At 47.8% G+C, this 144,179-nt stretch overlaps 1 long non-coding RNA gene across 1 annotated transcript; it reads right to left on the bottom strand.

Moving 5' to 3' along the window:
• Window positions 1–1,544: 1,544 nt before the first annotated feature.
• LOC138916028 (uncharacterized) lies at window positions 1,545–2,606 on the bottom strand. Its single transcript, XR_011422668.1, has 2 exons — window positions 2,515–2,606; window positions 1,545–1,899 (listed from the first exon to the last, which is right to left on the bottom strand). It is a non-coding gene; the product is annotated as an uncharacterized lncRNA (long non-coding RNA).
• Window positions 2,607–144,179: the final 141,573 nt, after the last annotated feature.

Below are 144,179 nucleotides of genomic sequence, written 5' to 3'. Positions count from 1 at the left end.
GTGGGCGGGTCCCCTCCTGTGCCCAGGTTTACAGCGTGGGGCAGTTGGACTGCGCTTAAATTAAATAGTTTTAGAAAATAATGGTGTAGTCATAATCTTATACTCTAGCCATATTTATTTTATATGGAAAAATAAAGTCTAAAGCCTGATGGGTGTTAAAGCTGTGGATTTATTTGTGATAATAAATGTGGCATTCTTTGTTACGGAGGCATTAAACTTAATGGCAATGTTTCATAATACTGCATGGCAGTTGTGTTTCCCTTTCCTGGCTTTATTTCAGGCCAAAGCACCCACTGGAAAGCTCTCTAGAACGTTTCTAGGTGTTCTCTAAGCTCAGAGGACATCTTGGTGCATGAGGCCTGGGTGGCAGGCACAGAGCTGAGGGCAGAGCGAGCTCCAGGGTCCCAAGCAAGGTCCTGACCTCTGACCTTGAGCCTCCTCCTGGGGACACAGGGACCATTTTAAGAGAAGTTCATTTATTAGCAGCCAGGATCAAGAGAGCTGACCACGGCTCTCACCTTGTGGGGAGACACAGCCCTCATGAGGCCTCTCTAGCCCTGGCCTCCTGGCCTCCTGACTTTGTTCTTTGCCGTCCCTTCCTTTCTGGGTGGGTGGTTTTGCTCGCCCGACTTCCAGGCTGCCTTCTCTCAGCAGCAGAACCTGATTCTCTTTCCTTTGCTCTCAGGACAAATGACCTCACCAGCTCACCTGTGGCTCCAGCGTGTGTATGACGGCTTAAACTTCGACAGTCAGAGCAGGACAGTCACTGACCGCTCAGATTGTGTGAGTTTGAGCACAGGACTCGAGCGAGGCCAACCAGAGCGGGCTTTAGTGGAAATGACCGGGGGAAAGTGCACAACAGTAGAAGTGAGCCTGGAACTGCTGGTGGATACTCTGTCCTCCCGAGGACAGAGAAAGTGCTCCCAGGAGTGAAACCAGTGCAGGTGAAGAGGGAGAGACCCAATCCTGTGTTAACTAGTTTATTACATGTTAGTTAGTGTATGAAGTTGACTGAGCCCCTGGATCAGCCCTGTCTCTAAGAAGCTACACCCCAGCACTTTCTTGCCTATGTCTTTTTCATTCAAGACAATTTGACATAGATTTACCAGAAAAAAGTCTCGTTAATATACTAGCTCTCCCATAAGGCTGGATCCATATCTTTTCATCAAGAAAGCTTCGTATGTGGAGACGAGATATTTCATGCCCTGTTTTCCTTTCTCTGTTACCATGATGGCATGCATGCCATGATTCCTTGAGCACAGACTTCAGCAGAGGTGCCCCAGAGCTCTCACCTTACCCAGAATCATTCTCTCTTAACTTGCTTTTTATACTGGGCCCCCATGTCCAATTTCAGTTTAGAAATCAGTTCAGCCATCACGAGGAAGTATGGAGCACATTATCTAGACTCCTGCAGGGAGGGCACAGTACATTGTCCATTGCGTATGGTGTACGGCACATGGTACCAAGCACAACACATCTTTACATGGTAGGCCCTCAATAAACGTGGACTGATTTTTTGATAATTGGAGAAAGTGGAGACAATCTGAGCGTGAATGGCATGTTTATTAAGTGGTGAAGAGGCTGAGCAGGCCTTTAGGAGAGGCTGTGTTTCCTTCCAGAGGAGGTATGGTAGATTAAGGATGGCCGCAGAGTCTTTGCTGCTCCTCCCATTGAAGGCTGGAGTCTAATTTCTTTCCCCTTGAATCTGGCATGGCCTTGGTGAGTTCTTGATCAATAGATCCCAACAGAAAAGATGTTCTGGTTCTTGCATTGGTGGGTCCTGAGAACCTTGTAGCTCCCCACTGGGCCTTTCGTGATGCTTACTCTGGAGGAAGCCAGCCTCTGTGGAAGAAGTCCACATATCCCGAGACCACCATGCCATCACGAAGCACAATCTAGCTGTGTAGGGAGGACACAAGAAGAGAGGCCTGACTCGCTCCTGCTCTTCCAGTCCTTCCCGCCCAGGCCCCACTCACGTGAGCGAAGAAGCCTTTGGATGATTCCAGCCCCAACCATCCTCAGACTGTAACCACGTAAGACACCGCGAGTGAGAACTCTCCATTCAATGCTTAGGAATGGGAAAGAAAATGATAAATTGCTGCTGAGTTTGGAGTTGTCTGCTGTATAGCATTAGACGACCGGAACTGGGAGGTTGTTCCTTTATTACGCACACGACACACTGGGAGGTTGTTCCTTTATTACGCACACGACACACGATTCTTGAATCACAGGATCTCGAATGTCCCTTTAACCCTCAAGACACAATGTCCCCACAGAACCTTCGAGTTGATAGCTTCTTTTCCCATTCTGACCCAAATGCTGGTTGGGGGCCTGATGCAATAGAAGGCCCTGGACTGCAAGTGTGCTTTCTCTGCCGCTAGGGAGCTGGGCGTCCTTGGAAAAGCACTTTTCCTCTCCTGCTATAGAGGAGCTCGTGCGTTTCCTCCTCAAGAAGGCCTCCTGCACAATCCCACCCAACCGTCTCTCCGCCCCCAGCCACCTCTCCCTCCTCACCCCGTTCAGTCTTCTGCATAACGCCTGGTGTCGCCTTGACTCTGGCATGGCCTTAGTGATTTGCTTAGTCTCTCACAGAATGTGAACACAATGACAGCAGAGACCTTGGCCAGAGCTTCTAGAACAGTGTCTGGCACAGAGTTCCGTGAATACTGTTGAACATCAGTAAACAGTGCTATAGTGAATGGACAGGATTCCATTCTCCCATCACACTCACTGTATGTAAAGCCACATAGCGTCGCTGGCGCCTTCTGGCTTGGACAGTGTGAGATCTCAGGATCTAAGGACTAAAGTGCTCAGGCCAGGCCAGGAACAGGATGCTGTACAGCATGCCAGGAATTAGAGCGTGAGGGCCATGCTCCCCGCCCTGAAAGCATCTTCTCCTTTGGGACATGCCAACAAGACCTCAGGGGCTCCCCCAAAGCGCTCAGCTAGCCAGATTACGGGTTTGGGGGTGAGTCTTTGACCAGTTCTGGGTTCCCCCACTCCTGGGGAGCCTGCTAGTTTTGGAATGTGTTTATGCCACATCTCTCTTAATACCTCATAAAATACTATTTGCCAATAATGTCACCCTGTAATTACGTTTGCTGAACTCGCTCTGCCTGTGTGTGTGCTTTTTTTTCATTATGTAGCTTCAACCTTTATAATGTTACCAATTGACACCATAATTAGGATAGTTTACTGCAGCACTGATTATGAGGGGCCTCCTTGTCAATCAGCCTCTGTTTGTTGCCGTTTGAGGAGCCATTATTCCTTTCCCTCTAAACCTGAGTGAATTTGTGGGGCACAAGGGTGCAGGGCTGCATGCGTGTGAGAAAGGGGCCCTCCCGGGGCAGACTTACACTTGACCACCCAGCTCTCAAGTGGTCACTTCGCTTCCAGCCTTATGACATATGCCCTTGGCCAGAGCCCCAGGAGGAGGAGGAGCCCCTGAGTGCGGGCGAAGGGTGGGGGTGCTGTGTGCCGCTCCCACATCTCCCCTGGGACCCACAGGGCCTTCGGCAGGTCTCCCAGCCTCTCTGTGGCTCCGTCCCCCACCAGCTCTCCTTCCTGCCCTACCTGCCTCCAGGAGCTTCAAAGAGCTAACAGATGTGGAAGAGCTTTTGAAATAAGCGCGCCCTATAAATTCAAGGTGTTTGGGAATGGTTTTCTCATAAACCTGCCAACACTATCTTTTTGGAAAAGACAGAAGTCACAAATCCGCTCTCGTTTTAATTTACCCTGGTATTTCCCCAGCAGATGGCTAAAGAGCTGCTCATCATATGTCCTCTGCACCAGCACCTAGAGGCTAGCGCCTAGTCTGTAAACCTCAAGGATTGTGGCCTCCCTGGAGGAGGGTATCTGGCTACCTGAGCTCCCCCTAAAGGTCCTGTTGGGAGGAGGGCAAGTGACCTTTCTCCTGCCCTGAGTTCCTGGTGCTCAGTGTGGGAAGTCAGCATCTGCTTACCCTCCTGGGGTGCTTAGAGGGATGTCTCTGCAACTTGGATGCTTCTCTGCTCCTGCAAGCTTGGGGACAGCACACTCAGGCGTGGCCCAGCCTGCCTTCCCGAAGCAGGAAGAACTCTGTCCCTGGGGTCGCTGGGCCCTGGGCCCCTGGAGTGTAAGTCAGGCCGCTACCGCCGTTGCTGCTGGTTGGGTACCTGTCTGCCCTGAACGCCCAGATTCCCGCACATAGGCCCTAAGTCCGGGCTTTCAGCTGGGGAGAGACTTAGGCAGTCCAATTCTGGTTGAAGGTCAAGCCTTGTTTTCCAATCCAGCTCAGGCAGCCATCAATACTACGCATCTGTCTCTGCCTCCTGGCTCCATCTCCGTTTTAGTTCAGCTCTTAGGGCGGGCTGGGCACACTGGAGATTGCAAAATGGCTAAAGTTGAAAATAACCTACACATTTAACTTTACCTATTTTGCAGATGACATTCTTGGGGATGGTTTTCCTACCTGGGCACAAGCAGCTCCAATGACAGGATGCTGCATCCGCCACATGGCAGCCCCTGGCACTGCAGCACACTGTGCCTCTTTGAAAACACCCTACTTGCTGCTCAAACCAGCTGCACTCGACTTACATCTGTAAGTCCCCGTTTTGCCCTTGGATGCTGCACAGAGCAGGGCTGTTCCTCCATTTCTCTAGAATCCTATTCTTCTTTTTTTCCTTTAGCCCACCTGTCTCCCTCCCATGACACCTGAGGTACAGATTCCAAGGGTCAGCCTTTCATGCTTGTCATGGCACTGACCAATAAATCACGTGGGACCTCCAGCCGCCTTCTGGAGCCCTATGACAGTGGCAGTGCTTGTTTTCCAGGTCTAGCCTCCCTTTTCTATTCCTCTGATGGTTTAACACACACCTTATCAGGGAATTGCTTCCTGGGTGTCGAAGAAACACCTACTGTGTGCCAGCTATGCTACAGAAGACGGTGAAGCACATGAGATGGTCTCTGTCCTTTTGTGGACTCCTAGCCTGGCTGGGCAGGGCCAGTGAGAGCTTGCACAGGGCCTGGGAAGGCCTGTGCTAGCTCTGGGAGCTGAGACTGGGGCGGGGTGGGGGTGACATGGGGCAAGGCCATGGTCCTTCTTGCCTGTGCCCAGGGTGACACCTGGGACTTCCAACCACACTCTATTTCTCTCTCTTCCTGGTCACCCCTCATTTTTCTTCTCCAGTGTCTTCTCTCCCCATCCTTGCCTGCTTGGACCTAAGCTCCTCCCCTTACCACCTCAGGCCTCCTCACGACCTCTCTTGATCCACTCTCTTTCCAAGGCACCCTAGGGCTCCATTTGGGAGCTTGGAAGCTTGGAAGAGTGGGGGGGTCTTAGCAGCGGTCTTAGGACCTCTTTCTTATAGCTGGAGAGAGGCATTTTGTAAACATCAGAGCAGACGCAGACTCCCAGGGGATGAGCGTGTAACGTGGCTTACGCTAGCTTACTCTCACTTAAGCTCGAGTCTGTGGTTTAGCGTTTCTGTTTAGCTGCGGAATTCCACGGAGGATATTGCTGGGTCCCAAATCTTTTGTCAGTGTAATTGAGCAGAACATTTTTTCAGGTTTGTATTTCAAAAGATGCATTATCTCCTCTCATCCATTTGTTCTATCTGAGCTATTCAAAACTTTTAGCTTGTCCCATCCCTCTGAAGGAATTTGAGTTTTAGGCTGATAATTTATGTTTATGCTGAGAATGCGATTTCCTTGCTGTTCCCGGAATGATTAATAGACTTCTCTCTGTAAATTAGTATGGGAGAGGATATAGGTAAATCGCTAACCAAACTGAGAATTTCACTTTGTTCCAATGATTTCTTCAAGCTCCTTCTTATTCCTGTTCCCTGGATGCACAGTTTCACTGGACCGAGTACCCTCTGATGGTATAAGAGCTCCTCATCCTGTTTCTCACCTCCTGATGGCACTCTCTTAGGATCAAGGATTGGTAAACCACCCCCTCCCCCAACCAGATGCAGCCTTCCACTGTTTTCTTAGGGCCTGGGAGCGAAGAATGGTTTTTAAATCTTTAAATGGCTGAAAAACTAAAAGAAGGATAATATTTTGTGACACGTGAAAATTATATGAAATTCAAATTTCAGAGTCCCTAAATAAAGTTTTTTTGGAACCCAGCCACACTCATCCGTTTACGTATTGTCTGGCTGATTTCGCACCACCATGGCAGAGTTGAGTAGTTGCGACAGAGACCTTATGGCCCGCAAAGACTAAAATATTTACTATTTGGCCCTTTGCAGAAAAAGTTTGCCAACTCCTGTGTCAGGGAAAGAATGAGGGTTCGCTTGTGCCTTAGTGGATATTGGGGTTTCTGGATGTTTTGCCTGTATTTACTTGTCTTTTAATAACCACATCTTCCTGTTGCTGGGGGAATGTTCCTCCCTCACTCTTAGTCCGTGGGAGCAAATGGGTTTGATCATCCCCCCTCAGCCTGGCCCGGCCCACAGATGGAGCATGTGACGGGGCTGAAGCCAACCACCCCAGCACCCTTTCCCCAGGGCACAGTGATTGGTTCCGGATGGCCACTTAGCTGGACCAACGAGGTCTGTGTTTGAGCTTCTGGGAGAGAAGCAGGTGCTCTTCCTGCGTGATGTGAACCAGGGCTCAGAGGTGGAAGCCATAACAGGCATTTTGTGACAATGAGGGACTTGATAAGGGAGTCAGGACTGGTGACTTTATTTCAGTCCCAAATCAAGTCAGACCTGATGCCCCTACCCCTTGTCTGTTCGAGCTCATGAATTTTTGCTTAAATCTGTATTTCTGCAGTTAGTGGCTTGGATTTCTGTCATATGTGTCCCTTACAATGAAGGCCTGGCTCACATCAGCCTGCTGTTGTTTGCAGACTGGCTGGGTGTGTCCGCCCACAGGCCCCGGGCCAGTTTGGGGGACCCCTAGCACCAGACCAGACACCTGCTTCCATTAAAGCTAAGATTTGAGTTGATCTCAAAACCTCAGGTGCACTGCTCATGGCTTCCCAGAGGTGATGAGGACAGAGCTCCGGCCCCAGCATGGTCTGCAGCCATGCGCCGAGGGGCAGGTGTGCCACCGCCAGCATCTGCTGAGCACTGGCCATTTCTGGGGTGGGACTGGGCAGTCCCAACTAGCAGAGAAACGCAATAGCGGAGTGGAAAGAACAGGGGGTGCGCACTCAGCTCTGGGGGCAGCCCTCTCACTTCATGGGCTGCAAAGTCTCGAGCACATCGCACAGTCACCGTGAAACTTGGGGTCTTCCTCAGGGGAATCAAAATTACACCTGTCTTCCCTCAGGTGTTACAAAGAGTAATCAGGCTAATGCGGGTGAAAGCAGTGTGCACACTGTGCAGTAGTGAACGAATGCTGCTGCTGGCTCCCTTCCCCCAGCAAGCATGGCTCTGGCCACCTCTAGGACTTGGGGGCAGGAGCGCCAGGCACCACGTGGGCTTCCACCCTCACAGGCATGGGTGGAAGTGTGTCTTCTCCCTCCATAATCCACATTCACCGCGCTTCTGAGGTCGGGGAGGCAGGGCTCCTTCGCCCTATTTGAGGAAGGAGGAAGCTGAGATTAGGCAGATTGGGCGACTTGCCCAAGATCTCACAGCTGAGAGGACACCAGGTCTTCACACTCTTAGCCCAGGCATTTACAACAACATTGCTCTCATTAACAAAGTCTGGAAGAAGTCAGAGCAGCCTGTGACGGGCCTTCTCATTCCGGACCAGTTGTCAGCAGGACACACATGTCAGACGGCAATGCTAACGCTAAGTCCTGGCCCAATCCCGTCTGCCCGCCCACCCACAGTGCCAGGGCGGTGGCTGGCTCTGGCAGGGTGTGGTCTGCCGCAACGATGCTGACGGGGCTCTTCTGGGTGCCCTCCATGTTACAGACGACTCTGGGGTTTCACACATAATTAGACAGGTCCAGAAAACAACATGTGGCTGCTTAGGGTTTAAAAGAATCAGTGCATGTGGAGCCAATTTCCTCTGTAGCACAAGCGTGTCGAAGCATAAAGGAAGAGGTGGCTGGGATGGATGAATTTAGAGAGTCTGACGTCTCTAGCCCCCACACCGCCTCTCTGTGATGCCCTGTTATGTAGGGTCCACTCTGGGCCTTTGGTAGCTTCAGAGAAGGCCTACCCAGCACTGCGCCGTGAACTGAGCTCTTCACAGCAAGACGCTTCTCAAACACTAGTTTGTGGGGTGAGCCCCACTTGGACTTTCTTTTTGATTCTTCAAAATGGGTCTGTTTTGAATAGCTCATGGTGGTACTTCCTGCCTAGATGAAGACAGTGAGAAACAGGCTGAGTGTCTGAGATGCTCAGAGCTAGACATTTCAGCCAAGGCCAGGAGACAGGTCCAGGAGAGGATTGGAGAGAGGCAGGCACAGCAGCCTGGCGAGGAGGTGCATCTGGTCAAGGTCCTTCTAGAGAAAGTCCTTCACGTCAGTTCAGGGCAGATGGGATGAGGAAGGAAGACTGAGAGGAGAGAGGGTGTGGCAGGCTAGGGGGGCAGCTCTGGACGAAGCCCTGGAGATGGGAGCCCAGCTCCTTTCCTCAAATCCAGTCAAGCCTCTGCCCTCTGCCAGGTGCCAGAACATGGCTCAGCGTTTTATGGAGGAAGGCACTGGAGGGAAGAGATGTCTTCATGAAGTGATCAGCTGTCAATATTCTCAGCCCCAAACCAGGGACAGGTGCACACGAGGGAGCAGGCAAGAGGGCTGCCAGGCAATGGAAAAAGACCACAGGCCCTGCTGCTGGGATCGGGGTTGGTGGCCTGTGGAACAAGGATCCCCAGAATGTGCATTTGCAGCCCAAAGACTAGGTGCCTCCTGGGGGAGAGCTCTGAGTCAAAGAGGGTGAGGGGACTGCAGAGCCTCACAAAGCCCCCGTTGTGGGAGCTTCCTGGTGGGCTCCGTCTCTCACTGCAATTATCTGTGAGCAGTGAGAAATCTTAGGGAAAGCTCCATCAGGAGGAAAGGAGGGGCAGGGCTGCCCTTGCTCCCTGTTGATGAGGGGAAGAGAGTAAGGACCTTGCCTCCGTGTGACAACAGAGATTTGTTTACTTGGGAACTCATTTTCCACAGCCCCAGGTAGAAAAATCAACCCATCCATTTGCTATGAATGAGCCAAAGTCCCCTCCCTGAGGCGCTCTGCTTTCACTAAATTCTTGCTATTTCTGCTCTTTAGGAAAAGCCAATGAGGTGATATTTGTTTTCCTGGGCTTTGAAATTTGGAGACAACTTGTGTGAAAGATGAGTATAGGAAATCTCTTGAAGAAAGTTCCAGAAGTCTGGAGCAATGGCTGAGACCAAGGGGATGGAGGTGGGTCTGATCTGAGAGTCAGAGCCTAGGGTGGTATAAACATTTCAGAGCTCAGTAGTGGGAGTTTTATTACTGGCTGGAAAGGATGACAATGGTATTCTGTTCAAGATTCTTCGGTCTTCTTTTCTCAGTCACTCCAAGAGTGTGTCTCCCTCAGAAATCATTCACTGCCTCCTGCGTGACCACCGTCTGCTGTGACGGTCTCTTGAGTCTCAGGAGAAGAGAAGGCCAGGACACCGCACCTGTGAGACTGACTGCTCAGCTGAGGACCAGGTGAATGCGGCAAGAATAAAGGAAAATATAGAGGCCCCATCAGTTCTGAACAGCCCAGGAGGGGTGGAAGGGCAGAGGGTGAGCAGGGAAGGCTAGGGGGAGGGGGGTGCTCAGGGTGTGGAGGAAAGGGAGGACGAAGAGGCTTGCTTGGGGGAGCAAGCCTTCCTCTCCAGCTGAGGCAGTGACAGAGGAAGCATAGATACAGAAAGGGCCAAGAAAATGAAGACGCCAGCTGTGTACTTCCATCTGTGGCTGTGATTGAACGATGGGGAAAGAGGAGGTTTGGGGAAGCTGTTGGCGGATCTCAACCACGTTGTGGCAAATGAGACCCCTTGGCCTTCTGGAAAACCCTTGCTTTATTAAAATAAATTAAAAGAGATTGAGTCCTTCTGTCCCCTTCTCTCCCCTCCGTCCTCTGAGGCAGGCGCGCGCTGCTCACCATTGTTTTACCTTCAGATAGCTTGCACTGCGGAAGGGCAAACCTGTAATTACCCTGCCTGCCGAAAATGATGGCTGTCGCTTAGGAGAAAACCTGACTGCTTTCCTTCCACGGGGTCTCTGATTCGTGCCAGAGCATCTGTCTGTAATCCCGTCAACTGGAGCTTTGTCTGAGCCAGCCCAGTGGCAGGGAAATGACAGGGTTGCTGGTGGCCAGATGCGACACTGGGAGGGGCACAAGGTTGATTCCCAGGATGCTGGGCCTGCGTCTCCAGGCCCCCTCCCAGCCAAAGGAGGAGACATGGTCCCTGCCACCGCCAGGGAGAGCTCACACCCAAGGTCTATCTGTTCATGTATCTCAGAAAGAGAGAGGAGGCTCCTGGTCAAACGCTGGAAGAAATGTCCAGGAATCATTTACTGAGTTAGTCTGGGAGCCATGGGATCAGAGAAATGCTCATCAGTTAGAGCACATGCAGTTGCAAGTGAGAGAAAGCCAGCTCAACCCGACTTGTACAAGAGAGGAAATTTACCAGTTCACAAATTTATTAGATAACCACTGTCCAGAGACCGGACAGACTCAACACACCACATCGCTAGTTTTAGCCTGTGGGTTTGGCTTCATCTCACGAGCACAAGATGACTTGGCTGCCAGAAGTTCCCAGGGCAGCTTTCTTCTTCCAGCCCCTGATTGGCTGAGCCCAGGTTAGTTCTGATCTTTAGAGTAATTGCTCTGGGTAGGGCAAAGAAACGTCCTGATGATCTTAACCAGAGTCGTATGTTCCACTCCTGGAGCTGGGGACAGACTTGACTTCTTTAGAACCATAAGGAAAATTATGAAATGATTTAAGGAAAATAATGGAAATTACAGGTTATTGGGATAGGATATGGCGGGAATGGATGCTAGGAGGCCAACTAATGCATGGCCACCACATACTCTAACAGAGTCCTCCAGGAGCCTCTCTTTGAATGAACAATAGAAATGGATATTCTCTCACCCTGTAGGCTGAGCCACCCGGGACACAGTCATTCTAGAATAATTGAGTCAGAAGGAACCTCAGAGAGCATCTTGTCCCCTTCCAAAGCCAATGCAGGGCTTTCCCAGACAGACCCGTCACTAGGTCACTAGGCCTCCAGGGGCTGGGAAGGCATCACCTTAGAAACGTCTTAATCCGCAGTTGGACAGCTATCCCAGCATAAGGGCTTTGTTCTTGCAAGGAAGAGACATTCTTCCTTGTAACTTCCACTCACAGATGTGACTCACCCAGGCCGCTTTGTCTCAACTTTGGGCTTTCTCTTACCCTTACCCTGTGTGGACCCCTCGTTCTATTTCCAAGACAGGAATTTCCTTACACTTCATGATGACATATATCTCCCCAGGAAGACACCCTCCTCTCCGAAAGTAGAGTCTCCTGAGATCCAGGCATTTCTGCTGCCTCTCCTCCTCCAAAACGTACCATTCCTAAGTAACACACATTCAGAACTTTGCTAATCCCAGCTCGGATGTTGGAGGTGAACCTTGGCTTGCTGTGTCATGACAGTAATCATGGGCGTGACATGACAGAGTCTTCAGAGCTGTAAATCGGTGCCTCGGATAAAATGGTGGGGCTTGAATTTGACCTGTAGAGAAAGAGAATTGGAGATAAGAAAGTCTGTCAGAAATTCTCCCTGCCGTGTAGACAATTGTCTACTTGGCCTTTGCGAGTTCCGGGGGAAAGATGATACGGCTTCAAGAGACAATTTTGTGGTGCAGTTTCTGTCTTTGATCCCTTGGCCTTTGCAAAGAATTCTGTTTGCTGGATCTGCCTCTAACCTTCCAAGGGAAAAGAGGAATTTTCTTGAGTTTAAAGGTGGGCATACTGTCTGTCTTTCTGTCTCTCTCCCTGTCAGACAGACAAAACTTTGGCCAGTAAGTAATTACAGCAGGAATAGCTACAAATACCCAGGGAGAAAACACAGCCCAAGATCCTGACATTGCGACAGGCAGGAGTAAGCTTAGTATGAGGAAGGACTCTGTGTGTGTTGTCGTCAGAGATATTTGTGACAATTAAGGAGAACTCAAGGAAACAAGAGAAATCAATTTTCTTGGAATTATTATTCGATTGTTTATATATCTGAATTAGCATCACGTTACCGTCAGAGACTGAAGTCAACCAACCTTTAAGGGTTACTTCCAGCTGTTGAGTTGTAGATTCTAAAGAAAAGAAGATAAAAACTCAGTTTCTAAAGACCCCTGGAACAGATTAGAGTCACTAAAAAATGGAAAACTAATCAATCCCATGTACTTTTCTGAAATGTGGTATTTATTGGGCATCTGTTCTGCATCCAGAACTGTATAGAGGTAGATGAGAGAAGAGATGGCAGGATCCCTGACCCGCCCCCACCCCCCCCCCCCCAGTATCAGATAACAAATCCTTGCTGAGCGCCCACTGAGAACCGGGAGGCAGGCTATGCCTTGGAGTGTGGGAGCAAACAAGGCAGACACAGTACCAATCTCATGGGTCTTACACTCCAGAGGGGAAGGAAGATGATTTTAAAAGATATTCAGGATGCAGGGGAGGGCATATTGGGAGGAGCTGAACCCCATAAGGAGTAACGGGAAAGATGTCCCCAAGGAAGCGAGGGTTGGATTGAGAACTGAAGAATGAACAGTCTAGTTGGGACGCCAGGTCAACACTGGGCACAGTTCAAAGTTGCCCCCAAGAAGAGTCTTGGAAACCATGGTGATTTGTTCACAGGCTTCGGATTCTCTCTCCAGTACTAAATAAAGTGGAGGACTATTAGAGTTGAAAGATGCGTCTCACAGATTCTGAGGAATTTCTGCTAGAATTACTCTGATGATGGACACTTCTTGCTAAGATAATTAATGCACTGATGTGGAAGTTAAATAGTGTATATTCTAGCAACATTTCATCTATACTTTCTAATTTGGAGGAGAAATAGCTGATGCCAAAAGGCCCAATAATCTGTAATTACTGAAAATTTAGAAAATGAAGATAATGAGATCACTACGAATTCAGACTCATAAGATGCAACCAAAGCAAGACTTAGAAAGAATTCATAACCTTAAATACATTTATTGTTAAAAAATAAATAAATGAAGGATAAACACAAAGACTCATAGAAGACTTTCTCCAAAATTTTTTCAAGGTTTAAATATAAGCAGGTTATTTCAAACCTTTAATAAGCAAAATAGCCCCATGTTAAGTACTTCATAATTTATTTAAGCAAGCTAGCAAAGTATTGATATTAAAACTACACTATATACCACATAAGTGGGAAAAAAAGCCATCACAGGCTATCTGACTTAGGGATATAGATTTAAATTCTTAGGTGTTAAAATACTCAAATCCAATCCAGTATTATAATAAAAATATTCCATGGCCAAGGCAACATTTTTTTAGAAAACTAAAGTGATTCAATATTAGGAAATATATTAATGTATTTAATCACAAGAATACAACAGCGAAAAGTGAAAAAAAAATTTTCTTACTTGCTGAGAAGGCATTTGATAAGATTTAAAAATCATTTTTATTAAGAGAATTATGTTAGGAAGATACCTTTGAAGCATGTAAAAATATATTTTGACTCATTCACCATAATCTTACATAATTACAAAACAATGAAAGTATATCTATTAAGGCTAAGAATGATAAAGAATGACAGCTATCAGCATTATTGTTTGATATTATTTGGGAGATACAGCCGATGCAATTAGGCAAGAAAAAGAAATAAAAGGCATAAACCTTAGGAGAGAAAGAAGCATCATCATCAAAAGGGAGTAAGCAGAATGGTTACATGGAGAGAATCCTGGGTTTCAATCAATGCAGGTGTAACTTAAGAAGAGATTTATCAGAAGCAGTTGTCATCTAAGAATTAGCGGTAAAGAAGGCAATTAGGGGCCTTTGTGCCTCCTCAGAGACATTGCCATCTATATTATCTTAGACCTCAGTTATATAGGCTTCTCATCTACGTGTATGGGGAGAAGCTGGAGCCTATAGAGGAAGAGAGAGTGGAGTTAGTGAAGAGGTATTGAGGAGGGCGTCACCCATTGTGGCCGGTCTGCCTGCCAACACTGCTGGAGAGGGATGGTGTGGGGAAAAGCCACCTTAACGACTGAATTCTTTACTTTGAAGGGAGCAAAAGTGTGCAGTTTGCAGTTTATGGGCTTTTGAGTCAGACTGCCTTAAACCTGTGCCTTAAACCCAGTAAACCTCAGTTGTCTCATCTATAAAAGACGATAATCGTAGGACCTAGGATTGATGCAACGAAAACCCATGCAGTGCGTACTGTTCTGACATAGAAATTATCCCTCCCCCCAAATAGCTGTAGTTATTTTGCAACCTCCATTTGAAGTGTCGCTATCTTCCTGTAGCTCTTGGTATAATCACTAAAGAATAAGCTCTTAATATAATGGAAGTCAACCTTGCAATGCTAAAGAGCAAAAAGAAAACAACACACAGAAAGAATATGGAATCCAAGGAGATAGGTAAAGGCTCCTGTGTTCTGGAGTTCCACGGAGAATGGTTTTCCTGCACTGTCTGGAAATGACTGCGAATTGTAGTGTGGCCAACGGTGGGTCTTGTGGAGCAAATTCAGTTGCCTTTCAAGGTGTTTCAAACACAATTATTAAATAGAAATATTGAATAAAAATAATTTTCAAAATATGGAGAATCTAAAAGGAAATAAAGCAAAGCAAAATATTACTGAGAAAAATGAATAAAGATTTTAATAAATGGGAATACAGGATTGGAAAACCCTATTTCTTCCCTGAGTCAATCTGTAAATGTAATGCAATCCCAATCAGCCTTCCAAATGAAGTTTTGGCGAGTTGAAATTTTTTTTTATATATTTCGTCTGGAAGAATAAACATATGAAATGAGCAAAAGCAGGTTGAAAAAGAAAAATATTTAGGGAAATCTTGCACCGCCAGATATTAGAACAAATTATGAAGTCATATTGTTTAAAATTAAATAGTGCAAAAATAGGTCAATGGAAACGATAGTAAGGTCACAAACAGACCTAAATCTATAAAATTGTTCTTTATATGAAACAAGTAGTGTTATTATGAAATAATTAAATGGTTATCGGGAAATCGCTTAAATATTAGGGAAAACAAAATTAGTTCCTTATCTTTTGAGGGTTAGAAAGGTTTTTTCTTATTTTTTTCCAAGTGTAATAGTGAAGCCAGAAAATAACGTAAATTTACTTTAGGCTTCTGTGTATGGTATATAGTACCACATACAAAATGTGACCAGTGATTGCCTCTGATTGATAGGACTGTGGGCCATTCTTTTAGTCTGTGCTGTTTAATTTTTCAAATTTTCTGAATTCCCTTCGTTGAACTTGTTTTTGGGAGAAGAAACAAAGGTACAAGGGTGTAGGCGTACATGTTCATTGCATCATTATTTATAGTAGCCAAGGTGTGGAAACAACCTAAGTTCTGCCCTCGGATGAATGGGTCAAGAAAATGTGAAATATATACGTAAAGGAACAGTATTCAACCCTAAACAGGAAGGAAATCTTATCATTTGTGACAACACAGATGAACCTCGAGGGGGTGATTCTAAGTGAAATAAGACAGACAGAAAAAGACAAATACTGCATCCTCTCACTTATATGTGGGATCTAAAATAAATAAATCCAAAAAACAAAAATCGAAATCTCAAACTCATAGAAACAGAAAGTAGAAAAGTGGTTGCCAGGGGCTGGGGGTGGGGAAATAAGGAGAAGTTGGTAAAAAGATACAAACTTTCTGTTATAAAATGAACCAGGTCTGAGGATCTAGTGTGTTACGTGGTGACTCTGTTTGACAACACTGTATTGTGTAATTGAAATTTGCTAAGAGAGTGGAACTTAAATGTTCTGACTGAAAAAGAAAGGGGGGCCTCAATATGTGAAGTGATGGATGTGTCAACTTGACGGGAGGGAATCCTTTCACCACGTATACATGTGTCACTGCTGGGTGATACATAGGAAAGGTGTCTAGAGAGTAGATCCTAGGAATTCTCATCACAAGGAGAACTGTATTTTCTTTTTTTTTTAATTGTATCTACACGAGAAGATGGGAGTTAACTACAGCTATCGTGGTAATCATTTCACAATATCTGTAAATCAAACCGTCATGTTGTACCCCTTAAACTTACACAACGATGTATGTCAATTATTCCTCAATAAAACTGGAAAAAACTTTCAAGTTGCACACTTTAAATATCTTACAATTTTACTTTTCAGTTATAGCTCAATACAGTGGAAACGAAGAAGGGATGGGGTAAAATGTGTTGATGTGGGATGGAGCATGAGGGCCCCTTGATTAAATACATCTGGAACATGAGCTGTTGCTTTCTGAACGAGGTCGCTCTGGAGCCTTTAAGGATCGTTTATCCACAAATCCAGAAGCACTGATCAAACTGCACTGCAAAAGTTCACCCTGCTGTGTAAAAAACAGAGTGAGAGTCCGGTTGCTGGGCTGTGGGCACGCTCCAGCTGGGGCCGAGCTGCAGATCCCGGCGGACGGGAGGGCAGAAGAGCAGCCTCCGGGGTCTGTGTGGGTTCAGAGAGAGAAGGCTGTGCCGTAGAGCAGCCCATCAGAGAGCAGGGCCTCCCTGCAGACTCTCCTCCTAGCAGGAGGGAAACCCCAACGGGTCATAGGGATTTATAATTTGAACATGTTACTGAATTCAATTTACTAATATTTTGTTAAGGATTTTTAAAGCTGTGTTCACAAGGGATGTTGGTGTCTAGTTTTTCATTTCTTCTTGTAATATTTTTGTTTGGTTTTGGTATAAGGGTAATGTTGACTTCATAAAATGAATTGGTTAGTGTTTCTCCTCTTCAAACTTTTGAAAAAGTTTGTGTAGGATTAGTGTTAGTCCTTCTTAAGTGTTTACAGAGAGGATTACTTGAGAAGCCTCTGGGCCTGGAGTTTCCTTCGTGGGAAGATTTTTCATTGATGAATTCCATGTCTTCAGTGGATACATAGAGCTATTCAGATTTTCCATGTCTACCTTAGTCGGTTTTAGTACTTTATCTTTCATGAAGTTGTTAGTAATACTCCCTTATTATTCTTTTAAAGCCTATAGGATACGATGTGGTCTCCCTTCTTTCATTCATATTATTGTTTATCTGTCTTCTTTTTCATCTTCTTGATCAGTAAATCTGTAGCTTTGTCAAATTTACTGGTCTTTTTTACAAAAGCTTTCAATTTCATTATTTTTTTCTTTTCTTTGTTTACTATTCGGTTCTGACTGCTCTTATCTTTTTAAATTCCCATTTTCTACTTACTTTGACTTGAATTTGCTTTTCTTTTTCTAAATTCTTAAGGTGAAAGCTTAAGAATTAGCTTAGACCATTGATTTTAAAACTTTCTTCTTTTCTGATACAAGTATTTAAAACTTTAAATTTCCTTCTAACCCCTATTTTAGCTGTATCCCACACATTTCGATATATTGTAATTTTCTTTTCATTCAGGTTAAAATATTTTGTAATTTTTCTTGTGACTGCTGCTTTGACACCTAGGTTATTTAGGAGTATTGTCCAATTTTCCAAGTAGTTGATGATTTTCCAAACATCTGTTTTTGTAATCTCTAATTTAATTTTGTTGAAGTCAGAGAATGTACTCTGTCTGTTTCTATCTTTTAAAATTTATTAGCAATTCTTTTATGACAACATATCATCTGTTTTGGTGATTATTCTGAGTATTTGAAAAGTATGTACATTTTGCTGTTTGGGGTGAAATGTCTATAAATGTCAATGAAGTCAGTTTGGTTGACGGTGTTGTCGTGTCTTCTCTGTCTCAAGTGATTTTGTGTCTCTTTGTTCTATCACATACTTAGTAGGAATGTTAAAATCTCCAACTATAATTTTGGATCTGTCTGTTCCTGTTTTCAGTTGTCAGTGTTGCTTTGTGTGTTTTGAAAGTCTGTTATTGTGTACATATATATTTAGAATTGCTCTGTCCTGTCCCTCGTTTTCCATGGTGAACTTGTTCCTTGTGTTCTGGAGTCTAATTTGTCTAATAATAACAATATAGCCACTCAGTTTTATTTTTGGTCTCTCATGATGTTCCCTCTTTTACTCCCTATATTGGTCATTTATATCTTTTCTCTTTTTTTCTTGATCAGTCTAACTAGAGGTTTATCAATTTTTTTTTTTTTTTCCTTTTGGTGAGGAAGATTGTCCCTGACCTAACATCTGTGGCAGTCTTCCTCTGTTTGGTATGTGGGATGCTGCCACAGCGTGGTTTGATGAACTGTGTGTAGGTCTGCACCTGGGGTCCAAACCTACAAAACCTGGGCCCCGGAAGCAGGGTGTATGAACTTAACCACTATGCCACGGGGCTGACGCCAGAGGTTTATCAATTTTACTGGTTTCTTCCGAGAATCAGCTTTTGGTTTCATCGACCTTTTCTGTTGTTTTTTTCTCTGTGCTGTGTGTGTATTTGTCATTATTTGTTCCTCACTATTGTCATTCACTTTTTCAAGTGGAAGCTTAGATTACTGACTTGAAACCCTTATTCTTTTGTAGTATAAGCATTTAATACAGTGGTTTTTAAATGGGGGTATTTCCCCACCTCCCAAGGAGACATATGGCAAGGTCTGGATACATTTTAATTGTTCTTGTCAGTGGGATAGAGCAAGTGAATAAAACAGACAGAAAATCCCCTCCTGGAATTTTCATCGTAAGGGGACACATAAGCAATGAGCAAGATTAAAATATATAACATAATGTCAGGTGGTGATGAAAATCAAAGCAGGATAAAAAAATAGAAAATGATGAATATGGGCCAGTTGAGACCGAGTAGTCAAAGAAGAATGCTCTCGCAGCGATATTTCAGGAGAGACCTGCGTGGAGGGAAAGACGCAGCCACGTGAGCATCCATGCAAGGAGTTATGCGTGCAGGGAACAGCGAGTGCAGAGGCCCTGAGCTGGGAGCGTGCTGGCATGGGGGCCGCAGTGTGCCCGCAGTTCTTGAAGCCCAGTGAGCAAGAAGAAGGTGGCAGAGGACACTGTCGTGGACCAGATCGTGTTGCACTTTGCAGGCCGTGGGGACAGTTTTGGATATTAATTGAAGCACGATGGGAAGGGAGTGAAAGCTTTGAGCAGGAGACACCATGAAGATCATTGTGGGTACTGGTTTGGGAACAGAATGAAGGGAGCAAACACGAAGCGTAGATACCAGTCGGAAGTTACTGAGGGCACCCAGGTGAGAAGTGGTGGTGGTCTGGGCTCCAGGGATAAAAGTGGATAGGGTTGAATTCCAGACATACTCTGAAGGCAAAGTCCTGAGCTTTACGAATGGATTGGACAGAATGTATGAGAGAAAGCAAGGGGCCAAGGGTGATGCCAGTTCTTTTTCCTGAGCAACTGGGCAGATGGAGTTGCCATTTACTGAAGTCAAAAGTTTGGTTTTGGCTATATTAAGTTTTGGGAGTCTATTATTCATCCGAGTGGAGTTGTCAAGAAGCAGTTGGTTATGACAAGTTTAGAGGCCAATGGAAAATTCAAGGCTGGAGATAATTTGAGAGTTTTTACAGAATAAGATATATTATTGTAATTTACTACATTAACAGAGTAAAGTAGTAAATCCATTTATTTATTATAATAGCTGTCCAAAAGCATTAAAAAATCTACAATCATATCATGATGAATATAATAAGCGAGATATAGAAATAAATATGAAAGAATATACAAAGTATTGGTTAAACATAAACATTCCCATTAAAGTTAGGAAACATAAAAATGCTTACTATTATTCAACATTTTACTAGATGTCTTAGCCAATTAGCAAGGGAGAAAGAGAGGAAATAAAGTTGGAAAGAAAGAAAACTGTCTTTACTTGAAGATGATATGATTAACTACTTTAAATAATCCAAGATACTCTATTAACAATTGAATAATCAGTTAACAATTCATTAATATTGATATAAGATTTCAACAGGGTGGCCGGATACAAGATTAATATGCAGAAGTCAAAAGCCTTTCTGTACACCAGCAGTAACCAAGCACCATGGACCTTATTCAAAATAGCAATAATAACAAAATCTGTAAAATTTGTTGCTAGGAGTAAATAAATCTAACAATAATTATGATAGGGCTTCATGGAAAAATTTAAACTTTAATAAATTAAGATTTGAATATAAATGGAGGCTTGCTTAATGTTCATGGCTGGGAAGATCTATTTTAAAGTGTAGTTTCTCCCCAAAATTATCTCAAAGTTTAATGAAACCCCAATCAAAATTGCAGTGAGATTATTATGGAAATTGACAAGCAGATTCTAAAATTTAAATAGAAGATAAATGGCTGTGGACAGTCTTGCAATTTTGAAAAAAGAAGATCAAAAGAATGAACTTTCACCATCTGATATCAAATTTATGAAGCTCTAATCATTAAAGATGCGAAGTATTTCTTAAGAATGTACAAATAGATAGAATAGACTAAAAATTCCAGAATCAGATTTTTATATATGTTGGAGTTATGAGATGCACTAATGTTTGAAATTAGCGGAGCCAGAAAGAAGAAATTGGGATAAATGGACCTGCATTTAGATATCTAACTTACAAAATTCACAAAATGAATTTGAGATATATTAAAGAACTAAGCACACACACACAGAGAAATAAAATTGCAAGAGTGTCAAAAAGAAATATAGAATCTATTTCAATAATTATGAAAATATAGAAAAGATGAATAAATTTGAAATTACCAAATTTTTAAAAATGCGCATAATCAGGAAATACCTCAAGTTGAAGGGGACGCTGGGAGAAAATATTTGCATCAGATATGATGAGGATAACTCTCAAAAATGCACGACAATGTTTATAAATCAGTAAGAAAATTCAAGCATTCTAACAGTGCAAATTAAAAAAGGATATTTAAATAGCTTAAAAAGAATCAACCAATTTGGAGGGCAAAGAGAAAACTTTGCCCCTGTTATTGGACTTCCAGAATTTATCATAGAGAAGTATTAGAAATCGTCACAAGCAGACGTAACCAACCACATTCATTGAAACATTATTTGTAAATAGGAAAGAAAAAGCCCAAATGGACGAATAACAAACATTATAGGAAAATTGTTAAATAAAATGTGGCATGGAACATTACACCACATTTTTAAGCGTCAGTAAAAGTTTGACATTGTTTTATGTAACTGGTACCTTAAACCAGCGTGACCTCTGACATAATCAAAAGGCAACTTTATTTTTTGTTAACTACCATCCCTTTAAACTTCATTCAGCGGGAGTATTTTTCCTGCCCCGGATGAAAGTGACCGCAGCCCCAGACTTGTCAGGCACTCTCAGAAGGAGGGCCAGGGGACCGGAACTAGGGCTCAGTCTAGGATGTCTTTAAGAAGCATTTCACTCCCTTCTCTCTAGATTCCTTAACATTAATCTCCAAACGACTGTCTCAGGACTTGAGCGACACATTTCCCTTTGTGCCCATTGCACAGTCATATGCAGAGGTTAGTCTCCCGCACAGCTGGCTATTTTGATATATATCAAGTTGGCACCTCAAGTGACATCAAATCCGTAAGAAACTCACTTTGACAATTTGCTGCTTTTAAAAAATGTTGAGGATTCTTCCTCAAAATTGTCATCTTCCGTTTAAACCAGAATGACCACTCCACACACCCGGCTTAGATGCTGCCTACCCCACCGGTCTTTCCCAAACCTGCCGGGGGATGAATCTCTTTTCCCTCTTGCATTCCTTGATGAATTGGATATGCCCATATGATTGCATTTGGCATATTGTATCTCATTAGTTCTGCCTGTCTCTTCTCCCCACTGAACTACAAGCCTGTGGAGGGCAGCGGTTGTGTTTGACTCGGTTATGATTGCCCTGACATATTTCACAGCCCTAGGCACTCCACAGATAGGATTTGAAGGAATGCTCCTTTGACCCTCAGCCTTGGCTCAAGGAAGGGCTCGGGAAATCAGGTTTCTTGGGCGTGAGCGTGAAGTGAGATCAAACTTTTTTAACACCCTGTAGTCAGGAAATGGAACACTTCCTATTAGCATATATATTTAATAAATGACAAATAACATCAAACACAACATATTACATGTGCAATGTAGCATGTGCAAAGCTGAAAATGATTTTCCTGAGCGCTGGGCTCTAATCAAGTTCTCTAATGTTGCATTAACATGGCTCCTTTAGCTTAATAGATCCTCTTGATATTTCTTAGACATTTAAGAGATGGAATAGACTCAGCCATATCCTGGCTTCGAATGCATGCAGCTAATTTCTCCTTGAATCTCAAGGACGTCTTCCAAAGTACGATATGGATTCCTGGATTCACATCGATAAAAAAAGAGCACTTTTGAAAGCAAATAAGACATACTTTCCCGATCCAATATCAATGTCCCAATCTCCAAGTGGATACCTTCTGCCTAACTCATCTCTGAAAAATAGACCTGTCAAGTCCTTGGCATTTTGTTCCGGGTTGTCCAAAGGTGATTTTACTATTTTTTATCCATGGAACCGCCAGAGACCTTTTTCTGTCTTGAAAGTTATTTGGATATTTCTTTCTTTGCTAATGGTGGCAAAACGTTAATGCACATGGGAGGGGCAGGGGGAGTCTTGTGTGGACACTGTGTTTAGTTCAAAGCTCACAGAAAATGATGCATTTACTGGGTTCCTCTGACTAGCCTCAGGCTCCCTGAGATTAGTTTTAGATTCATAGACTGTGGCCAGGCATTGACCACACGCTCTGGCCTCCACACACGCAGGAAAATGTCCTTTCCCCCAGGCAGGGCTTTTGTTCCCATCACAGTCATCCCAAAAGCATTGGATGAAGAAAACAACTCTGGACAAATATGGTCCACAGCAGTTTTCTCCTGGCGGGAGGGAGGAAAGCTGCCAAACAGGGTTGTCTGCAGTCTGTGAATACACCTCACCCCTCTTGGTCTTGGAGGTGTGGCCAGGTGTGCATGTGGGGAGAACAGGCCTGGAAATTGAGAACCAAGCCCTGCCTCCAAAAAATGAATCTGGAGATTTATTCCCCAGTATCAGCTTTAAGGTCGATAACTCCACATCGAATAAAGTTTTGGTGTCTTTGGGCACTAATGGAACAAGCTCCCTTCATGGTGTCCTAAGACCTGCGTTCACCCTCAGTTCTGATACATGCTTGCTCCTTGACCTTCGACCAGCCAGCCCTGTTTCCTGGCCTGAAAATGAGGCCATTAATTCCCACCTCTTTAGTAATTTTATGGGCAAATAAGATGCTGGGTATGAATGCACTTTGAAAAAAAATCAAAACACTCAAAAAGCATGTTGTTAATATCATCCACGTTAGACCTCCGTATTAATATGATCATACTGTGAGTACCCAGTTCTGTCTTGCACACTTCCAAGTTTTCACAATGCTTTCCCAAGTTCTGCCCCGTTCTTTTGTTTGAATGCCATCGAGATGCTTCTGCCTGGAACTGTAGGAAGATGGTGGAAGAGAACAGGATAAGTGACAGAAAAATTCTTTTCTCAGAGTGCTAGACCAGACGGGGAGAAGAACTGGCTGTGTGGAACCACTGACAAAGCTGTCATCCCGTTTAGACGGACGAGATTGACATGAGTCAGGAAGGGTCACACGCCTCTGTCCGTTGGGTGAACGGATGCCGGCCAATTCAGCCAGCCTTCTCTTGCATCACAAGCTTCTCTTTCCACTCTTCATCCGTGATCGCCAACCTCAGAAGATCTCTCCAACATGCTAGGCGCTTCTGCTAGGCTTCTCGGGTTAATTTGCTTTCTCGTGCTTAGAGACTTATGTCAAAGCATACCTGCTTCTCTCAAATGTTTGACTGACCCCCCTCAGCAGATGGCACCTCCTCCTACTTTACTGAGAATGTGGAAGGCCTAATCCAGGGGTTAGCCTGCTGGTGCCACGCCCCCCAGCGGCCTGCACCTGCACGGATCCTCTCTACATCCCCTCCACCGTTGGACTGAGAATCTCCTCCTCCTCCTCTCCCAGGTAAATTCTCTCTCCCATCACCACCCAAGCTTTGAGTCGCATCCACTCCTACGTTTACAGGAACTCAATACTATTTATTAATTAAACTTTCCCTTTCTTATGTAAACAACTACCTTTTCCCCCACAGGGGCCTTCCTACTGACTGTGAACACACTCAAAATATGTGAAAACAACCCAGCGAACAAACACACCTCCCCGGATTCCTCATCTTCCTCCAGCTGATACCCTACTGCTACCCTCTTGCCACAGTCAAACTGGTGGAAAGCATGGCCTCTCTTTTTGTGAAGAATGGTCTGTCCTTTTTTGTTCCCACCCTCCATTTGCAATGTTCGCGTCATTGACTTCTGCCCGGATCACTCCACCAACAGTGCCATTAATGTTCTTCAATGACCTCCATGCCCCTAAATCTGATGACTTTTAAATTGTTTACTCCCTTGACCCTTGGCAGCCCCGGGCACCGGTGACCACTGCCACCTCATTGAAGCCATCTCGTCCCTTGGATTCCTTGATGGCACACCGTCTTGGTTCTCTTTCTATTACTCCACAGTCTCGTCTTCAGTGTCTTGGCGGACTTAGTCTCTTCTATTCAGCCGTGAAATGCTAGAGTTGTCCAAGATCTTAGCTATCCCGCCTCATTTTTCTCTGGGCAATCTCCTTTCCTGTTTCTCTTAACATTTATATATACTCATAGCTTCCATATTTTTATCTACAGTGAATGTCTCTCTGCTGAGCCCTGGGCTCATATCTCTGGCTAGTTTCCATCCTTACTTAAATAGTTCAAGTGCGTCTCAAACTTAGTGTGTTCAAAAGGAAACGCGTGATTTTTCTTTCAAACGTGACCCACATCTCTGCTTTCCCACTTCCGGTGAAAGCTCCCCTCCCCACGCAGCTGTGACAGCGAGTTAGGTCGTCTGCCCGCCTCTCTCTCTGTCCTCTGTATCCAAAATACTGCCAGCTCTCAGTGTCTTATCTCCTAATATATGTGGAATCTGGACTCTTCATGTCCAGCGCCATCACCCTAGTCCGAGTTACTATCTCCTTCTACCAGGGTCATTCAGTAACTATTAACCGATCACCCCTACTCCACCATTTGCCAGTGCGATCTTCACAAATGGAAAGTCTTATGGTGATATAATAACGCTATTTCCTTCTGTCCCTGGACTTTAACCCATCCAGCCAGGCATTTCACATTCAAGGCCTCAGGAAAAGAATGACCCACACCACAGGAGTGCAGAAAAAAAAATAAATTCTATTTGTTGAGAACCAACAGTTTGGCCTCAGAGGGATGAAAAGGAGCTGTATGTTAGGCAATAGATTTGCAAGAATGCCTATAAATAAAAGAAAAATTTCCCGTATCCCAAACTGAAAAGAATTCTCAAGATGGAGGGGATGGATGGAGCTGAAGGGGTTGTAACGAGAGAGAGAGAGGTGATCGGGGCTTGTGACGAAGGGACCAGAACTTCGTGGACCCAGGAGCAGGGAATTGAGCAGCCCAGCCTTCTCCACACTATCTGCACCCACGGCTGGTGCCTGGGAGGCCCTCCAGTCTCGGCCTGAGCAAGGACCAAAGCTGCGCCGCCCTGAGGAGGAGCTATCCTGGCTGTCTTCCCAGTAGATGCCCGTGGTGGCATCCTCTAAGCACTTCCCTTCCACCGGGGTCAGTGTTGCCTGTCGACCACCAACAGGAGGGACGTGCTTCCAGCTGGGGCTTTGCCAGGTCACATCTGACTTGCCCCTTGATAGCTAAGCCTCTTTTGATGACTCAGGAATCTCCTAAACTCCTGGAATGAAGGTACAGCTCTGGAGCCCGAATCATGGTGGTAAGATGGAGCAGATAGCATCGCAAAGAACCTTCAGAAAGGGAGCTGTCACTCTCTTGCTTAGCACCGGTCCAGGACCTGCCGAACTCTTAGCATGGCCTGTGGGGTCCTAAAGATCTGGCCCCTGCTGATCCTTCCTCTCTTGTCCCAATCTTTCCCTCTCTGTCTCAGCCTTCTTTGTTCCCTCTCTACACACACCACCAGCGTGTCCCTGCCCAGGACTCTGCCCTTGACTGGAAGCCATTTCCCCCACTCTATTCATCTCCAACTGCCGCTCCTTGTCACCCCAAAGGGGAAGCTTTCCTAGAGCCCTGTGACTGGTCAGATTGTCCCACCCTACGCTGTCGCCCTCGGAGTCCGACTCTTTCAGTCCGCTTTTAATTAGCCATTCATTACATGGTGATTTGATAAATGGGGATCCTCTCCACCTAGACTCTATTCCATGAACTATTTAAAAATCTTTTGGTCGCTGTTTTATATATGTTCACAGTCTCTGCCCTAACTTCCTACCCTAGGTCAAATCACAGACCTCTCCACGACTCAGTTCCTGGAGAATAGCAGGGTTTTGTCCTATTGCATGGACAATTTGGGGGAGATCCAACAAGCAAATTGTAAACTGTACAGTGCTAACCGGATGTGCAGGACGGTGCTTCCCTCGCCATGAGCAGAGGCCTTGAGGAGCCAGCTCTGGTCAGATGTTGACAGCTCGTTGTCAGCGCTGCTCTCGGCCACCTGTCCCTCCCACTCTGCCTTGTCTGTGAAGTCTGCTGTCCAGGGATATTAGGAATTCAGTCTTCAAACTCGCTTGCCGTGTTTCTCCTGCACCCTACCTTTGGTTAACGTTTTTGCCTTTGATGTTTTGTTTTCCTGGAGAGACCGGCAAGTCGCTGGTGCGCGCCGTGCTATATGGGTCCTATTGTATCGCACTGTTTACGCCTGGTCTGTGACAGGTACGAACAGCACTTGCCACCCGGTGATTTTCCAGCAGCGAAAATAATAGAGGCATTTCATACAGGTAAAATAATTAGTGGTTTAGACAAAAAAATGAATACAATTTGTCACACAAAGTATTAGCCTTTTTTTTTTTTTTCTTTTGGTGTAAGTGTCAGTTTCTGGGGTTACCAAGACAGATTACACAGAATTTTATCCTTTTAACTGTGAATTAGTGTTTCCCGGTTTCTCCCTGGCAGCGGATGGTCCAGATTCTGCAGGTGGGGGAGTCCAGGCTCGAGGGGTCGGCATTTACTGCCCGTGAACCGGGTGTTTTTGACAAATCTTGACACTCTTATGTTTGTCCCCATGTTTGCGGCCTTAACCTTCCCCACAGTGAGCACTACTGATCCAGGAGCTGCTCCCATCCTGGGCAGTGTCCCCGTCACCCACAGCCAATGGGGCTGCCCTGCCTCTCTCTTCAGGATGGAGACACGGAGTGAAGAAGGGCAGAACTGAAAGAAGCCATGGGAATTTTGCCTGACCTAAATCTGGAGAGATTCCAGAATACTCAATTAAAATTGAATTTCAGATAAACAAGTAAATCCTTAGTATATGCCTTTCCCACGAAATATTTGGGACATACTTACACTAAAGAATTATTTATCGCATATCTGAAATTCAAATTTATGTGGCAACCCTAGTCCAACCACCTCCATTTTAAAGGTGGAAACGGGGATATCCGGTTGTTTCTAAGATCCCATAAACTCGTCTCGAGTCTGGCTTTGTGGGTTTCAGCTTTGTTTTCTCCACCTGCACACATGCAGCCCGCTTCCACTGCACCTGGGAATTCTCGGCTGCGGGGGGCATGGAACACCGGAAGTGGGTTTCCCTATACCTGTTTTTCAAACCTCAAATCTCTGAGCTGGAAGCAAGACGGTGCCTGGTGATTTGATCTCTGGCTAAGATTCTGATCATTGCTCTGCCTGCCACTGCCCACTGCCCCTCACAGAGACCCTTCCTGTAAGGGCTGCCATCGTCCCACAATGCCTCATCTCTTTGTTCCAGAAGTTAACACTCCTCTACTTTCTTCTCCTTTTCTCCCTCCTTCTTTGTTATTGCTAGTGCCATGGAGTCAATTCCAACTCCTTGACCCTGTGAACAGCAGAGGGGAGCCCTGCCCAGTTTTTTTTTTTTTTTTTGGTGAGGAAGATTGGCCCTGAGCTAACATCTGTGCCAATCTTCCTCTATTTTACGTGAGATACCACCACAGCATGGCTTGACAAGCAGTGCTAGGTCCACACCTGGGATGTGAACCTGCAAACCCCAGGCCACCAGAGTAGAGTGCTCAAACTTAACGACTACGCCACTGATGCTGGACCTCTGCCCAGTCTTTTTGAGCCATCCTCTCACCTTTGGGCCCTATATCACACGATGCTCCCCTGCTGTTCATGGGATTTACATGGTCAATTTTTTCAGAAGTGTGTGGCCAGGTCCTTCTTCCTAGTCTGTCTTAGTCTGGAAGCTCTGCTGAAACCCGTCCACCATGGGTGACCCTGCTGGTATTTGAAATACCAGTGGCATAGTTTTCAGCATCACAGCAACATGCAGCCACCATGGTCTGACAACTGACAGATGGATGATGTGGTCCTTGACGGGGAAACGAACCCAGGCCACAGAGGTGTGAGCGCCGAATCTAACCACCAGACCCCCAGGGCTGGCTCCCCCCTTTAGAACTTATCAACTCCATCCTAAGCACTTTAGGAATCGGAAACAGCAAAACTTTGTTCTGTCCTTGAAGGGATTAGAATACACTCTAGGGGGCAGAGAAGAGGATGGGTGTGCCTGCAGAGCGGGGCCCTTCAGGAAGCCAGGGCACTGGTCGTGGCTCACTGTTTCTGTCCATTCCTGTGACCCCTCAACAGTGCTCAGGAACCACCCAAGCAGCCCCGGTGACCAATGGGGTTGGTGCCAATCTTAGTGGACAAATATTTCAGGAGGTGGATGACTACAGATGTGTGTCTTGGATAGATACCTATATATGTCTAAATACAAATGTATGCACTCGTATACGTACACATACTTGTATATAAGCACGGAACTCCACCTCTGCTCATCACCACCCTATTTCCTCCTAGGAAATAACTCAAGTCTTTAAAGAAATGGTTCTCATGATGGAGCAAACTGGCGGAAAGCAATCCAGGTGATAAATGCAACTGCAGAAGGCCAGGTAGCATTTCCTCGGAAAGGCTGGCCAAGAGCGACCCCAGAGGCACAATTAGGGACAGAAGATTTATGAAGTGGCAAGGTGTGGGGATTTAGGGTTCTCTTTCCTCTGGGTCAAAAGGAGGAAGAATAGGGAAAAAATATACATAGTGAGAAAAACGGTAACCAAATGTTTCTATACCACTGCAACAATGCGCCTCGCACCCTTGCCATGGGGCAGCGTGGCTGTGGACAACAGGTGGCACTCAGTCCCTGACTCGCGGCCCACGTCTATTTGACATCGCATCGCTGATCCTCGGCCAGCGATGACAAAACCAAAGTAGACAGGAGGCACAAGGATGGGAAAGGAGGAAACAAAATAATTCCTGGAGAATGTTCCCAAGGCAGAATTGGTGTGGATGCACACAAAGAAGAGAGAGTCAGCAATGGCAAGAGAGGGGACGCCGGGGTCCGGGAGACAGCGAGGGTCTTCTCTTGCTACCTGTCGTGGGGAGGAGCAAGGATCTTGATTGGGACTTGTGAAGAGTTTTCTTATTTCCACAGATGTTCTTGACTCAAAGACACGTAACTTAAGACCCTAGGAGCGTTCTGTGGAGCTCACTGCTCGGCCCTTGCCTGGGTCTGGGCTGTGGGCTTTGATCTCTGGCTGACAGTCGTGGTGCCCAGGCCTGGCCGCACCCTCCAGCTTCCCTGAGCAGGAGAGCAACATTCTGAGGAGGTTTGCTGGCCACCACGGTCACGCCGGCCGCTGTGTGCTTGAACGAGCCCCGCAAGCGATGCCTTAACTCCCAGCCTGTGGTAGACTGGGACAGAACGGAACCCCTGCTCCCGGCTCTTCTCGTCCTCGAGATTCGCATCTGCCTGCCCCTTAGTTGAGAAGTCCTGTCACCCAGGCCTGTTCCTGGCATGGCTGCTTCCTGTGGTGCCACTGGACCGAGTCTGAGGGAAAGGGCATGGCACAGGCTGCATGTGTGTGGGTGAGCATGCATGCGAGAGCTGAGTACATGCAGATACGTGGCGCATGTGCATATACATGGAGTCATATATTTGCTCTGCACACATACAAGGAGAAGAAGGTTGCAGAGCGTGCTTGCCGTGAATCTTTGATCTGGTGCTCTATGCCATTACCACGTAATGAGTATTGGTGAATATCACTTTAACTTAGCGATCGTCCCAGGGTAAAAATGCCGTCCATCAGAATTTTGGAGAGGAAAGTTCCCGTGGCAATCCATTCGCAGGGATGGAGATGTATGTACATAAACGGTGGAAATTGAAAACCTGTGTTAAGTTGTTGGAAAGCCTCCAGCAGGAGATGGGGACCAGCCACTTGGGAGCGTTGTCAATGGATGCTACTGGAGAATAAAAGGCTCCTTTCTCAGCCTCGGGGAGGGGCTCTGACACGCAGATGAGTGTCTGTGTCCTTCTGTGACCTCTCGAAGGCGGTGGAAGTGAGACCTCAGGACATGACCTCAGTCATGGGATTGAGTGGGTCTGGGTGGGCAGCTCTCCTCCTCCCCCATGTGGAGGGGAGGACCAGGGGGCGAGGGTGAGAGGGGGATGCAGGCCCCAAGTTCCAAGGGTCCCAGCAAATGTTCAGGGGGAGGGGTTTGAAGGTTGTCACAGTGATACAGCAGTGGAGGCAGACTGATAAACACGTTAGGACATGGGACAGCCCCACAGGAGGAGGAATCGATCCCCCCAAAATGCAAGAGCACTCCATTTGAGAGCGAGGCAGCTGAGGGAGCTGAAAGCTGTCATGGGTAAGGAGGGCGGCGAGACCACTGCAGGCTGCAGGCTACTCAGGTCTGAGGACGGCGCCTCTGTGGTGGCGAGCCCTGCACGTGCGCATGACTGCATGAACTGCACCTGAGCCTCAGGCCTGGAGGGAGGTGTAGAAATAGGGCATGGCACAGGTGGGGTACATTCAGCAGGATGCTTTCTGTGCAGGTGATAGGAACCTGGAATTTACCAACATTCATAATTAAAAACAACAGGAGCCATGTTGCCTGCAGACTCACCTGCCTCAGGGTTGGGCCAGGATTCTCAGACTGAGCAGTGTCTGTCTCTGTTCACAGGATGGCTGCAGCAGCTCCGGCATCTGCACCCACCCTGAAGTATAGCCTGGGGAAGAATGCAAGCCTCTGGCCAGCATTCCCACAGACAATCTGTTTGCATCTCATGGGCTTTAATTGGGTCACAAGTCTAATTCTAAACTAGTGGCTGTGGACAGATGAATGTGAAGTGCTGGTCGCCTGAAATGTGGGTGTCAGCCTCCATCTCTGAGCCGGGTGTGGGACAGCCTAGAGAGAAGAGCCAAGAGTGTTGGAAAAGGGAGTTTCTAAGAGCAAAACTAGAAAGTGGGGTACATTTTCCCAGTGAAGAGTGAATGGTACAGGGATGAAGAGCAGAGCGGGATCTGGGGACTCAGCTGTGGTCCCAGCTCCGTCACAGAATATCTGTGCACACCTTTGGACCCTCTGCATCTATTTCCCATCTAAGACAATTGCTGAAGTCCCTTTCAGCTCTGTCCCTGATCCTTGTCAGACCCAACGTGAAAATTCACAAGAACATCAGGCTTAGCAAAGGTGGCTACTTCAGAGGCCTCTTAAAAAGTCATTCTTAAAATAAAACTTAAAAAAAACAAGCAATGGATCTCTCCCAAACTCTAGGAAATAGAGATTTTTGTCCTTTAGGGGGGAAAAACGGTTGGTGGATTACTAATGAATTGTGGGGTTGATTTGATGGCACTTTCTTCAATACCAAAAGTCACAAAGTATCTTGGGTGAAGCTGTAAATTTTGTAATTTCCAAATCTGTTGAGAATAACGGTGTAATCCTACAGAACAGGACAGAAATACAAGGAATCCTCTTTTAAAATAGGCTCTCTCGGGTTTGCCCTCCTTTGGGAAGATCGCGCTCTCAGAAAGAGGCCTTGTGGACTCAGCCTGGTCCTTGGGCCTGCATTCTGTCACTTCCCTCTGCAGACACTCTGCAGGGTGATGGTGATGGCAATGCGAGCCCTGCCCTTCTGCAGCTTTTAGTCTAATGGTCATCAATCAAGAATTCCCCTGATCAAAATGCAAAGAGTTGGATGAGCACTGCCATTCTTGTGTCAAGGACACCTAATTTAGACTGAAGCATCAGTGACATTCTCCCCAGGGAAGCAGCATGTCACCTGATGCAGGTGTAACAAGGGTGGCCAGGGGAAGAGGAGAGAAGAAGCCGTTTGGAATGCAAAGGGCATACAGTCAGTGCGAGTGGAGGCAGCAAGGGGCAGGGTGATGGGAAGGGAAGTGAGGCAGGGAGTAGTAGAGTCATACAGGGCTTCACAGGCCAGAGAAAGGGTCCCAGACTTTATCCCAACAGCAGTGGGAAGCCAGAAGAGGAGTTTACTGTCTTATACCTATTTTCTGTGTGTGTGAGGAAGGTTGGCCCAGAGCTAACATCTGTGCCAGTCTTCCTCTACTTTGTACGTGGGACGCCACCACAGCATGGCTTGATGATCAGTGTGTAGGTCCGTGCCCGGGATCTGAACCTGCCAATTCTGGACCACCAAAGCAGAACAAACCCCCAAACCCCAGGCCACTGAAGAGGAGCCTGTGAACTTAACTGCCCCACCACCAGGTGGCCCTTCCGATACCTAATTTTAAGCAGAGGAGTGACTTGGAGTAGCATTTTTTTAAAGATCACATGGTATAGAGAAATATAACCTGATATATGTTATCAAAGATTGCTCTGGATCCTGGGTTACAGGGGAGCAAGAGGAGACGGAAGGAGAGCAACAGGAGGACGCTTCAACAGTTGAGACATGAAAGATGAATGGAAGAGAATATTCATAAATCATATATCTGATAAGGGACTTGTGTTCAAAATATATAAAGAACCATTATAATTCAATAATAAAAAGATAACACAATTAAAAATGGGCAAAGGATATGAATAGACATTTCTCCAAAGAAAAATTTGAATAATTGATAAGCTCATGAAAAGATGCTCAACACCATTTGTCATTAGGGAAATGCAAATCAAAACTACAGTGAGATATCACTTTCCAACCCAACGAACTGCTTATATGCTCAGTTCTGCCCCAAACCCCTCAGTGCCTCAGAATACCTAGACAATCAAGTCCAGACTCCTTAAAAAATCATAATCTGTGTGGACCCCACCCCCACCTTTCCAGTTCCATGTTCGGTCCCTCCCCACAACAATGCCCATCAATTCCTTTCTAGAATTCTCCAATTGCTCCCTCCTCTGGACTAGGCTCGGCGTGTCCATCCTGGAGACCCAGGCCAGGAGCTCCTCCCCAGAGCACCTTTCTCTGACCCTGGCTTGGATGGGCCCTCCGTGCGTCCCAGCACTGGCAGTCAAGTTGTGCTCTGGGCCGTGGAATTGTTTCTTTTCTGCTTCCCATCCTAGCCTGGGCTCTTGAGGAGGGTAGTTGCTGGTCCTGGAGCTGTGTTCCTCACAGAGGGCCGGGCAGGAGTGAGTGGTCAGTGAGGACAGCTGTTTACATCCTCCAGACCTGCCTGTCCCTCTTGGCACTGTCCTCACTCTGGTGTCTTCCCACGGGCAGACAAGACCCTCAGGTGCTTGCCAGAGGTAGTATTGGCCCAAATGTGGGTGGGACAGTTCCCAGAGGTCAGGTCGAGGAGCCGTGGTGGCAGATGCATGACCAGGCTTAGGCTCTTTGAGGAGAGAGGGACCTGGAACAGAAGCTCTGACAAAGGAACAGGAGCCAGTGTGCAAAGGAGGATGGCCTCAAGCTTTTGGGGTTGCCTCTCCTGGGAGAGAGGGAGGAGAGAGAGGGCTGGGGACAGTTCGACTGCAATCTTGGCATCCATGAGGGATTATTATGGGATAGGAGACTACCTGACCTCCCTGAGGGGGCTGTATGAGAGAAAGGCAGAAAAACCAAGCTTTCCCAGAGCTCTGTTTCATCCCCTAACCACAACTGCCTCGCACATCAAAGGAAGCAGGCTTCATAGGAAGTTGGCTTCCCCTCCTCCAAAACATAGCACCACTACAACTTCCTCCAGAACATTCCTCGGCATTCCCCCTGGAAAAGTAATGGGTCTGCACCCCTCTTGCTTCTGCCTCTCCTTCAGCCCTTGCTGCGTCTGGGCCTTGGTTATAGCTCATCTCTAGACTGGGAGCCCCTGGGTTTCAGGGGTAGCATCTTGTTCCATTGTTCCACCCCTCACCTGGCCCAGCAGGTGCCCAGCACATACCTTACGCTGTTGGATTCTATGTCAACCCTACAAGGCATGTGCTCCGTTGCCAATCATGCAGAGGGGGAAACTGGCCACAGAGCTGTGTCAAGCAGAGCAGGGACCAGGTCTCTGGGAGTCTTGGTGCTTTGCAGTCGTAGCACTTTTTATCCACTTAACTTTGTGGGAGGGAAATATTCTGCTTAGAAAGTGGCCTTGGCAGTGTGCTCCCTCGGGCTGTGGTGGAAGCTGCCCTGAAGCTCAGGTGCTAGGTAGGCAGCATTGAAGTCCCATCAGAAGACGGGAGGATGAGATGTGCACTGAGAATTGGGAAAGGGAGGCTTGGCAAGGCTCAGAGGAATCTCCTTTTCCAGTTGTAGATGAGACAAAGCATGTGTGTGTGTGCACACACACACCACACTCACCTCCCTTTTCCGGAACCCTTCAGTTCTGACTGTCACCTGGAATTGTTCTGACCACCTGTCAAGGTCTCTCAGCATCCTTGAGTGGTGGAGGTCTTATAGCTTGTCAGTCATGGGTAAGTTGGAATCCACACAACAGCCCCAAGGACATTCGGCGTAGATTCACAGACACGCAATTGGGAAGCAACCTCCAGAGGTCAATGTCTTCATTCTCCCTCCTGCAGGTCTCGGAGCTGACAACCCTACAGGCCAAACTTCAGAGAAAGCAATGTTCCAAACTTCAGTTTCAGAGCCCTGTGAAATTAGGGTTGTCTTATTCTGATTTAAAGAATAGGGCCATAGTTTACAAAGACGTTCACTGTGGGATTGCTTTGGACAATACATTTCTTTAATATAATTTTACAGCCCTTTTTGCTTTTTTTAAAACAAAAGTAACTCATATACATTTTAAGAAAATTTGAAAATACTTATAAAGAGGAAAAGAAAAACAATCAGTTCGTATCTCTAATCCAGAGATAACCACTCTTATTTTTTTCTTAAAGTATGTTATTTATTTGTTTATTTATTTTTTTGGGGGGCAGGGGTGAGGAAGATTGGCCCTGAGCTAACATCTGTTGCTAATCTTCCTCTATTTTATGTGGGATGCCGCCACAGTGTGGCTTGATGAGTGGTGCTAGGTCCGTGCCCGGGAACCGAACCTGTGAACCCCAGGCTGCCGAAGCAGAATATGTGAACTTAACCACTATGCCACCGAGCCAGCCCTCAGAGATAACCACTCTGAATGATTTTTTGCATAATCTATCAGACCTAGGTATACAGTATGGATGCGTATTTCATATGTGATAGATTTTATACATCATGTTATACAGCATATTCATTTATTTGATCTTAGAAACAGCTTGCTTTGCATCTAACTCTTCGGGGCAAAGTCATGTAATTTCAGATCCATCGTTTCCGCTGTGATTGTCTTAAGGAGAATCTTCTGTCTCACTGGCCTTGAGTCCTACATATTATTGTCCCAGAACCTCTGAACCAGGAGACGTCCTGACGTGTCACCAACTGTCTCAATGCCTTTTTATGGTAAGAAAGAAAATGGGCAAAGGGAATCACAAGTACATATGATTAAGAAAATAAGGTGATTAACATCTCTTAAAGAATTTATAAATGACTTTTGTCTAGGTCGGGGAAAATCCTCTTGTACAACTTTCTTTTTCTGGAGAGTTGGCTGACAAGTCACATACTTCAGGGGCTGCCAAAAAAACCTCATTTAACCTCTGTTGATTTGTATTAGTCTTTGGTTTAAATATCTTGCCGATGAGAGCCATGAAAAGTCTATTCGTGCCTCTCTAAGACCTTACTTTGCAAAGCAGTGGACCAATGGTCTCCCGGATCTTTAATCTCAGAATGATTTTCAGACTAATATTCGAACTCAAGTACAGCCACGCTTCCCACCGTCCATCCAGACGAAATGAAGTCAGCTTTGACTGTGCAAAACGTCGATGAATTCTTCAGAGTAAATCAGCCTTGTCAGGGTGATGCAGAACCGTCAGCTCTTTGTGACATAATATAATATGAAATGATATTGAACAACATGCGTTTGGCACTAAATTGTTAGCGGGTTTTAGCTTTGACAGCGGCAAGTTTATTGCTTTAATCCCAAGGTCTTTTAACCCTCTTTGACATAAATCGAGGTTGGCTTTTGTGAAAAAAACTCCTCTTTACTCTCTCTTCCTTTACCTAAAACTGCTTTTAACAATTTATGCTGGTACATCAGACACTCATTTGAGTGACAAAAAAGAAAAAAAAGACATCTATTTGAATAGAAGAGAGAAAAGGCCAACTTAGGCTCTGCAGTCGGTGTCTCCTCCGGTGCACACGTCACAGCGCGCTTCAGGTGAATATGTGTTTTATGTTACAATAACGTGCAGCTCCTGCAAACAAAACGAGGCTGGGCGGCAGGCTTAGGCCAGGTGGGGACGGCCACTGCCAGGGAGAAAGGCTCGTAATTGGAAACAGAAGCCATTTTGCGTTTTGCTCCAATTGAATGCATTTCCAAATACGGGTTCATGCCTTCTTCTCTACCACCTACCCCATGTGTTCTCAGAGATCAAAGATGACTCCTCTTTTATGTAAATAGCTCCGAAACACTGATCTAGTAAGTACGGCATATAAACAACGAAGCCCCCAACTTTACAGCATACTTGCGGTGGCAGACGGCCGGCTGGGCTGTGGTATCCTAGAAGGGGAGTCTGGAGAGGGCACTGGGTCCACTCCTTCCATCGCCCTCCCAGGGCTGGCATCCCTGACACCCCCCCACACTCTGCTGGGATGCTTTTGGAGAAGGCGTTTCTCCAGTTTGGAGCACGTGTGATCCATCCTCAGCATCCGGGTCCTCATTGGGCTGGGAGGGTGAGCCCAGAAGGAATTGAATCTTATAGCCACAGCTGTCTGCAGATGTCTGAACACCGTGACCCTTTTTTCTGTGTCCTAGATTTAAAAGTTCTGATTTCCTTTGTCCTGGTAAGTGTACGTTCAGGCATCTATCCTAAAGAAGCAGTCAGAAAAAACGTGATAGATGTGTGTAGACAGCAGTAAATTGTGGTAATTACGAGTCTTGGCTGCAGCATCAGACAGACCTGGGTTTAAGTTCCAGCTCTGCTCCTTGCCCAGAATGTCACAGCTAGTTAGTTACTTAAAACTCTCTAAGTTCATTTTTCTCATCTGTAAAATAGAGAAATTAGTAGTATCTCCCTTCTAGGGTTAGGAAGATTGAAAGATGAAGCATAGAGAATGCTTTCTTAGTACAAATCTTTCTGGTTATTGTTATATCAGCATCTTTGCAGTATTGTGTATAAATATGAAAATCAGGATCAACCTGCACTCATTAGTGAATGGTAGTGCAGGAATGCCACGTGGTCCTTAAAAATGATTTTGTACACGTAGCTTATAGACATGACAGACATACATATTTAAAATATATGTTATACATAAATGACAATACATATCGTTAATTGAAAAAAGCAGGTCATGAAGTCATATGATCTCCATTTTATAAACAATTTATCATATAATGCAATATGTAAAAACTTGAAAGGATGTGCACCTCTGGCTGTTGAGATTGTGATTTCTTATTTTTTTCTTTCTCATGTTTATCTGGATTTTCCACATTTGATACTTACTATAGTGTAAGTTTCAAAATACTAGCCTAATAAGGAAAGTTTAAAAACACGGAGAACAAGTGTGCTCCTCGCTGATCCCCACTGGACGTGGCTGAAATTTCTTCTCCACTCTGAATGCTAATTTCTGCATTCCCTAGTTAATCAACGGCCCTCTGATCACATGGGCCCAGATGTGCACAGGGTCCCCAGACTTGTCTCCCCAGGCCGCAGAGCCTGGTGGAGCTGACACCCCCTTTCCCTATACCAGTGGGGCCCACCTTTTTGTGCACCACTCACTTCCCCCAGATTGTCTTCGCTAGACCTTTAGACTGTGGGTCCTTGTCCAGATGACCTACGCTGTGGACAAGAGACCCTTCCTGCTCTCCCGTCTCCTCAAACTCTGGGACTAGCTCCCACTTTGGCAGTGTCCCTTTTCCTCCCCCATTTCCGCTCCCTCCCACGGTGGTAGGACCCAGTTGGGGTGGGATGGGAGAGGATACCTACCGAGTCATTGCCAAGGATGGTGGCCAGTTAGAAATGCTTTGTATGTGTGTGTGTTAGATGAAGCTGTCAGCTTCCTTACCGCCGTTTCTATTTCTAGAGGCTGAGATCTTGCTAATACGTTTCTCTCCAGTTTAAATCTGTTCTGTAAAACTAGGCTCAAGCTTCAATTATCTTACAAGTGGTTCAATAGTTCAATAAATTATTCAGGGTTACAGTTCACGTTGCTTTAACCAAATAAACTGATCTGGTGATGTGAGATGACGGTAGTCAGACCATGGGTGGGCACATTACTCTCTTTTTGCCGTTGTTTTATTTTTTCCCTTGAAAAAAATGTCAACGATTCATACATTAATGATAGCCAAGCCGATGTAAGGAAAGCTCCTCTCTCCGCTGTGACTCATGTAAGCGGTCCTAAAATCCACTGGAAGTAACAAGGAGAAAGGTTACTCCTGCAAGGGCTTTTGAATAGCGAAGTCCCAGGCCAGACTAAGAGGTGTCACTTCCCTTGTGTCTGAACTACAAATCCTCCAGCTAGGTCTCTGTAGGTTAAGGCCGCTTCCCGAGGGGTGGAGGGATGGCGGGGGGGGGTGGGGGGGGGGCACTGTGTGGTTGGAAATCTTGTAGTGTCTGGAGCAGAAAGAGCCATTTCTAAGGGGAAATCCAGGGATCTTCACCTCTGCTCTTCTGTTTGACAAACCTGTTAGTGTCTTTAGCCCCTAGGAACACTCCAAGAAGGATCCTGAGGGCATAGGGCATTCCTATCTCCTCAAGACCACCTCTGCTGCCACCAAGATGGGATGCTCAGGAAGCTCCCTCCAAGGCCCGTGGAGGGAGCAAACGTCCCCTCTGTGGCTGTCCCCGGCTTTGTTCTGTGTTCATGAGGCAACGCCCCACATGGCACGTCCCGGGTTTGGGCTCCCCCAGCCTTACCATTTGGTGGTTGAGTACACAGAGGTCACACTTTCTGGAATACAAACTTCGGCTGCGAATCTCACACCTATGCCCTGGGCCTGTAACCTGGGACTCTTGGCAGAACGTGAGCCCTCATTGTTCGCCATGAGGCAGCGGTGGCATGTGCCCTGCTCTTGGGTGTCAGGTTGTTGGCTGCCTGACTAAACATGTCCCCGAGCCACCAGGCTGTGGGGGTCACGCTGACATTTAAAAAGCCTCAAATCCTATCCCACCTACCATGGGAAGCCAAGAAATCTTCCCAGCATCTCTGAGGAGTCCTCTGCCACTTGCTTCTCCCACTTCCTTCTCACACAGAATTACTGACGCATCTGGAGCCTTGCCCCATGGCCGTGCCTTCCCCACTAACCGCATTGACACGGGCATGGGACCGCCTGCTTCCCTTCATCCCTAGCCCCCCTCGCCGAAGCAGTCGAGGCAGGTAACCTTCCCTGAAGACTGGGAAGGGGGAAGGCAGGGCCTTTATTGGCAGCACAGTACAGACATCTAAAGTCTGCCTTCTGTTCCCTTTTCTAAGCAGATGAAATCCACTCTCCCCTTTCAGACCATGTCTGGCGATTGCGACAGGGACAGCTCACAGCCCAGGCCTATCAAGGCATGTTTCTTAAAGAACATTCCAGATTGGAGAGAAAAGATGCACCTCCCCTACCAGGCAGATGTGGCTGTGCTCATTTGCGGTTTTAAATAGGAGTTCTTTTCTTCTCTCTCCCCTAAACATAGATAGAAATTGCTATCAGTGGTGACATAGCTCAGGACGGGGGTTGCAAACTGGCTTCCTTGGGCAGTGTCTGGCTCCCAGATGTGATATGCTTGGCTTGTGATGAATTTTTCAAAAAGAAAAGCTAATGTTTAAAAATCAGTGGATTTTATCCAAAAATTATTAGATTTACATCTTCTCTTTAAAAGTCAGATTATCTGGCAACATCGAGGTCCACATTCCTGCATGGCTGGGATGGGCCAGTGCTGGTCCAGCTCCCTCTAGAGCAAGAGCATGCTGGCGCGCCAAGGTCCCCATCGGGTACAAGGCAGCCCTGCCCTCCACTGCTTGACTTTTGTGTTTTCCTCTCTAGTCCTGGAAGATCCAGAGAGCCTGGGAACCGATGACTCTGCTTCAAAAATGTGGCCCTGGTAGCTGCGTGTTGGGAATGACGCGCGATGGACGGAGACTGGGGCAGCAGACCTTGAGCAGGTCTTCCATTTCTTTTTGTAAAACGGGGATGGTGTCCGCCCCGTCAGCTGTTGTGAAATTCCGCACTAAAATGCTCACAAAAATGCTTTGAACTCTTCAGAGGTGGCTGATAAAGTAAAAGTGATAGTTTTAGACTCTTGGTACTTCAGACTCCGTGAAACATCTGTATTATACGTTCTCTTCTTTTATACTTGAAATTGGATACTGTTTTAAGAAAGAAATCTCAGTACCGTAGAACTGACAAGTTGAAAGAGTCGACAGTTCTCTCTGATTTGATGCCCAGACACATGTTGACGTCAATTCCTTGGGAGTCAAAGCCGAGCCCTGGGCGCGAGTGTGGCATTTCAGGGACCTTGCCTTCTTCCAGGCCCCTGGGGCCACGCCTCGCTAATTACCACGCTGGTGCCCGGAGTGCTTGGTATTCAGGATTCTGAGCTGTAGGCAACCCACAGAGACTGTGGGAGAGCAGTGAGGCTGGGAAGCTTGTAGGATAGGCAGCCACCTCCCCAAGGGATTACTTTAGAGGGTCAGGAATGCCACAGAGCAGACCCGGCTTCTCAGCTGCAGGCAGTTATTGCAAATGCATTTTAGAGCAAACATGCAAGACTGATCGTTGATTCTTTAATTTATGGAACAAAGTCCTCCAGCTGATCTGTTCCTTTCACTGTGAAACTGCGGTAGTTGTCCAACGGTGTTTCAGGGACCACCAAAGACAAGTCCCTCTGGAGGACTGTGGGAATCAGGCAGGGGGGTAGACCAAGTCTTTCCACCCCGGGGGCCTAGGAAAATCACGCAAAATTCCTCTTGAGCTCTTTGAAAGCTTAGTAGCTGCTACTCAAGGGTGACAATTGTGGGCCTATGACATCTAAAATAGATGTTCCTTCCACTCAATGCTTATGAGTGGGTTTGGATTTGGGTTGCTTTCCAAGCTTTTACATGAATCTCCTTCTAAATTCTTATGAAGGTGTATATTTGAATAAGCCAACAATTTCAGCCCCCATCCAAACTGTCGATTTCTTCCTAAACTCGTTTCCTGGCGTGTGCTGTTCTGGTGTGAGAGCCGCTGTGCTGCTGGCAGAGGTGTGTGGACCTCTGCCGTACAGACTCCCCACCCTTGTTCCCTGTGCCCCGCTCCTTCTCGACAGTCACACAGGTGGGAGCAGCCAGTGCCGCCCTCAGGGCCCAAGTCATTGCCCACGGATAAGATCTAATCACTTAGCTTTGGGCACCAAATCTGTTCGTCTCAGACTCACTTTGCTCCCCCTGCGACTTGCCTAGAAATCACTGAATGAAAGAATTGCCCTAAATTAGGATGTCGCCACTCTGTGCTTTCCTTTGTGTTTAACTAGGCCTTATTCTGATTCAGGGCCAGCCCCTTAGCCCAAACCCAATCCCTACAGTCACTACGTTTTCACCACATTTAGTTTTCCTTCCAGTGCCTGATTTCCAAATTGCCCAGAGTCGGGAGTCACCTCCCTGGCCCCCAGCCCTAGGAGGACTCTGAGCCGGCAGGCTGGCGAACTTCCCAGTGACCTGTACGCAACAGCCTATAACCAGCTGAGAATAAATTCAGGAAGCCAGGGCAACACACACTCCCTGCAGGGACTGTTTTACCACCCCTTTTCTTTTTTATTGTTTTTTTGAGGAAGATTAGCCCTGAGCTAACATCTGCCGCCAATCCTCCCCTTTTTGCTGAGGAAGACTGGCCCTGAGCTACCATCGGTGCCCATCTTCCTCGACTTTATATGTGGGATGCCTACCACAGCATGGCATGCCAAGCAGTGACCTGTCTGCACCCAGGATCTGAACCTGTGGACCCTGGGCCGCCGAAGCGGAACGTGTGCACTTAACTGCTGTGCCACCAGGCTGGCCCCACCACCAGTTTTCTTGATTGATAATAATAAAAATGCTGTTTCCATCATGGCCTGGCCCCTGCTGTCCCAGCTTTCTGAGGGCCTTGGCTGTTACGGAGGTGCACCCCGACCTGCTGCAGTGTCAAAGGGCGTATCTGAGAAATGCGACAGATGGAAGGATATATTAGCCGCCTGACTAATGGGTTTCTGAGGCCGATTGTTTATTTTCTATAAATCAGAGCTTTGAGAACCAGGTCTCCCCATTTGTAAGGAATACACAGTGAGGCTCTCTGCTCCCCAGACCTGCTCCTCCTGTACCCTAACATATCGCACGAGCCGAGAAGTCCTGGAACCTGGCTAGGTCAGTAGACAAGCTGCCTTTGTCTGCGTCCTCCAGGGCACAGGGAAGGCAGAGGCCTGGTGGGTGGTGGGAGGGATGAGGTGGCCCCCATCCTGCTCCCTTCCCACTGTGCTGCCACCCCTTCACTTTCTGCACAGGGTAGAAGGTAGTCAAAAAGACTCTTCTATTTTCCTTATCTTGCCTTTTCTCAGAGTTCACTATCAGGCTGCAATGTGAAGTGCGGTTGATGTGGCTTCTTGTGGGCATCCGCGAGATAGCTTTGAGATGCTGCTTTGGCTGAGCTAAAAGCCCCACATGACCCTTCTGAGACACCAGCTTAACTCCTGTCCTTTCTCCCTGGAAACTTCTGGCCTGTCACCATTGCTTTTCGTTTTTTAGAAAAAACTATTACTTTTCGATCATGGAGCTTTGCTACCAACACTCTGTGCAAGGGCCTACTCTTTCCTATTCACATACTTTATCCTCATTTCCCATCCCCACATGTGACTATTTGTATGTACTTAAAATACGCTTGCTTTTTTTAAAAGTTCATGTGCGCTCTTGCAAAGTATGTACTCTTGATTTGTATGCATGCAGCTTAATTTTATGCAGAGAGTACTGGTTGAGGCATCATAGTCTTTTTTGAATTTCTCTCACTCAGCACTTTGTTTTGAAGACCCAGCCCTGTTGGTATGTGCACGTCTAGATGGTTTCTTCCAATTTCTGAGTGGGGCTCCATGGTTTGCATCCGCCATGTTTTATCTATTCACTCACCCAATAATGGGAGACTCACCTGCCTCCAGCTCCTCGCCAGGTTGAACGATGCTACCATGAACTTCCTTGCACATGTCCACTTCTGGACGCATGTGGGAATTGAGGATACATGTCCTATAGCACATACATATATTAAATTGGACTACAAACTGTCTGATTGTTTTCCAGAATTGTTGCAGCAGTCACACTACCTCAAGCAGTGTGTCACATACTTATAGTCCACATTCCTTCCAACATTTGCCATTATCCAGCTTTCTAATTCTGTTAGTCTAATACATATAAAGAGATATCACACTATTGTTTTAATTTGCATTTTATCTGATTATTAATGATTTTAAGCATCTCTTCAATGTGCTTATTAGCTTTAGACTTTCCCCATCCATAAATGACTATTCATATCCTTTTACCATTTGCCACTAGGTTGCCATTTTCTCCTTGTTGATATGCAGAAATTCCTTACGTACTCTTACTGTTTCTAGAGTTCTGCAAATCCCTTGTCGTTTTAGATATTGCAAATATCTTTTGTCCTATCATTTAGTAACTTTGCTCATGGTTCCTTTGAACAGAAATCTTTTGTTTCAATATAATAAAATCAACCTACTTTTTTTGCTGCCTTATGGTGTTATTGAAATTTTATTTAAAAGGTCATGGGCAACGTTACAAAGGGACACAGAGAACCAAAGTTGTAAGGATTGGGAGGGAAGAGAGAAAATGGACACTATCTTCAAATGATATGATCATCTGCTCGGAATAACCAGAGAAATCAGCACACGCACTGTTAGAACCAAGAATATTATGAGTCCAGCAAGATCACTAGACTCAAGATCAACACACAAAAATCAATAGTGCCTCTCTACCCCAGCAACAGCCAACTCAAAAATCAAACGTAGACATGAGCAGTGCTTTTCTACCTGGACAATGTATTTCATGAACTTTTCGTGGTTTGTTTACTTAAGGGAATTGGTTTTCTACCATAAAACATTGACGGACGCCCTGTATCCTAGTGAAAGCTACTACAGAGAGTAGAGACGGGGACAGGGGCCAGTGAGAGGGTAACCCCCTGGACTGGAAGGAACTGGAGGTGAAACATCTTCAAAGCGTTACAGGATCTGTAGACTCAGTGCTGTGTGGTGAGCTCCTTGAGGTGAGGAAAAGATGTCTGTCTTTCTCACCCCTGGATCCCAGCACCTGGTTCTGCCGTCTGGTGGGTCAGCGACATTCATTGACGAATGGGGCAGCATATTTACCAAGGTCTCGGTGACCACTCACTTACAGCTCTCTATGAAGCCCCTGGAGAGAGTTTTCTAAGGGTGGAATTGATTTTGACAGATGGGCAGGGACACAATGTACAACATTTTCCATTTTTGGGAGTAGGATGTGAAAGCGTTCTTGAGGATGAAGACTTTCCATCTTAAGGATTCCTTGGATCTCCCACTCAAGGCACACTTTTTTTTTATTGTGGTAAAATATATATAACATAAAATTTACCATCTTAGCCATTTTTAGGTCTATAGTTCAGAGGCGTTAAGTTCATTCACATTGTCGTGCAACCATCACTACTGTCCATCTCCAAAACCTTTTCATCTTCCCCACATGAAGCTCTATACCCGTTAAACCATGACTCTCCACTCCCTCTTCCCTCTAGACCCTGGCACCCATCTGTCTACTTACAAATTTGACTACACTAGAAAACTCATGTGAATGGAATCATACAACGTTTGTCCTTTCATGTCTGGCTTATTTCAGTTAACATAATGTCTTCAAGTTTCATCCATATTGTAGCATGTGTCAGAATCTCCTTCCTCTTTTTTTTTTTTTTTTTTTGAGGAAGATTATCCCTGAGCTAACGTCTGCCACCAATCCTCCTCTTTTTGCTGAGGAAGACTGGCCCTGAGCTAACATCTGTGCCCATCTTCCTCTACTTTTACATGTGAAACGCCTGCCACAGCGTGGCTTGACAAGTGGTGCACAGGTCCACACCCGAGATCCGAACCAGCAAACCACAGGCCGCCGAAGCAGAACATGCAAATTTAACTGCTGCGCCACTGGGCTGGCCCCAGAATCTCCTTTCTTTTTAAGGCTGAATAATATTCCATTGTATGTATATGCCACATTTTCTTAACTCATTCATTCACCAATGGACATGTGGGTTGTTTACACCCCCGATTCTAAGGCATATTTATTGTGCACATAATCTGGGCCAGATAAGTCATGGGGAACCAGAAGTAAGTATAATACATGGCTGCTGCCCCTGAATTCCTCACAGTCTTCTCAGGGAGTTATATATTTGAGCAAATAACGTCAGTGCAATCTGACAAAGAAGGGCGTGCATGTGACCCTGCAGAAGGAGACCACTCTCTCTCTCCCCGGTGCAGGGGCAATATTGGAACTGAGTGTTCCTGAAGAATGAGTAGCTCACCTGGCAGATGGGAGCATCTTGGTGCCTTAGGCAGAGGGAACAACATATGCACAAAGACGACCAGATACTGCTAAGTGGTTCCGTGTAACTAAAGCATAAGTTGTGTGGTCAAAGCTGGCTGTATTGAAGGGAATAAGAGTGGTTGATCGACCTGGAAAAGTAGATTGGGGCTAATATTTGAAGGACTATTTCATAAAACGATAGAGAATTGCTTACAACCTAACACAAATATATATTAGTTTTTCTTGTTTTTATATATAAGGTAGCTTAATATACATACCATTTGGCACGTTGTGTTTGTTTGTTTTTTTACTTGATCTATATTGGCATTTTTTTAATATCCGTATACAGAAAGCATCACTGTTTTTTAGCTTCATGGCTGTTGTATTGTATGGATGTACCATAATTTATTTAACCAGCTCCCTGTAGATGGGCATTTAGATTGTTTGCCGTTTTTGCTCTCATAAGCAATGCTAATGAATAACTTTGCACAGACATCATTTCACACGCATGCAAGTGTAACTGGAGGATAAATTCCCAAATGTGTAATTGACGGGTCAAAGGGTGTATACATATGTAATTTTGATCGATGGTGCTGATTTGCCCTCCACAGGGGTTACACCAATTCTTATTCCCACCAACAAGGTATGGCGCTTGCTTCCCCACAGCCTCACTCAAGAGGGCTAGCGAACTTTTGGATTTTTGCCAATCTGATAGACGAAAATGCATCTTGAGATAGCTTTAATATGGGGATCTCTCGTTAAAGTGAAGGTGAGCTTCTTTTCTTAGGTTTAACTACTTATATTTCCTTTTCTGTGAACTCTCTTGACCCCTTTCAACTGGGTCACTATCTTTTTCTTATAAATTTCTAGAAAAGATTTAAATGTTAGTCATTTGGATTTTTGCTATTTTTTAATCAAAAGCTGTTGTTGATCTGTATGATTCCACTCATATGTGGGAGATAAACAAACACATGGACAAAGAGAACAGATTAGTGGTTACCAGGGGGGAGGGGAGTGGGGAGTGGGCACAAAGGGTGAAGGGGAGCACCTATAATATGACTGACAAATAATAATGCACAACTGAAATTTCACGAGCTTGTAAACTATCACAACCTCAATTAAAAAAAACTGTTGTTGAATTTAATGTGCACTTTCTTCTTAGTGTCTGAGATGATCGTATGATTTTTCTTCTTACACCTAGTAATAGAATGCCGTATGTAGTAGATTTCCTATTATTTCACTGTTCTTAATTTCCTGAAATAAAACCCACTTTTTGCAGTGTATTATTTTTTAATGGTCTAATGAATGCTGTTTGCTAATATTACATATCTGATTTTTGCACCTCTATGCATAAGGTTAGACTATGGTTTTTTGTTTCTTTTTGCCCAATCTCTACCATGGTTAGGTGTAATGTTATATTTACTTCCGTAAAAAATTTGGGGAATTTTCTTTGTATTTACATACCCTAGAACGTTTAAGCATTATTGGACCATCTGATTTTTTAGGAGATAAAATTTCCCCAGGCCTGGACTTTCTTGGGGTCCTTTCTGGTCAAAAGCTCTTGGACAGCTTTGTGTATTTTTTCCAGTGGAGATTGGCCTATTTACATTTTCCATCTCTTTCTTCATGCTGCATTTTCTTCTTCTTTTCTTGTGGTTGGGTTCATTGGTGGACTATCTATCTTATTGTTCTTTCTCTCCTAAAGAAACAGCTTGTGGGTTTCTTCTTTAGTTCTCTGTGTTTCCAGTGTGCTAACTTATTAATTTTTCTTTTATCTTTATTAGCTGTGTATTTCTTACCTTTGTTTTATTCTTGACTTTTTCAGTCAGATGCTGAATTCATTTGTTTTATTCTTTGTTGTTTATTGACCTACATTTTTGAGTTTATGACATTTTCTCTGAGTGCTTTTTAGCTGTGTGCTTGGCTTCTGAGATATATAGTATTTTCACTACTTAGGAATTTTTAGAAATTCTTAAATTTAGGGTTTTGTTTCCTCTTAACTTAAGAGTATGTCTGAGAGTGATTTTTTGCTCATTTATCTTTAATTTTCAGGTGAAGAGGACTTTTTATTCTCTGATTCACGTTTATTTTTATTATATGGCAATCAGTGAATATCATCTATACTGTTCCTTTTTTTGGAATTTATTGAGATTTCTTTGTGGCCTAGAATCTGATCAATTCTTTGATTAATATTTTATGGGTGTTTGAAAAGAAAAATACATGATATATTGTCAAGGTGCGTAATCTGCATGGCTCAGTGCAGTCTGTCTTGTTGATTGTGTTATCTGGGGCTGATAGAGCCTAAGTTTTTGTCCACTTGATCTGTCAAGGACCGAGGTGCTCAGTCGTCTCCTGCGACTAACGTTGCTGCTTGTTTCTCCTGAGTCTCCGGTAATTTCTGTTTCATTATTGTTGCTGCTCTGTCTTCTGATGCATAGGTATTCAGAGCCGTTATTCCACGGCTGTGAATTTCTCCCTTTAGCATTAGAAAGTGTCCTATTTCTCATTTCACGCTTTTATTCTGACTTCTACCTTCCGAGATGTTGGGAGTGTGGCCTCTGCTTCCTTTTGTCCACATCTGTCTGGTGTGCCTTTGAATATCCCTCTATTTTCAACTCTGCTGAACACCTTGGTCTTATGTGTCTCTTGAATACAGCTTGAGGTTGGCTTTGCTTTGTGGACCAACCTGAAAATCTCTCTGATAGATCAGTCGAGCCCATTTACATTTGAGATGACGGTATTTGCTTAGTTCTGAAACATCATGGTGTATTAGGTTTTCATTTTTTAAAGTCCTCTACTACGTGGCCTGTTGTGTTTGGTTCTCCTGATGTTGAAGACGGCTTATATTTTGCTCTAGTTGTAACTCCTATGATTAGAACTTTATATGACATCTTCAGTTCTTATTTCTTTAGACACTATCTTCTTCATTCTCTACTGTGATTTATGATACAATAAGCATATTTCCCTTTCTTTCCTTTCTCTTCCCCCACCCAGTTTTAGCTTGTAATATTATGTTAGTATATCCCTCAGCACTTATACATATGCATATGATTTCGCCATAGACTCATCATCTTTGAATGATATCCTTCAACACCGAGGGAACATATATGAGACAATTGTTTCTTCTTTGTGATTTTTCTTCAGAGATATAATTGCTTCCCATTTTTTTAAAGTTATGACAGCAGGTTTGGTCATAGTTTTTACCTGCTTTATGAGAACATGACTTCTGGTGAGGGTTTTTCATTTTGTTAAGATTGCTACCCTTTTCCAATTTTTTCTTCTGGTATTTTTGTGTAGAAGTTATTGCTTCTCTTTGTTATTACTCACAATTAGGTGGGTGTGATTTTGCTGTGTTAGGTATTAGCCTAAGTTCCAGAGTGGGAGTAAGGGGTGGCAATGAAGGGGGTGAAGGGGCAGGGCGGGGTGGGGTAGCCTTTCAGATTTCACAAGCCATAGGCCTTCCCTTCTCTGTTGCCTCAGAGGCAGACTGCTTCCTGCTGCCATGGCTCCCTCTGCCCCTCGGTCCCAACCAGGCTGAGTGGGGTCCCAGCGTAAGCCCTGCTTGCTCTGTTTTCTGGACCCATGTTGAAAACAGAGACGGTTTTGCACTTCAGATTGAGTCTTTCTCCTTCCAGAAATGTCTTTTTGTTGGTCTTTCCTGCACCACACCTTCACCGCATCCTCCTGATGCTCCCTGAGTTCCTTTTCACTTCCTCTGATGTGGCTTCTGCCAATCTCAGCTGCTTTTGACAGCCTTACACATATTTTAGAGTCTTGCATTACAGTTGTTTTTGAATTTCCCTGAAAATTTATAAGCATGTTTTTTGGTTCTCCATCTCGCTTTTGCATATCTTTAGGAGGAAAAGGAGGACAATTCTGACATGTGAAGTGAAGGTCAGACATAAAGTCCAGTGGATGTCCTGACTGAGTCGTGGAATTAGTAGGAGTGGAGAGTGAGGTGAAGGTGCGGTGACAAGCCAGGTTTCTAGCTTGCGCAAGTTTCAGGAAAAGACGGTGAGTTTGATTTATCACGTTGAGCTCTGCAGGCCTGTGGGACACCCAGGTGGAGATGTTGAGTAGTTAGTCTTCTGTGCAAATTTGGAGCTCAGGGAAAGAGATAAAGAATGAGAGGCAAAGATCATTATTACTTTATGGCTTCTTCTGCCATTTATTGAGAGCTTGCTATGCTTCCGAGAGCAGAAAAATATTATCTCATGCAGTCCTAACAAGACAACAGGCTCAGAGAAGCAAAGTCATACTGATAGCAAGTGGCAGAGCTGATATTTGAGCCCAAGTATCTCTGATATTAAAGTCCATAAGCTGGCTCCCTTTTGAGTCATGAGCCTGCCCACGAGCTCACCACGTTGCTTTGGTGCCTGGTCTGAATTTGAAGATACGGCAGCATATTCCATTGCATTTCCTTCTGAGTGTGCAGGAGCAAGACATTTCTCAGTCTCTCAACTGAGAACTTTGGCAGAGTGGGCAGAACCTAGGTCAACCCCACCATTTTGGGGCCCAACAACTGCGGGTGATGACATGAGCTTGTGGTTGAACAGGCTGCAGTGGGCTGTCATGCATACTGATTCAGGTGGCATGATGTGGGCATAGCTCTCAACCTTGTGTCTAGAATGCCAAAACTAATGCATGGCACTACACCCATGTGGGTGCTGGAGTCAGCACAGTTGCACGAAACACACGCCGATAACTAAGAGATGTTGGTTTGGGATGATTTTTTCTTCCCCTGTTTATAAAAAAATATTGACTGCTTTGAGCTAGACACAACAGCGATGGTAAATGTTAAAAAGAGACCTGTCCAATTAGGATGGCATTTGTCTTTGAAGTACCGTGTCCTTCTGATGTCCCTAGTGATACCAAGTGGGCTGGATAGAAATGGACATTATAGAAAAGACAACGATACATTGATTTTCAGAAGTCATGCTCTTTCGCGGTACATGTGTGTGTGTGTGTACTTGAAAGAAATTGGTCACAGAGTAAAAATGTAAAAATATTTTTTAGGTTCATGTTACCTAGATGTGTAAGAAATACTACAATAGATTATTTGGTACTTTGCCTATTAATTCTATTTCACTTCCAAATGAAAGGAGTCTTGCCATTGCAGTGTCTAGTATGTGCCAAGCTTTGGGATAACAGAATTACATTAGGTGACGTGATTCGATGAATTAAGAAAAGGAAAACGCTGGGAACAGGGTCTGAAACATAGTAACTTTTATAAGAGTGCATGTTATTTTTATTACTACAAAGAAAATAATTAATATTGCAGATGAAAAGGCTGATATTTGGAGAGACTTGATAACTTGCTCAGGGTTACACAGGAGTTAGGAGGAAAGGGAGATCCACATCGCGTTCTTGACTCCAAAACCAAACGCTAACTCTTTCCCTCCTCCTCAAAAGTTACTAAGAAACATGCAAGGAGGCTGAATGTGATGAATTTCTGTGAGGAAATTCACAAGAGTGAATTTCAAGTTTTTTCCTGAATAAAGACTCAATAATCATTTCAGAAAAAAAGCAGGAAGTGGCATAAGAGCACTAATAAAGATATAATTTACTGATAATTCTTATCAGGTATTCGTAGACCGTAGATCTGTGTATTTCACAGGCCTGTGACCGTGTCTGTGCAGTAAATCAATATCCACAGTTGACACACGATGTGCAACGATAGTTATTGGACAATCTTAGCTTTGTTTGGAGGAGGGAGAATGCCATGGGCTCTTGGAGATGTATTTCATCCAGTGCCTCCTTTTAACTGATTTCTTGCCTTTCAGAATCCATTGTCAACCTTATTCCTTCCAGATCATTCTGAGCATTGTCAAACAGAGTGAGTTATATGCTTTCTTGTTGTGATCTTTCCACTTCCTTACCCACACACCAATCATATTTTTCTCTTCTCTCTTTAAGAGAAAGAACTGCTCTCTTTTTTGTGAATTGTAAGAGGTGACTTCCAAAGGAAACAGGAAGGTCACAGCTGTGTTTCCAGCCATGAAAGTGCTGTAACCACCACACAATTCTCTCGTTTCCCAGTTTGGTTTGAGGAATGCTAAGAGGGCCACTGTCAAGTAGAAATGAACATCTCCACTCGCTCCTTCTCTTTGGCTGGTTTGGACAGGCAAATAACAACCAACAGCTACAGTGATGTTACATTTGCGGGTTATGACCTGTAGACTCTTTATATATTCAGGTGTAAACTGCCTTCCCATCTCCATTTATTACATCTTTAAGCAGGAGAATGTATTCTCTGTATGGAGATTGCAGCAGCATCTGCTTCCATTAATGTGAATGCCACAGTTCCAAGCAGGAGTAGCTGGAACCAAGATTCTTGAGCTGAAGTTAAATAGGGTCAGTTTATTCACATTTTTAGTTCCCTTCAGAAGTCTGAGACTAGGGGGAAGGATTGGGAAGGTATCTGACAAGATGCTTTTGATAGAAAATAACAGAAAATCCAACTGAAACTGACTTAAAGAACAAAGAGACTCTATTGACTCACTTCACTGAAATTCTAGAGGTACTTAGCTTCAGGTCAGGGTTGATCCAGAAGCTTAATGGTTTTGTCTTGGTATGGGCTCCTGTATTTGTTATCTATCACTATGTAACAAATTACCTAAAAACTCAGCGGTTTACAACAACAAAAACTATTTTTTATCTCACAGCTGCTGTGGGTTAAGAATTCAGGAGGAGCTTAGCTGGGCAGTTTTGGCTCAGAATCTGTCAAGAGGGTGCAGGGAAGATGTCAGTTGGTTGTGTAGTTATCTGAAGGCTTGACTGGACCAGGAGGATATGTTTCTTAGATGGCTTGTTCACATGACGGGCAGATTGGTGTTGACTGTTGGTGGGAGGGAGGCCTCACAACAAGCTGGCTTGCTTCCCGCAGAGCAAAGCACCCAGGAGCAGGAGAGAGCCAGGGGAAAGCCGTCTGGCTTGGTGAAGACCTGGAAGCATGACTTCCACCACATCCTGCCCATTAGAAGCAGGTCACTAAGTCCAGCCCCTTCAAGGGGAGGGAGTTAGGCCCCACCCTTGGAAGGGAGGCTAGTCGAAGAGTAAGCGGACTTACCTGAAAATGACTGGCACTCCACTCTCTGCCCCTCGTGCTTCTAACACGACAGTGGGCATCTGTCCATCCAGTGCTGGGCCGTCGCCAGGAGATCGCTCATTCTTGTCCAGGCTGCTTGTGGATGCTCTTATCATCTTGCTGGGGCTCAACCCCAGGATGGCTGAGGACCAGGCCTTCTCAGGGACCTACCAGCATCTAAGCTCTGTCCTTTCCCTCCTCTCTTCTCAGGAGCATTTTTGTAGTCCCCGGGGCGGGTAGCCTCGCGCAGATTCATCGCGTATTCGATGCATCGCGTATTCTCCCTCATCTGTTCTTCATGCCTGGGGCCTGTTCTTCTCTCCTCTCCTCCAGGCTTAGACTTGAGACTCGAGAGTCATAAGAGAATTGTTTTTCTGTTTTCTGTGCGCCATCTCTTCACTGATGCCGTGAGCCTCTGGGTGGCTGGAATGGGAGGGAAAGTCAAGAAGTAGCAGAAAATACAGGAGGAGACAAAAACTTTGATTATGGCCTCAAAAAAGGTCATGATTGGGTAGCCAGGGCCTGGGGGAGAGAGGAAGGGGCGTTGTTTACGAATGTAGAGTTTCAGTTTTGTAATTCGAAAAGAGTGCTGGAGATTGGTTGCACAATCATGTGAATACACTTAACACCGCTTAAAAATGGTTAAGATGGCCAATTTTACGTTACATGTATTTTTCAATTAAAAATAAAGCAAAAAAGCAGAAAAAAAAACACCCAGTAATTTACTTGTAGGATTATATCTTGCTCTAGGTTGTCTTAAAATTATTGAGTGATAAATTTCGTGGCCAGTAAATACTTTGCTTTTGACCAAAAAATAAGTAAATAAAAACAAAAATGGTCATGAGTGGGAAATAAAACTGCCCTTATTCAGATTGGGCTAAGAAGCGGGCAGTGGGGAATTCGGCCAAGGAGGATCGCTAGCACAGGGCTATCTGGGAGAGTCCCAGGAGGAGGGGACAGGGCTGTGGCTGGAAGGGAGGGCAGGAGCGTGGAGGAGGGGCAGGGAGAGGAGGAGGCGAGGCATGTGCTGTGGGAGAGGGGAGATGGGGAGGGCAGGGGGCGGGGTTGCAATTAGGATTCAACGGAGGGAAGCAGGTAGAGACCAAACTGCAAAGGTGTCTCTGTCTGCTTTCAGGGGAACAGCTGGTGCAGAAGCAGCATCTATCGTGGAACGTCTGCAGAAACGGGGCCATTACCCAGTTTGCTAAATTAAGGCAGGCAACAGTCACAGGCACAGCAGCCTGTCGGCTCCTTACAGTCACTGCCCACCCTGCGCAGAGTGCGGCCAGTGTGGCAATCTTTCCTGAAAGCCTGCTGTGTGCACCTCAACAGCCCAATCTGTGGTATCAGCTTTCCTTGGCTCCCCAAATGAGACTCCTTCCTCCCCTGAGCCTCCAGGATGCGCGTGCGTGTGCCTGGGGTGGGTGTGGGCGTGTGCAGGCTGTTTCAGAGCATGTTTTCCAACTGACGAACGCTCACGATGCTCTCACTTTCCCATCGTTATGTCGAGTGAGTCAACAGCACCGCTTGCTAAAGTGTCAGCTCAATGATAGACTCCTAGAATATAAGGTTTCATGTTCCCTGTGCGCCTGGACCCAAACCAGAAAGGACCACGTAGTGTGATGTTGGTACTGATTTTTCACTACAGGGTCTCTAAGGCTTGTCTGTTTATGGCCTTCAGTGGAGGGAAAACACAGATGAGCTGTTCCTTTGTGTTAAAGATGGACTGACCCCACATGATCCTCAATGATAGGCTCACAAAGCCAATGGAGGCCGAGGGAGCCAGCCTATGGAACGGAGGGCTTAGGGCTGTTCGGGGAAGGGGGCCCCAGACTGTCGGGGACGAAAAATCAAGAGTACCCTTCCCCCCCAGGATGCTGCCCGAAACCAGCTGAGGGGAAAAGGCAAAGAGCTTGATGAAATTTACCAATTTACCGGAATCTGGAACATTTCTAATGAAAACTGGATTTTCTTCTCTTCTCTTCCATAGAGAGTTCCTGATTAGTAGTTCAGAGCTCGGTGGAATTAACCATATATCACTTTAAATGTTTATTTTATGTCCAGCTTATTCTAACATTTTTATTCATCTTAATGAGAAGTAATTGGGCTTCCTATTGCAGTGTTTCATTTAAAAAAGGAGAATATTAATAAGGAATGAAAGCATGCTAAAATCCATAACTATCTTCCCGGCTTTTACCCTGCTTCTATCTATTCTATCCCAGAAGTCACTATTTTAGATTGAAAATAGTATTCAATGCATTTCAACCACATCCTTCCTGGGGCTGGCAATGCCTTTATTGTGTGTCGTTATGTCTTCTGGGAATCCTGACATTAAAACATATCCTTGGTTCTCACTTAAGCCAATTTTATAGGGCAGGGAAAGAAAAGACAACATTTTGCAATGAAAGCACCTTCTCCCATCTGGCAAAATGGCTTTCTGGACTCTATTGTGGCTCATTGTCTAAAAATAGGATGAAGACAAATTGTTATCATTTGCGAAAGCCCATGACAATAATGATAAATGAACAAATTTTTTTGCCCTCTGAAGTCATTGCTTAAGGCTTTCTCTGGGATCAACAATGTTAAACTGGTAAACTTTCCTCATCTGCATCCGCAGAAGGTTTACAAATGGCTTTGTAAACAATTTTAGCCAGAGCGTTAATCTCCCCTACGGAACGAGGGCTGCACGATAGATGATTGATTTGCAATTTAAAATGACACTGAAACCCCTGAAACAGATATGAAAGAAACTTTCAGTGAATAATGTTTTAGTTGACAAGAAAAGATAAGGCACATCTTTCATCTGATAGTAGGCTGTTTTTGATAAATATTGTTCATAATGGAGAATTTTGGAATCATTAATGTGTGGATAGAACATTACTACTTTTTGACTGGGACTTAGAAACCAGTTTCTTTTGGCAGGAGTTTTGTTACATGAGAAAGAAAAATCTTGGAGAGATGTTTGAAAAGCACCCATAAAATTACTCTATTATTTGACCTGAGTCCAGACTGGTGAGTGACAAGGGTGACCCTGCAGAGCAGCATCCGCCATTGGCTGTGTTGTGTCTGTCTCACCATTCCCAAATCGAGGACGGGACAGCACAGCTCTCAAACTCCCTTTTGGTGGCACAGCAGATCAAGCAGAAAGGGACGTGCCACGGAAGTAAATCTTTACTTCTTTGTTCCTTTATTCAGGTGGTGCTCTGTGCTCTCACTGCAAGCTCACTCCCAGCCCAGTCCTGCTGGTGCCTGGGCAAGGGCCGTAGTGTGGGATGTTGGCCTCACAGAGTCCCCTGAGGAGCAGAGGAGCAGCGCTGACCACATGCGCTGGTTACCAAAGGCTAACCTTGGGAGGGCCTCTCTGTTCTGTCTCCACCCAGTGCGGACTTCTTTTCCCAGATTCCTCGTCTTTCCCCCCACCCCGTCACCTTTCCCCCGCCCCATCCTCTCCCTTCTCATCTCACAACAATATGAAGAGTCTGATTGTGGAGCATTAGCGTGCTCACTATTCTGCAGCTTCGGCAGGCACACTGTGCGTGTGACAGCATGCCCTGGCTCTCACACCCACGTGCCCTGACTGCTCTGCCAGTGCCCCCCTCTGCCCACTCCATGTCTGAGCAACACTCCCCTTGGCCACTCTCAAGCTGCCTGGAGGGACATCTCTCGGCCAGCCTCCATCACAACTGGCAGACAGCCCTTCCCCCCCAGCACAGCCTGGGCAATGGCTTCATCTCATTGAGCACTTGGCACATCGAAGAGCTCAGAAACATGATATGAGTAAAATCATGAAGATTATGGTCCAAAGGGTACCAGATAACAATCTAAGCTATTTATTCCAGATTCTTCTGCTTGTCAGAGATGTCCAGATTCAAGCCATTCAGTATGGGTCAGCCAAACGTGCTTGGCATCATTAAACCACTCAATTATATTTAGTTTTACTAGGCACCCCATTAGTGGTTGGTCAGATGGGAGACCTACTATGTGCCAGGCGCTGTCGCACATGCTAGAAATACAGAGGGGAAGCAAACAGACGCAGTCCCCTGTCCTCGCAGAGCTGCCTTTATTTTAGTGGTGACCTTGCTGAGGAGCAAAGGGCAGGCACCACATTTTCGTGCGCGTATCAAAACCTTCGAACATCCCTGCTCTGCTTATCACTTTTCTTCTGCTTCTTGCAAAGTAAATTAAAAGCATTTTAGTCAGACTTTCAAAGTTCTCTCTACTTGACCCCTGTCTACCCTGTCAGTTTTGTATCTAATTGCTGTAGACTGAATGTTTGTGTACCCCCCAAATTCCTGTGTTGAAACCATCTCCAGCGTGAGGGCGTTGGGAGGCGGGGCCTTTGGGAGGTGCTGGGGTCACGAGGATGGAGCCCTCCCGAATGGGATTAGTGCCCTTATTAAAGAGACCCCAGAAACCTCCCTCACCCCTTCTGCCATGTGAGGACACAGAAGAGACGGCCGTCCATGCCTGTGAACCAGCAAGTGGGCCCTCACCAGGCATTGAATTGCCAGCACCTTGACCTTGAACTTCCCAGTCTCCAGAACTGTGAGAGAGAAATTTCTGTTGTTTATAAGCCTCACAGTCTATGGTATTTTGTTCTAACAGAGCAAAGGCTGAATATGTGCTGAAGACACCAATGTACAGAATATGTAGGTTCCCTTGGTGTGCTCCAAACTGAACTTTATGCACACCTGCCCGAGTGTAGCTGATCCCAGCGTTAGCACCGCCTGGTTTTGGGGTGATTGTCTCCCCCTTCCAGCTATCCAGCTGGGCAGAGACTCCACTGTCTTCCTTTGAAGATGTCAAAGTTCACCAAAGATCCCAAGGCCTGGCCACGATCCAGTCCTCTGACATTGCCACCTAAGCAGTGGAAATCCTGGAAGGACCCAGCCCTCACCTGAGCGCTTCTCATGGGATCCTAGTACCCAACCCAAGGCGGCCCTCATCAAGGAGCCGCCCAGGCGAGCGGGACAGTTTGTGGACTGGGTAATGAGGTCCTGGCCCCAGCTGACTTGGAGTGTCATATGTTCACGATGGCTGTGGGCCTTCTGGGTGGGAGGAATGGTGGCAGCAGACGTAGCTTCCCTCCCCGCCTCCTCCCTCCCTTTTCTCCCACTTTTCTTTTCCTCACTCTTTCTCTTCTCCTCCATTGGTATGGGAAGCAAGCTTAGGATCTCTGCTCCACCCAGGCCCCATGCCTCTGCAAGAGCCCACAGAGGGCTACAACCTGTGGCCCGGAGGACGTAGCCTGGACATCATGGGGCACGGAGGTGCTGGTGCCACTGAGTAGGGCCAAGTGTGACCTCCCTGTGACGCCCAAGGAAACTGGAAATACGCACTGAGTGGGAACGAATCAGGTCCCAGAGTGGCCTGCCAAGTGTTCTTGGGGCTGTGTCTTCACTAGGCCAGCCTGTAGTCACTGGTGGAGGTAACCTGGATTGGAGAAGGGCCTGGATTTCACCAGGCTCTGCTGACCCGCCCTCAGCTGTTGGAGGGCAAGGCTCTTCCCAGGACCAGCTTAGATGCTTCTTCTCATTTCCGAGCAGCGAGGAAGGGTGTCTGATGGGATAAAAGCCCGGCTCCTCACGACAATCCCTTTTAAACAATAAGCAACAGCTCCACCAGCCCTGCTTTAACACTAAGTGCACAGTGTATAAATGGCTTTGATGACCATATTCATCCACTGCCTTATGTTTTGAAGTATTCCAACTTGCTTTGGTTTTATTAATGTATTTCTTTTATCTTTCATCTGAATAGTGTTCTCTATGTAAAGTGACCAAATGTGATTAATGATGAATAGATTAAGATAGGACAGGGTGTTTGAAAAATGACTTAAGGACTGCATGTAAGTCACTGGCTAGAGTCCCAAAATGCAAATTCTGGTTAAGTTAATGACTGGAAAATCATGATGGCCCAATTGCATGAGCTTTTGCATTATTTAAGATTGCTTTATAAACAACAAATAATTAGCATTTTATGTTGGAATGAGTTAATTATTTCTTAATTATTTCTATAGGCATTACAGTTCCAGAGTCAAAAGTTTCAGTGCAATTGACACATAGACATCGCTCGCACTGCCTGGCCGTCTCGTGTCTGTAAGTTACCGCTTCACTTTGCAAACGGCGCGGGAGTGTTCCTGTCCCGTTGAGGCTGGCACTTTATTAAAGCGTGTGCAACAGTCTGGTTTGCAGGAGGCTTCTTTCCCTAAGCAGAGCCTGTGCATTCTCCTGGCTGGGGTTTGAGGAAGGGAAAGTGCTTATACGCCTGGACCTGCCTTCCCCTGACAAACGGGCCTCATCATCTGGGCGGCTCGGGAGCTTTATGAAAAATAAATTAATAATGCATACTAAATTACATCTGCAAGAGACATTTAGGTGTATATTGCAGTCTTCAAAGATGATTAGATTTACGTTTTGTTCAAGTGGACTTGTCGCCCCATCTTCCAGGCGCGTCGTGAACTGCGGGCCTGCCGGTGTGGGCTGGGGACTGCTGGCTGCCCTGTACTGTCATGGTCACCAGGGCTCCAGGGCTCCAGGGCTCCAGGCTGCAGGTGCACTGCTGAGGTCAGCAGCCAGGGGAACCTGAGCTTAAAGTGACTTGACTTCCAAGAAGGAAGCCAGAGGCTTTTGTGGACAGGGGGCTACCAACACCGTCTGCAAAGGGACGCCCTTGTCGCTCAGTCTGCCGTGTGTCATGGAGAATCGAAGGCATCTCCATCCCGGGTACTCAACACTGAGGAAAAAAGCCTCCTTCAAAGTCGTTTGTTTGTTTGTTTTGTTTTGTTAAGCCACAAAGAAGGGAGAAACATAGCAGCCTGGACCGTTAAATCCTCGCGCCGGCTCGCAGCGTCCGCACAGGAAACACGCTGCCTGTGTAGCGGGAGGAGAGGCGGTATTTATCAGGGTTCAGAGCCAGTTCAGCCACACACTTGACAAATTATTTGTGGAATTGTTGTATTCATAGTCACTTAAATAAGAATCTGTCAACACGAAGGCTGAGCTTTGTTGCAACGGGTCCCCTGGTTTTTCCTGCACACCCAGAGAATGATGGATTGGAAGTAATGCAAATTCACTACCATTTTATATGCTGGTGCCTTCCTCAGAGACAGGGAACATAGCTCAGGATCATCTTGTAAAAGGCCGTAACGCTGAAGGCCTGCTTCTGTGTTGGAAGTCTTGCCTTTTCTTCCTTCTTCTCCTTTTTTTTCCCCTCAAATGGGACTTTAGAACAGAGAAATGGAATTCAAATATTTTCCTCACGTCTCATTTTGGAAAGCGCTCCTCACAGCAGGTGCGCATGCTGGCTTTTTAGGCTAACTCATGCATATGCTGAGCCCAGCTCCGTAATTAAAACAAATTGATAAATATAATTATTTGGTTTTATGGCAACTTAAAAGTTAATACCCCTTCGCAGGATGTTGAGTCTTAACTCTTGAAGAGAAAGTGGAAAAGCGAGGGCCGGAGAGGCCGCAGGGGCAGTGATGTGTGGCTGGCCGGCGTTCTAGGCAGCTCCGCGTGGCCTGTCGGGTGGCTTATGCTTGGATGGGGGAATGTCTCCTCGCTCTGTGAGGAGGCCAGAGCCGGGCTCTCACTCTCCCTCTGTGATGGGAGCAGAGGGTCTCCCAGGTCTGCCTTCCCAGCATTCTGAGTTCTGAAGGAGCATCGCCACCTCTAGGTAGGTCCAGATTCGCGGTGGCTTTTTCGGGTCTGACGAGAGACTCTGGGGCTGGCTGAAGGAGCAGAGCCCATGAGCTTGCCCTCCGTTGCCTGGACTAGATTTCTTCTCACACACGGCAGGCGCACTGGAGCAGAATTGCTCCACGGAGCTCTCCCTGGAACCAGGTTTCTTCGGAACGTCACAGGAGCCTTTGCTGCAGGTCTCTCGTGGCAGAAGAAAGCAGCTGGGAGTCAGGAGGCCTGGGTTCTGGCCTTGGCTCTGGAAGGAACTCTATGAGAGCCTGGGTGTGCCTGCACCATCTCCGAGCCTCAGAAGAGTCAGGGGCTCGTCGAACCACCCCTAAAAGCTTTTGGAAACATAATTCCTCTAAGTCCCTTGACACCAAACTCTAACTTAGGAAAAGCGACTAGAGACCAACCCCCACCAAGGAGGCCTGGAAAAGAACAAGAATCTCTCTCTGCCATTTTCCTCCCATTAGAACCTCTGCAAAGGAATCCTGTTGCCTAAAAACATATTCTTTTAAGCCACAGGGATTTGCATGGTGGAGCATTGCTTCAGTGGCCCCCGTTTTTAAAAACTGCTGGAGAGCAGTAGGAAAAAAATAGAAAAACCCAACGTAAAAACAAAATCCCACATTATATAACACGTCCTCTCAATACCACTGAAGAATATATGTAATATTTTGAAATCACTGACTAATTATTTCTAATCATTCCATAATAATTTATGGAGACACTCGCTGCTTTGGCCGTGTTCCTGTTTTGATCTAAATGTATTCTCGAACACACTGTCAAACCTCCCAGTTTGGCAACTGATTTGGTTTTGCTGAATTTCTTTCGTGTGTCCAGATCTCTTGCCAATGAGGCTGTGGAACATATTTTGACAGCTTTGTCGCTAAGTTTGTTGCTACTTGTGTCTGGAACGGGTATCAAATTTCAGAGATTAATCTGTTTGTTTCCTCCCTGCTCACGACGTCTGTCGGATGCCATTGGTGTGCCCGGAGCTGCTGCCACGGGCGAGGAGGGGTCAGGCCTCGTGGGCATGGCCAGCAAGAGGCACGGGGCGTCTCAGCCATGCCTGTGCTCTGTGCCTGGATGCCTAGTGTGCAGAGCCAGGTGCCGAATGGGACCCTTCTGGACCAGCGTGTCCATGGAAGCCAGGATTTCCACAGTGAGGCTGGAATTCACAAGAACATCGACCCCGGGCTGGGTGAGGCTGCCCCGTTGATTTCTACTCAGAGACCAGGCTTTCCCTCAGAGTTTGGTGAGCTGCAAACTTGAGACAGAAGCCTGACAAGACAGGAAGCCTGTGTTTCCTTTCTCTTTTTACGTTTCACCCTAGTCTTATTGGGTACTACGTTCTCTGATGGGCCCTTCCAAAATCTTCTAGAAGAGTGGCTCTCACAGTGTGATTTCTAGCCTAGCAACATCAACATCACCTGGGAACTTATAAATTTTCAGACCACCCACCCCTTCCCAGATCTGCTGAGTCAGGAACTCTGGGGGTGGGGCTGGCAATCTGTGTTTTCCTAAGCCTACCAGGTGATTCTGCTGCGCACCAGGGCTTGACATCCGTCACCTGGACTGTCAGTTGCATTGTCTCATCAAGTTTCATGAGTTTATTCTGACCGTTGATTCCTGAAGCCAAGTTAAGTTGGATGTTGTCTGTCTTTATTCACAAATAACTTTATTGAATCAACTCATTAGAATGAAGAGACATTGAAGTCCGGCAGTGACATTTACGTGCCAGCCACTGTGCCAGCCAACGAGGAGCCAAGAGTGAACACACGCCCGCTTATGCTTCAAGGAACTGACAGATTAATGGAGCAGAGGCAAAAGTACCTGGCCATTACAGTCCTGCGGGGTACGTGCAGGGTAAAGTGGGCATTCGGGAGACGGAGGCCTCGATAGGCTGACAGGGTGGGGCAAGAGGAAGCAGCGTCTATGTTGACAGCTTCAGGTCTGGTGGAGCAGAGGAGTAAGGAGTTCTGGGCAGAGGGACCGGCATGTCGATGGGCTGAGACAAGAAATAACGTGGAGCATCATTCCGGGAACATTGAAGTGCATCAGTATGGCTGATGGAAGAGAGAAGAGAAGTGAGGATGAAGTAGGAGAAAGGAGCTAGATCTTTCAAGCCAGCCTCAGGAGTCTGGAACCGCTGACGATTTTAAGCAGCGGCGACAAAATCAGACTCATGCCTGGGGACCTACCATCGTGGCTACCACATGGAGAATGACCAGCTGGGGGCAAGGAGATTGACCAGAGGTTGCAGTGATCCATCCGTTTACTCAACCAACATCCGCTCTGTTCCCGTAGAGGCAACACAGCCTGCAGAAGCAGAAGCCAGGTTCTGGGGTCAGGCGGAGCAGACTTAGTTTGCAACCCCGGTCTGGGACTTATTAGCTGTGGGAACTTGGGCATCATTCCTCTGAGCCTCATTCTCCTCATGTGTGAAAAAAGATAATAATAGTATTCAACCTGGAGAGTTGTTATGTGAGATTATGCTTATAAAACATTGACACAAGTGCTAGCGTGTAAGTGTCTAACACAAGGAATCATGCTATCATCATTGTGTGTCAGGCGTTTTGTTGGGTGCTGAGGCAACAGTGGAGAATAAGACAGATGTGGTCGCCCGCACACGTGGTGCATATGCGTGAGAGACAATATGGTCTGAATGCCATCAATGGCACGGGGATGAGAGAAGACTAACTGAGGGGCCATTAAGGGCATGTGAAGATGGGACGTGGGGGCAGGGGCAGTAGTAACGTACCGGAGGGAGTTGGAGGTGTCTTCAGGTTTGCAGTTTGAGTACATAAGGTTGAGCCCTCCCCTGGGACTGCTGACAAGGAGGAGGAGGAGGAGGAGGAGGAGGAGGAGGAGAGGTTTGGGGTGGGAAGTGGTGAGCTGTGCTTTGTATCTGTTCTGGCGGAACTTGCAGGTGGAAGTGTCTGTCAGAAGTCAGATTCCCAGTGTTGGAGAATAAGGAGAGATTTGGACTGGAGCTACTGGACACGTTTGCACAGCCCCCAGCAGCGTTCAAGGCCCTTGTGGAGAAGTGGGCACGCTCCCCGGCTCATCCCAGGACCCCCAGCAGAGTGGCCCTCCTCGCTTTGAGACCTTGTCCCACTCCGTCTTAACTGCATTCGATTGTACATGTGCTGCCTTGTGTCTGGCAGCTCCTCTCTGTCCCCAGGGACATTTCCTTAATAGTCCTGCCTTTCGTGGTCCCCCCCACTGAGATGTTTTCTGCTCCTCCCAGGCCTTGTAGGACCCCAGAATCCCAGAGGAGAAGGGGCCTCGAGGCACATTTGAACGTCTCTGTAATCTCCCAGATGACACCTTGTTGTTACTGAGAGTGATGAGGGACTGACAGGGATGAGCAGGAAGGTGGTCCTAGAGCTCAAGTCCCAAAGCGTTTGCTGATCACCTGCTCCACTCCGGGAGCTCTTCCGATGCTGTGGGGCTGATGAGAGTTTCCGTGAAGATCTGCCTGGTCAAAATAACTAGTCCTATCTCTGTCACTGTCAGAGCGCTGCTCCAGGTGGAGACTCTGGGGAGGCAGGAGCCCAGAAGACCCTGCTCCACCATTGTGACTAGGGAAAGAGTGGATCTTTACAGCTCACAGTCTGGAGAGCAGCACCCTGGGCAATGGGACACATGAGGGGTGTGCTTCCAGAGAGTGGAGGGGCTTCTGAAGGGTGAAATGCTCAATAGCTCTGATAGGCAAGCAGAGGGAGAGTGAGTCCAGCATGGGGGGTTTGCATCAGGCACAGGATGGAGATGAGCTGACCAGGTGCTGTGGGCAAACCCCACTGGTTACAGTGTTGCTACACGTTTGCCGTGGCAAGAGCTGAGAGCCCCTTAATATAGCCTAGCCCAGAGTGCACAGCCACCTCGAGACAGCTTACCAAACTGCAAAAGGAGGAGCCCTGAGCGCTCCAAGTCCTCCACTACAGGAGTCACAAACATAGATGCCTGCAGGGGCGGGCGGGCAACAGACTACAGTGCAGGGGCAGAACGGGAGGCGATGGGGAGTGCAGAACACACGGCCACCCAAAGAGGACAGCTTCGCCTCAGTTCCACACAGAAGGGGGCCCAGTGTGGCCAGATCTTCCTATTCTTCAAGGAAAACCTGGACACCAGGGATTTATGTGCAATCTCCAAGTTTTTAAAGATTAGTAAATAATTCTTCTTTTTTTTTAATCCTGTTGAGTCAAACAGGACCTAACCATGGAGCTGGATAGAGCAGTTAATGCTGCCAGTGTGCAGTATCCAAGACATCGGGGAGCAGACACTCCGTGGAGATCTTCCTGCCTGGAGAAGAGTTGGACTCAGGACCTCCTCTGACTTGGGTGCCCTAGGATGGGTGGCCTGAGGCAGGCAAGCTCCTGGGGGTCATGTTGTAGCTTAATGCTCTCGTCCCCTCTCTAGGCAGCTTCCCTTCTGATATCTGGCTGGCGTGGATGGGCGTGGGTGACAGGTTTCATCACCAACCTCAAGAGCCTGGAGGTCACTTAAACTCCTCAACAGCTGAAGGCCTGCCTGAGGATGGTCCCAGGCCAGGAGGGCAGGGATGGCTCAAGCCCAGGCCAGCCCCACGGGAGACGGGGTCTGGGAACTCTTGTGGATGTCTATGAAAACTGGCCTGCCTGGGGTCGGAGCTCCCTCTTCACAGTGCATGGCCCACTTGGGGGACTTCTGATGACTGTCCTTTTCCCAGGGCGGGAGATCACTTATGTGTTATATAAAGTGAAATAATGTCATTGGCCCCCCCTGGTTTCCTGTTGATTGACTTTTATAGCTTGCAAACATTATGCTGGATTGGTAAATTGCAATAAATTTAATCAAGAATTATTTTATTCAGCCTACTAATGAGGAATAATAGCATATGTATCAATTAGGCCTGTCAATTTGTGTGAAGAAATAGATTTACAAAGGGATAGTAAGCAAAAAAAAAAAAATATCGTTGGTATCAATTCACTTCATTATTTTTAATTTGCTGTGAATATTGAGTGTTTCTAACATAAAATCATTCCTCAATTAAAATAAAACAGCTGTACTGCTCTCGGCTCCTCATCCCTTGTTTTTGCTTACAGATTAGCAGTTGTCATTGGTTTCAGTCTGTTGTCATCTCATTAATTTGCACCCATAAATGGGTAAAAAAGTATTCTCAACTGTCAGTGACAACGTCACAGAGCAAAATGGTTTTCTCATGTTTAGGGCAAACAGCGGGGTTTCTGCAGCAACAAAGCGGTGGCGGGCGGGGCTGGAGCCCTGGGAAGGCCCCGCCTGCCCTGCTCAGCTGGCACTCTTGATAACTCCCCAGACCCAGCCTTTTCGAGGGCTCTTTCCTATATAGCCTGTGATTAATGATTTGCAAAAATGCCCATGAAATGTCTTGCCTTCTCTTTGTCTCTGCAATGTGACTTCGCCACTCTGTCCATCAAGAAGTGGGGACTCTTTCTCCACCTTGCGAGTCGGAGCTGGTCGTGGGATTTGGTTTGGCCGTAGAATGCAGCAAAAGCGAAAACATGAATTTCTGAGCCTAGGCCTCAAGAGGCCGTGCATGCCTCTACTTGGTTTCTCATAGAACTGTGTGAGCCCCTCAGCCACCAGGCCGGGCCAGCCTGCGGGGGGAGGGAGGACCAGGCAGAGCGGGACGTGCCATCCAGCTGAGGTGGGCTTCAACCCCCAGCCTGCTGATGACCTAGCAGCTGGCTTCAGGTACACACAGGGGCCTAGCCACATCCAGAAGAGCCACCCAGCTGAGCCCAGCACCAACTGCTGACTCACCGAATGGTGAGCTAGGTTGTTGTGGAAGCCATGATATTTTGGGGTAGTTTGTTATGCAGCAAGAAGTAACTGATACATATCCACTATTTTAGAGCAACTTGGAGGTGCAGATTGATGTTGGAAAGACAGGCTTAATGTGAGATGCCCAGAGTCTGTGGAGGAGAAAGAATTGAGACAGGAATGGGAACAATTGGGCTACTGTATTCTCATAGTGGGTCTGGGAGAAATGGTGTGTTTGCACACGCGTCCGTATAGACGTCCACACGTGTTTGTGTGAAAATGCACATATGCCTTTGTGTACATGCACCTAGTGCATATGCGTGTGTTTATGTGTGGCCCTGACGAGGTACAGTAAATGTCCCCTCTGGGAAACAAAGGAAGATTAAGGTGGACGACAGTGGTCTCCTCTCTCTCCCCTAGTCTTTTCAGACCTGCCACCTGGCTGCTGGGCAGAGAGAAGCAGCTTCACGTGACCCCGGGGGACTCCACCAAGCGTACTCCAGGGAATTACTTCTCTCCCAACTTCCTCATTTCAGCAAACTCCTGGACTGACACCACGCACTCCAGAAGGAACCCCTCAGGACTGCCCTGCAGCAGTGGGCCTCTGTACTCAGCAGCCAAAGTCTGGGCCTCAGCCACCCTGACCGTGCTCAGCTTATGAAACAACCCAGGATCCTCATTACAGCCACATGAGGGACAGTGAGCGAGAGGAGGCGTGTGAGGATCAGGGTCATGCAGGCTGCTGCTGGCAGAGGCAGGCGGCCGGCCTGGGCTCCAGCACCCCCCCTAGTCCTTTTCCCCTACACTGTTTGCCTTCACTGCCACCCGCCTTCAGGGCCTCCCAAGGGCTCCAGGTGCTGGCTCAACCGCTAGTCTACTGCACTGATCAGAACGCTTAAGACGCTTTCAGGGGCTAGAGAAGCATCTAACCATCACGCTGACAAGGAGCCCTGACCCTGGTAAGGGTCCTGGGTGAGCCTGGCAGCTGCAGGGCTGGCCTGGCTACAGCCAGGATCTGCAGGTCCTGGAGCAGACCTAAGTGCTCCTGAGTGTGTGAGGGCCTCCTCCCGCCCACCCCAGCCCAGAGGATGCGCTGGCCATTGGTCGGGTGCTCTGTGCTGAGCTCTTTACAAATACCATCAAAATGGCAGAAGGACAACAGAGGTTAAATGATTTGTTCTGTTCAAGGTCACACAGCCACTAAGAAGGGAAGCTGGGACGGGATCTAACAACAAAGTTCATGCCTCTTCCATACTATCTGGCTGTCAAATGGTCTTTGAGGTGGGCAATCCATCTTCTTCCTTCAGTCTTCAGTCATTAACACCCTAGCATAAATTAACGTCTTGTTCCTCTGGGACTGTTGGCTGAAAACAGGGTACTAAAGAAAAGCTCTTGGAGATGGAAACATCTCTGCATCTATGACTTGGGGGTGCACCTTAGTGCTCTGAATGGTTCCCTCAAGCCTAGAGAGGAGGCTGCCCATCCACACCACAGGCTGCAGTGGAGGAGAGGAGTTTCCCCTGGGCCTACTGTGTGCTGTGTGACCAAGAAAGGTGCAGATGAGTGCTGGACAGCCCAGACAACAAGCCCCACCCAGCAAGTTTTAGAGAGGTGGTTGGCCAAGCTCCCAGGGAAGAGGCCTTGGACTGCCTCTTGCTCATGTCCTCTGAGGCTCCTGGAGGGTCTCCTGCAGAGACCAGCATGGACGTTCTGTACACAGCCGTCCTGTGGGTCACCTTCCAGAGCGTGAGGAGCAATGACCCCGTCTGGAGCCCATCTTTAGTCCCAGGGTGCAGCTGCACGTGGAGTGGCGGAAATTGATGTGACCGCCTTAGGTTTATGGGAGCCTGTGGTCTTGCTGCATCCCCGGGTGCCTGCTAAGCTCTCATCCTGTAGCCAACAGTCAACGCTCGCATCTTCGGAATAAGCAGCAGCTGTTTACTGTGCAGGACAGCCTTGCTGGACAGGACGGTCTGTGGGTGGAGAGACGTCCGCGCCCCGTGGACACTGCCCAGGCGTACGATTGTCCGCTTGGACATTCCATCACCTAACGGCCCTGGGGTGGCAGAAAACCCACAGGCCTGGGAGACAGGGGAGCCAGACTCGATGCTCCTTTGAATCAGAGCCTGACACAAAGAGCTGTGGCTCGACCTCCAAGTGAGCCTGTGCCTAGTGACCCCTGGACACTGACGGGACCGTCACACTGATTTGAAACAAGGGGCCTGTCACCAGCCCACACTATCTATAACGTATTCTGAATTAATGGTACAATAAATCCTGTACTTACCATGAGAATACTACATTGATTTTTTGGGGTTAGAGGTGATAACTTGTAAAAAGTAAATATTTAAAATAGACCGTAACTTACAAAGCGGACCTTGCCATTTCCTCACTTTTTGGCTGTCTGCGCAGTCTGAAACACCGTGAGCCTCTTGGTGAGGGCTTAAATGGGCGACATAACCTCTGGGCCTCTACTTTGTCGGCAGAAATGGGCTGATCCGTGCCTGCTGGTTTCTGGGGCTGCTGCGTGGAGGAACTCCAGCAGGAACGGGCAGGTGCTTCAGGGTGTACTGTGCTCTGCTCCAGCGCGGGGCTCTGCTTCTCCCCATGGGCTCCTCCTGAGCCATTGGTTATAGGCCCCTGGTCCTGTGTCACCTGCACAACCAGGACGCCCGTGTGGAAGGATGCATGCGGAGCCCACAGCGCAGGGCTTGAACACGCTTAGCAAATAGTCATCACTGCTGGCCGAGGTTCCCTCCTGCATTGACCTTCTGTGTATCCAGCTGCTCTCAGCCAACCCCAAATCGTGAAGATTTTCAGTGCATTTGGGAATGGCGGCAGAGCCTCCTGTCCCCTGGGTTGTCCAGCAGGCTGTGTTGCTCCAGCATCCCCAGTGCACAATCTTTCCAGCTCGCCGGGAGCTGCCTTCTGCTTGGTGTGGGGCATCAAATGAGATCATAGCCCATGTTGTCATGGATGCAGATTTTTTATATTCCAGTTTATTTCCACGTGTGAATATCAGGCATTGGCTCGGCCAGCATGCCCTGAGGGAGGTGAAAGCTTCTATGTGAGTAAGAATTGATCAATACCTGAACCATTCACCTCCTGTCTTCCTTTGGGAGCCTTGTCTCCACTGGTGGGGGTGCTAGTTGCCCCCAGGAAGAAGACAGATGCCCGAGGGGCAGGAAGAAATGCACCTGCCTCCACCTCTTTCACAGCAGAAGGAAAATCATCAGTTTCAAAATGAGCCCCTTCGTTTTGGGGGCATGCAGCATTTTGTTAGGCTGGCAACGGGATAGAAACATTTAAGAAATGAGAATGAAAGTATTAGGTTGAATTTACATGATGTCAAGCCTCTAGATAAAACCTTAGAATTCAGCAAAATAGATCCATTTGAGGGCTACGTGATATTTATCAGCTGTCTGGATGTTTGGCTGCTGTCTCCTTGCTCCCCGAGGATGACTGAGTGGGGTGTGGAATCTCATCCACTCCAGCGGGATGTGAGAAATGGAAAGCTGGTGAGTTTAGACTTGGTACATGGCCAATCCTGGTAATTTAGGAACCAAAACTCTACTCTTCCTGGAGCTATTAGCTCTCAATATTATGGAAGGAGCTTTTCCATCCCAGACAAATGAGAAATGAACACTCCCTCCTAATGGTGGGCAATAACTCAACATCAGTCTCTGAAGATGTATGGGCCAGCCCCCTGCCAGTCTCCCTCAGCAAACAGCTGACATGTGGATGTTTTATCCTCCGCCCCTCCTTCTCTAGCACATGTTAATAAAAGTTCTATATAAAACAGAGTGATAAAGGAGATTAATACTTTTATTTCTCACATGTGCTGAACTCCATCTTTTCTTCTTGAATTACCCAATTGGAGTGTCTACACCACCTGAATTAATTAACCTTGTCATTGTCAATTCACCAATCCACCCAAATCATCATAGACAAGACCTCTGCTTCCTAAATAGAAAAAGTTCTATACAAACAAGTGCAGAAGTATTCACCGCCTGGGGAGCTGAGTAGGTTTGGGCTGGTACAGACACTCACCTGAAATTCTTTTCAACATTGATCCCCAAAGAAAATTACTTGCATTTGCCTGACAAACAAATCTGGATCTTGAAGGTCTCGGTCTATAGTCTTGGCATTTAGCTCGGCAACACCTTATCTGAATTAGAAATGTCTCTTTCTAAGAGGCAGAGAAATTAACAGAAATTATTTCTGGATCTATTAGCTGGGATGGAATGGTTATGGCTTGGGGTCCAGCATGGTATGTGTTTTCATTTTAAGTGCAAGGGCATCATTCTCTTTCTTCATTTTGGAAATTTTTAAGCTTTTATTAAAAGGCCTCCTTCCAGGTGAGGGGATGGGCTTGAGCATGAGGTGAGATAAGGGTGAGTTTCCACAGCTCGGAGCTCTGAATGTCCACCTATGCTCAGGCTTGGAAGGCTGTAGAGATCTGTCACTAGCTACCCGTGTCCTCGGAAGGTAAGTGGTTCCTGGACCTGGTAGAATGGGAACTCACTTCCCCAGGTGACTCTCAGGGGAGAAGCCTCCAGGGCCACCACATCTCATGGCATCCTGGCCAGAGCTGGCTCTCAGAGATGTTTCTCGAAGGGTAGACCACCTAACGCCTGAGGGTGTGTTGGGCAGCGGGAGCTGCTGGCCATCGGTGGGTTTGTTCATCCCGACCCTGGCAAAGGGCTCTAGGATTACGTGAGCTGCATCCCCAGATGGGGTCTCCTTTTTCATCACTGGGAAGACCAGCCCCATTCAAGAGCTAACTCTTTATTGAGTATCTGCTATGTGACAGTTGCTCTCACGGGTGCTCCACATAGGCGTTTACAAACCCCCTGAGTGTGGTACTTTCGGAAATCTCGCTTTTATAGATGAGGAAACAGGCTCAGAGAAGCTGAACAACTTTCCCCAAGTCTCACAGCAGTAGGTGGGTATGGCAGAGGAATCGGCAGCTAGCCTTAGAAGCTCCAGGCCATGGTGGGTGATATATTCTGTCCAGTAGACCAGAGCCAGGCTGTCCAACATGTCTCAGTTAACTGGACCAGTGGAAAGAGAGAAGTCAGATCATCAAGACTTTGGGTTTGCATTTGTTTTTGTTTGCGGTGATGTTCAAATGAAAATTTTATTTAGTTGTGTAAACCTGTCTTATGTTTCAACAGGCAGTGTTGCCCTCGCTTGGGCAAATCTGATGGGCGGACCAGTGGGGATGAGCTTGACTCGGTTTACACAAAGGTTCTTTTGTCTGGGCTGCGGGTGGATGTTGGGGCCCCGGAGCAGAGGATCCTTAGGACAGAGGGGTGCGCCTCTTCCCACCCCATACCCTGAGGGGCTGAGGCTGCAGGGAGAGCCAAGGGACTGATTCCTGAGGGACCCTGAGGGGTGCAGAAGCACGGAGAGCACCAGCCCACCCCACCAGGACCCCGCGGAGCAAGAGTGCTACTGAGCTAGAGGGAGGGGCTTTCTCCCCGGTGCCCCCAGAGGCTGGCACTGCTCTGACCCTGAGGGCGTGTGAACAGGGGGTGCACGGGGCTCACCTTCATGATCTGAAGTGTTTGTGAGCCCCTGTGAGACCCCACCAGGGGACACCCAGAGATGCGAGAGGGGTCCCAGGGGCCTGGAGGCCTGGGTGACCAGTGTCAGCACAGTTCTAGTCGTTCATCTCACAAGCCACGCTGTCACCCTGTCGGGCAGGCCTGGGAAATCTGTACGCACGTGAATTCGAAGGACGGCCCGGCCCTTCCCCACCTTTATTGCCGTGTAACTGACAAGTAAAACTGCATATATTTAAAGTGTACGATGTGATGATTCAGTATATGCATACACTGTGAAACAATTACCACAATCAAGTTAATTAACATATCCGTCACCTCACATAGTTACCCTCTTTTTTGTGGTGAGAACACTTAAGATCTTCTCTCTTAGCAAATTTCAAATATACAATACAGCGTTACACGCACCATGCTGTGCGTCAGATCCCCGGAACTTACTCATCTTGCGATGGAAATTTCTGCCTGTTTCCCCATCCCCAACTACCATTCTTTTTTTTTTTTTGAGAAAGATTAGCCCTGAGCGAACATTTGCTGCCAGTCCTCCTCTTTTTGCTGAGGAAGACTGGCCGTGAGCTAACATCCGTGCCCATCTTCCTCTACTTTATATGTGGGACGCCTGCCACTGCATGGCTTGATGAGCGGTGCCATGTCCGCACCCGCGATCCGAACCGGTGAACCCTGGGCCCCCGAAGCGGAACGTGCGCACTTAACCGCTGTGCCATCAGGCCGGCCCCCCCAACTACCAATCTAATCCCTGTTTCTATCAGTCCAGCTTTGTTGGGGGGGTTTCACATATAAGTGAGAACATGCAGTATTTGTCTTTCTCTGTCTGACTTATTTCACTTAGCATGATGCCCTCCAGGTTTATCCGTGTTGCCACAAATGGCAGGATTCCCTTCTTCTTATGGCTGAATGATATTCCATTGTACGTATACGCCACATTTTCTTCTTCTGTTGACAGACACCTGGGTTGCTTCCATATCTTAAATCTTGTGAATGATGCTGCAATGATCATGGGGGCTCAGGTTTCTCTTTTGAGATCAAATGTAGCCTTTAAGATGAGGTGACTTGAGACTTGGGGCTCTACCAGGCAGGATTGAGGAAAGAAACGAGAGTACAGTATAGCAGTCAAGAGCAGAGCCTCTAGCTAGACCGCCTGGGCTGGAATCCTACCTCTGCCTTTTATTGGGTGAACTTGGGCAAACCATCCAACCTGACTGTGCCTCGGTTTCCCGGACGTCACACCCACACGTCGCCTGGCAGGGGCATTGTGGGAATGAAATGCGTTCTATGTGTGAAGGCCACTGGGAGCACTGTGTATGCCGGCGATTATTATTATTATTTTTATTATAAAGAACAGAATCTTGATTTGAGAGACTCAGGAAAATGTGCCAAAGCACCCTCACCCTTCACACGGTCAGAGAGAACGCCTCGTGATCTAAGTTAATATAATCTCAACTGGTTAAAAAATTCTGTCCGTGAGCCCAGTTAATTCCATGGTCATCCTGGCCGAGTTTGGTCCCAGTCAATGACAGACTTAAAATATCTGTAACTAAATCAGTAGAAATTAGACAGCAAATAACAGCTTTGTAAAATAATCACTTATCTGAAAATAGTTTAATAGCTAAAGAATCTTTATTGCTTTGTAAATTCATTCCAAAGGGTAATTATTTTTGAGTTTTAATGATCTAGTCAATTTGTTTACCATTGGTTTATAAATATATAGCATTTCTTTTGCTTATGAATGAAAGTTACTTGCAGTTTGATTTACGTTGCCTTTCATGCACTTCTTTCATATAAGATTCTTCTCCCCAAATCACAGCGTCCTCCTCTTTTCAACTGGTGGTGGCAGCCAAGGGATTATTGAAAAATCTAGTGGAGATTTTAAAGAATTTCTTCCACCTCCACTCCGCCTGCCTCTCGGCCTCCAGAATTACAGCCCGTGAGAGAATGTTAATAAAGGAGTTGGGGAGTGGATGGAAGGAAGCTCTGAGTGATTGCGAGTTCTCCTCTGTGCGGCTATGGGGCCACACTGGCCGGGAGGAGAGCCTGACTCTCGGGAGCATTGTGTCTCCTCTCTGGGACGCTGCTGCACAGCTCCATCCCCACAATTAAGAACGGTTCAAAACCAACAACCCAATTGAAAAATTGGCAAAAGATCTGAACAGAGATTTCACCAAAGAAGATATACGGATGGCCAACAGGCACGTGAAAACACGTTCAACATCATTAGCTATCAGGGAAATGCAAATCAAAACTACAATGAGGTATCACCTCACTCCAGTCAGAATGGCTATAATTAACAAGACAGGAAACAACAAATGTTGGAGAAGATGTGGAGAGAAGGGAACCCTTGTACACTGCTGGTGGGAGTGCAAACTGGTGCAGCCACTATGGAAGGCAGTATGGAGTATCCTCAGAAAATTAAGCGTAGATCTACCATATGATCCAGCTATTCCATTGCTGGGTATTTATCCAAAGAACTTAAAAACACAAATGCATAAAGATACACGCACCCTATGTTCATTGCAGCATTATTCACACTAGCCAAGACTTGGAAGCAATCTAGGTGCCCGTCAAGGGACAAATGGATAAAGAAGATGTGGTTTATGTACACAATGGGATACTACTCAGCCATAAGAAATGATGAAATACGGCCCTTTGTGACAACATGGATGGTCCTTGAGGGTATTATGCAGAGTGAAATAAGTCAGAGGGAGAAAGTCAAATACCATATGATCTCACTCGTAAGTAGAAGATAAAAACAACGACAAACAATCACATAGCAACAGAGATTGGATTGGTGGTTACCGTAGGGGAAGGGGGGGGGGATGAAAGGGGTGACTAGGTACATGTGTGGTGATGGATTATAATTAGTCTTTAGGTGGTGACTATGATGTAATCTACACAGAATTCAAAATATATTACAATATACACCTGAAAGTTATATAATGTTATAATCCAATGTTACTGCAATAAAAAAATCATAAAACAAAACAAAAAAACAAAAAACAAAATGGAACAAAACAAAAGAACAGTTCAGATTCATCATGTAGTCAGTGCTGAAAGGTCCACACAAAACTGGCTTTGTGAAAGGAATGATGCTTTATTTAGCAACTGCCCAAGTTATGGTGTGAATTCCTGAGCTGGAAATAAAATGCATTTCCCTGGCTGGCAAGCAGTCCTTCCGTGCATAACCAACTGGCCCAAGGAAAGCTGGAGCCGGGAGAGCGGGCGGGGGCCCAGCCCGGAGCCTCCAGGAGGCTCTGGCTGCACAGCCTTCCAGGTGTGCTCTGGAAATCCCAGGTCCCTCCTCCTCTGACAACTCCTCTTGTCAAACGCAGCTGGCGAGTGGGCCACTGGGGCACCCCTGCATCCCAAGGGCCTCTCCAAATTGCCTTGTCCCCAGGTTCCCTCCTTCCCAATATTTCTCAAAACGTGTGCGGGAGCCTTTGTCATATGGTGATGGATAGAGGTGGTGGAAGGCGAAGAACAATGCCCCGGTCTTAATATCTCTTTTCCTTTCTTGGTGGCAAAGAGGCTGCAGGGTATAGAGAATGTCTCAGACCCCACTCCCCGCAAAGCCTCGGGCGTGTTTATCACGGTGCCAATAAAACCAGTGCGATTTATGGCTCTGCTTTTTAATTCATTCAATTCTCTGTTCATTGGGAGGTTAATGTTGTTGATCTATTTTCTCTTGAAACAAATGAAAACAATATGTGCTGACACTGGCTTGGACTTTTGACATGGACCAGAGAGGTCAGCATTTAATTTTATATTTATAGACTACACGGACAATATTATCTGTATTAAAAACTGCTCACTCAATCCTTGTCATTTTATAACTTGGGTCAGAGGCTCCCGTCTCAGGGCTGGGTTTTCTCTCCCAGGCTCCTCTTTTCCTTTTTGTTTCTCCTCTCCATGCCTTTCCACCTTTCTCTCTCTCTTTCTGTTTCTCCTTCCACTGCTTGATGGCCGTTTCTTTCTCTTTGTTACTCTTGCTCTCTGTGTGACATGATGCTCGTCCATACTTTCTCCATACATGTGTGTGTGTGTGTACCACCTTCTCCCTCACTTCTCTTTCTCTGTTAACCTCTCTCCTTCCCTTCATCTCCGGTATATTTCTCTCCCAGGCAGCACTATTCTATGCTAAAGGTGAGACTCTTCTGGATTTGATGTTTAGATGCATCCTTTGGGCTCTCACTATGAGGCTGGTGCTCTGGATTTGGGGAGGAAGCAGAAACAGGGGTACTAGGGCTGAGAAATCTTGAGTTTTGACAGTGAGAGAACTGCCTTTCTTTGAGACAGGCTTTGAGTGATTCTGAGTTTAGACTGCTCTTTCTTAAACCCCATGTTCCAGTCCTCCCACCGGCAGTGGCAATGGTGACAGCTGCAAGGAAGCCATCATCATCAGTGGAAGTGTCTCTTCCCCGAGCTTCTGTTTCCTGTGTTTATCCAGCAGAAGTCACTGGAAGTGATGGGCCATATTGCTTGATGCTGGATCTAAGCAATCAAAACAGTTTGAAAAATGAAACAGGAGCAGCAAGCAGGTGCTCATGGAGAGAATCCTGGCCCTGCCATCCACCAGCTCTCTAGCTGGAACTAAGTAGGTGAGCTTTGTTGAGGCTCTGTCTCTAACGCTATAAAGTGTGAACAGTGATGCAGACATTTCACGGCCGAGGTCAGAGGTCATTCTGGCATGTTGCCTGGGACACAGTAGGCACACAGTGAATGGAAACTAATGACGACCTACATCGTTATTTGGTTCTTTGAGGGAACACATCATTTTAGTCCAAAGACTATATTAATAAGGGGATTATTTTTAAAATAACCTGTCTGTGAAGATGCAAAGATCAGGAGATGCGTTGGAGATGTGGCCATCTGGATCCCGAATCTGTCACCTCTTGATGAGGTGAGTCATTCAACTCTCTGAGGCCTTGTCTGTGCATCTGGGGCAGAGATGTCCCCACCCTCTGCGGTATCTTTTTGGTGACTCTGTCTGCTGTACTCTGAATGCCCAGAGGTGTGCGAGTCAGGGGTGGCATCTTTCAAACGGGCTTTATGGATGATGTCCCCAGGGGGTCAGCCACCAGCGGTGTGGCTGGGGTCTCCACAGATTGGCATGGGCTGCTTCACACCCCCTCATAGTTTCTGCATCCTCACCTGTGAAATCTGGGTAATGGTGCTGCTCCATCCATAGATGACAAGAGGATTAATTAGATGCTATATTTAAAAGACTTTAGATCCTTGGAGGAAAGTGCAGTGTAACTGATATCTAAGAAGATAAAATATTTAAACCATAGCCTCCAGGGGCCGTTAATCTTATTGTATTTTCAGCATTTTAGAAATTTTGTATGAAAACATTCTTTAAGAAAGCTTCTCTGCCCAGACAGCTGAGGAAGAAACACTTCCTAAGAGAGTACAATAGCTTGGCATTATTCTCCCAACATCAGCTTCCCCCATTCCTGGTCGGCCCTACCCCTACCAAGATGGCAGAAATGAATGGCTGTCCTGAATCTTCTGACCCATCCCTGGAGCCAGTGTTAATGGCATAGTGGAGTGGCCTGCAGGTGCTGCAGAGGTCCAGACCGGTTGGAATATCCAGGCAGATCCTGGACAGACAAAGAGATTTTCATCCGAGAAAATAATGAAAGGACTAATTTGAAGTGATGCCATTTCTTCACTGGAGATTGTAAACGTGCTGCTTTTGGGCTGGATGGGATTTAACTTAGACCAACCCTCTTGCTTTAGACGATGAATGACACTGAGACCAAAGAGACTAAGTGCTTTCACCAAAGGCTTTTTGGGGGAATGGTGACCAGTCCCTGGGCCTCCCAATTACAAAGGAGCTAAAGAAGCTTGAGTTTCAGGGCCCCTATTAGCATGAGTCCCTTCTTATTGAAAAAAGGCCTTGTGCCTATTTTTGTATTTGTAATGTGATATTATTTTTCTTAAAGAGGGCTGCTAAAATTATACCAGTTTCAGACCCCACTACACCTGGGTCTGCTCAGCCAGAATGACTTTCAGTTTAAGATCCATATTCTACTCAGATTTTCCTGGTTGCACTTGACAGAAGCCCAGTTCAAACTAGCCTGAACAGGAAAGGGAAACGACCAATTCATGTAACTGAAAAGTGTAAGGTACAGACGGCTGCAGGCACAGCTGGACCAGGAGGTCAACGATGCCATCAGAACCCCATCTCTTTCCGTCTCTCAGCTCTGCAGTCTTCCATATTGCCTTCTTTCTCAGGCAAGTTCTCTCCAAATGGTGCTCCCAGCAATTTCCAGCTTTAGCCTTCCTGCTTAGCAAACTCCCCGTAACATAGTGCTTCTTCCCCAGTAATTGCAGCCACGTTCCCAGGGGAAGACCTTCAGTGGACAGTCTTGAAGGGTTCATCTTTGAACCAAACAGTTTGTTCAGGGAGATGAAATGGGCTGGTTGGCTAAGTAACGTCTCCCTCTCTAGAGCTCCATCCAGATCGGCTGGACTGAGAGGTGAAGAGAGCTGGTTTCCCTGTAAGAACATCAATGTGTTGTTACTAGAAGTGGGGACAATGGATTCTGGGCTGGCTAAGTTGAACCATACTTGATCCTCATGGTCTTGGGCATTTTCTTTCTCTCAGAGATACCCAGCTCTCAGTATGTCCCAGATCCTATCTCCCGTGCAGATGAGCTAGATGCTGTGAGCTGTGACCAACCTAGTCGGATGACCAGGGATCAGTCGGGACCATGCTTTCTGTGATGGATGCCAGCATGGACTGAGGACCAAGGACTAGCGTCTTCTTTCTCCCTCCAGGCACTTAGCTCTTCAATAATTTCCTGGAATTTAGACCAGTCCCAGGCAAGAACCTTGAATTATCTGAGATTAATTTGCTACACAATGGAATGAAAACCCAAATTGGACATTAAGTTGTCGTAGAACAGTGAAGGAAGCTGCATTCTTGCACACGCTAGTTAGTGGGTTGAGATTCATGTCTCTACGTGTTATTTGCAGATTGCACCATCCGCAAGATGCTTCTGATAGGGTGGGCCAGGTGAGGCACTGGGATTATTTTGTCTCTACCTTAAATCAGGACAATAGGAAGGACAAACTGTGAACAAGAGCGTTCTGAACCAGACAACTGTCCTTCCCTCCCCTGAGTCAGGCCTCAGGCTCCAGGAAATTCTGAGCACCCTGGGAGAGAAAGGGGTCAGGTTGCAGTGCACTGGGCATATTCAATATAACTGCACCATTGGTTTCCCGAGTGTGGCACATCTTGCCTGATTACGTTGCGTGTTCAAGGAAGTAAGAGTTGGATTGGCCCCTGTCTGGTGACCTTTATTTTGGCAGAAAGCTAATAGACATTCCACTCTACAGAGAGGATGCTCTTCAGAGGAATCCACACACTAATGTGGGCTTCACTTCCATCATTGTTGTTAATTGAAAGAAGGCTTACATCAAATTTTTACCTAATGATTTGTACAACATTCTTACATAATTAAAGGAAAGTGATGCAAGTCAATCTTCAGTACTTTGTTAACAGAGCCATTTTCCTTCCTCATTGCCTCTCAGGCTTGGAGCTATGGGTAATTATACGTGTATAAGAGAGCATAAAGTGGACCGCAGAGGGGTTGGTGGTGGTGGGTGGTGAGGATTTGTGCTTTCTGCCTGGTGGAGGATACAGGACAGCCTCCTAGGCTGGCCCTGAGCTGGCTGGTGCCTAGATCATCAGCCAAGAGCACACAGAGGGTGTTGACCATCCAGGAGATCCTGGGCCTCTCCTGGCACTTGTCCCCCACATATGTACCTTCACCTTCTGCAGGTGTTCCCCCACACCACTCGTTGCTGTGAGGAGTGGAGAGGACAAGATGCAGGATGGTGGAGTGGAGGATGGTGCCTCCTATCAAGGAGAAGGAGAGGCTGCAACAGAATTGAGGTCACTCAATCCAGCGCCCGCCCTCTAAGGTAGAGCTCATGGAACACCCAGAGAGATGTAGGGTCTGGCTACACAGCACCTTAACGTCTTCGAATGGGAGCGCCTCCTGCCACATGTATTCTCTAGTTTGCCAAAGGACCATCGTTCACTGATGCCCTCTCTACAGCCTGACTGACACCTTTATGTTACCAGTTTCGCCCTGGAATTTGCAACCCCTTTGTCTGAGCACATTTGTGTCCTTCAGACCGAGTGAGACCTGTGAGAGCTCATAGACCCTGAAACAATTCTGAGGGGACGTTCTTGATCTTCATAAGAAAAAAGATGAGAAACTTCACCTTTTTCTTGAAGTGGTACAGCGACTCCTAGCCAGTGTCTCTCCATTCTACTGTCTCCTCAAATCACATCCTGCCAAGGGATCTTCCCAAACTCAGCTCGCTGCACAGCCCCCTCCTGTGCCCCAAACCCTTCAGAGATGCCCGCTGCCTATGGGATGACAACAAAATCCTTCCACTGGGCATTCAGGAACCTTCAAACCCAGTCCCGACACACCTTTCCAACGTTACCACCACCCCACCCCGACCAGGCCTCCAGCTGTCTCAGGTCCCGCGGCCCCTGGGAGTGCAGATAGCACTTGGCTGCCTCATTTCTCCACTCTGGGACTTTAGGAAGTGCAGTAGGGAGATGTAAGATCACTCAGGACTTTTCCACTCTTCCTGCCTGCTTGGGAAAGCATTCACCCTCTTTCTGAGCCTCACTGGGCTCCACAGGAACTCTGAGAGACCCTCTCAGGTCCAGCTGCCATTTCCAACCAGCTGACATTCCCTCTCTGCAATTGCAACACCTCCCTGGGCTTCGTCAAGAAACAGGCCTGAGGTGCCCTCTGTGCTTTCTTCCTCACCTGCTGAGACTGGCTCAGGACCCATCTTCCAAGGCAGGAGTGGTTTTCAGCCCTGACTGCACCTTAGACTCACCTGGGAGCTTGAAAGATGCCAGCAGCCAGGCCACACCCCAGAACAACAGGGTCAGAGTTCCTGGGAGTGGGACACAGGCATCTGCACTTTCAGAGCTCCCCAGGTGAGCTCAGTGTGCAGCCAAGTTTGAGAAGCATGGCTCCAAGTTCATGGTTCTCTGCCCGAGCTCCTTGGCGTAGCCTCAAGAGCCTTTAAAATACCTGAGTGCTCAGGCCTCACAGAAAACTAACAAAAAGAGAATCGCCAAATGTGGCTCTTCGCCACCAGCTTTTTAAAAAAGTTTTCCGGGTGAGTCTAACCTCTGATCTACAGCCAAGTCCAGGAGGTTCGTTAAAGGGGGGCTCTAAGAGGACAATGAAGGTTTTGGCAGAAAGTGATCTATTCCATGTAATGGCATGAAGACCACACAGTTCACGGTCCCACCAAGCTGCAGCCTGATGCAACACCCCCCTACACAATGCCGAGGGCTCAATTATGACCCCACCGCCCCTCCACTGAAGAAGTGAGACCAAACCCATCCTTGGCCGATCATATTGCATTTTGGTCTCTGTTTGCAGACACCCAGAGTCCCAAGTGAAGCTTCACCAGCCGTGTGGCTGGGGTGGTCCCCTCCCCGCAGCCAGCAGTGTGCCTGCAGTCAGTGACTTGTGCCTGTCACGTCTTCTTCATGGGCAAGGTGCTGCCACTCTCTCTGTCTCCGCTGGGACATCCTGGTCTCCGCTGTTTGGAGGATGTGGACCGAGGATGACAAGGGGCAAGTGGGGGAGGGGGCAAACTGCTCTGGCCTTTAGCTGGAATCTCAATTCCTCCCTGGAACCCAACTGGAAGTGCCGGCCCCCGTGGCATTGTTGTGGTCACCGGACAACCCGCATCCTATTTCACTATTTAGTCACATGACACTCACGGGTGGGCCGCGTGGGCCATGGCACTATCCCACAATTGAGATTTAACATTTGTCCTCAGCAAGTACCAGTCCAGGTTCTAGCTGTAATCATTGATTCTGCAGTTGCTCATTAAGCATTTCACAGTTCTCAAACTTTAATAACTTTACTTATGGGCAGGATAATAACAATCTTCTTGGTAACGAGCAGAGAATTTTCTTCTCACAGATGATATTAGACTTGGATTGTGTTTTCCAAAGTACACAATTTTCCTTCTCTTATGCCCTGGCCATTTCCCCCCGCAGGATCTAGATGATAATGTTTCTAACCATGTAACACAGGTACCCTAAAACTTAATAGATTTGCCTTTAAATGCCACTTAGATACTGTTTCTATCCTACCTATAAACCAAGTTATTAAAATTTAACAGGAAAGGAGAGTTTATGAAGACCTGTTCTATAGTGTAATAGATAAGCAGGTCAGCACCCCTCTGAGAGGGAGCACCGTGTGCATAAAGGAGAGCCCAGAGGCCGCGCTGGCACGGCTCCCTCAGGGCCGGGTGCCTGGGCCCGAACTTGTGCCCAGTGATGTTTTCAACTTCCATGGAACTGGTGGAAACAGGAAAAGCATTATTTATGTCTGCGAATAGCTCCAAAGGAGATGTGGTTACTCCTTTGGTGCGTAGTTTCTTTTTCCCAGGACAGCCGTCTCCCTGTGGAAGCCTGTGAATTACCCGGACATGGGACAGTACCCACTCAAGCTTTGTCCTTTGTTCCTGGGGAAACCTGGCAATCCAGGAGTTTTAGGCCGAATGTTCAGACAACTTCGTTTCTACAGGACTTACTGATGCTTCGGAGAGAAGTGTGGTGGCCGTCTTTTTCTCTGCATGTGGTGTCAGTGTAGCACTGTAAAATGATGTTCCTCCTATGGCCGTTTGTGTGTGTGTGTGCGTGTGTTTGTGTGCATGTGAGTAAGCTCACAGGAGGCTGGAAACCAGGCCTACAGGAAAGATGTGGAAGTACACGTTTCATCTCGGGCTGGAGGAGCCACGGGAAAGGAGAGATGGCTGAGGCTCAGTGGAGCTCACCTGTGTCACACAGTTGGTGCCTTGTCGTTGTGTGACTTGGGGCAGAAGAGTCCCGGCTTTGGGAAACACACTACTGTGCTCTGAGGTGGTTTTGGTGCTGGGTCTGGGGGGCAAGGCCATTCCCCTGGGGATGGGGCATGGGGACTGGGCAGAGAGGTCAACAGAGTGCTTTCTCATCTCCCTTGGGCTCTCCCGGAGTCAGGTGGATGTGGACTCTGGGAGAGCCTGTCCACTTTGTGGCACTGCCTGGGGTTGGGGCACTTTGGCCCTTGGAGGCTGGTGACCACAGGAATGCCTCAGGCTGGTCTGGGTGTGCAAATGCAGTCTGGGAGGTGGCACAGGTGTGCCTCCCGCCTGGGTGTCATCGCTTTCTGATTCCCCTTTGGCACGCAGTACCGCCCAGGCCTTCTTTCTAGGTGTGTCCTGGAGCTTCTGACGCAAGACAGTAGAGAGAGAGCTGACCTTTGTCTCTGCTGCCTCCTGAGTCCCCATGAAGCATCCGAAATGGGGGAGCACAGAGGAGGGAGGAACCTCAGAAGGTGACGATGTCAGCGGGTTAGTGGGAGCGGGAGGGTGGAAGGAGCGGCTGACGGGTGAATGTGAACTGAAGAAGTTGCAACTTGAAATGTGCATGGGCGAGGGCTATGAGGGGCTGACAGCAGGTGTGCCTGGTGGAAGCTCAGAGCTGTGGAGACAGACAGCCCTTCCCAGCCCTCCCCTCCCCAACTCTCCCCCCACCATACTGACCCCAGGGAACAGGGTGAGAACTACGCTTAAACTCCCCCGGGGCAGGCTGGCTGCTCTGTCTTCCCCTTCTCATTCTGGGTTCCCAGGCCTACTGGCACGTTCTTTCCCACTTGCCCCAAAGTGATCCACTGGGTTGACAAGCCTCCATCCTAATGTCTTCAGAGACAGCCATCAGTTTTTCTCTTTGGGGAGAGGCCTAGCAGGAAACATAAGTGCCCAGTGGCAGAGGAGGCTGGACCAGCTCCCTAAAAGTCATGACCCCACCCTCTGCTGTAAATATGAACAGACAGCCAAGGACGAGGACAAAAGCCAAGGAAAGTCACAACCTAGACCCTGAAGTGCCATATGGACTTGAAGTGGGGAGATCAGAGTCCAGCCTTGGCTGAAAGGCCATAGGGGAGATCAGAGCCCTGAAGGCACTGGGGTCAGGCGTGAGAAGCCAAATCGCTGACTTTTGGTTAGATGGTTCCCTGTAACATCGTGGTAGCAACAAATTTTCCACACCTCCAGCTTTGAAGTTCTTGGTTATGGCGTCCAGTGTCCAGGGGTACCTCTGTCTGAGGACCCAGGATGAATTCTCGGTCACAGGCAAGCCCCAGCAGGAAATCTTGGCATGCTGGGGAGCAGAGCCCCTGGAAGTGAGTGGGTTTCTGCCAGTGGAGCAGAGTGGGGCTCTGAGCCAAATTTCTTTGTGTCTAAAAAAACGTGATCTTGGGGCTGGCCTGGTGGTGTTGTGGTTAAGTTCTCATGCTCCCCTTTGGTGGCCCAGGGCTCATGGATTCGGATCCTGAGCATGGATCTATACACCACTCATCAGCCGTGCTGTGGCAGCATCCCACATAAAATAGAGGAAGATTGGCACAGATGTTAGCTCAGCGATAATCTTCCCCTAGCAGAAAGAGGAAGACTGGCAATAGATGTTAGCTCAGGGCCGATCTTCCTCACCAAAAAACCAAAAAAAACACAAAACAAAACATGATCTTATCTCTATTAGCAGACCAACATCCTGTTTACACCTAGTTTCCATGAATTTGGAGAAAACCAGTTGATTATAAACAGCTCGCAATAATGCCCAGCTGACTGATGAAAGTAACGGTTCATGTCTTCATAAACAGAGCAGTGGAGACATGTTCGAAGTCTACAGCTTCAGGCGGAAATAGATTCCACTCACAGACAACCCTGCCCTGCGCACAGTAGGCATCTAGTAGGTGATGCTGATGCTTCAATGTGGTCAATTCGACATCCCCAGTAGAAAAGGCACAATTGTCACTCACTCACATCTCCCCAGCTTTTGGTGCTCTTGGACTAGCGTCTTCACTGGATGGTGAGAGACTGACACATGAGACATGCCTGGGGCAAGGTGGTCCCCATCAAGGCCCCACTCGCTCGTTGAAACAGCAAATCAAGAGCAAATTGTGCTGCTAAGGATGGCCCCACTGAACTCACTTGCCCACACTAAGCACGCTGCTGTTTAGAGCCCTAGATGGCCCGGCCTTGCATTGTATCTTGCCGCATAATAAATCGTAGCCCTCACATTAACCGGTCAGGCTTCAACGATGGCCAAAGTGCAGCTGCCGGTGGGGCCCTGATCAATACGGCTTTCTATTTATAGGATTGTTACAAATGGAAGTTTTATTTAAATGAGACAATGCTGAGGAGGACACAGAAGATCAATCTGATAAAATACAGTAAAGGAGTTTAATTTGGATTTGATACCCAGCACGCACACACACACACGCACACACACACTCACACAGACTGAAACCCACCCTCCATGCTTTCCCCTGAGATACAAACATGTTGCAGGGAAAGGTCAGCACACTGCAAACACTCCTAAAATAAGCAGACTCTGAGAATGTGCCGGGAGGAGGCAGGAGGCTAGAGAAAAAGCAAGAAGAAGCCGGAGAGACGCACAGCGGCAAGGACGTGGGGCTGCGGCTGGAAGGACCCTGGGCTGCCATGCCTCTGTGAGGGCCCTACTGTGTGGCTGTGGAGACGCACCTCATCTCTCTGGAATGCCGTCTTTCTCTCTAGAATGGAGCCCACCCACTCTGGCCCTCCGTGGTTCCCCAGAAGGGACATCATTGTAAAGGAACAGCCACAAATGGAGAAACACACTTTTGCTGCCTTGTCCATCCCTGATTCCTATTCCCCAGACAACCAGGACTGAGGACCTTTTGGACACAGGGAGGCAGGGTTTTAAGCACCAGCCCCACCATGACTGTAGCTGAGCAAGAGGAGGTGGGAAGGGACATTTATCTGGAGCCTTCTGGTAGAGACTCCGTACATGTGAGCTAATTGAACCTTCCCACCACTGACAGGGAAGAGTGGGGCCACGCCTTCCTCCCTCCTGAGCCTCTGGTTTATCCTCTACAGGTGAGGGTAGCAACGCCTCTCCTTGCAGAGCAGGTGTAAGCGTGAAAGGAGGCCAAGCCTACGGAGCACCTGGCCCACTGCTTGGCACGAGACGTGCTCCTGGCCCTGGGGCTTGGCTGTGCTCCCCAGAAGTAGGGAACAAGGGGAGCTTGAGCCAACAAGAAAGGTCAAGTTGTCAGGCTACTACTGTCTAATTGCAGGCACCGCCAGCATCCTCCTGGCACCAACTTCCACATCCATCCGAGCAGGAAAAGTGGCACCAGCCAGCGTGGAGAGAAAGGCTGACCACAGACTCCCAGGTGAGATGCTGTGCTCTCGGTCATCACCTCACTGAAGGAAAACGCTGGCCGTGGCCACTGTCCCATTCCTGGGACTTGTCCTGATGCCCTCCTCTCCTCTTGCTTCCAGCTGACGTCGTGTACTCCTCTGTGGCAGGGGCGCTGCGTCTTCCCACGGAGACTTTGGATGCACACACGTTTCAGGATCCAGGGTTTCCTCCACAGGATGGAGGGATGTTTTGTGACGTGCTGGGGAGGTGCTGGTGCAGTGCGGCCAGGTGGAGGCCCCTTCCTCCCGGCAGTCGCGATTCTTGCCTGGGGCAACGGCAGGTGAGACCTTTGGATTCCTCTTCAGGAAGAATCCATTTACTGCAATCTTGGGAAATGAAGTTTATCTTTTTAATAGCATTGAGAGACTTCATCTCGCATGTTAGAAGTTCACCAGGTATTAGGTAATTCAGATCATAAATTCTCTTCAAAGTGACCCATCATCTCGGTATTTATTTTTTTCTCTGAAAGAAAGGGAGGCAGAAAAGCAAGCTTTGTCGTTTTATATCTGTCAGCTTGTTACATGAATATATCAGTAACGACTGATCTTATCATCATAAAACTTCCATTTGTATAGTTAGACAAGTCGCGTTTGCTGGTTACGCAAAAAGTCAAGCATACGCAATAGTCAACCCCACTCAGGCCAGCCTGCCAGTCCACATCTCGATGTCTCCTCTATCGACTGGAGTGCAGAGAGGCTCGGTGTGTGTCAGAGAGAGCAGAGCAACCCCGAGAGGCCTCTGTTCCCCACACCTAAGGGCGTTCTCTGCAGTGTCACCAGAAGGAAGTCCTTTAGAATGGTGGACGCCTGGCTGCCTTCCCAAAGGACACCGTTAAGGAACAGCCCAGCAAACATAATTCAGGTCCTTCGTGATCCTGGTAGCAAATCAGGATTTCAGCCCACTCGTAGGTCAACTCTGTTAGGACGTGGTGTTGGAAAATGACAAGCTCTATTTTATACAAGCGCTCATTGAGAGCTCCTAGTGCCAGCCCCTGTCCCCTAGCAGTCCCCGATCCAGTGGAGGGGCAGATCTATAGGTGAACAGCCACTGTTCCCTATGGGAAGTGTGGTAACTGAGATACGAGCAAGAGGATGGAAGGATCCAGAGGGAGGGAGGAAGCTCAGCTTTGCTGGGGGATTTGGGGAGGTGGGGGCAGGAATCTGAGAGGGCTTCAGCTCCCTGGGACGTGAGAGCTAGACTTGATGTTTAGACTCAAGAGACCTGATATTTGCTTTTCCAGTTGATACTTATTGAGCACCAACTGAACGCCAGACACTGTGCAGGACCGAGGTGCACCCAGGCCTGACCTCCCGGAGGTTATAGTCTAACATGGGAGTGGTGGGTTAAGCAAACCATCACAGAAACAACGATGAACAATCCCCCCTCGGAAGGTGGCCATGGGGGCTCCGTGAGATAGTGCGTGAAAGCCTTCAGTGCAGCGTGTGTTCGCCGCAGCCCGAGCTCCTTGGGGCTCTTGATGCTGTCGTCAGCTGAGCAACCCTGAATCTCCCTCTCCCCGCCGGCAGGTACCAGATGCATCTGCAGACAGCAGCTGGCCCACTGCGCCCTGACGGCGTGGGAGCACGCCGAGCAGAGAAAGACTGGGACCTCAGAGTGGCCAAGTGCTTCTGGACATGAAGCTGAAAACGCCGCGCCTCCGTCCTGGACCCGCAGGCAGTCCTGATGCGGCGCCGTGGTTGAGCGTGCCATTGCACCTGGGACTTCCGCTCTCCATGTCCATTTTGAAACAGAAACTTCTTTAAAGGTGGGTGCTGCCAAAATAGTCTCAGCAGATGCCGCGGAGCACTGAGAGACAGCAGGTGAAGCTCCGGGGTCGGGATAAGGACTCGCCTGGGAGCCGGGGCTGGGCCACGAAGAGGTGCGTGAGGACTGGAGTGGCCAGCTTGCATTATTCTGTGACTTTTTGTTGTTTTTGTGCTTTAAAAACCACCTCTTTGCCAGAGCTGCCTGCTGCCTTTCCCTGATCTTCATGGCTGTCGCCACCCATCGCTCTCCGTTTGTCCTTTTGTCCTTCTTGTGTGGCCATATGTGATTGGGAGTATATGGTATGGCAACACTTGTGAAATTAGGATGAGAATGTCTGAACTTCAGAAAAAAAGCCTGCTTTTGGCAAGAACAGTGCTCATTCTCTCACCAGACAAGATTCCTTTGCTGTTGAAACCAGACCATCCTCGTTCACCTGACCTTGTGCCTCCCTCGAGACAAAGGCTGAGGTTCACTCCTCAAGGTGCCCCCTCATTGTCCCCACTCTCTGAGTCCCCTTCTTCCCCTGACCCAGCACAGCATCTGCCCTCCTCCTTTGACACTTCCCACTTTCTGCGTGCATGCGAAGTCCCTCCCAGGTGCCTTTGTGGCCTGAGGGATTATGTTGTGTATGCTTTGGACCTCCTTTGGACATGACCTGGGCTGGGAACATGAGGGACATCAAATAAAAATTTATCCAAGAGATGTGTCTGGATAAGCCAGATGTAGAACAAGTCAAGTGCATAATTCATTTTGGGGAACCCAGGCCACTGGCTGCAGCTCAGACACCTGCAAGTCCCTGGGCATCCCAAAGGCCAACCAACAATAGTGAGGTTGGAAGCTCAAAGCAAGCTGTGACTCTTAGCCCCAAGTATGCCCTCAACACCCATGACAGAAGGAAAGTAGGAGAACAGAGTCAGGATGAGAAGCGGGACCTCTCAAGTGGAATAAGAGGAAAAGATGCAATTCTTAGAACGAGCCAACAGAGAATTCCCAAAGGCCCCAGAATCCACAGCCCATCTCCCCCAGGGTATGGTATCAGGAAGCCTTCCCTCCTGTCTTGGTCCCTCTTACAGACACGAGGGGTTGCACAGTGATCTCCTGGATCAGAAGACTCCACAGGTGTGGTTACGTGCTGATGAGGAGGGGGCATGGCTCACCATGCCACATGCTTGTTCTCTGCCTGATGCACAGCATCTTAATTCTCAAGCTAATCCTCCGTTAACACCCAGGAAATTTGAGGCTTTTAATTAAAAGAAAGAAAGTCTAAAAAGAAAATAGGTCAACGGGCCTTTCTGAAAGGTGGTCCCAGTGAAGCCAAAGGCGTGCCTTGGAATTTCCAGGTTTCCCAGTGTTAATAGAATTTAGAGTGCGTTGAGAATTTAGATCACAGGAACGGAAAGCTCCATCCTTTTTCACTGACCCAATTTGAGAAGTAAAAATTGATCAGCAGACCAGCTGGGCGTGCAGACATAGACCACAGCATTTGCATGGACTGTTAGAAGTGTTATTCACAGCTTCTGGTGGAGAAGCCAGGCACGTCTCTGCATCCGAAACTGCAGGCTTGTGATGAAGAAACCTCTGTCTTCACTACCTGTGCATTAGGCCAGAGAGACGGGGCCCAGGCCCCAGGCCAGGCGAGGCCAGGTAGGAAAGAGCACCAGTGTGAGGAACAGGCTGTAGCCTCTGTCAACTCTGCTGGCTGGCAGCACAGTCCTGGGACCTGTGGAGGGAGGTGGTGACATGGGGAGAGGAATTCCAGAGCCTTTCAACTGCATGCATTTTCTGAGTTTCCTCCTTCACTTGCCAATGGACTAGAAAAAGGAAATATGTATTCCTAAGATTTTTATAAATTAAGGCATAATTTATATACCAGAAATGCAGAAATAAGTGTACAGTTTGATGAGTTTTGACAAATGTATACATCCGTGTAACCACCAGCCCAATCAAGGGCTGCATTTACATCACCCGAGAACGTTCCCTGATGCCTCTTTCTGGTGAATCTCCTCCAGAGGCAGCCCATGTTCTGTTCTGATTTCTCTCACCACAGCGTAGCTTTCCCTGCTCCAGAACTCCATACGCATTAAATCACGAGTGTGTACTCTTTTGTAACTGTCTTATATTGCTCAGCCTATTGTTTTGAGATTCATTCACAGGATTATGTATATTAATAGCTTATTTTTTATTGCTTAGTAATAGACCGTTACATGGTTATACCACAGATTGTTTATCCATTCACCTTTTGATGGGCATGCAAAAAGAAAATTCAAAAGACACAAGGAAGAAGAAAAATGCATTTTAGCTCAGCATCAATAAATTCATTCCACAGATGTTCACTCATTGCCAGCTGTATGCTAGGCATCGTGCTAGACACCATGAGCACAGCTGTGGATAAACAAAGGAGCGCCTGCCCTCATGGTGCTGAGATTCTGGTTGGAGATACAGACTGGGAACAAGTAATCAGATGCTTGATCAAGATAATTGTGATAAATTCTATGAAGATTGTACTGTTATGGAAAATAAACCAAAGAGAACATTTTTCGGACAGATACTTGGCATAGTCTATTTTTTGACTTAAAGTTGCTATTAAGATCATTAACCTGATAAAAGAATCATTTGCATTAATTTGTGATTTTCTGCCTTAAGAAATACTCATAACCAGTGAGTCAAGGGCAAAGTGTGAAACCGGACCCTACACTGCCCCCTTTCTTCTCTGCCCTGTGTCTTACGCAGTCACTTTCCTCTTAGTGTTTCACCGCTTGATATCACAAGTATATTTGTGGTTGTTCAATGGCGATTTCTTAAAAATAAGAAGCCTGGTTCTAAGAAAATAAAACCAAGAAGTACGTGCGCTGTGGGATTTGAATTATTTTCTTCTAAAACAATAGCCACCCTCTGTCTGCTCGAGATTCCTGATACAAGTGTGTTCAAAGGAAGCTATTTCACCCTTGAACCATAGGCATTCTCTCTTGAGTTCCGCAGTCTGCATTGTTAAGAAAGGGAGAGAAAGAGGGAGACACAGGGAGAGAGTTTAGCATTCTATAATAAAGTAGTTCATGGCACAATTAAAATGATGGAGTAGAACAGTAACATGATATGCTGAATTTAAATAACTAAAGCTGATTAAGGAGGACATCAGAATTAAATGCTTGATGGAATTGACATAACAAATCCAAGATGGCCTCTCCGTGTTTCAGCTGAGAGATGGTGCCAACCATTGATATTTTCCAGGCAAATTTGTTGATAGATAAAACATTTTTATAGACTTTCCATTATTCCTTGTAGCCATCAGCTTTTAATTTTCTCTTTCTAGTTAATATACTTGTGTATAATTTAAACAGAAAACTGTTCTGTTTCATCATAAAAGATTTGCCTGTTACTTTGGGTGTGTAAATCATGGAGACAGCACAACATTCTTGAACTTGTTTTTTAAGGCATTTGTTGACAACAACAGAAAAGAAGATCACAGACACCGCCAATAAGCGTGGACATCAATTATTTTTTAATTGTATAGGAGTACAGTACACTAATTAAAACTAGTATATCTTGCAACGCCAAAGGCAAAATTAATTATTAATTTTTATTAATATTCAGAAGTAGCACAAGGAATGCATTAATAAAGATTTGGTGGTTGTGACTGAGATCTTGTTTAGCTTTATATTTTAGGGGGAAAAAAAAAAAAAGGTTTGCTGGCTCCATCTGAATAGAGCAGCCTGCTCCGGAAGGATGATCTTTATTGAAATGGAACATGCTCTCCAGAGTGGCTATTTAGTGACAGAAGATGAGATGTGGAGGGAGATTATGTGAAAAGCCCAAAAGCTTGTCTATAATGGTTTGACTTGACAACTCTACGTTCACATGTAAAATTGTTATTGTTACCTTAGATACTTTTAGTTATTAAATTGGATATTTTAGTTAAGCCATCTTGAGTTGACATTTAATAATTCATTTAGGTGCTGTGCACAGAATATTATCCAGCTCACCAAATCCAAGATGAACAGTATTAGTTTTGTGCACTAAAAAGATTTTGACAAGAGTTTCCCCTTCTCTCCCTGCTCTCTCCTCCTTCCCCTTTCCTTCTCTTCCCCTCCCCTCTCTCTTCTCCCCCTTTCTGTTTTTCTCTCCTCCTGTCACAGTCAGAATGGAGTCTCTTAGGCCCTCTTGTCCTATCCAGTAAAGGTGGAAGCTGTGGTCTTTAGGACCACCTCGGTGCACCCTAAAACCACCAGGATGCACACCGGCCATAAGTCTGTGTCTCCTTTGATGCAGTTGAAGGTGTCTCAATTTATGCAGACTCTGGTTGGATACCCTCCATGTGTGCTTCCTTTAGAAGGTATTTCATCATTGTGAAGTCTGTACTTCAACAAAACCAAAGATCTTGACACTGTCACAGTGGGAAGGCTACCTGGGGAAAAGCACGCTGCTTAGCCACAAGCCCTGAGATTCCCTAACACACACCCATTGGCCCCAGTGCGAGGCCTTATCAGACCCACAACCTCACTTGCCTACCATGCGGGGAAGCTCTGCCTCACACAGGCCAATCCTGTACGTTCGCGAATCGTCAAGGGTGAAGAGGAGAGGAACAGAGCATTCACAGCTACAATGAAGCTACAAGCAGCAGCAGGCAACACTGTATGGTACAGCATATGCACAGTTCATGCCTTCCCTTCACACCTCAGAATACGACAGGACTCCCCGTCAAGCTCAAGCTGTCACCATCCCCATGGGAATGCAGCTCTCTGAAGATTACTTCTTCCACCTGATGGTCCACCTTCCAGAGTGCTGCTCCTGGAAAGCAGCATTAGGCCAGCCTGAGAAAGCATCTGTTCCCTCACATGTGTTGGAAAATTGCCTTTGAAAAAATGGGAGGGATGTGGATCTGAATTCACACTGGCAGCCTCTGGCTGGACTCTCATGCCTCAGGGCAGAGGTGGCTCTGCCTTCAGAATCAGCATGGGATGCTAACAAATGCCTCATTGTGTGGTTCGTTTCATTCCACTAGCGCCCAGTGGGAGATGGACGAGGCTGGCTTCTTCGAACCGCAGTGTGTGAGGCAGCAGCCGCCTGCCGTGAGGCCAAGGGGAGCTGGGTGACTCCAGACCCTGACTCCTAGGAACCCAGATGCTTAGTGATCCACATCAAGAGGATGCTGTCTTGATTTTTTGTTTTCATTCCTCCAAAATCACATGGATGAATATCACAGTGTCTGCCAGTTATTAGCGAGACATTATGATGAGTTGGTTAAAACAAAGGTTGATTTACTTCATGAATTCAAACAACAAACCTTCTTGAGCATATACACTATTCCAGGGGCTTTGCTAGGCCCTGGGGATTCAGGCTGAATAAAGAAGGTAAATAACTGATGTCGTTCCTGTGTAACAGACAACTCTGAAACTCAGGGACTTAAACAATTACGTATCATCAGCTGTGTGTGTGAAGTCAGCTGGGGTTTGGCTGATCTAGAAGGGTCTTGACCAGGCAGCTCTGCTCCAAGCTGGCATTGCTAGAGTGCTGGCATGGCTCTTTCCACTTGTCTCTCATCCTTTTTGGACCAGCGAGCTCCCTGGGGCATGTCTTCTCCTGGTGATACCAGAGCACAAGAGGGTGAGCAGAAACCTGCGGGCGTCTTAAGGCCGAGTCTTGGCACTGGGACGCTGTCATTTCCATCCACAAGCCATTGGCTAAAAGCAAATCTTGTAGCCAGTCTCAGAACCAAAAGACAGGAAAGCATATTCCTCCGACTGACCTTGCTGTGAGGCCACAGCAAGGATGTGGATGCAGGGAGGTGAGATGGAGATCAACAATTAAATCTGCCATGGGAGGTATCATGTCATATTCTCCATGCCCTTGATGACAGAGAGAATGATGACTTCCGCCCTGAAAGTTTTGGAAAAATAACTCCCGCTCTTTCCTGTATGCCATCCTTCCTATGGGAAGAGAGGGAACCGAACTGCTGGGAAGGGTGGGGAGTCTGATGTCCGTGGGCGGGTTATGTTACGAAAGGTTTGCTGTTCCCTGTGGTCTGCCCTGATTTTCCCTTTGGGGCCTGCTGCCCTTACAGGGCTCTCAGCTCCTGCTGCCATTTGGCAAGCACACTTTCTCGTTGCAGGTCTAGGGCCTGACTCTGTCCTTGCCCTCAGGAACAACGGGGTGCACATCGCACCTTGATGTGGCAACCGCTGGCTGGGTAAGTCACCAGAGGCTAGACTGAGGAAGACAGGGAGCCTCGTGTTGACTCTAGATGCAATCCAACTCTGCAAACGACCGTTCTGACATTTTAATCCCTCTCTGACCCCTGGGTCTTCTTCTCATTTTTTGAAGGACTCAGAGGAGAAGAGCTCTGATTAGCATCTCAGAAGTCCCCCTAAATGACACAGATTCTGCTCCTCAGGAGCTCCCAGGATGGTCCGTGGCCGGGCTAGGGATGATGTGTGGGGCCGGGGCCTTTCCAGCCTTACACACAGAACAATCTCTCTTACTGGGGCTCACTGAGGTCCTGCATCTGCCTCCTCTCCCCAGCCCAAAGTTCCCTAATTACTGCTCTCACTGATCCGATGTGGTAGATTTCAGACTCCATGTCACTCCGGTGGAGAGGTGGTGCCTACACGACGAGGAGTAGAGTAGAGAATTAGCAATAAGCCAAGCAACTAGAGAAATGGAGGCACCCGAAGTAGACAAATCAAGCCCAGTTTTTGTTTTTCTGAACCTTCCTCTATGCGGTTGTTTCATCTATTGGATTCTAGTAATCCAACTCGATGTTTTCCTCTCCACTTCTGCTACTCATGTCCCAGCTCTTCCATGCACCAGCTCTGTGAACTTGTCTAAATTACCTACCCTTTCTGAATCTCAGTCTCCTCATCTGTAACATGCAGATGAAAATAGGCCTCGTGCCTTCAGATGATTGTGAACATGGTGAGATTCAGTGGATGGGGAGCACTTAGCACAGGGCTCGGCACCACAGGAGACGCTCAGTACGGATCGGTCACTAGTTTCATTATCAACCTCGTACGCACTCTCTGCAGGAGAAGCTGGCAGAGACCCAGGTGGCGTGCTCCCTCGGGCTTGCGTGGGCCCTGTTCCTCATGGTCTTTCATCTTTGCTTACAGCTGTGTGATGCTGCTGCTCTAAGCACATTCGGGGGAAGATTTGTTTTCATAAATCATTTTTAAATGTTCCTGAGGCTTTGCTTACTGGATTAGGGACAAGTTAAGGGCGTGAGGGTACACGGCTGTAGGGACGGGTGGAGGAGGGAAAAGTTCAGGGGAGTTGTTTGATACATACGGGGGGCGAACCGACCCAAGACTCTGGCTTCAAAGTCAAGTGTAGGACTATTTCACTGCATAAGGGACAACCCCAAAGTGGAGCTGGACGAGGTTTCCTCTCCCAGATCCTAAAGTGTGCAAGTCCACGACAGCCTCATCTTGATTACATCAAGGGTTTCTGGCAGGAGGCTCTCCAGCCCCTAACATTAAAACCCAGGGCATGTCGTGTTGGCGGTGGCTGTGCTGAGAGCACAGAGCCTCAGCAGCTGTACAGCTCTTGGGAATCACCCGTTGTCTCGGGGAGCCTAGGATGCTCGCTCTGAGCTGCTTGCTCTCTGCGGAGCCTCCTCTCGCCAGTGGGGAGAGTTTTCCTCTCAGGGCCCTTTCATGCCCTTGTGGAGCCAGGACAGGTCTTGAAGACGCAGGCCCTCATCAGGCTCAAGCACCCTGTCGAGACAGAGCATGAGGCGGTGTCCAGAGCGGTCTGAGTGGATTTCAGTCACTAGAAGGCTCACGGCAAGACTTCTGGTCAGTGAGCGTCAACCTGGGGCCACACAACATTTTTTAAACTGTCACATTATTACTCTTTAGATATGTACTCCCATACAGATAAATTCCTATTTTATTTTTTGTCAAAACCCAGTTTACTTGTCACCTCCTATGTAAAGCCTTCCTCAATAGCCCTGCTGGTCACCTCCACATGAATACCAGCTCCGTCCTTCGTTCATACCTCTGGGCGAATTCATTGGATCGCTTGACTGGAGACCCCTGAGCACCCTGAGATGGGATCTGCGTCCTCTTCTTTCTGTATTCCCAGCGCCTGGAACAGGCACTGGCTTGGAGATAGTTTTCCAATAAATGTGGGATCGAGCAGAAAGAATACATTCAGTAAAGGCCTAATTATTGGATCAAGTCATTGGATTGGATTAACCACTAAATAAGTTAACTACCTGGTCAGAACAAATTGACTAGTCTTAGAGTATTATATACAATTGAGGGTAGATTCAGACCAAGAGTTGAGTAGGGCATCCCAGCTCTTTGTGGGGGCAAAGGAGAGGTCATATGCACTTATTCAACAAATAATTATGGATCACTGACCATGTGCAAGGCCCTGTTATAGGCACTAGTGGTAGGTGTATCACTAGTATAAGTATACAGGTGCATTAGTGAACAAAATAGATAACGTGCTCTGTTCTCATGGAGCTTAGATTCTAACGGCAGGGAGACAGACAAAAACTAAATGATTAGGCCAGATGGTGTTAAGTGCTGTCATAAAAATAAAGCAAGAATGTGTAATAGAGAGTGCCAGGGGCAGGACATTGCGACATTAAAAAGATGGTCAAAGGGGTCTCAAGTAGACTGTGATGCTTGAACAAAAGACATAACGAAGCAAAGGAACTGGCCATGCAGGTAACTGGGGGAAGAGCATTTCAAGCAGAAGCAACAGCATATGCAAAGGCTACAGAAATATTAAAGGAAAATTTTGGGGTAGGAGGAAAATAACACCAAACTGAAACTCAGATCTATAGAAGGGATGAGGAATACCAGAAATGGTAAATAGATGAGTAACTGTGTAAATACTTTTTGTTTGTTTTTTAGAAGAAAATAATTTTTTAAGGATAAAGATAGAGTTACAGAAAAAGATACAGATATAGATACAGATAGATATAGACGTAGATATAGATATAGATAGTGGGCTAGACAAATATCTATAGAATTAAAATGCATAGTCACAGTGGCACAAAGTTTGGAAAGATGGGGAGGGTAAGGTGGAAGTATACCATTCTAAAGTTCTTGTATTATAATTTGAAAGTAGTCTATAAAAAGGTGAAGATACATTTGGCAAACCATAAGCAGTTACTACAAAAATGGAGCAAAAAAGTATACTTAATACGTTCAGGGTAGAAACAAATGAAGTACTAAAAATGCTCACTGATTCAAAAGAAGATAGGAAAAGAGGAAAAAGAAGCAAAGATTGGAGAAAATACAAAACAAATAGCAAGATGGTAGACTTAACCTCTACCATATTAATAATCATATTAAATGTAAATGGCCTAATATACCAAATTAAAAGGCAGAAATTATCAGACATTGAAAATGCAAGACTCAAATATATGATTAATGTTTCCATATGGAATTGCTTCCTTGCATTTTGGAGAGATTTATATATTTCTCAAAATTATGATCCTGATAAATATCAGTCAAGAAATTGAGAAACCAGGAAAATTACAAATGTTTGGTGCAAATTAAAGCTTAACAATAAATATAAAGACATTACTGGTTCTAAGGAATCCACTGATGTCAAATGAAAAGCAAGAGCAGGAAGCACAGACATCCAGAGTTTAAGGTCACAATACATTTTCAGGAACCAGGGAAGGAACAGGGAAGAGAGAAACAGCCACAATCTAATCAATGAGTCAGTTATAGCTGTGGTCATGTTGTAAGTTTGTGTTCATGCCTTGTCTTCCACTAACAGTGAATCACTCTCATAAATAGAATAATTATTAACAAGTTTAAATGAATAGCATACTTTACATAAATCCTCTCAATGGTGTTTCAAGAACTACAACTTTCAAATTCAAAATGTCCTTTTTTTCTTTTTTTGAGGAAGATTATCCCTGAGCTAACTACTGCCAATCCTCCTCTTTTTGCTGAGGAAGACTAGCCCTGAGCTAACATCCACGCCCATCTTCCTCTACTTTATATGTGGGACGCCTGCCACAGCAAGGCTTGCCAAGCAGTGCCATATCTGCATCCGGGATCTGAACCGGCGAACCCCAGGCTGCTAAAGTGGAACGTGTGCACTTAACTGCTGTGCCACCAGGCCAGCCCCTAACATAAGTCTTTAAATTGGCATTTTTGGGACATGAGCCCGTGTGGAGCTATTAACCTTGATAGATAATTTAAATGTGACATTATGTGAATACTAGCTTGTAATGTTCACTAGCATTTTCCAATGGCTTAATAAGCACTATAAGCTATAGTCTTTTGCAAATACTTTAATAAATAAATACAAAGAGAAGAACATGTGAATATCACGTAATACTCTGAAATAAAAATAGAAACTGATCTAAAATCGGAATTAGCAAAAGGATTATCAATTTCAATGGCAAAACCAAAATTAAGGCAAGCTGACAAAATACTTTTGTTGTTAAAAAAGGAAGCTATCTTACATAAAGGAATATATCTCATAAAGCCCAATTTGCAGATGCTTTTGGATGTATTCTTAACAATTCAATCAACAGCAATGCAAAGACGAAAGAAAATTTTCTACGTTTATAATTTTTGTCATAAAAAGGTAAAGACTAGTGCAAAGGAGAATTAATTCTTTGTGTGTTTGAAATTTTCTAAAGACTGATACCTTTTAGATATTAATTTTTATGGTATTGTTTTTCAAATTTGCAAATGATTTTTATGTGACATGTATTTTGTGTTAATATTCCCTTTTACAATATTTCTATTATCAAGTGTCTTTCAGATAGAGATTATTTCTACATGATATTGAAGAAACTATATGTATAAATACATACTTAAGCAAAAAAAAGTTATAAAAATATTGGATAACATAATTTAAGGAATTCTCAAGAATTCCTTGGAATTCAATTTTTTTTCCTGAATATCAAAGATTGATATCTATCTACAGGAAACCTACTTTAAAAATAAAGATGCAAATAGCTTAAAAGAAAAAGATAGAAAAAGGTATACTATGAAAAACTAATTGTAAGGAGACTGATATGACTATTTTAATATCAAAGTACAAGGAGTATTACCTGAGATAGAGATATTTCTTAAGGAGACAATGCTCAAATTTTCAAAAAACACAACAAACATGAACACTAAAAATAGTTCCTCAAAGTACGTAAAGCAAATGATGGTAAAATTAAAAGGAAAAAAAGACAAATACAAAATATAGTTGAAGATTTCAACACTCCTCTCTCAGCAATTAATAGGACAAGTTTAAAATCTGTAAGGATACAGAGATCTTTAGTAATTCTGTCAATCGATGGAACTTAATTGCCATTTATTGACCACTTCACCTAATAGCAGCAAAATACACTTTCTTTTCAATTGCACATAGAACATTCACTAAGATAGACAACATACTGAGTATTAAAAAAGTATGAATATGTTTGAAAGTACTGGAATCATATAGGATATATTCCTAATATAATAAAAATCAATAATGAAAAGGTATCTGAAAAACTCCCAAATATTTTGGAAAAATATCTCTGAGAAACTCATGGATCGATCACAAGAGAAGATGCAAATAGTTTGAACTGAATGGATATGAAAACAACACACAGCCATTAACAGATGTAGCTAAAGTGGTTCTTTAGAGGAAAATATATAGCCTCTAATGATTATTCCAGAAAGAAAAAGAAAGACCTAAAATGAAAGATAGAAACTAGAAAAAAGCTAGAAAAATAAAGTAGATTGAACTCAAACAAGTAGAAGAAAAGAAATAATAAAGAGTAAATATCAATAAAAAATAGAAATTTACAAACTTTGGGGGGAAAAAAATCAATGAAACCAAAAGCTGTTCTTTGACTAGATGAATAACACCAAGAAACCTCTAGACAGACTGATCAAGGTAGAAGAGAAGACACAGATGAACAATGATAGGAATGAAAGAGGGACATCACACAGATCCTATAGAGATTTAAAATATAATGAAAGGAATATTATGAGCAAGTTAACATAAATAATTTCAACAACTTAGAAGAAATGAAAGTCACTGGAAAAACGCAAATCGACAAAACTGACATGAGAAGAAATAGAAATTTTAAATAGCCCTATACAAAAACAATAAAAAAGTGGAATTAAACATCTCCTTACAATGAAAACTATACATCCAGATGGCTTCACTGGGGAATTAAATCAAACATTTAAAGAAGTAGTGTTGTGTACTGCATGTGAGTTAAGTTCTAATATCCACATCAGGATTCTTAGCCCCAAGCATCAGAAATCAAATCAGACTAATTCAAGACCAAAAAACCTGTTAAAAGGATTTTGAGTAACCTTTGATTCCTGCAGGGTTACGGAGCCAGTTTTAGGAACTATGTGACTTGAAAGCTACCCGAATCACTCCACAGAGGCACCGTGGTCACAACTGCCGAGCCCAGACATTATGGCCAACACTGCCACACCACAGACCCTACACGGCCATCCCTCACTGTCACTATGCTATTGGTGCCTCAGGAAATACAACATGGACACTTGCTGCCACCACTCTCTGCAAAATCATCCCACATCATCCCCACTTCAGTGTTTCGTTAAGGTTTAATTTAAAGACTCATGTTCCTGTGCCCTATTTGTAAGGGAAATTGGGTAAATAACTTATCATTCCAAGCTCTATAGAGACAGGCAGGCTCTGCCTCAAGAAAATGGGGAAGAGCTCACTTACAGGAAAGAGCATCAGATGCTGGGGCAATTGGAATATCATATGCCCAATAATACATATAAGCAAAAAAAAAAAAGTCTGATCAAAAATGCCCTTAAAATATCCCTTAAATCATCCAGTTGTATGCCCATGTGATGGTACGCCAGTTTTCAATAAGTCCAAGCAGGTCAGTTTTTTCACCACGGTTGGAATACGTGGCTGCTACTTCAGCTGAGCAGCAGAAGTTAAAACTGGAGTGCAGGAAGAGGCTATATATTATTTAAAAATATATATTCATTTATTTTTAAACCCTAGGCGTACATTTGAGCAGTGAGATGCTTACACTACAACCAGCGGAGCGGGTGGCAAACACCACCAGGCGCTCCACTTAAATTATTATTTTTCTTCTTCTCCTTTTTATTCTGCCGCACCACCTCCCAGTCCCATTCCTTTCCTCCTCCTCCTCTCCCCCCACTCCTCCTCAGCACAGAAGCCAATCTGTTTGTTGCTCATGTGATGGGGCTCGGCTGTTCCTTTGCAGCTCCCCGACAGCTGGAGCAGAGATTCTATCAAGGCTTTCTTACATCACTCTCTTCCGTCAAGTCCTGGAGGCTCAGAATAACAGCTGACCTTTTGTTTTACAGATGGGTAAGCTGCGGCCCCAAGACGGACAGGACTTGTCTGAGGTACCAGGACAGGGCTGTGGCCATCGTCACCGGAACCCAGACTGCTTACTGACGCATCTTCTCCTATTGTTTTCTTACTTTCAAGAGTCCAGACTTTCAGATGGGCCGGGATGCTCTTGGCACCAAGAGTTTGACAAAGGCATTGTTCTGAATCTGTTCCCTGCTTCCAACTCGGTGATAAGAATATCCTAGGAACTGGATTTTTCTATAAAAAACATTTCCCCATGTGGACTGTATACGTTCTGCCTCAAATTCTCTTGGCAGTTTCACAGTTCAAAAATACTTGAGTGTCTCTTTAACATTGTTTCTGCTCCTCGTTGTGAAACTGCACTTTTCACTTGTGTCTCCCGCAGCGGCGCCTTCCCTCCCTGCTGGAGCGGTCGCCACCCTCCCCCTCCCTCCAACTCCTGATTTTCTCCGTGTCTGCTTTCCATTGGCAGCATCTTTTCAAACTCCGTGCTTGAATTTATTCTCTTCAAACAAACTCCAAAGTGTGAAGGAAGAACTCAAACTTCTTTCTGCATGGCCTTTACAAGATTTACATGTCCTTAATTAGATTCAAATATGAAAACATGAGTCCAAAACATCTGGAAAATAACCCCTGGTCTTGCTTCCCTGGAAAATAGATGTACCAGCTGGACCACAACCTCATGAGGGCCTTATGTGGGTTAAATGAGAAAAAAAGTGGTACGTGGAAATAATCTGGAGGTTGACCTAAATAGTGGTTAGAAATTTCTGACACTGCTATGACTTCTCTTTTTCTTCTGGGACTCTGGTGCAGAGGGTTGGGTTGAATTATGCATTGTAATCCTTGATTTACAGCATATTTTCACCAGTGATCTGTGTAAGACCATCTTTTGATTTGTCGGTTTGTTTATTCTCTTTTAACCCCATCCCCTAACCCCGTAGGCAACCCCCACAGTGTGTTTAATACGATCTGTTCTGTAGTCTGTGCTCTTGACAAGTGCATATTGTTGTTAGCATGAATGTATTTTAATTTATATAAATGTTAAGGTCCATATTTCTATATATGCATATAACCCATTGCTTTGAATTACTACACATTTCTACATTTTGCTTATCTTCCCAGCTCTAGACTTGCAGGCTCCCAACTCCTGTCCCCATAGTAATGCTGTGACTGATAGCCTTCTGACTTCTTTGGAAGGTGGGCCCAGTGGTAGAATTCCTGGATTGTAGGGTCCAGTGGTTGCTATGATGGGCCACCTGGTTGTGCTCTTCAGGACCGACGGAGCGCCAGCGCTCAGAGTGTTGGCTGCTAACAGCTGTCGCCTGAGTCTCTCTCCACGGGCCTAAGCGTGCTGCCTCCCTCAAGGTCCTGGGCCCCGCGCCATGGTCTCAGCTCTGGGGCAGCTCTGAAGGGCCATGCCAGCTCCAGAGCTCCCTGTAGAATAACCCAGTAGCTAAGGCCCTTGTGGTGACTGCGCTCCAGTTCAACTCCTCCTCCCACTGTCACGCTCCCGAATGCTGGTCTGGAGCAGCTGCCCAGTGAACTTCCAGTGCGCCCTGCCCTCTCTCGGCACCTGCGGCCAGGGCCTCATCTGCAGCGCGGATGGTGTGGGCATTCAATATGACTAAGTAGTCGTGGGTGCGCCAGCACAGCGCAAGTGTCTTATAGTCCCCATCCCTGCAAACACTGGGGATTTTCTAGCAGTCCAGTTCTAGGAAATATATCAGGTACAAAATGTTATCTTTTTGTTTTAATTTGCATTTTTCTGATTACTAATGATTTTCAGTATCTCTTTTTACACTTATCAGCTTTTGAAGTTTCCTCTTCTGTCAATTCTGAACATACAATTTGAGCATTTTCTTTTTGGAGTTACTATTTAGGTACTAATCCCTTTGCAGTTTAAAATATCGCAAAATCTCCTCCCATTCTGTCATTGGTTTATTAACTTATGTGAGGTGCCCCTTCAATGAACCAAAAGACTTAATTTTGATGTGAGCAAATCTGTCAGATATTTTTGCCTAACATTTGAGTTTTTTGAGTTCTGTTTAGAAAGTACACCCTCTCCCTAAGTCACAACAATATTATATTTTCTTCTAATAATTAATATATTTTTACCATTCATATTTACCTCACCTTTTCACATTTCAAGCCATTTAAAGTCCACTTGAATGTGATATTAAATGGAGATCTTATTTCATATTTCTTTATAGAGTGATCCAGTTTTCTCAAAAACACCTACCGATAAATTTAGCCTTTCTCCTTAGATCTGTGGTGCTAGCTGTCTACTATCTATTTATTCTTTGCCAACACTGCACTGTTTATCTTGCTAGGACTTTGTAATACGACTCTATATTTGGTACAACGTTCTTAAGTCTTTAATCTCCTTTTTATTATTGAATTAGCTATTTTATATCTTTATTTCACTTAATTTTAGAGTAATTTTAAAGTAAACCTAAATTTTAGAGCAAATTTGTCAACTTTCTCAAAAATCCAACTGGAATTTTTATTTGAATTGAATTACATTTGCAGATTAAGTGCAGGAGAATTGATAAGCTGGCATGTGACTGTGCTTATAATGTTATAATGTTGTCTTCAGAGTTTTAAAGTATGATTTCTGTATATGTGTTGTAGCCATTGTGAATGATGTCTTTCTTATCAGTGGAAACAGTTGTTCTGTTGATTTTGGATTTTTCTTTCTGTATTTTTGGTAGATGAACATATCAACTGCAAATGATCATGGTTTAAACCATTTCCTTCCGATCCATTCTCTTCTTACTTGTCTGTCTTCTGATGACTGGCATCGTGGGAAACCACCAGTTCATTAGAATTTATTTTCCTCAATACTGAGGCAAAGAAATTGCCTGTTATTCTTAGTTTGCAAAAGAATTTGAGTAATAACTAGATGTTAAAACTTTCTTTAACCAAAAAGTGTAGGATGTAAGCATACCAAATACAAACGCGTTAATGTGTCTCTTTCAGTGCCTTCTCTGACCCCTTTGCAGATGTTTCTGTGCAATGGCTGTTTCCTGGGCCTCCATGGCATTGAGCCCCGGTTATAAGCCGAGCCTTAGGAGCCCCCGTGTTTCCACTTGCTATCTTGTACTTCTGCCGTCACCATAAGAAGAACATGCCTGGGGCAGTGAGGATGAGAGACTCGTGGAGCCGAGTCACCCCCGTGAGGTGCAGCCAAGGTCAGTTGAGCACAGTTGACATACAGATGCAGGAGTGAGCCCGGCCAAGATCAGTGGATCTGCCCAGTCAAGATCAGCCAATCCCCGGGTCATCCCACAGACATGTGAGCTAAACAAATGCCTATTGCTGTGTGCCCTGAGAGCATGTGCTTTTAAGTTACATAGCAATTGCCAACTGCAAATGTGTCACATATCAGTGCTCTTTTTAGTCATCATCCCAGGTAAAACTTCCAGCCAATAAGAGGAAGCCTTTCCCCCAACCCCCACTCACCAAGGCCCCTGCCCCTCCCCGCAGTGTCCTGGCCTGCAGGTCAGTGAGTGCAGCGTCGTCTCACGCACACTCTGCCAGCACAGGTTAGAAATAGTGCTGGTGGCTCCTTGGGGCGTCAGTCCCCAGAGGGCCCAGGAAGCCCTGATAACTGGACCCCAAAAACTGCCCTAACAAAAAGCAATCCAAAATAATCTAAATATGTCCTGTGCCTTTGGAATCATAAATGGTTGTACACACAGCTTTCACTTGAGGTTTCCTATGAGAAGAAAACAATTTCAAGGAAGGCCCCAGATTTTGCAGGTTTTTGTTACCAAAAGAGGATTGTCAACGGTTCATTCTGCCTCAACTTCGGCAAGTAGAATTGATGTAAGCAGGTATTGTCAGAACCTGAGGCTGCCGGGTTGGAGAGCCCCACCAGCATTCTTGGTTGGGGCACGTGGGTTTTTTTTTTTTTTTAACTAATTCTTATTGTTGTCCACTTCACAGTTTTGCTGCTGTGCTGTAGACCCCAGGATCAATTTTAGATGAAAATGCTGCAAAAACAAAAAGGTAATGCCACTTCCCACACTGTTTCAAAAGGTTTTTAAGTGGAAAAAGGTATTTAGTATTTTTAATAAGCATCTTCAATACTATTGAGTTGGTTTCTTTGTTCATATCACAAGATTAATTATGCTGTCAGACACTTTCAAGGCCTGCTTAACAAAGATTCAGTGATATAATGGTTTGCTTTGCACTGCCTTTTTTCTGCATAGCAATCACAATCAGCATTAGACAATTTAAAACCCTTTCACCAGCCGGAAGTTCTGAAGAGCCTTTTAATCAACAAAAGTAATTTTGCAAACAACTAGATACAGCATTTTTCATATTAACTAACTTGCATTTAAACTCTGCAGGCTCGATTCTTCCCGGGTCTCTGATTCCAGGAAACTGGGTTATGCCGATGGCCTATAATCTGAAAGTGGGGATCGCGGCACTGTCTGCCCAGGGAACCCCCAAATTTTCACATCCCATTACTCTACTCTGCTTATTAAAAAGATAGCATCGGTATGCAAATGTAATTCATTCATTTTAATTATCTCTTAATATACATATCTTGTCTCATCAGTTAAACTCTTTTTTTTTTTTAATGGTTGCCCGGAGAGCTTCATCTTGCCGTTTCTTCACAACCACAGTTTGTGTTAGTGTGCTGTAATTTTAGATAATTATTTGTCATTTTAATTTGCTTGTTTTGTTATTATTTTATTTGTATGTGCTTGGAATTAGAGAATTTTACCGGCACCACTTTCAAGATTTTAAAACTCAAGTTCTTTTGAGATTGACACTAACTGAGCTCTCCGCTGCCACAGTGGCAGCCCGTACAAAACTGACGGTCTGGAGGGGTGGCGCTTGAGAGATGGCTGCTTTGGCAGTCATACCAGGCAGACACATTTAGCTTTTTTTTTTAATCAAGCTCATTTTTTTAAGTGAAACTAACCTGTTAATGATACCTTTAAAACATTCATTTTTAAAAAAAAAAAGAGGAGGAGAGAAAGGCCCAGCCAGCCGCGGTAATTTGTCCCGTGGCTGTGTGCAGTAATGAGCCACCGCAGCAGCGATCTCGTACCCCAAACCCCCGCGTGTTTGACACTATTTCAACCCTGGCGAGAAGTGACCCAGGGATCTGGAGCCGCAGGACACGAGGAGCAAGTCCTGTCACAAGAAATAACAGGGTCAGGAGACGCGACTAATGAAGTCATAGCAACTGGCGCACAGAGCCAATCAGAAGAGGCGCCAATCTGTAAATGAGGATATAATTAGCAGGAAAAATAACATGCTTTGGTTGAATTCGAGGGGAGCCTGTAATGACTGAATATTGAGAAAGATTCCGAAAGATTAGAGCAAACATTATGCAACAAAGAATACCTAATTAGGGGAAAAAAAGTGAATATGCCTTAATTAGAGGGAAACACATGATTGAAAGACACAGAGCTGTCTTTCGATATGAATGTAGTGATGAAGGTTGGAACATACCTCCTGGTTTGGCTCAGCAAAGCCTTCATGAAGGAGTGGGAGCCACACCTCATCCCTTTGCAATGAGGCACTGAGAGGCCCAGAGAGCATTTTGCCCCATTGAGAGGAGGGGGCACAGCGCCCACAGCACAGGTAGCTGGCTTGTCGTCTTGGCCCCGGAAGCTTCCTGCCTCCTGGGACATGAGCACCCCCATCGCTTGTCATGGTGCTTAAAATGCAGAAAACAGATCACTGAGTGCAGAAAATATGTGTCCACATGCCAGCATCCAGGCACGCAGCTCAGGAACCTGTGATGGTTTCCCTTCAGATCTGTAACTGGCAAGGTGCTGATTTTGATTAGGGAATTAAAACAGAGCCATCCTCCTCCCAGACCACTGGGCCCAAGCAGGCCCCTTTTGTCACCCCAACAGGCCCCCAGGAGTTTTTATGACCCACAACAATGACAAAAGAATGCCACTAGCTGCCCTTCCTTCCCTGTAGCAGACGCTTAGGGATCGCAAGCAGCTACTAATTTTTCCCCTAATAGACAAACTACATGTTGTTTTAGTTCCTCTCTTTTTTCCTTTTTTCTGAACTGTTCTGAGTATTGATTTTCATTTATTTTACACGATTCTTAATTGTCATCATTAGCTATCCATGCCGCATCCCCCTGCTTACATATGCCCTGTCAATTTTGTGGCATATTTATAGATTAATTTAAATGTGTTTTTAAATTTATGACCGCATACCTTTGGTATGTTTGTAACATTAAAATACTTATGGTACAGAATTTTTTAATTAAAACTATTCATCAAAGAAAGTCCAGGTAGCGAGCATCTCCTTGTTTGCGGTGGGGGTTCTGGCAGCCAGAGCAAGCAAAATAATAGGTCAATTAAAAAAAATCTAAAGATAGCGTTTCCAAAGACCCAATTGTTTAATGAGCATTTGTCAACCCATCTCCCCAAATTAAATTATGAACTTGCGTCTTAGTTATGGGCATCAAGGCTGCATGTGGCAGAAGCAGAGAGAAGGAGGCCGAGAAAGGGAACTGCTCCTTGCCCCGGCTGTCTGCACGCAGGCCTTGCTTCTTGTGGTTTGGACAATAGGACAACAGGGACCACTTTCCAGAAAGTGGCACCTGAAACCATGCTAAGGTCTATCTTTCCCTGTATCCCCATGCCTCTGGTCTGCCCTGCCATGCCAGCTTTGTTTGGACCTCTTAAAACCCACAGCCCCATCCTGGCCGGCTTCTTCTTGAGGGCTCGCCCTAGGAGAGGGTGTGGCTCCCCTGTCGCTGACACAGGCTCTTACAACACTCCCCAGCTAAACAAACAGCTCTTCCCTTCTCTGCCCATGTGTGTTCCTAAGTCACTTTCCTGAGCCACAGGCCGCCTGGAGAATGCGAGAACCGTCTGAAACAAACAGTGGTCTCTGGTTCCTTAGCGGGTACTCTCCCACTGACGCTGCTGTGGCTGTTTCTGCAGAGTGCGGCGCTCAGCCAGAGCCAGGACCCTCTGAGGAAGCAAGCACGCAGTTACCGTAGTCAAAAAGCCAACAGCACCCCAAATGCGATGTGGGGCTCTGTGTCAAAGTCCTGGAGATAACCAGACACTCGGGCTTTCTGACCAGGAGTGAGTCAAAAGACACGCTCAGTCCTGTCCTCCTTGGCCAGGCAGGTCGGAGCACGTGCTTCATGCTGGGTTCTCAGAACTCTCTGTCTCCCTATCTCATTCTATTTTGGGGGTGCCTTAGCTGTTAGTATTTTCTTTCTATTGGCTGCCAGTTTTTTAAAAAATAGGAGATCATAGACCCCAGGTCCTGGTAATAAGTTTCACATTTCCTACACTTTAAAAATAACATTTACTAAAAGCAAAAGAGATGTTTTTCATCTGCTTTTATATTTTCATAATATTTTATAAATGTTTTTTCTATCTCTCCCTCCTTACAACTTTTAAATCCACCTTTTTGCCTGGATTATCCTAGATCCAACCATATGAGAATGCTGCTCACAAACAGGATCTGATTTTTTAAATTAGCAGATTATTTGTGGCATTTTGACCAGATATGGAATGAAAGAAATTGACTTACACCCGATTATTGTTTTTACCCTTAATATTCCGCTGCCTTTTCAGGTGGGGATTTTAGTGACAAAGCTAAATTTCAGTCCCTAAATTTTAGTGACAAAGCTAAATTTCAGTCCTTCAACAATGAAATGCTTTCCCCAGTGTTCTAACTTCAATTAGATCATGTCGAATTTATTTTGAATCAGGTGTTAGAAAAATGGGAACCATCTATGAATTTGCCAGTTGGCTGGATGGACACAGGGCAGTTGGGAGATTGCCCCCTGGGTTTCCTCCCCAGGCTTGGGCCCCTTCCGGGGTCACTGTGGGAGCAGACACGGTTTATAGACAAACAGATCCAGTGGCCTATAGGAAAGCTGATTCGCGCATCTCCTGCCATTCACTCCTGATTTATTTCCGGCGTAAGCTTTTATCCAAACGTCCCCACTGACAAGCTGGGGGCAAAGGCAGATAATAATAGAGATAGCTAATGGAGCAGGATAGCGTTGGAATTGGACCAAATTCTCCTTTTACCCGACTTTGAATGCTAAATGAATCACTCAGATTTATATGGGGGTGGGAGCTCCACAAGGTCCACATCGGGGCAAAATAGGGTTACAATTCAATAAAAAGCGTGGCTATGCTTTATTGACTAATGAACCTAGCGTGCCGCCAACCGCTGTGTTTTACTGCCGCAGACCATAACTGCCTGGCAATTACATCGTGAGTGTTTGCTAAAGACGTGCCTGTCTTCTCCCCAGATCTGGAAACAGGTTCAGCGAGAGAAGCTCCAGAGGAAGCGGGTCGCACACCTTTCCCAAGTCTTCTGGGGATAGAAGCCAGGCACCGATAATAACAGTGCAAACAAGTTGATGCTGCTATTTTTAAATAAGCTGTTATTATTGACTAACAGAGTTGCCGTGGGTGGGATGACAGAGGCTCAGGAGCCAGTGAGCACTGCGAAGGCTTCCACGGGAGAGCTCGTTAATGAGAAGCAGCTAAGTGCAGACTTAGATGGTTGCTGCCATCCTTTCTGCTCCATCTTCTGTGGCGCAGCATTGAGCTGCTGGCCACGGTTCCATCCCTGGTCTCGTCAGTCCCTGCCATTCCCCCAACGTTTTATCCACGGACCTATCTCGTCATCAGGTAAGGTGAGGAGCCCAGGGCAAGAGACTTTCAATGGCACTGATGGCGGCTGTTTGCTAATATCCATGGGTATTTTTTATAGGGTAAAATAAAGCGGTCACCACTGCAGGTGGCTCTGCTCCCGCATATGCAGTCCACACATGCCCTAACGCGGGAGCTAGAGCAAGTCCGGTGTGATTCGCTCTATGCACGTGTGCGCGCAGACATGCATACACAGGTGCGCGCACACACAGAGATGGGCTAACGCTCCTCCAATTTTTCTGTGCTTAGTGCATTGAAAATGAACTTCAGTTCAGGAATGTTCAGCGCCTGTGGCACCAGAGCCATTTTGCGATGGATTAGGCACCGGGTGGCCCGAGCAGGACCAATTCAGTGCATAGGATTTTGCAGCATCAAGCTCTGCAGGCTGGACCAGAACAGGCCAATGGAGCAGAGGGGTGAGCCAGCATGGCCTTTATTCCCGATTCGACGGGTCTGGAAAAGCCGCTTAGGATCCTGCTGGCCGGTTTGTGGAGGGTGTGCAGGGGAGGCGATACTGAAGCTCATGGATTATTTAGAGTAAAAGCTACTTGCAGAATGATCCATAGAGTGCGGTTTCATCTTAATATTTTTTAACCCAACAAAACATACTGAATATATTTACACATGAGTAAATGTGTACAAATGATCTAGAAAGAGCCACATCAACCTAAGAATAATGCTTGTTAATATTATACAGTGCTAATATCATGCCAGGCACTGCTCTAAATATTTTACATATATTAACACACCCACCATGCTCACAACAATCCTGTGGGGCAGTTAGCATTCTGATCTTCATGTGACAGAGGGGGAAATGAAAGCACAGGGAGGTGGAGTCACTGGCCCATGCTCACACAGCAGAAGTGGCAGAGTGAGGACTCAACCCCAGGCCACTGGGGTCTCGAATCCATGCCTACAACCCTCCAGCCTCTGCCTCCCAGCCTGACAAGGTGGTGCTTAGATGGGACGAGGTCAGGGATGATGATGGAAGGGAGCTTCTCACAGATCTGTCACGCCTCGGCTTTTCACTGATGTGGCATAAGCATCCAGCATCTGTGAGTTGTGTAACAAGCTACATCCACACAAATTGTGTAAACCCATTCTGAGCGCCGCTGTGTGAGGTCAGAGCCCGTGTTTGATTTTATGGTTTGATCAATTTGCCAAAGTAGCACAACCCCAGCTGTTGCGGACAAACGGGAAGAGGCAAGACAGACTTGACACAGAAGTGACACATCCTCTCTAGGGACCTGCCACCTGACACAGTGCTCTGGGAGCACAGGAGTGGCACTGTGTTTGGGGGGGGAGGGACGGGGAGATTGTCCCAGGGCCCACGACAAGGCGGGCCTCCCCAACACAGAACAGCAGCCTCAGTGGCGCTTACCACCACGAGGACACCATGAATGACCTTTGATTTCAGACCAGGACAAATCGGTCATGCTAAATTCATATTGCTGATGTAAATTTTGTTGGTTTTTAATATTTTCAACCAAAATCTAATTAGTTTTGTGGCTGTGGTTTTGTTTACATTTAATTTGCAAGTGTGTTTTCAGTTATATAAAGGCTCTGAGTTTCAGATGCACAAAATGACGAGATGGGCAGATGCTCCCCCAGCCTCCACGTGCCTTCCTCCTTGTCCCACCAGTGGTGGTATCCTCTCAGCTGCTCATCCCTATCCTCTCTTTGCCTGCCCTCTTCCCTCCTCGGTGGCCTGCGTGTCCCCTTCGTTGACCAGTTGCTCCTCTGGGGTAGTCTCCGGATCCCACCCCTCATGCTGCGTCTAACCTTTAGTAGACTTTCATTAGTGTTTTAAAATACACTATGTAAAGGGAATTGGAAAGCTCACTTATGCTAAGGAATTAGTGACTTATGTTGGAGTGGTATGCATTTTAAAAAGGGCATGATGAATTCAACAGAAAAAAATCTAAAGGTGAATTTCAGGCACCATAAGACTTGAGGAATATGGCGTCCCCTTATCCATGTATCACCTTGACCTTTGGGGTGACGATGAGTGGGGAGGTCCTAACCTGGCACATGGCTGGCAACGTGTTTCTGAGCTCTCCAGCCTGTGTGTAAAGGGCAGTGTTGGGAAGGGTCACGGAGAGCAACAGAGGCCTCTGGGGCACCGGGTAAGAGGACCTTTCTGTAGTGTGGGCATCCCAGCTTCTGTGCCTTGGGCATGACTCCCGCATAACCAGGAGTTTCAGGGCTCTCGCCAAGGTGTGTTGGCACCCCGGATTTCCTCTTTCCATGTCTGTTTGCCCAACAATAAGATGAGGGGTTTGAAGACTGTGCTCTCCAAGTGGCTTGCAGGGCGACATCCACGAGACCCGGATTGACTGCACTGGCTTCCGATAACAATGCCCCGGGAGGGGTCCTGCCCAGTGGCAGGGCCTCATCGAGAGTGTGCAGCTAGTGAGAGGTGCATTTGCTGTCAGTAAGGCTGATCCAACCCGCCTCCGCTGCCAGGTCAGCGGGGAAACACCTGCCTGTGTGGAGGGCACAATTTGCCTCCCAATGCAAAGCCCAGCGCTGGGGACATAGTAGAAATTTGTGACACTCGGTGGAGAACTTTAGGCCCATAAGCCATAGACAGTATGTAGTCACTCATCTGTGACAGACATAATAGGGATAATCGCCACTTAATAAGTAATCCAAGGCTAATTAAATGTTACTAATACACGTTGCAAAGATTCTTCCTTTTTCTTCTCACACTCCTTCAGAGCACCTTGCATAAAGTGTGCAGGAGAAGCTTCCGCATGTGGAAATTGAGGACAATACTGAAAAAAAGGTGCCCTGCGATGGAGCTGAGAAAGAGGCATCACTTGCTTCTCGGAGTCCCTTCAGCATCTATGCGGCCAGCGTGGTTCGCGGAGCAGGGGTGGGTGCGGCAGAATGGCCTGGACATCTGCAGACTTACAACCAGTGTGGCCAAGGGACGGGCCCTGCCCTGCCAGCCTCCATCCTGCCCCCAATGTGGCAGCCTCTCCACAGGCAGACGCCACAGCTGGGTCCCCTGCATGGTGCCGGGTAGCGAGCAATGCACTGGAACTGCTGTGGGACAAACTCTGAACCCTTCAGACTCGGCAGCATTGACTTGGGGGGAGGCTCTGCCCCCCCGGGAGGGGCGGAGGTAGTGGATATGCACGCAGGGCCTTTAGGACCGAGGGACACATTCCCCAGCTGCTGGGAATGCTGGCAGGAGATGCTGTCAGCTGACTCCCTCCCCAAAACTGCACTCTGCAGAAGAGAGCCCCCTGGGCATGCCCTCCCGCCAGGGCAGCCTGCAGCCAGTGGCCAGTCTGGGCGAGGGTGCAAAAGGAGACAATGCCCAAGGTCCGTCCCCACTCCTGGCCCTGTGGGAGTGGCCAAGGCCTCGGCGTGCCTGCGTCCCGATTCCACTGCTCCCTCAGCTCGCCCTGCTTGACCCGTCCTTACCGGCCAACTGACACCAAGGGCACCTCTAACAAACCTAAACCTGAAAACCTGGGGCCAAGCCTGTCTCCCGCCCCCCTCCCAGCCCCGGTGCCGTTGGGAGGACGCGCGTGTCTGAGGGTCTGGCCGAGTGTGCACATGCTCAGTTCCCAGCCCACGCCAGCTCTCAGCTGGCTCTCCAGGAGCAGAGCCCTGGCCGGGGGCTCCTGGGAAAGCGGGAGCGCTCTTAGGCAAAGCCTGTCAGAGGTGGAGGGGCAGGACGGGACAGGAGAACCAGCCCACGAGGTAGGGTCTCAGGTACCGGCGGCCCGGGGTCCATGGGGAGAAGGAGCTGGAGCATAAACCACGACTGGAGGCCCAATGCCTGGCCTTGTATATGGGTCGGTTGTTGGTTGTGGCTGTTGCAGTAAGGGGACAGGGCAGGGCATCCCTGGGGCTTCCATGGGGCAGGCAGTTCTCCAGGGAAGGGCACCGAGAGCTGTTACCCACACTCACTGCTCCTGGGGGATGGGTGCTGTCTGCTGAGACATCCCTGGTCCTGGTGCCAGAGGAAAAGCTTGTCTCCTGGAGCTGTGGCCATCCCGGCTCCAGGTGGCTCATTCCACTCATTTCCTGTCTCAACCGCCATCACAGATGACTTTTCAAAGAGAAAGAGTGATCCGTCTTAAATTTGCATGTTTGTTTGTTTTGGAAAGCCCCTTCTTATCTGCAAGCTCCTCTTTTCTTCCTGACCCCGTGGCCGGGTGGGATTGGCCTTGCTGTCCCATTTCACAGGTGGGGAGCACTGATCCCTGAGAGAGGCTGGGCCCCAGCAAAGTCATCCAGTTAGAGGCAGAGCTGGCGCTCAAACACAACCTCCAGCATGTTGCTCCAGGTTCTGGAGGCCATGCAGAGGCTCGCTCGGTGCCACCACTAGTGGGTGAGCCCACGTGACTGTCTGTGCAGTGCAAGGTCTGTGCACTTCACTGATCTGTTGCACTCAGCCCTACATCCAGCTAGCTTCTTTTCCGTTTCAAAGTTTCTGCTCCTCAGAACTTCAGCTTGAGCTGCTTTTCGACCTTTCATTACAGCTCTGGCTCTAACCAGACCTGTCTGCTTGAAACAAGCCTGCTCACTGGCAGCCCTTGTCCCTGGCCCCCAACATTTTTCTTACTGCCATTCCTGAAAGGATGTTGGCTCAACTCATCTTTGGATGCTGGGTCAGAGGTCACCGGGCAGTCTGTGGATCGTTGCAGCAGAGTGGTCATCCTGGCCCAATAAACTGCAGCCAGGTCACAGGGTGGGATTACGGGTACAAATGGGTGGCCAGTGCCCCCATGGGGTCTGCGATGGGACAGGCTCCATGCCTTCTCTCGTGCACCGAAGCTGGATGGCCGCCTCTCAGGGAGCTGGGGAGTGGGTCCTCATGCTGAGGAGAGGTTGCAGAGGCTGCCTGCAGCTCTGAACTCTGGGATTGGAAGGCCCAACTGTACCCCTTGGAAGTAAACAGAGGACAACTGCCCATCTGGATAGTTGGTGCATTTGCTGAGATCTTCCCAGCCCAGCCGGCAGGCTGTAGACAGGCTCTAGCAGGACCCTGCTGGTAGACAGTGCATGTCAGCGCCTCACAGGGTTCCCGGGGCATTGGCATGAGCGGTTGGTGTGTGTCCCTGTGCACTGGAGGGGAGAGGGCTTTAGAGATGGGCAGACAGGCCCACTTTGACAGAGAAGATGGAGAAAGATATTACTAAAAAGAAAAAATAGGTGGCTGGACCCATGACCTAGTGGTTAAGTTCAGCTTGCTCCACTTTAGCAGCCCTGGTTCAGTTCCTGGTGTGGACCTACTCCACTCATCGGCCACCATGTTGTGGCAGTGACCCACATACAAAGTAGAGGAAGACTGGCATCCATGTTACCTCAGGGTGAATCTTCCTCAGCAAAAAGAGGAAGATTGGTGACAGATGTTAGCTCAGGGCCAATCTTCCTCAGCAAAAACACAAAAAACAAAAACAAGACACTGGATACGTGGTCAGAAGACCTACACTGTGACATTAGCCACCAAGGCATGCCTCCAAGCTGCCGTTTCTTCATCTGAAAAATGAGGACAGTGACAGCATCTGACCCGCCTCTCAGAGTGATTTTGGAAATTGGATGGGCTGATGTTTATGAAAGCTGGTGTGTGCGCGATGTTCCTCACAGGTGTTTGTGGCCTAGGAGCACCTGCCGGGGAATGACCCTCTGCTGGGCTGGTGCCTGAGGAGGCCAAGGCCTTGCGTCTCGTCTGTCCCTCATTGTCTGGGTCCCTCTGTGCCTTCTCCCCGGCACGGCCTGGCCTTTCTCTCCTTAGTGTAGACAGGGCCCCTTCCTTCCAGACAGAAGAAGCAGCCCTGGGGCTCTGGCCGCCTCTCAGCTCTGCCTCCACTCCCCGGTCTGTGGCCTGTGGTCAGCCATCCTGCTCTCGTTTTTTTAAGGTTCGTTTCTTTTCAGAAACACACATGGAGCGAGGCAGCCTGCGCAGCCTCCACCTCTCTTATATACAGTAGCTTGTTTTATGACTTTGTTTTAAAAACTATTGGCTTAGGGTGCAATAACACAGATGTCTTTGCCTCACAAGAGAACTGTGAATTTCCACTTCTCTCTCCTCGGTGACAGCTCCATTACCTTCCATGGATAGTCTCTCCTTTGGCCCTGGAAAAAGCAGGAAAAAAAATGGTGTTTCTCCCGCAACTGTCCCTTATGATAGGGCAACCGGATCAATAGCGCTGGCGCCCACTCTCCCTCGTTGGCACTCTTTGAGTCCTCAGAGCCGGCCATGTCAGCAGCCTCCTGCTGGCGGAGGAGGACAGTGTCCGCGTCCCCAGAGGAGTGCTACAGCCATCGCAAAAGAAATATCTGTTTTCTTGCGTGCGTCCTGCAGGCGCTTCCATAAGTGGTGGCAACGCAGCGGCGGGGAAACTTTGTGGCTGCCTTACTAAATCTTCACCCGCCTGACCTCAACCTGACAACTTCTTAATACGCGCGGAGAGCAGTCGATGCTCTGCGCAGAGCCGGAGCTCCATCAGCCTCTCTGCAAACGTCGAGGCCCCGTGGATGAGAGGCAGGGCCGGGCAAGGTGGATTTGCACGCCAGCGCGCGGCGAGGAGGCAGCCTGTCTGTGCTCGCGTGCAGAACTCTTCCTGCTCGCTGGCATGTCACGCTGTCACGCTGCCTCTTCCCCGTGTGTAAAGTGGTAAGGTGTGAGTTTAATTAGCCTAGAACAAAATTTCTTACTCTCTAATAATAACACCTTGATTTGTATGTTACCTGCTCTCCAGGGAGCTCAAAGCATTAAAAAAAAAAATGCACTTCTTCCTTCTGTCTCATCGTACTCCAGAGACAAAGATCATGTCCCCATTCTACAGAAAGGCAAGCCAAGGCAGAGGGCTCTCCGTGGCCCACTAAGGCACAGAAGGAGCTTAACTGCAGCCTCCGAACTTAGTGGTTTTCCTTCATTTCTGTGCAGAATGCATGAGCTTAAATTCCTTGAAAAGGAGTGTGATGGACTAATGCAGGGCTGCAACCAGGAGTACGTCAGACCATGGGTGGGCAACGCTCATGGTGGGGCCGGCCAGGGATACGCAGCCTGGAGTGGCAGGGCCTGGACAAACTGGATGGGCAGCCACACAGAAGGGCACGCCTTCCCAAGCTCCAGACAAGGGCTGGCACACAAGAAAGCAAGCCCAGCATTGCCAGGTCTTCTGATTTTATGTATGTAAATGTTGACCAAAAAAAGAAGAACTCACCTCCCTGTGCCTAATATGTGTCCCTGTTGGGCACAACCACAAGGCCTCCAGCCTGTAGCTTCGAGACCAAGGCAGTGTTTGAATAAGACTAGTGCACTGGCTTGTGCATGGCAGATGGGGGTGAGTTGAGAAACAAACCGGCCCATGGGAACTGTGGGAGGCCATGCGGCAAATTTAGTGTGCAAACGTGGGTCCCTGAATCATGGGCATGGCAGTGACATGGAGAGAAAGAGAGGGAGCCCAAAGAGGTGGAGGGGAAACACCCAATGCGTGTGGTCTACTGCATGAGGGGAGAACCCAAGATGGTTCTGGCCGGAGATTCCAGGGTCAAGAGGGTAGAGTGCCTTTGACGAGCACAGAATCGCTGAGAGAGCTCGTTTGTAGGGTATGGGACCTGAGAAAGGTGACGCCAAGGGTTTCAGCATAACGTCCTCCAGGTAGAAACGGGACAGGCAGGCAGAGCTGTCCCATGGCCTGCACGTTTGCAGGCTTCTGTGCCCATGGGAGAGTAAACGTTATAAAAATCGTGAGGAAAATCTGGTCTCCAGTTTGGGGTGCCAACTTGTTATTTAGTTAGGTGAGTACATGGAAATAAATAAATAAATAGCCACCATTTTTATTTTGTTGAAGAAAAAAAAATCTTCCCCAATAAGGACATATAATAGACAGTCCTTTAAAGTGAATAATTATACCTTCATAAAAAAGTTACTCCCTAGCTTTTATTTTAATTTTATTTTTTACCGTGAATGGACGTTAGTCCAGGCTGCTGTTGGAAAGCCACCGCTCTGACCCCCCAGAAGCAGCTGAGAGAGAAAGCCCCAGGGGGAATTTAGAAGTAGTCACAAGAGGGGAGATGGTAAATTTGTGAGCACGGAGGGAACCCCAGCTCCCCTAAGACAGGGAGAGGAGCAAAAAGCAGAGGTGGAATTCTAAGAGCTGGAGGAAGTCCTGAGTCAAGGCTTGAGGATAAAAGCGGGCAGGAGACAAAAGGAGCCATGGGGCAGTGGGGTGGGGGCCCAGGCGCTCAAGGCTGAAACAGCCCGTCGGCTCAATGGGCATCTTGGACTGTCTACATGATTCGAAATCCCTGGGACCGCATCCTTTTCACTTTGGGAGCAGAGGCACATCCTCTTGCCTTGAGCGTAAAGACTGACGTTCCAGGTGCAGCCTGGAAGACATCCGTCTTCCTTTGGAGACCGGGAACAGGCAGACGAGCTAAGCTGGCTGGCCGTGGGGGCTACACCGGCCCCCAGCTGCTTGAGAACAATCCCGACGAAGGCCCCACACAATCCATAACCCGGGAAGGCTGCTGAGGCTGCTGAGGGGGCGCTCTGCAGGCGATTGTCTCTCTCCGCCTTGGGCCCCGGTGCTGACTTTGATGAAGCTTCTTCAGATGCTGGGTAGGAATCTTGGGTGGGGTGAGGATTAACCGTGGCCATCAGTGCTGCTGGAGACGGGCCTCCCCTTCCTTCGCCAGAAGTGCGCACTTCCTGGGGATTACGAGTTAATGTATCTGGAACAGGATCAGCTTCTCCAGGCTTTGTGGTCTCTCTGGAAGTCATATTCCGGGGCTCCCACGAGCCACCTGGCTGCTGTTCCGCTTGGATCAGGATTCGTCAGTAAATGCAATGAAGAGCTTGGCCATTTATCACGGTGAATCCGGTGCCTAAATCTGGGAGGAAATGGTCAGTGCTCCAGATCGGAGCTGACTCTCCCTTCCAGGAACCAAGTAGGGCTAGCTCCGCTCAATTTCAGGGCTGAATTGTTACCCATCTGTAAAAATGGATGCCATTCATTTAGTTTGTCTTCTGGATCTTATCCATGAGGCAACGAATTTCACTGGTTTGCGTATTCATCCGCTCACTCAATAAATGCTCACCTGGTTAGAATCATTTTCTCCTCCAATAAGGCTAATCCAGCTATCGAGTTTGACTGTCGATATGGTAGTAGAGGTGGCAGTTGTTGCTCTGAGTTTTTCCAAAAAAGTTAGGATAGTGCTCCGAGAAGTGTTGCTATTGGGGAACTCAAGAAGTGCAAGGTCCAGACTTGAGCACGACCCAGGGCTGTGCTGGCCTGCTGCCTGCTTGTGAGCACCCACATGCCACCCATCTCCACAGCAGCCTGGTGAAGGCACTTGCCTCGGGTGGGTGACCTTGACAGCGGTTAACACCCGATGTCCCTGCCTCCATGTAGAGTCCAGGGATGGCCCAAACGTTCCAGAGAGGCCACCAAATTCTCCTTTGCTGTCGTTGACTCTAATCTCTGGTACCTTTCCCTCCCCCAGGAGTCAAAGAGCTGGGCCCACTGTGATGTTTACCATGTGGATGTCCCTCCCACCTTGGCTTCCCTCTGTTTCCCTGATGTCTCTTTCCGCAGCCTATGGGTGTTTTCTTCTAGCTGCCAGGTGATGCTCTCCCATTGCTCACTGGCCATGCCTCTCTTCTCCTGGACCAAAGGCAACAACCCTCACTCCTCTTTCTCTTGCCTGCCTGTATGACCTGAGGGAAATACTGAGCATTCAATAGCAACTCAATAAATGCTCCTTGGTTTACGTCATTTTGTGAAAGTGCAAAAAGATCACAAGGTTGGGTCTCCACGTGCAGTGTTGGGTGGGAAGGAACTTCACCCTCTACAAGGATTAGGGCAGAAAGATGGTCTCAACTCAACCGTAGTGTGGGAGACAGAATCTCTGGGCTCTCCTCCTGGATCCACACTGATGCACCTTGTGACCCTGAGCTATTCCTTCCTCTCTCCACGCCTCAGTTCGCCTTTTGAACAAGGAAGAGGGAGCGTTTCCAGATCAGAAGTCTGTGTTTGTCAGATGTGGGTCATTCAAGTACAGCAGTCTTCAATTGACACTTGACTTCCTAAGCCAGGCATGACAAGTATGTTAGGGATAAGCGAGGATGAAGAGGGGGAAATTAACATTGGTTTGCATTTTTACTCCTTGCCACTTCCCCCTTGGAACCCAATTTCTCTCCTGCTGGCCAGCTGATGGCCCACTGATCACCTTCCTTTTCAGTCCCTGTGTGGAGGATGCTGGGATGGGCTGGCCAGATGCCCCTTCAGAACTGGAGGACTGGAGAGCCCCCGGCAGACAGACCTTAGCTTCTGCCCTTTTGAGACTGCCTCAGCTGAAGGCCACAGGCTTTCCTAAGGTACCCCCCTTTCTCAGACAGTGATGTCCAGGCTGGGTTGATAAGGGAGGGGGTGTAAAGGCCTGCCACTCTTGCCTCAGAGCTAGACAGCTCTGAAGGGTCCTCCCGTCTTCAGAGCCCTCTGTGATGCTGGCTGGAGCATCCACTGAGACGTCCCACAGCCCTGCTCCCTCCGCCCAGTCCTGCTCCTTTCCTTTCCATTCCTCGCCATACGTGGGGATCCCAAGAGCGCTCATTAGCAAACTCCTTCTGCAGAGTCCACTCCCGAGAAACCCAACCTGTGCGACCCACAAACGGCCTGTAAGGAGGAGAGAGAGCGGGGACGGGAAGAGAGGAGCCCAGGAAAGACAAACTGAGGCCAGGCCCCACAGCCTCCTCTGTCCCCAGCTCTTCCTCTGCGTCCCGAGACCTGCTCAGGCCTGCCCTCAGGCGGGAGCGCTCCTCCTCGGCTGTGTCTCCAAGCTTGGGCTCAGACGACCGGGTCCTGCACTCATGGTCCCACAGTGGTTGACTGAAGCCTTTGGTTTTCTCAGGTGGCGGCATTTTAAGCAGAGATTTACATTCTTCTTCCCTCGCCTTGGTCCCATCTGCCCCTTCAGCTCCCTTTCATCTAATAGGGAACACGCGCCAGACCTAACATGGAGGCATGATGGCAGGGCCGAGCAAGGAGGCAGCCCCACTGCACCCAGCGGCCTCCAGGTCCTGAGTCCAGAGAGGGAAAAGCTGCGCCCTTGCTCCTCGCAGAGGCCCTGCCTTTGCCCTCGCTGCCTCTCACTCTGTGGTCCCCAAGCCTCTCTCTGGTTGCCTTTTGCTTTCCTGGTCTGAAAGATGCTGAGAGGTCTTGTCCACTTGTCATGAATATTTCCTGAGGAGCTCCTTCCTCGAGGCCAGGCACCGTGCTGGACACAGGAGTGCAAGAACGGAACGTCGTCCTTGTCGTGAGCACGCACGGTCCTACGCAGAGATGGGAGAACGAGCTGGGAAGGATGGCACCGTGAAGCCTCTGGAGACCCAGCGGAGGGCTGTGCTCACAGATGCTGGGGAGCGGAGCGGTAAAGGCTTGCTGGAAGAAGTAACATTCGAGCTGGGCCTCGAAGGAAGAGGTTGACTTTCCAGGACTCACTCATTTTCCTAAGTTGCCAAAAGCCTCTTTAGCTCCAAGTGCTGTAAACCAGGCCAGCTCATCCAGGCAGGCCTCTCAGGGCGCGGCAGCCGCACTTCCCGCGTTTGCGCCCCGGCCCGTCACGTGGCACCTGTCTGGGCTTCGTTTTGTCCACAATCCTGAAACATGCGGGCGGATGAGTTTCCCGGGCCAGAGGGGAGAAGGGACGTGTGACAGCTGCTGAGAATAGAAGGAGCCACAGGGCTGGGGCACTCAAGAGGGAAGGTGTCTGCCTCCTGTCTGGAGGCCCTGGAGGCCTGGCCTTAGTACTCTGGCTCCAGGCAAGCTCCCCAGAGGAGGGGGCTATGCCCTCCTGAGGCCCACAGCGCGAGGGGCCCCAGGGCAAGGCCTTCACCGGGGCTCAGGGGCCTCAGCTCCGCCAGAGCCTGGTGTCTGACCAGCTCGGAGACTGCAGGCAAATCTCCGTCGACCTCAGTTGGGAAATATGAGCCTTGCTTCAGAAAAGCTTCCTCAAAAATTTTTTTCTTTTGATTTGTGCTCCATTTTGATAAATAATACACAATAAATATTTAGTGTTCATCTACCCTGTGTCAGGCAAGGTACTCCAATCATGGTCCCTGGGCCTGTGGGGCTCGTGCTCATTCATTCTTTCATTCATTCTCTCTTACATTCATCACTTCGTTCGACAACTACACTCTACATGCCAGCCCAGGTCTAGGTGCTGGCGATACAGCGATGAACAAAATGTGCGAGGCAGCGCCCTTCCATTCTCGTGGGGTGACAGAAAAAGCAGCAAACAAGCGAAGTGTTGCCCCGTCCCCCCATCCTCTACCGGGAGGGACGCTGCAGGAGCAGATGAGGGCTCCATCTCCATGGTCCCCACGGAGGCCAGAGGCTTGAACTGGACTTGGCTTTCTCTAAAGCTTAATAAGAAGGCAATAGTTTGTTTTTAATTATAAAGGGGACATGCCTCCTGAACACGCCTTCTCAAAGAATGCTGCCCTTCCCCGGAGATACTGATCTGCCCCACCCCCGTTTGAGGCTCATGGGGGTAAATGCACCAGAGAAAAATGAGCTGTTCTGTCAAAGGGGAAACTGAGGCAGGGAACGCCTCCACTCCTGACCTCTAGCTGGATTTGCTGTCAAAGGCCCTCGCTAGCGGTTGGGAAGGGTCATGCTGGTCTGTGCCGGTCTCCCCTCCACGTCACTGCCCAGCCTGCCCCCGGGGAGCGCAGGGAAGGGTGTGGCCGCGGTGGAGGGACTGCACAGTGATTTTGTGACTTCAGCAAAGTGGGTGGTCTGGGTCGGTTTGGCCCAGCTAATGAGCATTTTTGTCTTGTTTGGTTTTTGTGCGCCTTTGTTTATTGTTGCCTTAACAGCACAGACCGACTTTTGACATTGCCCAAGAGCTGACTTTCTTTCTCCTTCCATCCAGCCTCAGCTAGCTTTGCTTCAGTCTGGAAATCATTTCTCCTTTTTCCCACTGTGGACTCTAAGTTTTCAGGAACAGCTGAAGTGAAAAGAATCTTAACTGAGAGGGCTTCTCCAGAACATCAGAGTGAGTTCAGAAACGTGTGCGGGGTGGTAGCCCTGGGGCACAGCCCCGCTGGGTCCACGCAGGGCCGAACATCTGCTTAGAGGTGGAATCACCAGCTGGTTAGCTGCACGGAGAGAGAAATAACCCTAGGTACTTAAAGGTTTTTATTTGGGCGTGTAGAGTTACTTCCATTTTCCCAGCTGTCTTAGAAAACTTGATAAAAGCTGAAAGATGTTCAGGTAATAAATTTAATTCCAAACTATGGAGCCCAAGATACAGACTGACTTTCAGGAAACGGAGAGGTTCACCCAGACCTGTCATGGGAGACATTGAACACGGACAGAGGTCTTTGGCCAGAGTATCCAGAAAACCCGCCTGTGCAGGGTGCTGTGCTTGGTGCTGGGCTCCAGCATAAGCCCCTGGTTTCTCCCTGACATGGCTTGTTGCCGACTAGGGGTTGGGGCCTCATGTGGCAACAGACACCCAAACAAGGCCATGTGACATGAGCTGCCACATCAGGCTGCTGTGCTGGCACAGTCTCTGGGCTGTGAGTTGGGGGGCAGAGGACAGGCGTTAGAGATGGCTGCACGGAGGAGGAAAGTTGCAGCTCAAATCTGAGGGGAAAGTAGACAGACAAAGGTGTACCAGGCAAAGGCAACAGCGTGGACAAAGGCCTGGAGATAAGATGAAAATTAGAACTTTCAGGGAACTGAATGAGTCAGTGTTCCTGGAGTAGAGCATGTAGTATGGGTGGCAGATGATGCCCCACCCACGGAGGCAGGTGAGTCTATCATGAAGATCCTTGGAAACATGTTAGGGACAGAGGGACTCTGCAGCAGTGGCTGCACATGTGAACTACAAGGTCAAATTTGCATTGAGAGTGATGATTCTGGCTGCAGTGTGAAAGATATATTGGATATATAGGAGGCTGGCAAGAAGGAGGGTGTATTGATCAGGTGAGAAAAAGTGATGGTGGTGGGGACCTGAGTCATGGCAATGGTGATGGCGAGAATGGACACGTGGGAATTGATACGATTTGGTGATTGATTAGATACTGTCTATCCTGGAGACGAAGGACTCCAGGATGACCTCTGCTCATTGACCTCTAGACAAAACCCTAAGACAGATGAGGATGGGGAGAGACAGTAGGTTAATCCTGGGGTGCTCCTGAGATATCCAAGATTAGATGGCCAGAAAATCTAGATTTGAAGTCAATTTGAAACCAAAGGGGAGGTCTAGCTTGCCCACTGAGAATGAAAGTGAAAAGAGGGAAAAATAAAACTCCAAGGAAATTACACATTTAGTAGAAAGATCATGAAAAGCAAGTCGATGAAGGAGCCCAGCAAGGTATGGCCAGAAAGGCAGCAAAAACTCCCGAAGGATGTGGTATCCTGGAAGTCAAAGTTTTAAGAAGTTATGCCCTGATGCTTGCAGAAAAGATCAGGTTAACCAAGAAAAGCATCCTTCATCTACAAGCAGACTGTCAATCTTGGCGAGAGAGTTTCCACAAGACGGAGGGAGCAGAAGCCAAACTGCAGGGAGTTAAAGAGTGACGGGGCCGGCGAGTGGAGACCACTCTTTCAGAAACGTGGCTGGTTGTTTAGGCAAGAAGGTGCTTAGGGCTGCGGGGGGACTTTTTAAGTTAAAATGGAAGAAATTTAAGTACATTTAATTGTTGAAAGGAAGAAACAGAGAAAAGACCGTGGGAGATACTGAAAATATAGGAGAGCAAGGAATGACTTCATCAAGCCACAGCACTCGGGGAGCAGGACTGGAAAGAGTGTGGAGCAGACGAGCAGTGAGAGGATCAACCTCTCCCACACGGAGGAAAGGCTTCTCCACTGTGATGGGAGGGAAAGAAGGATGGAGGAGAAAGGGGGAGGGTGGGAGATTGGTAGGTCATAGAGAAGTTTCCAGATAACTACTTGGGATAATTTCCTATTCTAGAGAGAAAGCTGGGCGGGAAAACTGAATGGTGTGGTACACAGTGCTGAAGGCTCAGCTGAACCTGGAGATCTTGCCTTTGTAGGGCCTCCAATTTGCAGAAGAGTGTGATTTTTCTCTAGTGTTGCTTGCCAATCCAGAATGCAAAGAAAGAAGAGAGGGAAACGGATTGGCTGAGGACTGGGACTTTGCCAGGGTGGGATATGGCAATGACAGTAGTGACATGGAGGATGCTCACAAGAGAATGTTTTTGAAACAAAAGAACATGGAGCCCACATGAAGCAGCAGAGGCCGAACGTATTGCTATGAAGGAAGATAGTATTGGCACCCAAAGCCCAGAAATCCCAGTAAAGTAGAAGAAAATGTATAAAATGAGCAAATCTTCGAGAAAGCTAGGACAAGACCCTGGGCCTGAGAATGTGACACTTCTAGCAATTAAGATTTGAGAGAGTCATAGTTTCCGGGGGAGGGCATAGCCCGCCTCTGGGTGACCTGGATGGCTGAAGTAGGCTGAGATGCAGGTCACTGGAAATTAACAGGAGGATCAGTCACTTGTGAGGCATCAGTGATGGGTGATGGGTCATCCCTGTTAAGGCTCAGGTCATGCCCAATGATGACAATGGGTAGGGAGTAGGGGAAATGTTGACCCAGTTCTTGTGGTGTCTGATGAATGATAAAAGTGCCCCGGGAGATCGGTAAGTGCTGGGAATTACAAGAGGTAGAGGGTAGCACAGCCAGATGGTGCTTATCTTTCGGGGTAGAGGAAGAGCTGTCTCCCAGCTCCTGATCTGGGTGTACACCAGGTATGGAAGGGTGAACAGCTGCCCCCGTAGAGGACTGCAGGGAAAGCTTGTCCCTAGAGTGTGTCATCAAGACTTCATTTACAGCTGAACAAGGACATTGAAGATAAAATGGACATTTAAGGAGGTTTGTTTATCAAGGAACAAGGCTTCCATATAGCAATTTGGAAAGGAGAGGAACACAGGTGATGCAGCCAGGGAAAAGCAGGCATAGCACATGGGAACGGGAGAACCTGGAGGCTGGATGATTGGAGGTCAGGGATGGCAAGGATGGAGGTGTAGAGAAGTCAGCATGAGCCCTAGAGATCCCCATGAGCCAGGAAAGAACCAGGCAGCAGGCAGTAGGGTTCATCCGTTCATTGGATTCTCACTGAGTGTTGGAAACACCTACTGAATCCGCCTCCATGGTTTCCAGAGGCATCCAACCTGTGAAGCCCAGTGCCCATGGGGCCCGCTCCTGCTCAAGCTGCTGAGATCAGCCAGGTGCTCCATACCCGCCGTGGTCCTGGGGCGTCCCGGAATCGAAGAACTCCCAGGACTGCTGCCTCTGTGAAGCTTGCGGTCGCTCCCGTCAATCTGAGTCTCTACCAGGAAACTCGCTCCACCTCATACAATGGATAAAGGGGTTTCTCTTTTAAATTAGGATTTGATAGAGTAACTGTAAAATTGGTATTTTGCTTAAAAACCCTTTCTTCGGGCTTATAAAATGACATTAGAGAAAAACTTTCTCAGCAGAGATTTTATCAGATGTAGCATATTGAACTGTATTTAAACATATTGAATGTGTATAAATTATCACTAGTAAAAAGAAAAAAAGGACAATTGTTTTATTTTCAAAAGACTTCAATGATTTTTACAGAGCCAGAATGTGGTCCCATCCGTTCAAACGGCCGATGTTTGGACGGCAGGTTTACGTCTCTTAGGATGGGGATCTGAGCTCTCAGGAGGGGAAAGGACAGTGGGTGGGACAGGTCTTCCAAGCCCCGGGGGTTAAGATTTAAAAAAACACTTTGAAAATTACCACAGGGCTTCTTATTTTTCTAAGAAGTGCACATGTTCCAAAAGCATGGATCCTAATTTATTGAATTCTTGGATTCTGAAGCTAGAGTCTAGTGCATGATAGTCCTGGTGAAGTGTTTGAAAGACTGACCTAAATCTAATTTTCAAGTGGCCACAGGATTCAGCACAAGAAGGTCATCAGACTAATTCTTGGGAAAGCGGTGATTAAGGCCAATATGGCAGACATAATGAGCCATTTGCTGATGGCGATGGCTGAGGGAGCAAGGTGATGTCCTGGCGTAGCAGGAGGAGGGCTTGGTCCAATGATTTGAGTTTTCTGAGGCTGTGATTTTCTGCCCTGTGTCCTATCTTGAGATAGACCCATCTACTCCCTCCCTCTGTCTCACTTGTTCATGTGGTAGGCTCATGCCCTGCTGCTGCATGCAAAGCACACTGCATGGACGGATGGATGGATGGATGGATAGATGGGTGGATGGAAGGATGGAAGGAAGAAGGAAAGATGGAGGGACAGTTGGGTGGATGGAAGAAAGGAAGGAAGAAGGAAGGAGGGAAAAAAGGAAGGAAGGGAGGGAGGGAAGAAGGAAGGAAGCAAGGAAGGAAGGAAGAATGGATGAGAGAAGAAAGGAAAGGAGAAATTCATCTCTGAAATCCTCTCACCCTAGGTTCAGTGTCAGGCTACTACGCCTCTATGTGAAGCTCCCACTAACTCTGCTGGGCAACAGTTGGAAAGACAAGGACTCATCAGTCTAGAAAGGTCCAGCCTGAGAAGGAAGAAGCTCCTTCTTGCTTCTGCATTCACAGTGGAGATGCAGACAACAGATTTGTTTGCTGAATCTCAGAGTCTGGAGCAGCATCCCACACCGTGAAGCCACCCCACTGCTATCACCCTTCCTATACTCCCTTCCTCCCAGATGCCATAAATGGTAGGTTTCAGACCCACTGAAGGCGTTGAGGGAGGAACAAAGTCCCAGAACGCATGGCTCTGCTTGGTGGTCCCGGCTGCCACCACAAAGGCATTTAACAAAGGCTCACCCCCCTTTCAGATGGCCGCTACACAGTGGACAACGAGTCAAGTTAGAAGGGCTGGGGCTGATGAGGTCCCAGAGTCCACTCCTCTTCTTCCTGCCCCATCTGCTCGCCGCCCCCTCCTCCCATTTGCCCTCTCTCCCAAATCCCCACTCGGAAAGGAGAGACCTCTGGTCTGATCCCGCCCCCCTCCCCGCCCCCAGGCCCACTCTAACACCTCCTCCACCTCCTTCTCTGTCAGCCAGAACTTGTGCAAATGACACTTGCAGTTCCACCTTCCCTGGCACATTGGATGAGGAAATGACTGGAAACCTGACAGTCTATCACTACCAGGGAGTGACAATTTAAAAAAAAAATTCCAGTTATGAGTGTAAGTTTAAAAATGTAACTAAAAGCCTTCATCAAAGTTTAAAGAGCTTCTTGCGCTTTTAGCATTTGCTTATTCTGATTTATTGACAATGACACACCTAGGAACAGTCGTCTCTGCTGAGGCAGTGAAGTAATGGACTTTAGGGGGAGAGAGAAAAAGAGCGAGAGGGGGGAAAAAAGGGAAAAAAAAGAAAAGGTGCAGCTCACAGAAGAGAGGCCGCTGATTACAGCCACTAATTTGTTATGCACTCCGGCAAATCAGCGGTGATTCATATGACAAATAAGGAGAAAAAATTAACAGCTGTCATGTTGTGATGTGTTAATTTCCTGACAGTCTCTGCACTGAAGCCAATTACTGATTTAAGGGCAGGGAGAGAGAGCCCTGTTCAAGCTTCTAATTAGGCTTCTTCAAGACTAAAAGGATAAAAGCAAAAATAAGAGCAAGAGAGTGAGGCAGGTAGCCGGGCTCCACGAAGCTTCCAGGCTTTAAAGCCCCAGTTAAATAGCTTTAAGCTTAAGTGTGTTTAAGATAAGAATTTAGAAACATTTATTCACTTTTATCCCTGACCTGGTGGTTCCGGCTTTTGTGGAGTAATTGGGAGTCGAGCGAGGCCCAGGGCTCTTATTGCCCTCTTTCTGCACGAGTCCAGCCTCTCAGATGTAATCTACTAATAATACCTTTGTTTAGTCGTGTCAACAACCATTCATCATCGTGGTAACAAAGGGCGGTGGGCACTCCCCCAGCTTCCTGCTCAGGCATGATGCATGTGGTCTGTGGCTGTGCCTCCATTGCACTGAGTGGTCCTGTTGGCGCTGGCCCCAAAAGAGAGGGCCTGGGGTGAGGGTCACTGAGGTCTGTGGGCTTAGACGTCAAGGCAGCCTCCACACAGACCCAAAGGAAGGGAGAATTCGGACATTATTGACTTGACTTTGGGTCCTTCCAACATACCATCTTGCCTGGCTCCACTTACCTCGTTTGTCATCTCCAAGGATCCAGTTATGCAGAAGACGAGCAGGTCTACTCTAGGACCTCTTACGGGAAGTCAGGGAGTGTGTACTGGTGGGAGACTTGTCCTTGGCCATTCTAGGCACACTAGGGCTTCAGGAGAACTGTCCACAGCAGAAGGCCCTCTGTATCGATCACTACCACCCACCAGAAAGTGGACTTCAAGAGGCTGGGTGCCACTGAGGACGACCAGCTACACAGGTGGCTCCCTTTTATATTGCTTTCCAAGGAAAGCAATTCCTTTCCAATGTGTGCCCTTCACTCTTTCTTAAGACTTATTTAAAGACTCTTTGCCAAATTTAATTTTTAGCACTCAGAAAATAGCAGCATTGGAGCCGGCCCAGTGGCATAGTGGTTAAGTCCGTGTGCTCTGCTCGGCAGCCCAGGGATTGTGGGTTCTGATCCCAGGTGTGGACCTACACACCGCTCACCAAGCCATGCTGTGGTGGCGTCCCACATACAAAATAGAGGAAGATTGGCACAGACGTTAGCTCAGTGACAATCTTCCTCAAGCAGAAAGAGGAAGATTGGCAACAGATGTTAGATTAGGGCCAATCTTCCTCACCAAAAACAGAAAGAACCAGCAGCACCATGGACTGAGGTCGTGATCACTTTGGGGCCCCTTCCCTGTGGCAGCCCTGGAAGGGCTCCCTCCCCGGAGAGACAGCGGCCATATTTCCCAATGTTCATGATTTATTTCCTTGGGTGGGGGGGAATCCATTAGGATTCTTCAGTTTCCTGTGACAGAAAAAAAGAATGAAAGGAAGGTATGAAGGAGGGAAGGAATAGAAGAAGAAAGAAGAAGGAAGAGAGAGGGAGGGAGGATGGGAGAAAGAGAGAGACAGCCCAAGCTGGGTGGCCACAGTGCCTAGGGAACTTCTTGGCGCACAAACTGAAGAATCCAGAGAGCTCTTGCTTGGAGTTGGCTGGACCCAGAGCCTTGAATAGCGACCACAGCACTTGGAATCACTGTCTCAGCCTCTTGGCCCCACCTCCTTTGTGTGGGTCACATTTTCACACGGCTGTCCCTTTGGCGATGGACAAGCAGAGGCACATCCTGCAGGGCCCAGTTCAACTGAACAGGGAGAACCAGGCCTTTCTCCATCAGGCACCCCAAAGTCCTGAGGGTCCTGGATGACAGGATGAGTTTGTTAGGACACAGGCTGTGCCGACTGGCTTAGGCCTGGATCCCATGCCCACCACAGAGCAGAGGGAAGAGCGCACTCAGACACAGGAGGGAGAGAAGGATGGAATTGCAAAAACAATGAGGGAATGAGCCCCTAAGAAGCAAGAGTGAAGGTAGAGAGGAGAGCTACAAATGTGCCCCAGAGTGGGTAAGTGGCACAAAAGAAAGCCTTTGCAAAGAGCCTCTAGGCCAATTTTGCTGTTTCTGAATTTCCTTGAGCTTCCTAATATTTGAATATATTTAAAATGATGTTAACTAACTTTTTAGAGGGATGCAATCTGGGAGGAGGGAAGAGCCAGGAGTGGGGAGCAGAGGCGCCGGGCAGTGGCATTTTTAGCCAGCTCCTTCTTTTGCAGCACTGACCGGGGATGCAGATACAAAGCAGGGCCTCATTTATGGCAAAGCTTTCTCTCGATAGAGATTTATCACATGTCTGGGAGCAAAACAGGCTCCTGACCTGGAGACACCACCACGGCCCCTGGTGACACAGCCCTGCTGTGGGACCGGGGCAGCCCCAGCTGAGGTCATACCAGCTCTGTGCCCGGGAGAATTGCTGCCTCCTGCTGCCCGAGTGTCTGGGTCCAGGGTAAGCTCATCATTACTACAATTAAAGAATCAGTCAGGCGTTGCCCGGTGAGGGGAAAACAGGTCCCTCGAGCCCCCCCCTCCTCCCGATGGCTTCCTCCTTCCAGGCAGGGGCTCTGATTAAAAGGCCCCAATAGTTTATTTTATTAGGAGTCACTGTAGGTATTACCTGAGACAACAAGAATCCTTCGACATTGATTTTGTTGGTGACTGCAACCCTAAACTTGAAGGGATGGCTAAAAGGTAATTCACTCTCTAAGCTTTGCTCAATCCTGACCCATTATCAATTGAGTTGAAACATGTCAGCACGGTGAGATATTGAGTGTATTATCTTTTTTAGGAGGCTTCGCTGAGTGAATAGCACACATGCATTTACCTATCTAAGTGCTGTCCAGCACACTTATGATTTATGGATTCACGTAGCGCTCTTCAGCTACATCAAGATGTTCTCCAGGAGAGTGCCACATCCCACGGGAGTGCTGGGCCAGCCTTGGGGAGAAGAGGTCACCTCCAGGGTGGGCGTTTCTACCTCATCAGCCCCCGGCGCTCTGAGAAGCCCTCACCCTGCGTGGGAGACCTTGCCAGCAGACTAGCGTTCTTGAATGGGAAGAAGAACACGAAGTGGACCAAGCTCCCCAGAATGCTGGAAGGAGCAGCTGACCAGCTGTAGCCTGAGAGGCGTCAAGATAATTCTAATTAAAGATGAGGATACGGGAGACAGGCATGCGTCTGAAACAGAAAAGTCATGAGAAGCCTAGGAGGATGGCAAAGACGCTTGACCCAAATACTATGGGAATTCTGGCTGTCAGGAAAGCAAGAACACCTTATGGGGCTGGAAACCTGGACCAGGATGGGTAAGAATGAGGAAGAGGTCCAGATGTGAGATCCCAGGATGTGTGCTTTGAGGTCCTGATGCTGAGGACTCCATTCTACTGTGGGTCTTCACACTCACTGCCTCCCTGTTTTGTTCCAAACGCCTCCCCCAGTGTCTTTAAGAAGGACTTCAAAGTCCTCTCTGTTTCCTAGACCCCTGCCTTCTCCCCCCTCCACCTCTGCTTTATCTCTGTCTTCTTCTGTCTACCTCTGTCTTCCCTCCTCCTCGCTTCCTCACTGTTGCATCTCTCTTTTGTCATGACCAGTCCTGAAAATTCTCATCTCTGGTGGATTTTAATGACCATTCAAGGGTTGTGAGAGATTTGAGGAGTGGTGGAGAGTAAAGTCCCCAAAGGAAACAGACAAACAAAGCCTAAACTAACAGGTTATCCAAATGGGCAAGGCAGAAGTCAAGTGCCTTGACTCAGGAGAGTCCGCCCACCCCAAAGGCTAGTCAGCTCCCTCCCTTACCCTGGCCCCGATTTTCCACTCACACCCACTCTTGCATTCATGTCCACTGGCCAATGAGGAAGATGCTTCCATCACGGGGTGGCCTGGGGGGCAATTTTGGGATCCCGACCAGTTCCATGAATGAAGACCACATTTTTCTTGTCTGGCTTCCTTTCCATCCAAAGACTGTGAAGCTACTCCCCCCAGCCCCATGGGCACCTGTAGATGTTTCCTAGTGCTTTGATTTGGCTCCAGGGTAAGGTGACATTTAGGAGGCATAATTTTCTGATGTGCATGTGGCCTTATCAGCTCAGTTTCTGCCTGCCCTGCCGAGTGTTATCAGCGCAGCTCTGGGAAGCGCCTGCGTTAGGGAGGCAGCCTCAGAGGAGAGGTGCTAAGTTGCTACAAAGCCTTCAGATGATGGAGTGGCTGGTGCTGAAAGACAAACCGAGATAGCAGGAATCCTGAGAATGTTCTCTGAGAGATTAAACAGCAAGAACAGGTCAGACCCGAGATCCACAGGCGAACTGTGCAGGCAGAGGAGTCATAGAAATGTGGGAAGGCCTTTGCTGTGAAGCCCCTTCACTTATATGGCAGTACCTGGAGAGGATTCTTCTCATTTCACAGATGAGCAAACAGAGCTGCCGTGGGTTTCTGCCGGGCACTGCGCCTGCTGGACGCTCAAGAGGACAGCCTCGGGGCTCGCAGGTGGCCTGCCGGCTCTAACTCTCTTTCTGCAGAAGTGCCGTGGCGGGGTGGCGGGGAGCAGCGGGAGAGCAAGGGTGCTTGGGGTGCGGTGCGCAGGCTCGGTACCCTCCAGGCCCTCGCGGACCCAGGGGAAACCAGGTCCTCTCCGGGTCCTGAGAGAAACGCCACTCCCCCCAGTTCCTCTGGAGCCCGTCTCAAAGTCCGCTGACCCTCAGCCTCCAGAGAGTTTAGGAAGGAAGCGTGGACGACATTTGGTCCGGGTTCAGTTCGTCTAGACAAGGAGACACCACAGGAGATGTTCGCGCCTCCCATCAGGGCTACCTGACCCGGAGGACAGGGACCTGTGTGCGTCCACATGGGGCCCAGAGCGAGTCCGCGAAGCCCATACAGTTACAGGTAAAATGCTGTTGATGTGAGAAAGGCGCACTTCGTGAAGGGGGCAGAGGCTTTGTCAAAGTCTCAAGGGCCCTGCGACCCGCAAGGAGCCCAGGATGCTTTCTCTTACTGCGTCTGGGCTGGGCTCCGAAGTCAGCAGACCCGCCCGGAACCCTGGCTCTTGTGCTTATTGGCTGCACAACCACGGGCAGGTTCTCAATCCGCTAAGAACCAGTTTCATACAAACCGAAAGACACACAATAACGTTCCTCCCTCAAGGAACGGCTGCTGAGACCGAGGGAGGCGTTGCTCGTGAAACCTTGGGCCACGCGCCTGCGCACAGCGGAGCCCAATCAGCGTGAGCGTGCACGGGCTGCGGGCAGGGATGCAGGGCTCTGGCTGAACCGGACTGCGCTTCAAGGCCCCATCTCTCAAGATCGTTTCCTTATCTGTAAGGCGGGTACGGCAGACCAGCCTGCCCGCCTTCCAGGGCTGCGGAGAAGGGGGCTCTGATAAGCCGAAGGCCAGAGTGCTGACCCGATGGCCTTTCCCCACCACTAGGGCTCTCCGGGGAGGGTCCCCGACCTCATCTTCCAGCATGGGGGTGGCCCGACCTGTGCCAGGGCCGGCTGGAGCCCTGGTCACCAGGTGGCTCCTCCCCGCTCCCCCATCTCCAAACCTTCACCTTTTATAAAAGCTCAGGGGTGGCTGGGGGAGGGGGAGATTGCATTTTAATTTAATAGGGAGAATAATTCACGTGCTTATAATGGAATGCGACAAGCAGAACAGAACAAGTAAATACACTACAAACTATGTTGCAAGCCTCTAAGGTAACAGAAAATAACTAGTTTTAGTTGCTTTTTATCTATTATGAGGAATGTCAAGCATTTGACAACAGACTATTTAATAAAAAATACTATAATTTGTGTTTAAGTGATAGCAATAGATATTACATTTATTTTATTTCTATCCAAGGAGACAGGTTTGGGATTTCTTAAAGGAATTAGGAAATACAAAGTGAGAGGTTTACTGGGCCTGGGATGAGCCAGCCCTTGGCTGGCCCCCCTGGGGCTTGCATGCGACACAGTCAGCTAAGGGTGGGTCCTGTGCCCCTGGGACAGCCTCAGAGAGGATCTGAGGGAAATAGGCCACACATTCCAGAGAAAATACCCAGGGATGAGCCAGGGGTTGTGCTGAGCACCTTCACATATGGTCCCTGCAGGCCCCCACAGGCCTGAGTCCTCCTGGGGAGAGAGACCCAGGACACGTTCAGAGAACAAATGAAACTCTAGAACAAGCCTCATTAATGAGCCCCAGAGGAGACGCTGCTGGAGCTTCATCGTTGGTGACAGTGAAAGATCAAAAACAGTGTAAATGCCCATCAGAAGAGGAGTAGGGAGACAAGACGGTCTAGCCCCCATGGAGTGCCAGGCTCGTGAGCTGGCTTACAGGTGTGGGGTGCAGAGACCTCACAGGTGCAACAGTGATGGAAAAAAGCAAGAGACTGCTGTAGATGTAGATGCAGGCGTGCAACCACACAACATATGTAATTTGAGTGTGTATGTGTGTGTGTGAGCATGCCTTGCATGTGTGTACACTTGTGTGCATGCATATGCTTGTGTGTTGTATGGGGGTGCATGCATGTGTGTGTGCTTGTGAGCATTGTGTGCATACATATGTATGCACACACGTACAAACATGGATCAGAAGGGTTTGCAGCAAAGTCACAGTATGGCTGCTTCAGGAGAGACGGAATGGAGCAGGATGGGGGTGGTGCAGGGACCTTCGATGTATCACTCAGCCAGCCCCGTAGAAGGGCTCAGAATGGTTGTTTTTAAAATCTGCCACAAATGTTAATATTTGTTAATTCTGGATATTGAAGACTTAAGTCTTTGACTATTCTCTGTGCTTTTTTGTATTTTTTCCCCAAAAAATAAAAAAATGAGAGAATTCAGATGCTCACAAGCACACACACATGCATGCACCCCCATACAACACACAAGCATATGCATGCACACAAGTGTACACACATGCAAGGCATGCTCACACACACACATACATTGATAGTGTAATCAATGGAGTCCTCCCGGGGCCCGGGCCGGGAGAAGGTGCAGATGTGGGTGGGCCAGGGGCCCCGTCTGGCCTTGATTTTGCTAATGTAGACGAGAAGGTTGGATTCAGAAATCCCCGGGGCCCTTCTGGCTTTGACGTCTTGCCTGTGTCACTTGGCTGAGAGGTCCTATGTGAGCTTAGGAAGGAGGAGGCCACGGAGGGCTGATAGAGGGGCTGGTGAAGCGGCCTGAGCTGGCCTTGAAGGCCAAGAAAGACTGGGACAGGGAAGAGGAAAGTGGCTGTGCGTGATAGCAATGCGTGGGTGTCCCTGGAAGAGGGAACAGCACAAGACAGGCTATGGGGAGAGGCCTGCATGGCCAGTGGCCTACCTGGGAGGGTCAGTGGAGGATCATCAGGTCATTGGGTAGCAAGATGAGGCATCCCTGGATCCCTGTCTCCATGTGATCTACCGGCCAGGATAATCTCATGCCACTCAGGAGAGCTCCTGCCCCTCTGAGTGGGCGCCACTGCTCGTCTCCAGCACGACACCACCACCATGGAATGCCAACCCAATGACCAGATTTTCCAAATGTTCAAGAGAAACTGCAAGACGTCTGCTCCACTCATTTTTTAACTGTGTTTGAAACTCAGCGCAGAGGTCTGGGGCTGCACGGCGCCCCCAGCGATAGGCAAGGAGACCGGCACTTGAAGAACCTTCTACCTGTGGGTTTGGGCAGGAAGACCCTCGAGAGAAGGCCTGGATGGCCCCATCCTTCCTGCACTGAGTGGCTGGCTGTTGTGGCAAGCCCTCCAAACTCTCGGAGCTTCCTGAGGAGCTGAATGGGAGTCCTTGGCCCCAACTCATGGGCAGTTGGGAAGATTAAACAATATGGCAGAAGCATGGGAAAGCATTCAGTAAGCTGTGAAGTGCTGCACACACACGCGTTAATGCTACCATTCATGTTGGGCGTTGTGAGTTTTTATAAGCTAAAGGTCAGTGTTGGATTCCCTCAGCATCATCATGGTTTAACTCCAAACAGACAAGGTTCCTAAGAATTCCTCTCACATAGCTCAGTGCAGGCAATGGGTTCTTCTGAGAGGCTGTTTCTGCGTGTGATCAGACACGCCCCTCGCACAGACGGGAGCCCCATCTCCTGCCCCGCTCCAGTGGCCATCCCCAGGCACCAGCACTGAGAGAGAGGCCCACCATCCCGCCTCTCTGCCCCAGTTCTCATTTCCAGCAGCCCTGCCGAGCGCGCTCCACCCTCAGCTGTTCTCATGCAGCTGAGATTGCCCTACAGATAAGGGACCAAGAACCACCTCTGAAGGAGAGGCCTGGAAATGATGCCGTTTGAGGGGCACTCCAGAGGACCACTCGGGGGGAAATGATCACTGCCCTCAGGTATCTGAACAGCATGTGTGTGTGGTTGGGAGGACCCTTGAGTTGTCCCATTCAAAGTTGTGTAAGATGAAATGTTTTGTTTTCTTTGCAGGTAGGGGCTTCTGCTCACTGGCGGCGTTCACACCAAGGCCGGCAGCCGTGGGAGAGGCATCCGTTCCCGTGTGGAGTGAGGTCTTACCACATGCTTTGTGCAAAGCCTTCTTCCACTCTAGGCTTCTAGGATGCTCCAGCGACCAAGCGTCACAGGCTTCCCTGTGCATCAAGGGCTGGGATCTCCTCCGAAACCCCAACAAGCAGCAGGGGCCCCCGTGGGCTGGCTGACTCTCTGCAGCTGCAGCCTCGGAACAGGACAGAACTAAACACATATGCGGCCCATCCCGCCGCCTCCGCCCCACGGCCTGCCCAGGTATAGCCCGTGGCAGAGCCAGAGCAATTAATAACCTTGGCACCTGGATGAGAGACCCTGGCAGGTTTCCCCCATTCTCCATTTGCCTTCCCAATGCCTGTGAATAAATTAATCCCCTAATACATAATTAACTCGAAGTTGAAAGGTGAAGTCAAACTTAACCAATTTACTGTTCTGGAGCTGGTTTAGTTCGGATCATGTGATTTTAATTCTTTCCGTATGACCAGGTGATGGGGAAGGCGGAAGGGGGAGAGGAGAATGCACAGATTAATTTCATTCCTTAACCTCCCTAATGCGCCTGCTTGCTCGCATCGTGTTGCAGACAGCAGATCATGACATGATTTATGGGACTGACCGCTGCCTGCATCTCTCAGGCTAATGACACACACACTAGAGTCATTGATTTGTATGAGTAGCCCCCACTCTTCATTTATCACAATTTAATGTAAGAGTTTGCAATGCAGAGAAAAAAATCCACATGGGAAACATGGGCCCATAGGCCCAGCCGCCAACCAGTTATGAATCATTTGCTGCCTTTTAATATATAGACTATTCTATTCTGGAAAATGCCCCATAAGGTCATATTCTTCTCCTGAACATCCCGACAATTAAAGTCCCCAAGAAGCTGTTTGAAGATGCATGACCCACCAGCACCTTTGTTAGCTCACGCTCTCATGTAATGCATGCTATCGATTTGCGTCTGAACTCTCCAGAACCCTTCATAAGCCATAACCCGGGAAAGTTTCTGAGGGCAGCACTATACAACCCAAGTGTGGGAAGCCTGGAGCTCCCCTCATGAGCCAGCCAGCCCACAGGTTGGCCTGGGCACGGCCCCTTCCCCACACAGACACTGTGGGCGAGCTCAAAGGGCCTCGTGCCCCCACCAGACCCACCCACCCAAAAGACCAGCATTTGAGAGTAGAGCATTGGATTTTTGATTATAAAGGGTCGTAAGTTAATAACTTGGAAGATTCAGAAAAGGAACAGAAGAGTTGATGAACAGCAATGCTGAGAGAGTCTGCATTTCTCCAGCTGGAGAGCCAGGGGCACGCTGCCAGGACGGGCAGAGCCTTGGGACCGCCTGGCACAGCTTCCGGGAGGGACGCACGGATTCCATGTTTCTGGAAGAAAAATACAGTTTACTTAGAACACACAAGGACATATTATATAGTAAAATGGGAAATGCACACTTTTTTCAAGATAAAACATAAGCCTTTGAATAAATGTGCTTATACAAGAACCTTGATGGTGTCCCAAGCTGCTAGGTTGTGGAGGGGCAGTAGATGTTTCTGGAAGAAGGTTGGGGAAGGGGGGTTGGCATAAACCAGAGCCACAGACTCAGATGCCCATTGGGGAAGCAGGCCAGGTGGGGACAGGAGCAAGCAGGACCTGGGAACCCACCTGCCGGGGACAGCACTGCTCAGCTCCAGTTGGAGAAAAATAGGCCCAGTGTGGCCCCATCTCCTAATTTTTCAAGATAACCATCAGATTCTGATTTTTAAAAATGGGAAACATATTTTTAAATGTCAGAATAATGCACAGAATCCAGTTAGCCAGGACAGAATGGCAGAGCCAGGCCCTGGTGATGTGACTGCCACCATGTACACACGAACGGCGTGGGCCGCCCAGACCCAGCCTCCGTCCCTTCGCTGTAACTCACATGCCGCCGCCCCAGGGAGCTTGTTGCAAACAGTAAAGCACTTTGAAAAGCGCTGCTACTCCTTCAGCGGCAGTAGAAGGAGAGGATCTTTTGTGGATCTCAGCACGGACCAGAGGTCAGGTTCAGCCCAATCTCTGGGCTTAGAGTAAGGAGGCGAGAGTTCTCTCTTCACAAATTTAAAAAGAAAACCAGACCCCTGGAGCCACACTAGGACTTTCGCCAGTCCTCGAGTGAGTTCTCTGAAATCGTCACTCCACACATGCTGTCTGGCTTCGCTCCACATTTTCACACCGTGTGTGTTTGGTAGGAGGTCCACCTATAATCCCTTACCGTTTTCCCAGAAGCACCCCAGCCCCCGATCCCGGAGGAGGAGGGAGACAGGAGACACTCTGAAACGGCAGGCTGACTCGTTTTCTTCCTGGGAAATCCCAGCCCCCCAGCAGGTTGGATGCACGTGGAAATCAGGGCCTGGGGCGCGTGGAAATCAGGGCCTGGGGCGCCTCCGTCTTTGTGCCAAGCACAGGGCTGCCTGGATCCTGTGGGAGGTGCCCTGCAGTGTCGTGAATGAATGGAGGCCACACACGTGACTGCTGAGTGAGGCTGAATTAGGAAGCAGAGAGCATGGCCAGCAGCGTCCTGGCTGGTGTGATGACAGGGACAAGGAGAAGACGCCACTTTCCTGGAGAGCAGGGGTGGGTACGGCATGTCAGGGAGGTAGCCCAGGGTGAGGAGACAGTGTCATTGGCTCCAGGCTGTCACTGTCTCCCCGTGGGCCCTTTTTGACTCTAGAGTCTTTTCTGTTACAGGAGCCTGCTGTGTCCTCCCCTGCCTTCCTCTGTCCTCCCCGACCCTGCCCCACCCTACCCTGCCCTCCCCTGTCCTCCCCTGCCCTCCCCCGTCCTCCTCTGTCCTACCCTGCACTGCCCTGTCCTACCCCGCCCTCCTCCGGCCTCTCCTGCCTGCCCCCGCCCTCCCGTGCCCTCCCCTGCCTTCTTCTGTCCTCTCCCACCCTACCCCACCTTACCCTGCCCTCCCCTGTCCTCCCCTGCCCTCCCCTGCCCACCCCCGCCCATCCCCACCCTCCCCTGCCTTCTTCTGTCCTCTCCCACCCTACCCCACCCCACCCTGCCCTCCCCTGCTCTCCCCTGCCCTCCCCTGCTCTCCCCTGCTCTCCGCTGCCCTCCTCTGTCCTCCCCCTGCCCTCCCCTGCTCTCCTCTGTCCTCCCCCTGCCCTCCCCTGCTCTCCCCTGCCCTCCCCTGCCCTCCTCTGTCCTCCCCCTGCCCTCCCCTGCTCTCCCCTGCCCTCCTCTGTCCTCCCCCTGCCCTCCCCTGCTCTCCTCTGTCCTCCCCTGCCCTACCCTATCCCAAGGCTGTTAACTAGATAAGTGGGACCATTGGTTTGTTTCTGTATTGATTGTTTCCTTCGTTCCTTCAATAAATATGTACAGACACCTCTGGACCAGTCTCTGTGCCAGCACCTGGGGCTTGGAGATGGGCAAGGTTCTTCTCCTTATGAAGCTTACATTCTGGAGTGGGGGTGAGCGACACTGTGTTAAGAATAAAATACACCAGATACTTTCACATGGAGGGAGAGGAAAATTGGAATGGGTGGTCAGGGAAGTTCTCTAAAGTGATGTGTGAGCTGAGACCTGAATGACAAGAGGAATGTGAGGACCTGAGGGAAGGACATTCCCAGCAGGGTGCACAGCGAGTGCAAAGGTCCTGAGGCAGGAATGAGTCTGACACAATTGGGGAACAACAGTGAGTACAGTGTGTTTAGAGATAAGCCTCATTTACCTGAAGGCAAACTCTAGGCTCCTCTAGCCTCCCCCAGGCAGAGCAGGCCAGCTAGAGAGGTATCCACACACCCAGCCAACACTGACTGCTGTCCACTGCCTACTGGGCCTGCACAGATGGAAGAGAGCAGGCTGTGCCCTGTGGGAATCCCTAGCCGGAGGGAGGGAGGTGCAGACACTGGTCATCAGGATGCAGGATGCAGGGTAAGGTCTCTCAGGAGATGTGCGTCCCACGAGGCATCAGGGGGACTTTGCAGACATGAAGTTTAAGTTGGCTTTTGAAGGAAAAGCAGGCGTTCGCCAGAGGAGCAGAGAGTGGGAACTGCACGTGTAAAGACACAGGGCCTGGGAAGCGTCAGGAGGCAGATGGCTGCTGGCTGAGGCTGGACTACCATGAGCTGGAGGCAGGAGGCACAGAGGAGCTGGGGGCGGCGGGGGGGGCAGAGGTGGGGGTGGGGGTGGGAGCATTGATGGGGTGGGGAAGGGAAAGTGGAGGGACTGAGCCAGAGCTGGTAAACTCTGGTGGACGAGCTAGGCGCCCCCGTCCAATGGTTTTAGGAGCAGCGGGCAAGGGGCCCCAAGGAGCATTGGTCAGACGGAGGACAGCTGGCTAAAGAGCTCCTGGGGCCGGACCTTCCACCCTGAGACAGGCCACTCGACCTCGCCGAAGGTACAGACAGCCGGGCCAGCACCCTGAGGGCCCCGGGGAGCCCAGCTCGGGGCTGACGCTGGCTCCTATACCTGTGTGCTGTGCGCAGGGGCTCTCACCTGCCAACAGCTGCGACCTTGCATGGTCCTGCCCTGCCTTCGGGCCAAAGGCCAGTCTGCAGGCCCCTGGGTGGGCTCCTCGGCTTCAACCAGTGGCAACCGCTGCCTTCCCCTGCAGCTGGCGGCTGTAACCCGGGAATCGTCTGCTCCTCCCACGAGCCTGCGAGGAAGGAGCCTCAGAGACGGTCCTCGGCCTGCAGCAGCTCTCACTGCTCACAGGTCAGCCAGCCAGGGCCGTAGGACCCGAGCCTCTGGGGGTAAACGGGGAGACTTTAGGGGCTGCAAAGATGCCATGCTTTACCCGGGGCTGTCCTGACGGCAGGGCCTGAGCCAGGGCTCGTGTGCAGGCGGTTTACCTGGCAGGCCATCCCAGGAACAGGGATGAGGGACCAAGACAGGTAAACAGAGAAGGAGGGGCAACGGATGCAGGGGTGCGGCAGAGGCGCCGGCCAGAAGCAAGACCTTAAGGTGCAGGTGAGGCAGGCTTCCTGGACGTGCCTCGTGCAATCCTGAGGCTGTCCGTCGGCTGAGACTGCCTTGTGTGCAGTGGGCAGCTATGAATTGACTGACTGACTGACTGACTGACTGATACAGTCAGGAGAGGCGCTGGAGAGAAGTGGGCGTCTGTGACTGAGTCCTGAGCCTGCGTCTCTGCTCCCTCACTGGAAACCAACGATCACATGGGTATTTCTGCCTTCAACTGACTTATGTTAAAAATGTTAGTACTGTTTAACTGCCGGCTCCCCTGGACTGTGCCCATGAGTGGGGTCCCTCTCCCTTGCTCACCTCCCCCAGCTCCTGGTACACAGCCAGGGCTCAGTAAGTGCTTGGGGTGTGAGTATCAGTGCTTTTAAAAGATGACACCTCAGGGGCCAGCCCAGTGGCGTAGTGATTAAGTTGGCACACTCTGCTTCAGTGGCCCGGGGTTTGCTGGTTCAGATCCCAGGCACAGAACTGCACACCGCTCATCAAGCCATGCTGTGGCAGAGTCCCACATAAAGAGAAGAGGAAGATTGGCACAGGTGTTAGCTCAGTGACAATCTTCCTCAAGCAAAAAAAAAGAGGAAGGTTGGCAACAGATGTTAGCTCAGGGCCAATCTTCCTCACCAAAAGAAAAAAAGAAAGAAAGAAAAATGATGCCTCCTTTCCACTAGGTCTTAGGAGGACGCTGAGCGCAGGAAAGAGACTCTGATTTGCAGGAGCTCCTTCTTGATACCCAGGCCCTGGGTGTCTGGTGGACATTGGGAGGTTGAAAGCAGCCATGAGCATGACAGAGCTCTTGACAGTTTAAATCGTTGTGCAAACCTGAGACCTTGGGTGTATGTCATCATTGTGATATCATGGTCAAGTCACATTGTGAAATTATAAGCTTGTCTAACCTGCACAAATTCAGCAAATGCACCTGCAGAGGGGGGAGGGCAGAGAAACTTTCACATCCTACCCTCCCTCCCTGCTGCCCCCCTGCTGAATGGTGCCCCTCCTGTCTGGTCCCTGGAGGTTTGTCCATGCAGGTCGCCTCCAGGGTGGCTCCTTCCTGTCTCCCAGCATCTCAGGCTTGGCCCTCAGCACTCCTGGGCATATGGGGCCGTTCTGTGGTCCTGCCCCTTCCAGGACATCCCTCTGAGGCAGCCTGGGGCCTGCGTACCTGGACATCCCACCAGCCAGTACTCCTCCAAGGCTCACCAGGCAGTGGGCACCTGTCTCCTCTCTCCCATCCCCCAGCCATTGGTGGATCCCGCAGAGCCGGGGGCTAGAAGCAGGGCCCATTCCTCAGGGTCCCTGGAGGCCCTCACGCTTCTGGATCTCGTTCCTTCGCTCCTCGCTGCTCCAGCTCAAGGAGCGCTGTCCATTCTGGCAGCACGCACACCCTGCTCTTTGACACCCCATTCTCTCCCAAATCTGCACTTTGAGTCGTGCCCTGCCCTCAGGCCTAGGCTTCATGAAATCTAAAGTCAGAAAAAGACTCCTTTCTTTGTCTGCTTTCTGCTCCTATATTTCTGCCCTGGGCCTGGCTGATGAGAGTAGGATGGACTGAGGGACAAAATGAGAGCAGGGAGAAGGGAAGATATCAGTTAACGTTTTGGACTACTACCCCACTATTCTCCTTAGCTAAAGTACACTCTCGTTCAGTTGCTCCAAACAATGCCTTGAGACATGTTTCATTTCCACTCCCATTTTATAGATTAGGAAACTGAGGGTTAGTGGGACCAGGTGACCTCCCCAGGGTCACAGTTAGTGAGTGAGAGGCCATGACTCACACCCAGGTCAGTCTGACCCCAGAGCTTGGCTTCTCTCCTCTCCTGCTCTCTCCCCAGCTCAGGGGAAGAGGCAGCCCAGGCCAGACAGTAGGACAGTCAGGAAGCCCCAGACCCTCTGTTCTCCAGAGGCATCCTACTCGGTGTCTGTGGACAGAAGCCCTCTGAGGCTCAGCAGCCGAGGTCCGCAGAGGCAAGTTTCCTTATGAACCTAGTCCTTGTGATTCAGGGGGCTCACATTAAGTATAACGGATTTTTAGTTTAATTTCTCTTTTGGAAAAAAAATCAGCTATGCCTGCTGGTGTCAACACAGATGGGCTCCCTCTGTTTGGCACTATGGTTTATTTTGGCATCTGCTGTTCTCTCCTGGTGTCACAGAGGGTCAGATCACGAGGAGCAAGCAATGGGGTGTGCTCAGAGCTGGGAAACTGCTCACTTTCAGCTTTCTGCTTCTGAGAGCCTTTTTGGTGTTTGGCCCCCAAGGAAGGCTATGTCCCCAGGCTCTATGTGTGCCAGGGATGGTGGACCATGCACATCGTGCCTCATGTCATTTA

This window comes from Equus caballus, chromosome 10, assembly GCF_041296265.1.
Source record: "Equus caballus isolate H_3958 breed thoroughbred chromosome 10, TB-T2T, whole genome shotgun sequence".
In the NCBI taxonomy this organism is placed as follows: Eukaryota; Metazoa; Chordata; class Mammalia; order Perissodactyla; family Equidae; genus Equus; species Equus caballus.
This window is presented reverse-complemented; position numbering and strand designations above follow the sequence as displayed.